The 126,696-nt window shown below is 42.9% G+C and overlaps 3 protein-coding genes and 1 pseudogene across 5 annotated transcripts; 2 read left to right on the forward strand and 2 right to left on the reverse strand.

Moving 5' to 3' along the window:
- Window positions 1-5,447: 5,447 nt before the first annotated feature.
- Window positions 5,448-10,954, reverse strand: GJC3 (gap junction protein gamma 3). Its single transcript, XM_033110001.1, has 3 exons — window positions 10,855-10,954; window positions 6,005-6,789; window positions 5,448-5,707 (listed from the first exon to the last, which is right to left on the reverse strand). The coding sequence occupies exons 2-3, from the start codon at window positions 6,786-6,788 to the stop codon at window positions 5,700-5,702; spliced, it is 792 nt and encodes a 263-aa protein (XP_032965892.1). The 5' UTR covers window position 6,789; window positions 10,855-10,954; the 3' UTR covers window positions 5,448-5,699.
- Window positions 10,955-24,330: 13,376 nt separating this feature from the next.
- AZGP1 (alpha-2-glycoprotein 1, zinc-binding) lies at window positions 24,331-30,327 on the forward strand. The gene is made up of 4 exons (XM_033110002.1): window positions 24,331-24,509; window positions 26,395-26,652; window positions 28,833-29,105; window positions 29,757-30,327. Exons 1-4 carry the CDS (start codon window positions 24,443-24,445, stop codon window positions 30,077-30,079), a joined length of 921 nt encoding a protein of 306 aa, XP_032965893.1. The 5' UTR covers window positions 24,331-24,442; the 3' UTR covers window positions 30,080-30,327.
- A 45,433-nt stretch (window positions 30,328-75,760) lies between these two features.
- Window positions 75,761-117,883, forward strand: ZSCAN21 (zinc finger and SCAN domain containing 21). 3 transcript variants are annotated; one of them, XM_033109982.1, is made up of 7 exons: window positions 75,761-75,929; window positions 83,711-84,226; window positions 84,643-84,796; window positions 86,793-86,881; window positions 87,157-87,283; window positions 89,453-90,271; window positions 116,860-117,883. In XM_033109982.1, exons 2-7 carry the CDS (start codon window positions 83,804-83,806, stop codon window positions 117,465-117,467), a joined length of 2,220 nt encoding a protein of 739 aa, XP_032965873.1. In that variant the 5' UTR covers window positions 75,761-75,929; window positions 83,711-83,803; the 3' UTR covers window positions 117,468-117,883. The 3 variants fall into 3 exon arrangements, with proteins under 3 accessions (XP_032965873.1, XP_032965872.1, XP_032965871.1); XM_033109981.1 differs by lacking the exons at window positions 75,761-75,929; window positions 83,711-84,226; window positions 84,643-84,796; ... (1 more) ...; window positions 87,157-87,283; window positions 89,453-90,271 and adding exons at window positions 105,596-105,659; window positions 114,216-114,685; window positions 114,974-115,166 and having other exon boundaries at window positions 116,629-117,883; XM_033109980.1 differs by lacking the exons at window positions 75,761-75,929; window positions 83,711-84,226; window positions 84,643-84,796; ... (1 more) ...; window positions 87,157-87,283; window positions 89,453-90,271 and adding exons at window positions 110,652-110,904; window positions 114,216-114,685; window positions 114,974-115,166 and having other exon boundaries at window positions 116,629-117,883.
- On the reverse strand, window positions 112,090-114,202 carry LOC117024580 (GTP-binding nuclear protein Ran-like; annotated as a pseudogene).
- Window positions 117,884-126,696: the final 8,813 nt, after the last annotated feature.

Genomic DNA, 126,696 nt, shown 5'->3' on the forward strand with positions numbered 1-126,696 from the left:
GGCCTTAATTTTGTTGAGATACAATCCTGCTATTCCCACCACTTTGCTGAGAGTTTTTATCATAAATGGATGCTGGATTTTTTCAAGCACTTTTTCTGCATCTATTGATATGATCATTTGATTTTTATTTTTTATTTTGTTTGTGTGGTGTATCACATTAATTTACAGATGTTGAACCAACTTGCATACCAGGAATGAATCCCACTTGACTGTGGTGTATAATCTTTTTAATGAATTGCTGAATTCAGTTTGCTAATATTTTGTTGAGGGCTTTTGCATCTATGTTCATTAGGGATATTGGCCTATAGTTTTCTCTTTTTCTTTTTCTTCTTTTTTTTCTTTTGCAATGTCATTGTCTGGTTTTGGAATCAGGGTAATGGTGGCCTCATAAAATGAGCTTGGAAACTTACCTCCCCCTGGATTTTTCGGACTAGTTAGAGGAGAATAGGCTTTAATTCTTTTTTGAATGTTTGGTAAATTTACCTGTGAAGCCATCTGGTCCAGGACTTTTATCTGTTGGGAGCTTGTTGATTACTGATTCATTTTCATTAATAGTAATTGGTCTATTCAGATTTTCTATTTCTTCTTGATTCGGCCTTGGAAGATTGTATGCTTCTAGGAATTTATCATTTCTTCCAGATTGTCTTCCAGTTGCTCATAGTCCTTTCTTAAAATTTTTTCTATTTCTGTGGTGTCAGTTGTCACTTCTCTTTCATTTCTGATTTTATTTATTTGGGTCCTCTCTCTTTTTTCCTTGATGAATCTGGTTAAAGGTTTGTGAATTTTGTTTATCTTTTCAAAAAACAAGCTCTTGGTTTCATTAATCTTTTGTATTGTGTTTTAAGTCTCTATTTCATTTATTTCCACTCCGATATTTGTAATTTCCTTCCTTGTACTCATTTTGGGCTTATTTTGCTGTTCTATTTCCAGTTTCCTTAGGTGTAAAGATAGAGTGTTGATTTGAGCGTTTTCTTGTTTCTTTAGGTAGGCCAGAGGTACTATGAATTTCCCTCTTAGGACTCCTTTCTTTGTGTCCCATAGGTTTGGGGTCATTTTGTTTTCACTTTCATTTGTCTCAAAGTACCTTTTCATTTCTTCCTTGATCTCATAGTTGACCCATTCATTATTTAATAGCATATTATTTCATCTCCATGTGGTTGTGCATTTTTCAGGGTTTTTTTAATTGTAATTCATTTCTTATTTCATACCACTGTGGTCAGAGAAGACGCTTGATATGATTTCAATCTTCTTAAACTTATTGAGACTTGTTTTGTGGTCTAACATGTAGTCTATCTTGGAAAATGTTCCATGTGCTCTTGAAAAGAATGTATATTCTGCTGCTTTAGAGTGAAATGCTCCAAAAATATCAATTAAATCCATCTGGCCTAGTGTATCATTTAAGGCTGCTTTTCTCTCTGGAGGATCTGTTGTTAAAATCCCCTGCTATGATTGTGTTACAGTTGATCTCTGCCTTTATGTCTATCGATATTTGTTTTATAGATTCAGGTCCTCCTATATTGGGTGCGTAGGTGTTTACTAGGGTTATGTCCTCCTGTTGGATTGATTCCTTTATTATTATGTAATGTCCTTTTTGTCTCTTGTTACAATCTTCATTTTAAAGTCTTTTTTGTCTGATGTAAGTATTGCTATCCCACCTTTTTTCTCGTTTCCATTTGTGTGAAATATTTTATCCCTTTACTTTCAGTCTATTTGTGTCTTTTGATCTGAGGTGGATCTCTTGTAGACAACAAATGCATGGGTCTTGTTTTCTTATCCATTCAGCTACCCTATGTCTTTTAATTGGAGGATTTAATCCATTTATATTTAAAGTGATTATTGCTAGGTACATTAGTTATTGCCATTTTATTATTCAGAATTTTTATCTTCATTAGTTTGTTTTCTCTTTTTTTCTGCTTAAAGAAGTCCTTTTAACATTTCTTGTAATACTGACTTGGTGGTAATGAATTCCTTTAGGTTTTTCTTATCTGGAAAGTTCTTTATCTCTCCTTCAATTTTAAGTGATAGCTTTGCTGTATAAAGTAGTCTTGGTTGTACACCTTTGTTTTTCATCACTTTGAATATTTCCTGCCACTCCCTTCTGGCCTGCAAAGTTTCTGATGAGAAGTCAGCTGATAGTCTTATGGGAGCTCCCTTGTGAGTAACTAGTTTTATTTCTCTTGCTGCTTTTAGGATTCTCTCTTTGTCTTTAACTTTTGCCGTTTTAACTATGATGTGTCTTGGTGTGGGCCTATTTGGGTTCATCTTGTTTGGAACTCTGTGTGCTTTCTGGGCTTATATGTCTATTTCCTTCACCAAGTTAGGGAAGTTTTTGGTCATTATTTCTTCAAATAGGTTCTCAATCATTTGCTCCCTCTCTTTTCCTCTGGGTACACCTATGATGCAAATGTTGTTACTCTTGATGTTGTCCCACAGGTCCCTTAAACTATCTTCATTGTTTTTTATTCTTTTTTCTTTTTGTTGTCCCAATTGGGTGTATTCTGCTACCTTGTCTTCTAAATTGCTGATTTGATCCTCTGCTTTCTCTAATCTGCTGTTGACTCCTTCTAGTGTATTCTTCATTTTTGTTATTGTATTCTTTATTTCTGACTGGTTCTTTTTTATGGTTTCTATGTCCTTTTTATACTTGCTATCTCTTTGTTGAAATTCTCACTAAGTTTCTTAAGCATTCTTATAATCCGTGTTTCAAACTCTGTCTCTAGTAGGTTGGTTGCCTCCATTTCATTTAGTTCCATTTCTGGAGTTTTCTCTTGTTCTTTTATTTGGGACATGTTTTTTTGTTTCCTCATTCTGGCTGCCACTCTGTGTTTGTTTCTCTGTATTAGCTAGATCTCCTATGTTTCTCAGTCTTTGCTCGGTGGCCTTATGTAGTATGTGTCCTGTGTAGTCCAATTGTGCAGTCTCCCTAATCTCCTGTGTGTGTGTTCCTGGAGTTTTCTTTGTGTGTTGTGTATGTTTTGCTGTTTTAATTGATCCTTGATTGTTTTCGGTGCATCAGTGGATGAGATTGACTCCCAGGCTGACTAATTGTGAGCATTGGCTACATTGACAGTATATGAGCTGCTGTGTGGGGACTGAATGCTCAGAGGAGGCTTCATCCCCACAGGTTTTTGTGCCTGTTGAGAGCCCCCTTTTGGTGTGCCGCTTGTGGGGCTAAACAGGTAGTGCTCTGTTGTGATCTGAAGCTGGCCTCTGGGTGTGTTGTTTCTGGAGTCTCCTGGGAGGGGCTCCCATGCAGGACAATTTCAGCCTTGCATGTTACCAGCCCTGTTACCTTGCCTGGTATGTGACTACCTAGTAAGAGTCACAAAACTATTAAATTATGTGGTTGGATGCTGTCTGTGCTGGACCGGGAGACATGTGAGGGTAGCCTGTCTGTGAACCAAGCCTGGCTTACACCAATATTGGGCCTGAGGTCGCTTAGCAAAATGGCTAGGCAGTGGTTTCTTAAATATAACACCAAAATCATAAGCTACAAAAGAAAAAAGTGATAAAATGGATTGTATCAAAATTAAAAACTTTTGGGTATCCAAGGATTTGGGGATCAATAGAATGAAAAACAACCCACTGAAAGGGAAAAAAATATTTGGAAATCATATATCTGATAAGATTCTAGTATTCAGAATATATAAAAAAAACTCAATAACAAAGATACAAATTACCCAATTTTTAAAATTGGCAAAGGATTTGAATAGACATTTCCCCAAAGAAGATATACAAGTGGCCAAAAAGCATGTGAAAAGATTTCCTCAATATAATTAGCCATTAGGGAAGTACAAATCAAAACCACAATGAGATACCATTTCACCTCAGTAGGATGGATAGACTTTAAAAAATCAAACACACAAACAAAACCCAGAAATCACTAAGTGCTGGTGAGGATATGGATAAATTGGAACCCATTTATACATTGCTGTTGGGAATGTAAAATACTACAGCTGCTGTGGAAAAGTCTGGCAGTTCCTCAAAAAGTTAAACAAAGAGTTACCATATACCCCAGCAATTTCACTCCTGGGTATTTACGAAAGAGAATTGAAAATATATGTTCACACAAAAACTAGTACATGAATGTTCATAGCACCATTATTCACAATAGTCAAAAAGTGGAAACAATCCAAATGTCCATCAACTGAAAAATGAATAAATAAAATGTGGAATGTTCATAACAAGAAATAATATTCGACCATGAAAAGGAGTAAAGTACTGATACAAGTATATGCTGCAACATGAATAAACCTTAAAAACATTATGCTAAGTGAAAGAAGTCAGTCACAAAAGATCACGTATTATGTGATTCCATTTATACGAAAAGCCCAAAACAGAAAACCTATAGAGACAGAAAGTACATTAATGGTTGCTTGTGTTTGGGGGATTTGGGGGTTTATGGGGTAATGGCTGAGGGTTGTAGGGTTTCTTCTTGAGTTAATGAAAATGTTCTAAAATTGTTTGTGTTAATGGACGTACAACTCTCTGACTATACTAAAAGCCATTGAATTGTATACTTTAAATAGATGAATTATATGGTATGTGAACTATATCTCAATAAAGCTGTTTAAAAAGGGATTCTATCAAAGAGAAATTCAAAACAATGGAATTTACTTTTTTCCTGTCCTTGGTCACTTGGCTGAACTCTGACTACAGCAGATAAGGGATTCTTTATGAAACACTGTGTAACAGAAAGAAAAATTATTATTTAACTCGTTGTTGCCAAAATGTCTCCTGGAGAACGAAATATATTTCCTTAGGGATGTACCTTCTTAATTTACTTGGGGATAATCTGGGATTCAGAAGGAGAAAACAAAGCTAGGTAATTGCTCTTTGATGAGAATTTGAGGGTAAAGAAAAATTCAGGAGAGAGGTGTTTCTTCAAAAAGGTGGGAGGCTAGAACACTCATGGACAGAAATGACTGACTCAAGAAAAGAGAAACCTGCTATTTAGCTTTAAATTCTCTACTGAATCACATTGTGGTGTAAACGTCCTTTACTGTTGCCCCTGAATCAGCAGTAGAACTCTACTTTCTTTTCTGTGTGGTATTGAGGTGTATGCATTTCAAAAGTAGGGACTTAGCCCCACGTATGAGGTGCTGCTCTCCTGGAGCCAATGGAGCACTTGCCGTGAACCAAACAGAGAATGAGAATTGAGCAGAAATCAGAGCCATCAGTGGTCCAGGGATCATAAGCCTCTGAATTCCCAGTATTCTTTCTAAAGGGTGTGGCTGGTGTTTGAATAAATCTAATCTCTGTATTAAAGGACACTGCGTTATATATGCTTTGAAGGCCAGTGTTTCTGGATATGACATATACTGCAATGACATATACTTCAAGGGTTACAGGACTTTGAAGTTGGGGGAGCAGTGAATGTAGAACAACATGAGAAAGATAAGTAAGGTCACTGACACGGGATGAAGGATTGTCTTTAGCAACAAGAATGCCACCAACAGTAATCAATATTTATTGCGCAGGACAAGGGTCAGGAAAACTGTGATACTGACACCAGAGAATTCTGATGAGGAAGCACAAACAGGAGTTCTTCAAGGAAATGCTTTAGACAGCATGACCCACCATAGCCTTTAGAGATGCTTCAACAGCCTCTAATTTGTCATGGAGGTAAATCCCCACTCACTGGATGTTGGAAAGAAGATCCAATCGTAGGATTTCCTTCAGAGTTGAGCCAAGTATCTTCATATCTCTGCAAAGTAGAGAATCAAGCAGAAGCTGAGACTTTTTCTAAGGGGGAAGAGACCTCAGTGGAAGGACAAGGAGATACAACTGACTGAGCACTCTGGTCCTGGTTCATTGGAAGGAATCGTCAAATTGACAGGGATGGAGGTTGGGTTAGGAACAGTGGTCAGAACGTCTGCCTAGAAGCTGGTTTTCTACTTTGTAACATGTGGGAATTGTACTTCCCAGAGGGTGAAGGACCTGCCGAGGAGGAATCATCTGGACAGAGATACCAGACAAAGAGAGACATCAGTGCCCTTCTCACCTGCTACTCGGAACTGCTCTTTTGATTCCACCACTGGGAAGTTATCAGCTGGGTCCTTGTGTCTTGTGGTGCTCTCTGAAGTTGGGAAGTAGTGAGAAGAGGAAGATTTTTGCTTCCAGGTCCGCCACCATCTCCCCAGGCCCAGGAGCACAAGCTCCAAAAGAGTAAACAAGAGACAGAGCCCACTGACTCCAAACATGGTCTTTAGGAAGATGGTCTTCTCAGAAGGGCGGGACAGATTACAGGTTATACTACCAAGGCAGGGCTCTCGACGACATGCAAAGGAACTCGGCATCTTGAACCCATACAGATGGTACTGCCCCCCCAAGGCTGCCCCCTCAAGGACCAGTCGTACCCCCAGCTGTGCCACATACGCCCAGAGCAACTTGGGGCTTCCAGCCCCTGAGGCATCCTTGCTACCCTCTCCTTGTTGGATCAGGGTCTCCTCTCCCCTCTTCACCTTTCCTGAGTCTTCCCAATGCCAGATGACATGATACATGGTGAAACCCATAAAGAGGGCACTGGGCACAGTCACCAAAATGACCTGGAAGGCCCAGAAGCGCAGTGGGGAGAGGGGGTGAAAGGCATCGTAGCAGGCAGCCTTGCAGCCTGTCTGCTGGGTGTGACACACGAATTCACTCTGCTCATCGCCATAGACGCCTGTCCCACTGGCAGCCAGCAGCACGAGGCGGAATCCCAGGAGCACAGGAAGCAGGAGGCGCCCCACAGGTGTGGAATGCCGGCTCTCCTCAGTCACCAGCCGCCTCAGGAACCGGCCACACATCCTGTTAAGGAGCAGTGGACAATGATGAGTGTAGGCGTGTTGCTCACTGTCCTTTAGGGGGAGCTCTAGGCCACCTCTTCACTCCTATTCCAAGGATGGCTAAGGCAAGCCTTCTTGTTTCTCTCCAGGAATCTGGTTGATGAAATATTAAGATTTTTTGCAACTATTTATATAGTTGATGGCATCTATGTAAAATAATAATAGTGCGTGTGGGTATGACTCTCTCTTCTGTCCCCCTCTGTACTGCTGGAGCAGAGAGGAACTCCCATTGCTGGGTAGAGACCAGGGTCTGTCTTTTTCTCTCTTTCCCTCGGTCCTTACCCTAAGTCAGCTAAATAGTAAGAAACCACTGTCCTCGGAAAACTGTTTCCACAGGTGATGGCTGCCAGAGCTGGTGCTACTGCCAGCATCATCTAAATGAAATCTGTGCTGACTCGGGGGAATGTGCATGCTCTTGCTGTCTGCTTTTCTCTGGCTCCATGCCCTTGGAGGCTCACAGATGTGTCAGGCTGGCCTCTGCTCCCAGCTCAGCTTAAAACTGAGATGCAGTTAGGTTAGGGGGCTTCATGGGGATCAAGAGAAGAGAGTGAGTGTCAAGCCTTGGGTTAGTCTAATGTTTTTTAGACCTAACCAGCTTAGGACAAGGAGAATATTTTGAAGAAAGCCCAGAAGCAACTACTAATTAAATGTACGGGATTTGGAGTCAAAGCCAGAACTAACTGGATAAAAATTTGAGATTTGACTCCTCTCCTTTGCTGTTGTTCCCTAGGCTCATATCTCCCTCACAGTGAGAGGTGACCGTGGTCAGGAACAGATTTCAGAAATTCCTCATTTCTCTGGACAAATACCATCATGCTACCAGCCCAGTTTGCCATTTTTATCTTTGTCCTAATCAGCAACCTTCCTCAATGCCCAGCCACTAGTTCTAACCATCCCCTTTCAGCCCAAACTCTTACACACCTATTTCCCCTCACTCTCAGAAGACCATGCAAACCTCTTACTCCACAGAGAGAATAGAGATTTTGATGTGAAACCCCACAGCTACTACTTATCTTCATAGTCACTTCCTTCTATAGCATCTTAGACAAAGAAGTGGCCCTACACTTGTCCAAGGCTACTCTCCCTTCCAAGTCTGTGTCCTTGGGTCTCTCTTTTCCGTCTTCTTCAAGGATTTGATCCCCAGATTACATTTCCTGTAATTCAGATCACCCTTATTTCCTCTTTGATTATGAACTTGCGTAGCTTCCTCCCTTTTAACTCTAATAACAATAACCTGAATTTCTAAGTTAATATGGCAGCAAATGAGACATGCCTAATTTGTCTTGTATCAACTTCCCAATTATAATATCCACAAAGTTGCACAAAACAATTTTAAACGGGCACTAGTATCATAAACTATAGATAAGAACAAGCTATATGCCAAAACTTAAACAGAAATGGTCACTTCTGTGCAATTGGAAGGGATGGATTGAGATGCTTCCAAGGGTTTCAGTTGACCAGGAAATATGTCCCCACCCACCAACTGTGAGAATCCGTATTGTGAACCACTAGGAATCAAGGGTTTGAACCTCTGCCTCTTCCTCAGTCCCTATCTTTCCACCTCCATCATAGATTACGAAGGCTCAGAAGTCTATCGGGCTGTTGAAAATTCTTTTCTATAAAATTGGGTTAAAATTTTTAGAATAAAACTATTTTCAGTCTCTAGCAAAATACAAAATTGTTCTCATGATTAAAGATGGCAGATTGAAGACAGAAACTTATCCCCTCACTCCCAAGACTCCTCAAAAATGAGAGTAAGTGGATCTTTAAATGTATAAACCCACGACAGAGTAGGAGAAAGATCCTCAGCAGCCCAACTAAAATCCACTTTGAAGGCAATAGGACAAATTCTGAGGAAAATCCAACTGGGGTGCTGAAAACACATTGGGTAATTCTTCCAGAATTCAGGAGGAACAGATGAATAATTGACAATAATAAAAGGTAAATAGATAAGGACACAACATCTGTTTCCTAATTTGAAAATCAAGGCAACAGTAAAACCAAATCCCTAGCTTACTTATTGGATGAAAAAGCATTTGAAGTACATGGCAAAAAAAAACAGAGCAGTTTCTCAATAAATGTTTAGCTAAATTTTGTTTGGTGTGATATTGAGCTCAATAGAGGACGGTCAACTTCCAGTGCTGGTCCTAGGCTTCTCGACCTTGGCGCTATTGACAGTTAGATCCTGATAATTTTTGTTTGGGGACAGGGAGGATGCTGTCCTGTGCATCGTAAGACGTGTAGCAGCATTCCTGGCCTAAATCCACTAGATGCCAGTGGCACCCTTCTCCCGCCCACAAAGGTCTCTAGACATTGCTAAATGTCCCCTGTGGTCAAATTCACCCTGGTGGAGAACCACTGCTTTAGGGTAGCACTGGTCCATCACCTCCAATCTTAGCTTCAGTTAATTACCAGCTCTTTAAAACAAGACATCTGTACCAGAGCATCTCAAAGGGCTTTTATTAGGTGGGCCATTATAATCTGCCCATTTCCGGGCTGATTGCGTATTATCTATCAACCAGTCCCATCTGTGAAGATGCCTGCAGCCCCTCCCTCCTTGCCGCATAAGTCTGGGGGTTCCCTGCGCTTAGGGGAGGCAGCCCCCAGGCTCTGAGGGTTTCTGCCCTGGTTCTGGAGAGTTACTAGACTAAAAGCTAATTTGGTGTAATAAATTCTAAAATCTTGCTCGCAGCCTCCTCATTTCAAAGTGCAGGACTAACACCCTCTAAAGACATTTTCGGCACATTCCCTGCAGAATGGAATTTAACACAGAGCAGGCCTGGCATATTCTAAGTGTTGGGAATTTGAGTAGTTTTCAGAGGCCCTGTCTCCGATTTTTCTCTCTGTCCTGTGTCCACTTCAAACCCATAGCCAGACAGCCAAATGTCCTCTACAAGGCCCTGGGAACCGAACTGGGGTCTCCAGAGCTCACCACAGAGCTTTGGTGGTTTGGAAGTGAGAGCAGGGAAAGCAGGAAAAGAGAACCCCTTGGTTTAGAGCCCCATACCTATTTCTGAGACCTCTTCCATTTCCTTTGCCCCACAGCTGTTATCACCAAAACAATGTTTATTCCACACACATCTGGGCTCTCCTGTTCAGACAAACTTGTGCTCTATCTCCCAAAGTCTGCAGACCAAAGGGAGTTTCCTATACCGCTGGAGCCTAAACACAGCCCACCCTGCTCCCTCACCCCCTGCCTTCCAGGGACCCTGTGACCCCCCCCATTCCCTCCTCCCCCCACCCGCCCGATCTCTTCCAGCCATCCCTGGCCCACCTATCTCATTCTCTGAGACCCTAATCCTCCTTCCACAAATGTGTGCAGCTTTGCCCACAGGGGCCAGAGCTCCCAGGCCGAACTTCAGGACCTAGGGAGCTGAAGGTTCAGCATCGCGGGCCAAGCTCGACTCAAGGAACACCACTCTTGTTTCCAGGACTGGAGAAATAGTTTTCAAATAAATCGATTTGGGAGGAAGTTGGTAGGATCTGAGCTCTGTCAAGATTTTAGTCAGTGGAGCAAACCTGTGAGCTCAAGAGTTGGGGGAGGGAGGAAAGCCCAGAGTTTGAAGGGATTTTCAAATATGTAAATAAAGTTTTTAAAATTCCATCATGATTTTAGTAAGAATTTTTCTAAGCATTTCTATTCTTTCGGAGAAAAATTTCAGGCTTCCATTGGTTGCAGACTCCATGTCAGACAGTTAAAGTGTGAGGGATGGATATCCACTGAGGACAGAGCTGGACCCACGTCACTGCTCCCGTCTCACCCACCTGGCCTGGAAAACGTTCTAGATTTTTACTCAAAGTGTGGCCCATGTGCAGCAGCACTGCCATCACCAGGTCTGCAGAGCAGATTCTTGGGCCACATTTCCAGCTTAGCGAATCAAATCCGAATTCTAATAGTATCCCAGGTCATTTGTGTGTGCATTCGAGTTGGAGAAGGCAGTCTAGAGCCCTGGGCAGCCCCCACCATCCATCCTGCCCCCTGGTCCTGTGCCAGCCCAGCTGCTTCTGCCCCAGCATGAGCACTCACCTGGCAGCTTTGAGCAGAAACACCAACAACAGGAGAAGAAGGCAGAGACAAGTGTCCTCCGACTGGAGCCCACAGGGTCCCAGCTGTCCCCCAGGCCCTGCCTCCTGCCACCGCCCACTTCTCCCCCTCCCCTTTTCATTCCTGGCAGCCTTCGTGAAGGATAAAAGAATTGCAGCTGGAGGAATAGGCAGGCCTGCTGTTAAAGAATGGACTGTGGAGAACAACACTGTTGTTGAGGGTAAGGGGACTGTCTCCAAAGTGGACTGAAACAGGGATTTTCGGATCATCTGAAAGGGGGCAATGGCTTCAGCTCATTTTCAACATGCGGGCTTCCTGGCAACCGCACATAGAGTTCAGTATTCTTTCTACAATGTTTATCTCAGGAAGTCCTCTCCTCTTGGCTGGGAGAAATAGCACAGGCTTCTCCCCACAGCACTTTGGGCATTTGTTCCTTGTCCCCTCATCAACTCAGGGAGCCCAGCCCCTCTCTACCACGCCCAGTAAGAACTGTGACACCTGACCCCGTGCTAGAGCCAGGATCCCCTCCAAAAGCATGGTGGAGGGTGGGGAGGGGCAAGGCTGGGCGAGCAGGTGGGTGGCTGGGTGGGTGGGAGTGTAACCCATGAGTGCGAGTCTTGAGTGAGGGATCTATTTACTCTGTTGCCTGCAATAGCTCTCAGAGCCAACATAGCACTCTTCAAGGAGGAAAGTCGGAGGAAACCTCAGTTCCAGATTCTGCTTCTGTGGGTATTTGGGTTATCATTCCACTATTTTCCAGCATTTAATATTGTTATGGAGAAGTATATGTCCAGCTGGATAGTCTTCACCTTCTAAGTGATTTGATCTTTTTGACAGTTTGCCAAATGGATTCTTTTTTTTTTTTTTTCCCCCACCTCTGGAGCCTGTTCACTCCGCCAGGGGATTCTGTTAAGAACAACATAAGATAACCTCCCACTGGCTCTGTCCTGGACATGTTCACATCTGGTCCATAAGAAGTAGTTACACATCCTTAAGGCCAACAAACTCTGGGCACGCAGGCCAATTCCAATGCAGCCAAATCTCCTTCCTTTCATCTGCTGGATAGCCTATCTCTTGCCTTCTTGATTTATCAGCCAGGAGTCAATAGACACTTTGGAGCCCCTTTCACGAGGCTTGAGATGCAGGAGGCAGTACCCTCATCCCCTTCTCTGAGGGAGAACTAGCAGCACATCTCTTTCCAAAGATATTTTCTCTCCCAAGTTAATCCTCTCCCCCTATAATTTCCAACAACTCTGCCATTTTATACAACTTTGATGTGGGTGTAGAGTTTAAGAGTGACATAACTATTGTTTGCTTGTTTGTTTGTCCTTTGAAATACTTCATCTCAGACTAAAATATATCTTTAGAATATCACTTGTGTTGTGTATTCTAAAACATGACACCTCAAAATCCCTGTCAAAATTTCCAATTTAGTATTTTTGTTACACAAACATTTATTCAGTGCTTAATAAATGATGGATATTCTAAGTGCTCTGTGACTATTAACTCACTTATCCCTTACACCCTTATTATGTAAGTACTATTATTATCCTCTTCTACAGAGGAGAGAGATGAAGAATAGAGAAATTAAGTAACTTATTCCAAATCAACCAGCTAGTGAGTAGAGAAGTTGGGATTTGAACAAGCAATCTGGCTGCACATGGCACACTCTGAACACTACTGTTAGCTTCCCCATTATCCAAATTACCAGTCTTTAAAGAGCTTTTTATTGTAAACCCATTGTAATTTCATACCCTCGAGAAAATAAAAATCCTATGCTTACATGTTCCACATCTTAATGACTAACTCCACTATCCATCCTGGATCCCAACCAAAAACACTGGTGTCATCACTGACACCTTCATTGAGCACATCTTGTCGATCTACCAGTTGTACAGATTCTGTGCTTTGAATTTACACATAGAAGGTGCCTTAGTTCAAGACTGAATTAATGAAACGTCATCCTACTGTCTCTGCTTCTAGGCTTGTCCACCTCTAACCCATTCTCTGCATTGCAGAAAGAATATTTAACTCAATTCTTATTTAGATTTACCAACGTGTTTACCAGTTTCTATGCTCAGTGCTGTTTCTTGATACCTTCTGGGTTAAATTTTCTTCTTTTTAATTTTTTTAACCATCAACCTTTTTTTTTTATGTGTTCAGTAGCGTTCACATCATTTTACAACAGATCTCCACAACTCTTTCATCTCGCAAAACTGAAACTTTGTACCCATTTCTCCCTCCCTTTAGCCCCTGCAAATCACAATTCTACTTTCTGTTTCTATGGATTTGACTACTTTAGATACCTCATATCAATGAAATCATACAGCATTTGTTATTTTGTGACTGGCTTATTTTACTTAGCATAATGTCATCAAGGTTAATCCATGTTGTAGCATCTATCAGAACTTTATTTCTTTTTAAAATCAAATAATATTCCATCGTATGTATATATGTATGTGTGTACCACATTTTGTTTATCCATTCATCCATTGATGTACATTTAGGTTGCTTTCATCTCTTGGCTATTGTGAAAAATGCTGCAAACATGGCTGTGCCAAATTTTCTTCTTCTTGGAGTACAACCTTCAGTAGTCCCTCTACTAGGGAAGTTGTTAGGAGTAAAAATCTCTTGATCCTCTTTGGTCTTAAAATGATTTCATTTTATCCTCAATCTTGAATTGTTATTTAGTTGGGCAAAAACTCTAGATTGACAGTTATTTTCCCTTATGACTTTAAAGATATTATTTAATTGACTTCTACCATCTCGTGGGTTTATAAGTCTGATTTATAATCCTTTATGCAATTGCCAGAAGGCTCTAAGAAAATTGTTATAAATACAGTTAATAAAATCATTGAGTATGTATTTGCAAATACTATAAGTCATCACCAGTTTGTTGAACTGCTGAAAACATAGAGGACAATTAATTTAATGATCTAATGTTCTTTACCAATGCTAGTTGGTTGAGTTCTGAAAGAGCTTTGCTAAGATTTACTGTATTGATAACTCCAATGCAAGATTTCTTGAAGCAAAGGAAATGTTTACCAAGTGTTTAATAATCAAAGACCCCCAAAAATGGCAATGTGATTTCCGATCCCTCACTGATATCATACTATAGATGAACAAACTAAATTTGAAGCTCCAAGAAAAAGGAAAACTTATTTGTGAACTAGCCAGACAAATATGAGAATTAACATTGAAATGTAAACTTTTTGAAATACAAATGAATAATAATGATTTTATACAATGTTCTAACATTAAATCAATATGCACATTAATCAGGTCATTAGCTTCTTACCGTATGACTAAATCTGTGTTATATTACTCTATTTTACATACTACATCTGGCCCAGAGGCTAAACTGTGGGGCTCCTACTTGGTTAATTCTTCAGTAGTCCCTCTGCCATGATCCATTCTGTTTTGCAGAGCCCAGACTGGTGAATTAAATGGGGATACGATGGAGACCACTGCCACGCATTCCTTAATTATTTGAAGATGCCATTGATTTCTGCCGTTCCTCCTGGGATGCCATATTGTTTTCTGTTTATTCTCTTGGCCTATTTGTGGGCAAGGGGAAGCTCACTTGCCCTTTGCTATATAATAACTTTACTCCAGTGGCCAAGGAATCTGCAGGATTCAACCATCTGCTAAGTTTATCCATTCTGACTACACATTTTCAAGTATGGGACATGAATACCAGATGAGTGTGTAGAGCCAGTGAATATAAGATATAACTGTGAGAGGGAGCTGGGACAGTGCTTCATTTATTACCAAACCTCCATATGCGCTATGAGGAACTTTGGATCCTCTGGGTTCTAAGTGCCAGCTCAAATCATGTATGCAACTGTCCTCAAAATCTCTCAATATTACCCTTCCCCATTGTGTGGTTATTTGAGTAAATGGCTGTAGGTTAATTTGGGGAAGGACTCCGGGAATCACTACTGCATGACCCTCACGTGGTGTTGCGAGCACTTCCACATGGAGACCCAACCCTTCAATCTATGGGTTCTCAGTCTAACTTACTTAAAACTAACCAAGAGTTGTCCTTGGAAACCGAGGGCTCTGACCCCACCATTCAGTGCTATGCAGATGGTCCAGCCAGAGTGACCAAAGTCCAAAGTGGGGGTGGAAAGTAGGGGGGTGCACAGGGCCCAGGGAATAGAGACACTTTTCAAAGTCGCATGAATTTCCCCTGATTCTTCAATGGCTCCATTTATAAATGTCCACAGTGACCGGGTCAGTGTGGGTATCAGGGGAGGAGGCTAAGGTTGGTGCTGGGATCTGGGGGTAGAGGGTTTCTCCCTAATTATTTCTAAACTTGTGACAAGACCCTAAAGCACCAAGACAAACTTCTCTTTCACAATAAGTTTCAGAGGATTGATGCCAGGAAAGAAGCCCCCAATAGCTAAAGAGAACTCTCATCCCACTTCTTTATTCCACCAGACAATGCCCTCTTTGTCCCTCCTCTTCACACCAGATGAGACCAGCTTCCTCCCACAGCTATATGTTGATGATATGTGCCAAGACCTGGAGCAGTAGGGCACCCAGGGTGCAGGGGGCACCCAAGGTTAGGGAGTGGAAAGAAGTGTGGAGGACTGGCATCTCTGTACCACACAATGATGGGAAGAGATCGCTTTCTTCTCTCCTTCTCTCCCTCTTTTCCACAGAGGATGTATCTATCTAGTTTTGGGGAGAGCAAGACACACTAGGAACAAGGGTTGAGGAGGGTGTCAGCAGAAGGAATGTGTCAGAACAAGAAGGAAAATATCTCCCCAGAAAACTGGATATAACAGCACTGGGCCTGGGATACTAGTATGTGACCTGGGGAGAAGGGTGCTAAACTAGTCCTGGGCCCATCATCACAGGAAAATCTGGAGGAAACAAAAAATATAAACTAATAATTTCTTAAGATTGTGTGAGTTTAAAATCTGTAACATTTACAAATAGTTAGCAAATGCATTTCTCACCAGTATGTCAAGGATACAACTTAGTAACAGTTTAACTCAAAGAACTGATGATACAGAGACAGCGTCCTGGTTTTATTCCATGCTGATCCCATCTGGTTCATTACCCGAATTTCCAGAAAATTCTCCTTCCTGCACTTTCTACCATATAAAGGCAAATCCTTAAGCCCAGGTGAGCATGCAAGGCTGTGAAGCAGCTATTGATCCCAATGACCAGATCTTCCTTCCTGACCCTCTGCTGCCCCACAGTGGGTCTCCAAGTTGACCCACTCCTCAAAGTCCTCTCCACTTTTGCAGGTCCTTGTGCTATGACTTTCTTTACACCTGATTTTCCAGGCCCAGTGAAGTCTTCTCCAGATTTTAGGCAACTTCCCACCTCAAAAAGCAAGCCTTCGTTCTTTATGATTGTGAAGACAGTTAAGCCCCTGGGAGCATACAGCCCCATCATGGGGATAGAGGATGGGGGAAAGCCAAGTTCAGGAGCCCAGGGAAGATATCTTCATGGTGACCTTGAAAGACGTCATGGACTATTCCAAGTACAGAGATAGCCAATGGACTAAATGGGGATGGAAGTACAGATGTGCTGTTTCCACAAGATCAAGCAGTCCCAAGTAGGAGTAAAAAGGGGAATTAGTGGGAAGGAAATATCAGAGCCCTAAAAGATCAACAAAAGACACAAGTAGAAATACACGGACATTTCTGTATCCCCTCACCCACAACAGCTGTTTTCCTCTTTCCCCATCACTTCCCCATCCTCACTCCCAGGCCTCAGTTCTGACAGGAAGTATTGTCAGAGTCAGCTCTTAACCAGGCACATCTGATCTCTCAGCTCCACAACCCCACCTGTCTGAGGCTGATCCTACTTAAGAAGATATCAGCCCCACCTGTACCCAGGGATGCTGGGTAGAGAGTGAGCCAACCTTGGAGTCAGTCAAACCTGTGTTCCTATGGTGGCTTCACCAGTCACCAGCTGTTTCACTTAATCAGGTGACTTAATCATCTGGGCTACAGTGCATCGGTGAGTCCTCTCACTGTTGTGAGAATTCAGTTTTTAAAAACTAGCCTATGCAAGCTTCATGAGGGCACAAGCAGTGTGTCTCTTGATTTGTGCTGTACCCCCTTTGCCAAAGACATTGTTCAGCATTTAGAACTTGCTCAGTAAATAGTTCTATAGTTCATAGTCCATGCTAGTTGCTCACTAAATGGTGGTTTCCTTTCCGTAGACTGTTACAGCTACATGGAACCCTAAGGATCCTCCAGGCCATTTTACAGACAAGAAAACAGACTCAGAATAAATAATTTACATGGGTCATACAGACTGCACGAGGCAGAACAAGAGGCAAGTTCCTCAAACCTGGTGAACTGTTGATACCAAGGCACAAAATAAGGGCTAAATAGTAGGATTAGACAACAAAATGCCCAAAAAGCTTCAGAGAATCTGGAATTCCAGGAGAGATCAGGGAAACAGCCTGGACTATGTCACCTAAGGAAGAATGATTAACGTACAGGGCACTGGGAAGGACATTGGCTGGACCAGAAAAGTTGTGGTCAGAAATCATGGTAACGGGTGACAGATAAAGACAAAAAGAGGAGGACACTAGATAATTATAGTAGATGGCATTTATTAAGCAAGTACTATGTAACAGGTACATGCTATCTTACTTAATTCTCTCTCACACACACACACACAAATGATAAAGTTCTTATTATAATATCCATTTTAAAAATGAGAACATTGAGGCACAGGGGAATTAATTTGCTCAAGTCCTGTAAAACCTGGATCATTAACCATAATGCTCACTATATTGGGTAAAATCCTAGCTAGGAGTTACTGTTTCGAATAATCAGAAGAAGGTCGAAGCCCGAAATAGGGATTATACTGATCCCAGAAAGCGGGCGTTCAGGGAGGGGAAAACAATGAGGAGTTATTGAAAATGGGTGAGGGAGATGGGGACATTAGGAACTTGGGATAGGGATAATAAAAGCAAGATAAAGGGGCAGATGTAATCACTCTACAATCACTTGACTAGGCAGTAGAACTCTTAAGTTGGATGGAAAGAAAAGTTTCAAATAATCTAAAGATTAAGAATAATTTTTATTTGGTTTTGGAATATCTATCAATGTTGTTGTGTCTATTTCCTCAGTATTCACAAGACATCCAAAGAAAAAAACTCTGTTCGACTCAGGAGCCACAGATCTGATTTTCCTCTCCCAGCCCACTGACAGGCTCCCTCTTATGGCAAAACGGGGTATTACCGCCAAAATTCAAGAAACACCAAACACGTGTTAAATGTCTGGCTTGGACCTTACGGAAGTGAGGACATTAGGTGTAAGGTGTCTGCCTCACAGTTCCAAGGCGCTGGCAGTGAGGGCTGAACCATCCTGTTTTCCCTGCAGTGGTGGGTGGGATTTCCCATAATTGCACCAGCATATTCTGTACAAGAAGGGCTTTTGTTGCTCAATCCTACCCTCCTCCCTCATGGCTTGTTGATCAGCTTGGCACATCAACTGGTGGCTTGATCAGCTCAGCACACAAAGTCCCCTTTGCCAGCTGGGATCCAAATGCAGACAGAAGAGAGGCATCAGACCATCTCCTGACGCAGGTGCTTGTCTGGAATTTAACCCTATTTACAAGCCAATAAATTAGTTTGTTACTGTTTTACGGATGCTGGCAGAAGACAGCAGATCTCTGGGATAGAGACAAAGGACTGGTGATTATGGCACAGCAAGCACCATGAGCATCGTGTTGTCCAGGGTTCTTCTGAGCCTCTAACTCCCAGACAGTTACTCTGAAGAACCCACGTGGATGCTATACAGGCAGTAGGTTTGCAGTGCAGTTAAGGAACACTGAGCTTGGGGAATGCATGCTTTTATAGTTAGCTGCCACAAGCCTGATCTTCTTCCAAAGGGGATCAGTACCTCATCCCTTGAGGTTGTTCACTGCAAACACTTCCCTGAGACATCATCTGAGTATAAAGATCAAACAGGGTTTTGCATTCTTAAAAAGCCCAGTAAAAATGTGCCAGAACCTCAAGGCCCATAGCAGATTGCCCCTCCCCAGCTCCTTCTACCACCCCCCTCCCTGCACTCAATCAACCAGTTGTTCCCTGACTCACAAGCTGATTGTTCCTACTGATAAGATAGGATTGTAGCAGAATGGTGTTAACATACTGATTATTGGTGACTCTCATGGATGTGGGACACAGGTAAGGTTCTGGGTTACAACAGCCCACTGTCCTACTCCTCTGTGTATTTGGAGGTGTGGAGAAAACCTGTACAGTGTCTCTCTCTGATCTACAGCAATCCAGGACAGCTGGTGTCCTTCACCTCAGATCCCCTCAATACCATCACCCAAGATGCCCCCCTCTGGTACTCAGGTCAATCAAAGAGAAAGAGGGAGAGCACCTATCTTCCTACCTGGGCTTTCCAAAAGAATCAGGCACAAGAAAATCCTCACTTGCAGTAATCAATGCCGTAACTTAGTGGTCTCCTGGCAGGGTATAAGCCGTGAGGGATTGACTGCCCTTTTTGTGGCTGCCCCCACCTTGGCCCTCTTCCTCCTCAGCCATGAGTATTTGGTGGGGGTGTGCTCACATCCCCTCCTTCCTCAGGGTCCCTCTGTCTCTTGTGGATAACCTTCTCTGCCAAGGGGAAGGAGGGTCTTCCTGCCATTGGGCATCCCTCTCCAGCCCCTCTCACTGGCCCTGGAAAGCTCCAGATTGTTCATCAAGCACAGGAGCAGAAGGATGGTTCATTCTGTTTGTGGAGGCCCTCAACCGACAGGGAGGTAGTTTCCTTAGTTGAGGAGTTCTCCCTGAAACTATAGAAAAAAGAAAAAGAAATAGGTAGTAGGAGAGAACAGATAAGAAAAGTAAAGGTGAGGAGGTTCAACAGCTATACAATAGGAGGTCCATAAAGAAAGAATCGAGAAGAAGGAATAGACTCATACCACGGCATATTGTTACAAAATTTCTAGTTAGGAAACTAGAGAAAAAAATAAAATTTTTACAAGCTTCCAGAGAAGACAAAAAATAGATCACACAATAAAGAATGAGAAATCAGAATGGTTCTAAACATTTCAAATGTACCAATGAAAGCTAGACGACAACAGAGCAGAGAGATGCCTTCAACCCCTGAATAAAATTATTTCTAACCTAAAATTCTATACCTAGCCAAACAGTCAATCGTGTGTGTATGATAAAGATATTTTCAGATAGGCAAGCACTCAAAATATTTACCTCCAGAAGCTTCTTGGTAATGTGCTCCATCAAAATGAAAAATAAGCTAAGAGAGGAAGATATATGTAGTGAATGGGATCTAGGAAATAGAAGATGCTCCACAGGTAAGAGACAGAATTCCCAGGATGATGATGAGAAAGGGAGATCCCAGATGTGGAGAGCAACCTGTCTAAACCTGAGATTTCTGAAGGTCTTGTTATGAGATGAATATGATTGGTGAGGAGTTTACAGTTGAATAAGAACATACAAACATAATTATTATTAGCTCCATTTAACAAAAAGTTATGTGAAAAAGTAAAATAATTATCATTTACTACATAGCAGAGCAGTAAAGGTATTACCTAGTCAAAATATGAAAACTAAATATAGGTCTAGCCTAAATTCTCATATGTAATGTTTATATTCAGAGGAGGGATCATGAGAAATGGATGTGTGTAGTGGAGATTAGGAAAGGAAAGAAGGTAAATCATTATTTTCCAAGATATTGACTTTATAGTGCCTAGCATTAAAATATCAACAAAGCATTTTATTTAGAGACATGGGATAAATAGCTCCAAAATAACCAACTACAATCTGTGTAAAAATAAAGAAAAAATATTTTGGGAACCATATTACTTTGCATAAACCAGACATTGAAAAAAATACTTACTGTCTCAAATAAAGAATTTTCACTGGGAAATGATTAACAGAAAAGGGAGGAATTACAAAATGATTGTGTATGTAATTTAAAACAAAAAAAAAAATTTTAACAAAACAAATTGACTCACCTCAACTGCTTTTATAGCTTTATAAGATAAAATAAATAATAAAAGTGAAACATTAAAATAAAATAAAAAAAACAGAGATGGAGACAATGCCAAGAACAAAGCAGAAAATGAAGCAGACCAAGTGACTGTATGGGATCTGGGAGAACATACCTTCACAGCCTCAGTCCCACACCTTCCAGAGAATGTTGGGTTGAGCTCTGGAGTGAAATACACACACACACACACACACACACACACACACACACACACACACACACAAGCAGAGTAGCGTTCTGGGGGTATGCCTACAATGGACAGAATCATCAAATTCAACAAAGAAATCCCAGCCAGCAATCCCCTTGGGCCCTGCAGCCCTGAACAACAATCAGAAGTGGGAAGCAGCTAGCATCTCAGTGAAGTGGCTGAGGCCCGTCTGGAGGAAGAGTGTTCACAGCTGCTTACGTTCTACTCACCAGCACTGAGCAAGAACAGGGTCAAGGGAGCTTGAGGAGAGGGGATATAAGAGGGTAAATGACCTAGTGGGGGAAAACAAGAGGAGGGTTTAAAAGTATGGAACAGTATTCCTCAGAATCCTACTTAACCCATTAAAAGTACTCTCAAAAGCTCCGGGTTCAGGACAAGAATGGGGACAGGGAGGGACATTGCCGGCCCACTCCTGAGACTCAAGAAAGTGGCCTAAGTTCAATTTCTATTCTTGTCCCAAGCTCCCCAGGGAGAAAGTGGCCTGATAAGGTACATAGTCCTTTAGTTCCATCTTACATTAGTATTTTTGATTATACTGTATTGGGTGAGAAGTATGTAGAAATGATATTTAGTAATGAAGGAAAAAAAACAAATTACTCAGAAGTAAATAAACCAGCCAGTGATATTTCAAATAAAAATTCTAAGCCTTTGAACAAACAAGAACAATATGTGACAGGACAAAATTTTCATAGCAACAAGGAAACCAGAAGTCCGCATGAACGTCACAGGCTTAAGGCAGATTGGCGTGTGACATGTCACACCACCTATGACAGGAGAGGCAGGACAGGATTGACAAGAGGGAGGAAACCTCAGAAGACCCAGGTATAGGGAAGGAGAGGGCACTCACACAGCAAGACAAACTTCGTGGAAGGATTCAGATTTCAGAGTCAGTGTGAAAGATTGAGGTAGCTTGCCAAGAAGAGGTAGAAAGATTGATGCTGACCAGGAGGGTGTGAGGCAGCTGAGAGGAAAGGATCACAAGGTCCTGACAAGGAAGTAACCTGAACTTACCATAAGCATTGACTCGTCACACCAGGGAGGATATAGGAGTCCAGAGAACCAAATGTGGGTCCTTCCAAGGTCACTTCCTGCCCACCCGACAACACCAACAGATTCCCCTGCAGACAGGACCAACTTCAAGTGCAACTTCAGGATGGTGGATCCCAGGAGGGCCTCATTGCCACAAATTATCTCGTTCTTAACAATTCCTCAGACACTTTAGAACATCATGTTGCTCTGTATCTAGGGGACCCTTCTGCAAAAAGCCCATCAGCCCCCAAGGGTGCATGGAAAGATCTGTGTTTCCATATAAGTGGGTTCCTCTGGAATCTACATGTTTTAATTTATGCATTGAAAATTATCTTGAGGGCAGCGGAATGGCTCAGTTGGTTAAAGCCTGAGCTCTCAACAACAAGGTTGCCGGTTCAATTCCCACCATGGGATGGTGGGCTGTGCCCCCTGCAACTAAAGATTGAAAACAGAGACTAGACTTGGAGCTGAGCTGTGCCCTCCACAACTAGATTGAAGGACAGCTGCTTGGAGCTGATGGGCCCTGGAGAAACACACTGTCCCCCAATATTCCCCAATAAATTTTTAAAAAAAAAACTATCTTGAAAGGAAAAAGTAAATAAATAATTTCTAAAAATTAAGAAAAATAAAATTTATCTTCAGAATAACTTCCAAAGGAGCCAAAAGAGTAGATGGCACCAAAGGCTCAGAACTGCTGAACTAGAGGGATGGGGTATGCAGAGAACACAGGCTGTAAAGGAAAAGACCAGCAATGGAATGTGCCTCAGTCATTGGAAGACATTGGAAGCTCATTGGATGGAATAATCTGCCTCCAATCTCCCTGTTGAATTTATCACCCCACCTGCCCTACCCTCAATCTTTCTCATGAACTCCGTTTCTAACAAATTTGCCTCAGTGACCCTCAGATAGGTCTGGTGCCATCTACTTTTGGTCTTTGCTCATTTATCCATTGATTTACTTTTGAAAGTGTTTATTGATTGTCTTCTTTCTGCCAAGCACTGGGCTAAGCCTTACTGACAGAGAAATGAACACGACACACACCATCCCTGTCCTTATGAAATTGACCGCATAGCTGCCAACAGAAATTCTACCCCTGTCCAATATCCTGCTCAACCACGACATCTTTCGTGAAGCCTTTCCTGACGCCATTCCACAACTGACTTCCTTCTCTGGTGAAGCTCTTGTTAACACCAACCATCAATACCAATCATACAAGAGTTGTATGAATGCCTTGATCACACTTGGCTATTAGACTTTTTAGGTCTTTTTTTTAGACTTTCAGACTTTTTTATTAGACTTTTTTTTAGGTCTTTAGGTAAGTTCTGAAATCTCATTTTTTCTTCTTAGGTTTTAGTCACTAGGCATTATTAGGTTTTGGATCATTTAGGTTTTTGATCATTTTCATCACTGCAACTAGAAAAGACAAAAGATTCTTTCTGCACTGTTGTAGAAATTACCTGATTTTCAGACTGTGTTTTGAGTCAGTAAGTTCTGCTGTGGAGTTTATTCTCTTTTTCTTTAATCTTACCAGCACTTATGGACTCAAACAGCACAGACTTTGTCCTTAAATTTCTCAAGTCCTTCACACTATGCCATGGCAGCAGCTGGTTAGTGCCTAATTTTTGCCTTCACTGAGCATTTATTCTAGTCGATCACAATAGATGACTTAATGAGCAGTTTGACCCTCCCTGCTTTTACCACCTGCAAGAACGTTCCCAAGACATCAGTTTTTTAACTTCCTTTAGCCCCAATCTGGCCCCATAACCAAGACTGTTCCCCTCCATTTCCCTGAGTGACTATTGCCTGAAAACAATCATGTCCCATGCTCGGTAGTAGTCAGAATCATTAGTGGCTGAAATAGATTCCTATTCTGACTTTAAGCAGAAGACAAATATACTTTCCAGTTAGCTCTCAGAATCAATGGAGAGACTGAAAAATTGACACTCAGAAATAGGCACGAGAAGCACAAGCGTAATCACACTATGGAACTAGTACTCTAAACACATGTTGCTGCCAACAGGGGCAACAAATGCCACAGCGTGGACCCGTGACAAAGTCCCAACCCCAGATCCGCTGTCTCGGTTCTAAATTGGCAGACCGTCTGTAGACACACTGGTCACCACATCTGCCAAGCCTGGGCTGTGTATCCTGTTTTCCCAGAGTCAGGAGAGGAGCCCGTCCTGGCACTCTCATTGGCCTGTGCATTTACCTCACCGGGGCAGGGCTCAAATGCCAGCCATTACTTAGACTGCATCTGGCTCTCTCTCCACATAGTCAGCTCCAGGACCTGGGGAAGTCCAGTAGCTTCCAACCAGGTGCACTGAACACAATGGTGCCTGTTCTGTTGTCCCTGCTGCTCTTTCTGTGTCCTGCAGTTGCCCAGGAGACCCAAGAAGGTAAGTGTGGAAGCAAGGTCCAGGTATGGAGAACGGAGGGGAAGTAATGAGTTGTATAGACGGGCTTGGAGAAGGGCCTCTGGTGCAGCTGGGCAACACAAGTGTACTCTAGGAATGGGTGTCTGAGGCTGTCAACGAACTCAACTCACACACGCCTGAAAGTGTTCAGGGAACCTCTGGAATCGTGGTAAATAAGACCTCAAAGAATCAGAATCTAAAACTCTTAGTTTACAAATGAATAAAACTAAGACCCAGAGAAGTGAAGTAACCTGCCCAGGATCATACAGCCAGGATAGAGCAGGAGTTACACAGGTGGAGCTTCTTGTTCCTTCCTCCTTCCAATGGCTGGATGTACCTGTATGACTCTCAGAGAGACAGCGACCACAAAGGGCCCATGTGAAGGCATGATAACTGGAAGGGTGCTTCTGAAAAGAACCTGTTCCCTCACTCCATAGTCAGACATTACGACAGGGCTTAGAACGCTAGTGACTGGGAAAGGAGCCAGCTGGAGCTTGGGAAGAACCAGAGTCAGTTCTAGGACAGAGTAATGAGGCTTTCTTGGCATACAAAATTTCAGAATGAAGAAATGTAAGCTAAACTGTGCAAGTTTAGAATGCATTACATTTCCAAACTAACAATTGATCATATTTAGAATGTTAATCACATCCTACACCAAAATCTAGTTAGTCAGGTTCTCCAGAGAAACAGAATTAATACACAGCATGTACATACAGAGAAAAAGAGACATTTATTTTAAGGATATGGCTCACACAATTGTGGGGGCTGACAAGTCTGAAATCTGCAGGGTAGGTCAGCAGACTGGAGACCCAGAGAAGAGTTGATGTTGCAGTCTTCGGTCCAAAGGCAGTCTTGAGGCAGTTTTTTCTTCTTTTGGGGACCTCAGTCTTTTCTCTTGAGGCCTTCCACTGATTAGATGACGCCAACCTACATTGTGGAGGGTAATTTGATTTATTCACTGTCTTTTGAGCAAAATGGTAAAATACATTTAGAAACTAATTAGCAAGAATAACTGTAGTACCGGGACTAGGTATCTGCCATATGGCCCCCAACATTAGTAACACCCATGGGAGTTATATCATGAATTCATTATGGAATTAATTAGGAAAATGTCCCTTCCTCTCCCAATCCCTGCCTCATACCAAAATGTAGGGACAGCCCTGGGAATTCTGGGAGCCCTCCTGTTCTTATCTTATGCTGAGCCATTCTGGGTCATTTCCTGAGATTTCTAGTCGATTCTCCTTCCTACACTTTCTAACTAGATGTATTTTTCAGGCTCAATTAGGCTATTCTGTAGTAACTAAGACCATTTTTAGTGTCTTAACCCAACAAATGTTTATTTCTTGCTCATGTAAAGTTGAATATGCGAGTAGATCAGGCAACTTTTCTGTCCTCCATAGGGTGACTCAAGGACGCAGGCTGTTTGTATCTGGAAACTCTCCTGTTTCATCCTATTGCCGCCACAGTCATTGTCTAAATAGAAAAGAGACAGAGGTGTCAAACCAGTCCACAGGGCCTCCAACCAGAAGAAATACATTACTTCCACTCACATCCCACTTTGACAGAACATAGTCCATAGTTCCAATGTACCTACAAGAAGGCTGAGAAATATCATCTTCTGATGTGCCATGAGAGAAAACAATGTAGCAAAGACACAAAATGATCTCTGAAATATCAGCCCCAGAATAGAAGTAGAACCTATTTTCTTGAGTGAGTTTCCAATAGTAAGAGACTGCCTGACAGTGGCGTGGATTGAGCTGGGGAGGAAGAGGCCCAGTGACCAGATTTCCCTTCCTGGTCCTCTGCTGCCCCACGTTGGGATCCCTTGCATGGAGCTCATGTCTCAAAATTTTCTCCTCTTCTGCAGGGCCTTACTCTCTGACCTTCCACTCCATTGCGGTGTCCAGGCCCACAGAGGCCTCCCCCAGCTTTCAGGCCACTGGCTACCTCAATGACCAGGCCTTCTTCCACTATGATAGTGAAAGCGGGAAGGCTGAACCCCTGGGCCCGTGGAGACAGGTGGAAGGGATGGAGGACTGGGAGAAGGAGAGTAAATATCAGAAGGCCAGGGGGGACTTCATCCTGAAGAACGTGGAAGACATCATGAGCTACTACAAGGACAAAGGTCAGTGGATTACAGACTGCAGGGTTCAAGGGTCTTAGCTCAAGAGGCAACACTGCAATTGTGAGTGGAAAGGGGTCTGTAGGATAGAAATACTCCCCAGGCCAAAGGACGAGCCAGAAGCACAGTTAGAAATTCACAGACATTTCTGCATCACTCCTCCCCTGCTACACAGATGCTTTTCCTCTTTCCCCATTGCTTTCCCCATCCTCACTCCCAGGTCTCAACTCTCACAGGAAGTGATGTCAGAGTTAGCCCTTATCCAGCACATCCGACTTCTCAGCCCCACATCCCACCTGTCTGAGGCGGATACCACTTTAGGTGTCAGACTCACACCCACCCAGGATGTTGGGTGGGAAGTGAGCTAACCTTAGGGTTATTCTGACCAGGGTTCACGTGGTGGCCCCTCCAATCACTAGCTGTTTGACAGTCAACGTGCTCTTTTTTATTTTTTTAAAGAGGGTGCAGCTCACATTGCCCATGCAGGGATTGAACCAGCAACCTTGGTGCTACCAGAACCGTGCTCTAACCAACTGAGCTAACGGGCCACCCCCGGTGAACATGTTCTTAATTATCTGGTCTGAATCTGCAAAAATTAGAGCATTGAGTCCTGCCTCCAAGAGATTTCTTAAAACTTATCTAGGTAAATTCCATGAAGGCTAGAACATAGCCTGCCTTGATCTCCCCTGGAGCCCCACCATCTAGGAGAACAAATAATAGTTGCTCAAATGAAATATGTTGAATGATTGAGAGATAGTACCTAGCACAAATCATGGCTCATACTAGGCTCTCAGTAAGGATTGAATTCAAAACCACAAACTGTCTGAGTTCCCTAAAATCATAAAGATCTTCCTGTCCATAAGGAGCGGAGCAAGGAGGGAGGGGTCCCTGGATTTGTGGTGTGAAGAGCTGGTGCAGAGTGGAGTACAGAGACTAGTTTTCGTGTCTCCCAGCCCAGCACTCTTTCTCCTAAACCACACTGCCTAACACCCCAAGTAAGCCGGTCAACCAGTAATTTAAAATTATTGTATGGTGTGTGTCAAAAAAGGTGGGTTTCTGAGTACCCAAGATGCTACATGAAACCTGGAAGTTTCCAAAAGGAGGCAAGAGCTGCATAGAAATCTGAAGGATGTGGAATGGGAGCCCTGGTGAGAAAACAACCTAGGCTGTGCTCAGAAAGAGTAGAGGGTAAGGCACAGATGCCCAGGAAGGACACTGGAACAAAGTTTGATTGACTGGAATAGAAATGTTGACATGAGTTGTCATGAGTAAAGAGGACAAAGAGATGAACACAGTGTATTAGAACTAGCAGTGTAATAAGAGCTAACATTTATTAAGCACCACGTGCTAGGCATAGGTATTGACACATGTAATGATCACAATAACGCTCTAACGTAAGTACTATTGCCAGTGCCATTTTAGAGGTAAGAAAATTGAAGCACAGCAAATTATTGGCTCAAGTTCATGCAATAAGCCAGATGGGAGTGGAAACAGATCTGGGATTTGAGCCCAGAGAGCTTAAGATCAGAGCCTGTGCCAATAGCATTAATAGGTATCAGGTGAACACCTACCTTTATAGTCAAAATAAAGTGGCTCTGTCCCCCTTTCCTAAGGAAGCCAGTTTCCAAGAGTTCTTGCCAGCTGAGAAGGGAGGTGAGCATTAGAGATTTGTTTGAGGATATCAATCACCAGAAAAGAAGGAAGAACTGATCAAATTATGTTGATTCAACTGGAGACATCAACTCCATGTAGAACTGGGAAAAAAGGAGAGATTGCACAATCTATTTTAAACTACAGATAAATTCCATTTAACTACGCAATGCACTTCCATGTGCTTCTGTCCAGTTTCTAAGAACTCACAGTATGTTCAAACAAAATTCATTAAAAGAGATGCTGCATGGGGCTAGATCTGTCCACAGTCTGTAGCTCTCTGAAATTCCCTGGCTGGGAAGAATGTATCTCATCTCAGACTGGCCTAAAACACCAAACCAAACCAAGTTTCTCTCTCTCTGTCTGCTCTATGTCTGGTTAATAACCCATTTGCCAAGATAAAGGGGTTGCATGCTTAGATTTCAAAACACTTCCTTCCTAGTGGGTTGCACACTGTGTAAGAGTAAGAGTTATTAAGATGGAGTAGATGCCAGACTGACTGTTTTCCGGGGGGGGGGGTTGGGTTGATGCAGGGAATCACACCATACGGGAAAAGTTTGGTTGTGTGCTCCGGAATAACAACTACTGTGGGTCATTCTGGACGATTGCCTACGATGGACAGGACTACATCAAGTTCAACACAGAAATCCCAGCCTGGATTCCACTGCAACCTGAAGCTCTGAATACCAAGGTGAAATGGGAGACAGAAGGTTCTGTGCAGCGGTCCAAGGCCTACCTGGAAGATGAGTGCCCACAGATGTTACGGAGGTACCTGCAATACAGCAAGATTCACCTGGACCGACAAGGTACCCAAAGCCCCGCATGTCCTGTTTCCCCACAGTGAGCTGAGAAAGACCAAGGTGATCCCAGCTGGGAGCTCAGCGGAACATCTCAGGCAAATCCTGTAGTCATTTCTTTCCAGTCTCCTGGTTTGGCTATGGGGAGAAGGCAGGCAGGTAAAATGTTTACCCAGGAAGGATGAGGACGAGTAAGTGTGAGCAGGATTAAGTGTCAGAAGCTGAGATTTTGGCTTAAGAAGTAATGAGAAAGAGGTTCTACGGGAGGGAGCAGAGAAGGGTCTGAATGACAGAGCTGCAGGCAGAGCTAAGGGATAGGGCTGAGACTGGGGAAGGCAGGAGCCACAAAGCCCACTGGAACATTTGGGAAAAAATAGAAAAATGTATGGGGACGTTCATAATTTCTTACCAGCAGTAACCAATACACGGTGGAAGGGGGTGGGGGAAATACTGGGTGGCAAAAGAGCAGGCACAGACATTCCAGGATCCAACAGGGAAGGCTCAGGAAAGCCTCGGCTTCCCTGATCTTTGTCAAGTTTCCCTGGGGAGGCATGTAGAGAGCTGAGAGCTCTGCTCATCCCTAACTCCGGGGAGGCAGAGACATGAGCAGGGGAGATGTTTCCTTCGGACCTTCAACCTCCACACTCTATCCCTCCACAGATCCTCCCTCTGTGTCAATCACCAGCCAGGTGGCGCCAGGAGACACCAGGACCCTCAAGTGCTTGGCCTACAACTTCTACCCACAACCAATCAGTCTGTACTGGACTCGGGCCGGCAGTGTGGTGGAGGCTGAGTCATGGGGAGATGATTTCAGTGAAAGTGACTCTTACCAGTCCTGGGTGGTGGTGAAGATCCCCTCTGAAGACAGAGGCCCCTACACCTGCCATGTTCAGCACAGCAGCCTGGCCCAGCCCCTCACTGTCCCGTGGAAAGAGAAGCAGGAAGCAAGGGGTGAAGGCTCCTCAGGGTCTCAAGACCAATAGCCACCCTTTCTTTGAGACACGAGAGAGATGAGCTCTAAAACCGCTGCCAATGCCCTCAGCGAGGCCCAGGGTAGCAGTGAAGGGTACGGCTGGTGGATTTGGAGACACAAGATTTGAATACTGGGCACTGAGCTGACTCACTGCCACAGCCCTTCAGAACCCGTTATCTAATCTATAAAATGTAATCACTAGTCAACTAGCCTCCATACAAAATAAATCAGATTATTAAACTGCTAATGATGTACAAATGTCGGTAGATGTTATCATTTGTCCTTCCCCCAAGCATTTGATTGGTCTGATTTTCTGGGTATAATCCACTGGAAGCAACGTTTGCTGCCGTCTTGACCCTGTAGTGTGGCATGACCATCTGGTCCCTTAAGCACTGTTCAGGTGCCCACTGCTGATGTCCCCTAATACAATCCAAAGCCTCTTCTGTACCTAACTTTCCCCATCACTCCTTTGCGCCCTATGAGATCCACTCCAGCTACTCCACCTTGCCCACACCACATTGGCCTTGAGGCCACACATAACCTTTGCTTATTTGAGAGGCTTCATCCCTCCAGGAAGCATTCCCAAGGAAGCAAGGATCAACCTGATGTTCTTGGACTTCCTCCAAATTCCTTTGATTGTGTTTTTGTGTAAAAACTGAGTCACACCACCATGCACAGGTTTAAGCCAAAAAAGAAAAAAAACAGAGCAGAACTCCTACATTTGACCTTTTTATTAAGCCTCACTGCCACAAATTATCTTCTTAACAATTTCTCAGTCCCTTAGTACTACCTGGTCTGTGGCGTGCCAGCCGCCACAAATCGAACAGTACCTGAATGGGGGAGTGGGAATGAAAAAAGACACTCACACAAATGATGATGCGGCCGGTCTTCAGTGATCCTGAAGCACCGAGTTTACTTTCCTTTACCAATTTATACCACCTGTGTACGTGCAGCTTAACAATCACGAATGTGCATTGCCTCATTGAGAGTAAAATTTTCAACTTTTACATATAAACTACAGACTCACTGAAACTTCCCCAAAGTCATTATATCAATGACAAAGCCCACCAATTACCCTCATAATCATCAGTGATCTGTGTCCGGGAACTGGCCGTTCCCACCTCATTCCTCAGCAGCTTGCAAGCACCCTTCAGGTGCAGGCAGAGACAATGCCTCAGGAGCTAAAACTGAGCCAGTCTGCAAGGCTTCAGAATAACAAGAAATCATGGCTCCCCACACTGGTCTCTCTCTGGAGGATTATTCTGGGGATAGTTTTCAGCTAGACTGGAGTGAAGGAGTACTCTAAATTAGGCAGGAGATGCCAATTAGATATAGGACTTAAAAACATTTTTTGCTAATGCCCTCTTCAATTTGGCTAAACACTGCTTTTTCAACCTTGTTCCTGCTAGAATTTGCTGTTTCAGCTAAATAGACCTTATTGTTCATCAAATATATTTAATGTTTTCTCTCTATTTCTTTGTTCATTTATTGGTGAACTATTAAAGAATCAGATATTGAGTATCTGTTTTATGCTTGGTACTCATAAACTCTGGAGACCCAGGAGAACAAGGTAGGTACAATCTCTTCCTACATGGAGTTTACCTCAATTTTGTTTATTGAAATAATATCCACTGTCAAGGTCCAGCTCAAATCTTAACCTCTTCCCATGACCACTGCCATAATCACCAATTTCAACATATACTCTTTGCATGCTGATACTTCTTTCAGATAAAAGTATCAGGGACGATTTCAAGAAAGACATTCGAGTGAAGCCAATCTCCACACCATCTAAAGATATCACAAGCAATCCCAGACCACCCACCACCAATCCACTTTTTTGTTCCTTCCCAAATGAAAAGAAAGGGAAATAAAATTTAAGAAATCAAAGACAGGTAGAGGTGGGGGGAAGAAGGAGAGTGAAGACACAGAAAACAAATTTGCCAATTTCTGAATTTCAATTCAGACTTTTTTTCATTGCTCACTTTCAAAGTTTTGGTGACTCCATCTATCCACTTACTCGTTCAACAAATGTTTAATGAATGTCTCAGTTAGAAGACACTGGACAGATGTTTATATGATAAAGAAATGAACCAGAAGTATACTATTCCACATAGTAATAAGCAAGGTCACAAAAGTGGTTTGGGATCAAACAGGGGAGAGCTTTGAATCATACGCTAAGGTTCTGACCTTTATTCTGAGTGTAACAGTTAAAGTCTTTTTGACAGGGTGAACATGATTACAATTATGATTCAGGAATATTAACCAGATATTAATGAGTACAGTGGACTGGAGAATGAGGAGAGAAACCAGCTGTAGAAAGGGTCCTCTTGTGATCCAAAAGCAAAGGTGCAGGCTGGCTGGGCTCATCTGGCTGGGGTCATCTCCTACTTGAGTGTCAGGAAATCCATTGGCTCCCATGGAGTCTGATGAAGCCAAAATGGCTGCATTAATATCCCTGACAGCAGGAGAGCTCCAGGAATTGGAAATGCTTTCTACTTGTGAGGTTAGTAACTACCATCTATCATTCTTCAATTAAAAGCTTGCAGAGATTAGAAGGAACCCCATGGACCCCAAACTGAAGAAACTCAACTGAACTTTTCCCTAAAGCCCCATTGGCAGACAGCTCCTCCTGCCCCTGGTTGCCCCAGAATGAATAAGGGGCAAGACCCCCCCAGACAACCTCACCAGACACCTCCACCATGCATGCTTGTCCCTTCCTCTTATCATTTTGCTCTACTGTGTTATATTTCATTTTATTTTATTTCCTGTATCCAGGTATGGATATTAAGTTTATCTTAACTCAGAAGTACACAGCACATGATCAGTCTCAGGCAACTCAAGACCCTTCTAGCTTTACTTAATGCAGTTATTTTCCCAATTCATTCACATCCTCACGTTGCAGCCCCTTGGCTGTTTATAGGAGATAAGCCTCTTCCCCATACACTACCTTCGCTGCCTGCTCAGATTCAAGGGCTTGCTTTCGGTTTTGAATGTAAACTCCCAGTGGCTACTTTAGGCAAAACCTCACAGTAAACTAGTGCTTCCTTAACAAATGTGTCATTTAGGAATGTTTCTTGGCTACAAGGAGTATCGTACTTGACTAAAGATAGTTGAAATAATAAGAGGTACTTTTCTCACGCTCTAGCTGACCAGCTCTGAGCCAACTTCTCTATAAGATTTTGGTCACCCCTACTGGTCACAAAGATTGTTGCTCCAAGTGTTAGGATCATGTCCTCACAGATTCGGCTCACAGCCTGGATGCATGGGACATGAGATAATGGCCAAATTGTCTTCCAGCCACAATTCCTGCCTTTTATCTATTCTTTCTATCTCATTAGCAAAAGCCAGTTTTCACATCCATACCACAGGCAGGGGCCCTCCTGCTTGAGATTAACAATTTTCTGTCAATGCCTATCAAAATCAGAAGGGCTTTTCTCCCACACAAACAGAGGAAGGAGGGAAATTATTTTGGGATAAGCAGCTAACAGTGTCTGTTACACTTGAAAAAGTAAAAATATAACATAAAAAACCCATACTTAACATTAGCACATTCCCACTAATTTCAGGAATATGAAGGTTAGACAATTAAGTTTGTGAACTCATCCTAGAACAAGTACTACATACCTCTTTGCTGAATATCACTACGGTCACCTTCGAAGGACTCCCCTTGGGAAGCTATACCGACGCCAATGCCTAGTCCACCCTTCAAAGCAATTTTGGAACTTTTTTCTGGAATGGCCATCAGAGCTGTCGTTATATTACCCTTGATGTCCTGAATGTCATTAAAATGTCTTCTTTCAATATTTCCTTTATCTTCGGGTAAAGAAAGAAGTCATTGGGGGCCAGTTCAGGTGAGTAGGGAGGGTATTCCAATACAGTGATTTGTTTATTGGCTAAAAACTCCCTCATAAACAGTGCCATGTAAGCTGGTGCATTGTCATGATGCAAGAGCCGTGAATTTTTGGTGAAAAGTTCAGGTCGTCTAACTTTTTCACGCAGTCTTTTCAGGACTTCCCAATAGTAAACTTGGTTAACTGTTCGTCCAGTTGGTACAAATTCATAATGAATAATCCCTCTGGTAGCAAAAAAGGTTAGCAACATCATTGCAGCAAGTTCACGAACTTAATTGTCAGAACTTCATAAAACGAGGATGCTTATTTCTACAACTATTCAATATTTTTCTGGAAGTTCTAGTTAATTCCGTAAGACAAGAGAAAATGAGAAATTCAAATATTAACTATCATGAAATGAATGACACTTATTAGCAGATGCTATGTTTTCCTACTTAGAAAACAGGAAAATCCATGGCCAATTCACTAAAATAAACAAGAGAGTTCAGAAATGTGCAAATATATAAGATCAATGGGTTTCCTGTATACCAACAACAAACAGTTGGGAAATATTAAAGAAAAAGAAAACTCAACCATAATAGCTCTAAAAGGAATAAAATGCCTAAGAATGAATGGACGTTTTCCTTGAGGTTGATCAGGCTTTATTGTCCCAGTTTAGATAGGTTATTGTTTGCGACCAAGTTACCCACCTTTTTCTTTGAATCTGGTATTTGCCACTTCTCTTTAGGAACCTGAGTTAGAGGCTCTCCCAACCCTCCTGACTCCAGCTCTCACGCATCTCCCACCTCCCGTTCAGTGGTCAGCAGAACAGAGGAAGCACAGCACTCTGTGGAGGGACCACCCAATTTGCCACCAAGAACGATGGAAAAGCTATTGAGCTGGTGACAGCAGACTCTACAGGACACAACATTAGGGACTGAAAACAGGAGAGGGAGCTGCTGTTTGACAGTCTGTATAAGGAGAAGTCAGACTTTTCATCCCCCAAGAGTAAGGAGGTATATTTTCTGAGGAGATCTATACAAGGTTCCTGATCCAAATTCAGGGACAAGAGACATGGATTGGATGCCACCTGGAGATAAGTTACCAGGTGGAAAACAGGGAGCAAATGAAAGTCTACCTACTGAAGTTGAGACATCCTAGTCCCTTCTTTTGACCTTCTTCATTTTACTCTTCACTTTTAGATTGTACTCAGGGTCACAAGTCTCTTCAAGTTTAATTTTTTAAATGGAATTTGTGTTTCTTTTTCTTTATACTCATTGTTGTTTAAGGAGTGTTTTTTCAAGAGAACAGAAATGAAAACATCCTTATCTCACCATCTTATAGCCAGAGAGTCCAGGGGGTAGGGAATATACAAGTATAGAGGGACCAGTGTTGGAAGGGGACTGCGGTGAGGGTGCTGTCTGGGCTGCTAATGGCTTTCCAATTTCTGTTCCCATTTTCCCTAACACTGTCCTTCCTTTCCTGGGTAGTGTAGACCCCATGGGTCCATTAAATAAACTTCCCTGTTTGCTTTCACTACCTCAACTGGGCTGTTTCTTGTTCCCAATTAATCTCTGGCTATGAACATCACTGGTATCAAGACATGGGGTTTCAAGAAAAAAGAAAATGTGGAACCAGTTATGAAAACTCACATACACTGGCACAAGAACATGGCCAACCCTCAGCTGGGGAAGCAATAACTCTTATGGAACAGACAATGCGCCATGAGATCAAAGATTTTGGTCTTCTAAATGGGAAGATACTGTAGGGTTCCGGTTACCCTCTGGAGATTTAACTAAATCTCAGTAAGGAATAGATACATTCTCATCGATAGCTGCTTCATTTTGCTTAAATACAAGCCTTGGAAAACAATAGTGTGATGGGGATAAAGAAGCCGTAGAAGACTTGGGGAAAGCTAAGTCCCCCATTGCTCCTCCTGAGCACCTTCCTTTCTGACCCTCCTAGAAAAAGGTATTGAACACCCCTGTATGAAGTGAGTTCTTTGAACAGTGTTGAAACTGAGCCTGGGGAGCCAGACTGACAATCTCCCTGCCCCAATCCATTGTTTCCCAATCCAGACCCTGTGGGTTATTTGGGTTAGAACAATGGGATCGACAGAACCCCCATTAGTGTGTTCTAAACACCAGCCTCATTGGAAGGGAGAATCTGGCTTATGACCAGAGGGTTGCTGCACAGGAAATCCAGCAGATTCGAAGGTTTTGTGGAAGCTTCAGCGGCAGAAAAACCTCTGCCCCAGGAGCAGGGACTTAATGCATGAATCATGCCAGTAAGTCAGAAATTGCAGAATGTGCAGATGTCACAGACTGGGGAACAAATGATGCTCTGGGTACACTTCTCCATATTATTTACACATTGAGTGATACCACTTTACCTTACCACAAGTTGTGGTAAGTGTCAAAGTCTTGAGAAGCAATCCTCTAAAGCAAACACAGAAAGGGGGAAGTATGAGGTAAAGGCCAAGTTGCCCTGGATTAAACTCTTAATGTGAAAAGCAAGCTCTTAAATTTATTACTGGAAAATATTTTTATAATCTTGGGGTCAGGAAGGCTTTCCTAAGCAAGACTCAAAAAGTATAAACCAAAAAGGAGAAAGATTGATTAAAGCCTATGGCATTAAAACTTAAAACATGTGTACAAAAAAACATAAACAAAGTGAAAAGTAAATCCAGATAGTGAGCAGATATATTTTGCACTGCATAAAATCAGCGAAAGATTTAATATCCAAATGTATTGTTAAACTCCTACAAATCAATGAGAAAAGGCAAGTAGGAATGGGCAAATATTATCAACAGGAAGTTCACAGAAGAGGAAATAGGAATGGACAATAAATAGACACTAAACTTCACTAGTAAATGGAAAAATGCAAATTAAAACAGAGATATAGCAAAACCACAACAAGAAACCAGTCCACACCCACTAGGATGGTTACAGTCAAAAAGACAGATGACCAGTGCTGGTGAGAATGTGAAAAATTGGAGCTCTCATGCATTGCTAGCGGGAAGGTAAAATGGTGCAGCCACTGTGGAAACCAGTTTGTCAGTTCCTCAAAAGATTAGACAGCACTAACACATGACACAGCAATTCTACTCCCAGCTACATACCCAAAAGAAATAAAAACATATGTCTTCATAAAAACTTGTACAGAAATGTTTACAACAGCATTGTTCATAATAGCCAAAAGGTAGAAAAAAACACATGTCCATAATTAGATAAATAAAAGGGGTATAGCCATACAATAGAATTTATTCATTGATAAAAAGGAATGAAGTACTGGGACCGGCCTGGTGGCTCAGGCTGTTAGAGCTCCATGCTCCTGACTCTGAAGGCTGCTGGTTCGATTCCCACATGGGCCAGTGGGCTCTCAACCACAAGGTTGCCAGTTCAATTCCTCAAGTCCCTCAAGGGATGGTGGGCAGCGCCCCCTGCAACTAAGATTGAATATGGTACCTTGAGCTGAAATGCCTCCCAGATGGCTCGGTTGGTTGGAACGCGTCCTCTCAACCACAAAGTTGCCAGTTCAATTCCTTGAGTCCCGCAAGGGATGGTAGGCTGCGCCCCCTGCAATTAGCAACGGCAACTGGACCTGAAGCTGAGCTGCACCCTCCACAACAACTTGACATGGAAAAAAAGTCCTGGAAGTACACACTGTTCCCCCAATAAAGTCCTATTCCCCTTCCCCAATAAAATCTTAAAAAAAAAAAAAAAGGAATGCAGTACTAATACATGCTGGAACATGGATGAACCTTGAAAACATTATGGTAAGTGAAAGAAGTCAATCACAAAGGTTCACATATTGTATGATCACATTTATAGGAAATGTCCAGAATAGGCAAATCTATAGAGACAGGCAGTAAATTAGTGGTTTACTATAGCTGGAGGTAGGGGAATTAGGGAATGATAGCTAACTTTTATTTTATTTTATTGGGGAACAGTGTGTTTCTCCAGGGCCCATCAGCTCCAAGTCATTGTCCTTTAATCTAGTTGTAGAGGGTGCAGCTCAGCTCCAAGTCCAGTCCCCGTTTTCAATCTTAGTTGCAGCGGGAACAGCTCACTATCCCATGTGGGAATTGAACCGGCAACCTTGTTGTTGAGTTTGTGTTCTAATCTACTGAGCCATCTGGCCGCCTCTCCAGAAGCTCAGTGGCAGCTGGTTGTCTTCAATCTAGTCGTGGAGGGCGCAGCTCACTGGCCCATGTGGGAATCCAACCAGTCACCCTGTTGTTCAGAACTCACGCTCTATTCAACTGAGCCATCTGGCAACCTGATAGTTAACCTTTGTTTGAGATTTCTTTTGGGAGTAATAAAATGTTCTGACATTAATAGTGGTAATGATTGCATGACACTGTAAATACACTAAAATCCATTGAAGTATACATACACTTTATTTTATTTTAAGATTTTATTGGGGAAGGGGAACAGGACTTTATTGGGGAACAGTGTGTACTTCCAGGACTTTTCCAAGTCAAGTTGTCCTTTCAGTCTTACTTGTGGAGGGCGCAGCTCAGCTCCAGGTCCAGTTGGCGTTGTTAGTTGCAGGGAGCACAGCCCACCATCCCTTGCAGGAGTGAATCCCGCAACCTTGTGGTTGAGAGGATGCGCTCCAACCAACTGAGCCATCCAGGAGCTCAGCGGCAGCTCAGCTCAAGGTGCCGTGTTCAATCTTAGTTGCAGGGGGCACAGTCCAGCATCCCTTGCGGGAGTCGAACCGGTAACCTTGTGGTTGAGAGCACTTACTCTAACCAACCAAGTCATCCATCTACCCTATGTACACTTTAAATGAGTGGATCATATGGTATGTGAATTACATATCAGTAAATCTGGGGTTTGTTTTCTGTTTTTGTTTTTTGTATCCCCTTTTTACTTATATTTTTATTAAATTTATTGGGGTGACATTTGTTAATACAATTATATAAGTTTCAAGTGTACAATTCTATAATACATCATCTGTATATTGCACTGTGTGTTTACCACCTGAAGTCAAATCTCCTTCCATCACCATATATTTGACACTCTTTACCTTCTTGTACCTTCCCCCACCCTTTTTCCCCTCTGGTAACCACCGTTCTGTTGTCCATGAAATACTATTGTTTGCGACAACATGGATGGAACTTAAGAACGTGATGCTAAGCAAAGTAAGTCAGGCAGAAACAGTCAAGAACCATATTATGTCACTCAGATGTGGGATATAAAACAGAAAGCAACAAACAAACAAACAAGACAAACTGTCGAGTCCAGCACAAGAGCTGTGGGATTCAAGAAGGGCAGCGCAGAGTTAAGAAAGACAGTAGCCAAGAATAGATTGTAAGTGGGGCCAAGGGACTTAAGTCTCAAGGACTGAGCCCCGAATCGGGCCAACGCATAGCTTTTATTAGTAATCATACAAGGAAGTGAAACTTGTTTTTTCCATAGTCCGCAAGTTATGTGTCTAACTGCTGTCTTCCCCTAAAGTCCCCATTGTGCTCCAACACGTACTGTACCTTCACACACACACACAGCCCCAGGGGATGGAATCATTGTTCTGAAACCATCAGATAAGGGAGGATGACCGATACTGTTCCATTGGTTCCCAGCTTTCCAGGACAGTCCCTCAAGGAAGCTTTACCGATATTGTTCCAACAGGTCTCAGTTTTCTGAGACACTTCCTTGTGTTGTTTTGGGGTCAGCGTGGGGGAACAGAAAGTTCGGCAGCTGTAAGGCAACCTCTCCCCCTTTTTGTTTTTGTAGCAGGAGAAACACAGACCTAGAAGTTTCTTCATTTATGGCCCGTCGGAGGGTTTGTTGTCCACATCTGAAGATTAAACAAAACAAAACAAAGACAATTAATAGAAGTGCTATTGTACTTGCAAATCCTCCACCTAGGGTCTTAAGTGAGGGGATTCAAAGTAGAAACTCCTTCTGCAGCTGCGGAGAGTGTCTTCTCTCCTGGGAGGAGTGGGAGCGTGGCATGAGACATCTGATCCACTTCTTGTTGTAACTGTAGGGTATCTACAGTGAGATTGGGAGCATCCCATGAGGTGAGCTCGTAACTCCGACCATGGAGTTCTGCTTTGACTGTAAGAAAAAGGAGTTACACAGTAATTAGAAATTTCTAATCACATTTTAGAGTAATCATGGTTCGGAGATTTTCTAATTGGTCTCTGAGAAAAACAACAGTGGTCTCTAAATCAGCTAATCTAACACTGATTCCTTGATCAATTTTAATTTGTTGATTCCAAGTCATACTTGCATTTTCATGCCATTGCTGTACAAATTGGGTAGTCTGCACAGCTTGATGTAATGCTACCCCGGAAACAACAGTAACAGTAGTTATTGCTATAATCCCCATAATGGCTGCAATTAGGAGGCCAATAAATCTCTTAGTCTTATGTAAAATCTTATGGAGGAGTTGTAAAACAATATGAACAGTTGGCGAGCCTTCCCACACCCTAGGGGGTTGGACGGGTAACCATGTGTGTCTTCTCTTCTGTGGGCTGTTGTTTATGGCACGGTTTGATACACCAGCCAGGTACCCACAAAGGTTGTTTTTCTGGACCTGGAGAAATACAAGCAAAGCCTCGTCTCCAGGTCAATAAAGTTCCTAGATGCCATTGATTGGTTTGAACGTCTTTCCACCAGACAGGCACATTTTCCAGAGGTTTCGGGCTATAGAGACGATTAAAATGTCTTTCAGCTGCAGTGTATTCAAGATGAGTCTTGGTATCTGAGCCAGATGAATTTTAAACATTTAAAGTAAACATGGTTCTTGCTAATTGTATCTGTGGGGCATCCCTTAATTCTCCCCCCTTTTTGTTTTTGTAATTGTTTCTTTAGGGCAGCATTAGCACATTCAACAATGGCTTGACCCTGTGGGTTATAAGAAATGCCTGTGGTATGCGTAATACACCAGGTGGCGCAGAAGCGTGCAAATTTGGAGTATATGCAGGGCCATTGTCTGTCTTAAAGTTACTAGGGAGACCCATCATCTAAAAGCAAACAAGTAAATGGCGACAGGAATGTGCTGCAGTTTCACCGGTTTGAGCAGTGGCTGTTAAGAAAGCCAGAGGCAGTATCAATAGTTACATGTACAAAGGACAAACACCCCAAAGAGGGGACATGAGTCACATCCATCTGCCAACGGGCGTTGGGTACAAGACCCCGAGGATTTACTCCTTCAGGGCATTCTTGTGGAGCATTAAGAATCTGACAAGTCGGACAGGTTTAAACAATCTGTCGAGCCTGTTTGTTAGTTATAGGAAATCGAGAGCAAAGGCCACCAGCATTTGTATGAGTTAAAGAATGAAAATGTGTTACCTCGGTAACATGGGCACTCCCTACCAATGAATCCACAAGGGCATTACCGTTGAGTCATAGGACCAGGTAAAGTAGTATGAGCATGGATGTGGGTGATAAAGAAGGGATGTTGACGGTTTCTTACAATCTGTTGAAGTTGGGTAAACAAAAGTTGGAGAGATTGATTGTGATTATGGGAAAGAGAAACCATTTTAATAATTTGTGCTGTATGAACAACATAAGCAGAATCAGAAACGATATTCAAAGGGTCAGAAAAAATTTGTAAGGCAGTTAAAACTGCTACCAATTCAGCCTTTTGTGCTGAAGTACAATTGGTATGAACAAGTTGATGACCCTTTTCACTAACAATTACTGTTTTATCATTGTTAGATCCATCTGTGAAACTGTAAAGCCCTGGGGAATAGGAGCCTATCTGAGTTTTTTAGGTAAAATCCAATTAGTTTTTAGAAGAAACTGGAATAACTTATTTTTGGGTAATGATTGTCAATTATTCCCCAAAAAATCACTAATAGCAATCTGCCAAGATTTAGAATAAATATCTAAATGTGTTATTTGTTGTTTCTTAAAGGGAACCACAATTTTATTGGGCTCTTGTCCATTTAGGTGAAGCACCGTGGTGCAAGCTCGTGATATGAGTTCTGAGATTAATTCTACATAGCTCAGGAGTGACTTAACAAAGTTGTTAGGAGGGAAAAGCCACTCCACTAGGTCATTTTGTTGGATAATTACCGCCGTGGGCGAATGTGGAGTAGGAAAAATTAAGATCTGTAAAGGTAGGGAAGGATCCACGTGCTGAATTTGAGCCTCTTGTATTTTACTTTCGACCAATTCTAACTCTTTGTTGGTGTGAGGAGTCAGGGTGCGGGGGCTATCCAATTGAGGAGGGCCCCCGCAAAAGACCAAATAAATTACTGAGAGCGTAAGTGGGAATGCCTAAGGTAGGACGTAACCAATTAATAGCTCCTGGCAATTTCTGTAAGTCATTTAAAGTATTAACTTGATCGCTCCTTATCTGAACCTTTTGAAGTCGAATAAACTGGCGGTCCACGATTGTTCCTAAATATTGGACTGGCGTTGTGGTTTGAATTTTATTAGGAGTAATACAAAGTCCAGCCAAATTAAGTTGTACTTGAAGTAATTCAAAACATGATTGTAAATATCCCATAGAGGAGGCAGCGCAAATATCATCCATATAATGAATGATATAACAATCTGGGAAATTAATTCTTACAGGTTGTAGAGCTCTGGCTACAAAGAGCTGACAGATTGTAGGACTATTAAGCATCCCCTGGGGGAGAACTTTCCATTGATATCTTTTTATAGGTTCTTTGTTATTAATTGAGGGAATGGAAAATGCAAATTGCGGACAATCTTGGAGGTGTAAAGGGATTGTATAGAAACAATCCTGTAAATCAATAACTATTAAAGGCCAATTGTTCGGAATCATGGAAGGTTGTGGAAGTCCATGGGCTCAATTATAGCATTGACAGCTCACAGATCAGTGAGCATTCACCATTTTCCTGATTTTTTTCTTAACAACAAATAGAGGACAATTCCAGGGGCTAATAGAAGGTTCTATACGATCTTGTTTTAATTGAGTTTGTACTAATTCTGTTAAAGCCTCCAATTTTTCCTTAGAGAGGGGCCACTGTTCTATCCATAGAGGTTTATCATTTGTCCATTTAAGGGCTATAGGGGTCTGTAGCTGTTCAACAGTGGCCACTACAAAAAAGGTTCTTGTATTTCTGTCTAATATCCCAATCCCTTTCATCCCTGTTGGGACAGGGACTGAACAGGCTGAGTAATTCCTTGATTAAATTTTTCTAGGCCTTTTCTTGGTTTAACTCATAATTTGTTGACTTTGAGGACTATATTGTCCAGGTGGTATCCAAATTTCTGCTTCCCATTGTGTAAGCAGATCTCGACCCCACAAATTAACTGGAATGTCAGCAATATAGGGTTGTAAAAATCCTTTCTGGCCCTCAGGTCCAAGGCAGGGAAGAATGCAAACACTCTGGCACAAGCCTGAAGCTCGGCCGACCCCGAAAATGTTGATATTTGGCTCTTGTACTTTCCAATTTTTGGCCATTCTTGAGAGCTAATTATGGAAACATCAGCTCTTGTGTCTAATAGACCTTCAAATTTTTTACCTTGTTTTTCAATTTGACAAGTGGGGCGAATTCCTGATATCTTTTCTGCTAGAAAGATGTCTGCCTGTCTGATATTTCCAAATCTTTCGGTTTCCTTTTCTTGGGTTCCTTTTTTTCCTGGGGGAGTATATAGGAGTAGGAGTAACCATGCAACCCATTCTCCTTTTTTTCGCTTACCAGGGAACTGATGAGGACATTATAATTTGAATTTCTCCTTTATAATCAGAGTCAATGACACCAGTGTGAACAGTGACTCCCTTGGACGTCAGACTAGAGTGACCAAGGAGAAGTCCAACAGTATCTGGGGGAATCAGTCCAAAAATTCTGGTGGGCACGTATAAAGGGGACTCTCCAGGAAGTAATAAAATACCTTGTGTTGAGCAAATATCTATTATAGCATTCCCCTCCATAGTAGGACTTAAATGCTGGACTGAAAGTCTGGGGGAGGCACTGCCTGATAATTCTGAGAATCAGCCAGTGTCATATACGCCCCAGTTATTGTCGGGGGCCTCGGGCTGGCCCCTCCTCCTGTTTCCCTGAAGAGGAGTTCCATTTTTGTGAAAATCTGATCTGCAATCAGATGCCCAACGATTTCCTTTATGACATTTGGGGCACAATCCAGGTTGTTTAGGTCCCGAAGAAGAGGTTGCGTTAAAAGGTCGGGACCTGTTTTTATTTTTCTTTTGGCATTCTTTTTGGGTATGGCCTGGTTTGCCACAATTATAGCAAGTGCCAGGAAATTTGTTTGATCCTATTTTTAATCCTGTCATAGCTTGAGCTAGCATAGCAGCTTTAAATTGTTCTGCTCCTACTCCTTGACACAAGCGAATATACCCCATTGTATCTGTCTTTCCTTTCATAGTTCCTATAGCCTTTTCACAACCTTCATTAGCATTGTCATATGCCACAATTTGTAAAATTATATTGGCCGCTTATAAATTGGTTGTTTATTGTATCCTGTAAACAGGCAACAAATTCAGAATAGGGCTCTTGAGGACCTTGTAAGATTTTTTGAAATGACATCGGGGCTTTACCCTCCGTTTCTACTTTTTCCCATGCCATTAAGCAAATCCTCCGTAATTGGTCAACAGCCAGTTCATTCATCCCCAATTGATCCTGGGTACATTCCCAATGGCCACTTCCTAGCAATTGATCTTTGGTAATAGCTATACTGTGAGCCTGATTATGTCTGCCTTGGGTTTCAGCACCATCAATCCACCATGTTTTAAATTGAGAAGAAGAGAGGCAAGTCCTGGCCATGCTGTTCCAATCTGTGGGAATTAATCCATTGCCATCGGCCACAGCCCGTATAAGGCCCATTGTGTAGGGAGAAGTAGGGCCATATTGAGGCTGTTTGAACTCCTTTCGTAGTTTAAAAGAGAAGGGCTCATGCACAAATTCATGAACTCCTTCCAGGTGGTTTGGATCCATGCCAGGTGCAATGCGCTCATGAATGACCACAGGAAAAGCTAATGCATCTAAGTCTCCCTCCAATCAAGCCTGTCGTATGCCCTTTCCAACTACAGAGAGAGGTATGTGAGAGCCTCCTGAAGGAGGGGGAGATGCTGGCCCGGCGGAAAGAAAAGGATTTTTTTTTTCCTGCTGTGCTGGTGGATCCCATTCAGACGCTGTAAAAGCAGGCTGTAGTGGCAAATCAAGTAAAAGACCTGAGGATGGATGACAGTCCTCCAAAGATGGATATAATGACTTGGAGATTGTGGTGGGGGCTTCTAAAGACCCTTCCTCCTGTTCCCCAGTTTCTTGTTTTTCTTCTTCCCCTTCATCTTCCTCATCAGTTTGTAAAGGTTCTAGAACTGACCGAATTAATTGCCATGTGGTCCAGATGGTTACTGGGAAAGAAATTCCTTTATGATATAATCCAACTTTTCCCCATGTTTTCAAATCTAATGTCCCTAAATTTGGGAACCAAAAACAATGAGTTTCAATTGCTTTTAAAAGCTCCTCCAATCTTTGGTCTGACACTCGGGCTCCTCCAGCCTTGAGGAGCTGTTTAAGTAAACAAATATAAGGTCTATATTGGCTATTAACATTCCCCATTACCTTGGTTGAATTCCCAGAGTCTACCCTACCTTCAGTAGTTGTCCGGACGCTCCCCTGGGCCCCGTGCCTTGAAGCCTCTTTGAGTTTCGACTCAGAGTCGACCTTCCTTCTGGAGCCTCATGTTGGTGCCAGATGTCACGTCCAGCATGACAAGAGCTGTGAGATTCAAGAAGGGCAGCGCAGAGTTAAGACAGTAGCCAAGAATAGATTATAAGTGGGGCCAAGGGACTTAAGTCTCAAGGACTGAGCCCCGAATCGGGCCAACGCATAGCTTTTATTAGTAATCATACAAGGAAGTAAAACTTGTTTTTTCCATGGTCCATAAGTTATGTGCCTGACTGCTGTTTTTCCTGAAAGCCCCCATTGTGCTCTAAGACGTATTGTGCCTCCACACACACGCACAACCCCAGGGGATGGAGTCGCTGTACGGAAACCATCAGATAAGAGAGGATGACTGATATCGTTCCATCAGTTCCCAGCTTTCCCGGACACTCCCTCAAGGAAGTTTTACCGATATTGTTCCATCAGGTCTCAGTTTTCTGAGACACTTCCTTGTGTTATTTTGGGGTCAGTGTGGGGGAACAGAGAGTTTGGCTGCTGTAAGGCAACAACAAACAATCAAAATAAAGCTGTTGTGTTTTTTTTTAATGAGATACGTACCTTCCCCTCACCTACCCAAGGATGATGAGCAGTGGGAGTGCATTGCCGGTGGGAAGGGAGTGGGGGCAACCACTTCAGAGAGTACCTATAAAAGCTGAAGATTCACATACCCTAAAACCAAACAGCTCCACTCTTAGGCATGTACTCTGCCGAAATCCATGCAGATGTACAGGAAGGAAAAAGTGCAATAGTATCCACTGCAACGCTATTTATGATAGTAAAATTTGTCTGCATAAATATTGCTGTGATATCTTCATGCCTTCCTTTTTTAAAGCTTCTTGATACATACTACTAAGTTGCCTTCTGAAATAATTGTTCCATCCTTCTTGAGGGCAGTTTGTCTTTAGATATGGGAATAAGTTCTTAATATAATACTAACCTCCCTTCCCCAAAAAGGATACAAATCAGTGTGTATGTGAGTTAGTTTGGGTTAGTGGTTAAGAAAATAGACTCTGAAATAAGATTTAATGGCTTTAACTGGAAGCTCTGCCGTTTATAAATGTGTGATCTCTCTATCTCAGTTTCCTCGTCTGTGAAAGAGAAATAATGTAGTACTTACTCCAGAGTGCAATGAGGATTAAGTGAGGTAACGCAAGTAACACTCTTTAGTGGCAGGAACATAGTAAACATTAGAAAATCATTAGCTAGACTATTATCTTTGTTATTGTTATTGAGATAAAGGCCAGGTATCGTTCAAAGCTCTATATGTATTAATTAATTTATTCCTTAAGACAACAGAAGTGTTGGGTGCAACTCCCAGGTCAGGCCATTGCAAGGAAGGGGTGAGCCCTCCTTCCCCCTTCGGTTTTCCCTATCCTGCTTCTTGGAAGTGAATCTGGTGCCTGGAGCTCCATCTTGAACTGTGACAGTGACAACCACACCCTGGGGATAGTGGAGCAGAAAGCTGGAAGCAACCTGGGTCCCAGGTGACAGTGGAGCCACCAATCCAGCACTGAACTGCCTAAATCCAGACTTTTGAAATGTGAGAGAAATAATCCCCTCTCTTGCTTAAACCACTCTTACCTGGAGTCTCATTCACAACAGTCAAGCCTATATCCTAACTCATACAGCCTGTACCAGACAGGTTCTGCCACTTGAGTCATTCATGGGTTTTGTATTGAAATAAATGCTCAGACTTCTGAAATGATCTTTCCTTAAACTGAGACAGGGCCAATTAAAAGGAGATAAGAAGCCCAAAACCAAATGTTTTCCACTTGTTTATGTTGTTGCTTAGGGACCACCCAGCAGAGTAGTTAAACTAGAGCTGTCTGTCTGGAAAAGAGTTTGTACTTTAATAGTTAGGAAATGGGAAGTGTAGTCGGTGCTCACAGCTATATCGCATTAACCTTGCCTCTCACATCCATCTGTCTACGACCCATTTCTACTGGATTCAAAGCACCTACTAAGGCAGCAGTCGGCTTCTCTGGACCCCTGGGCACCCGATCCTTACGTGCAGGATCTTAAAACACATTGTGCGCATCTCTGTCCTATTTCCTTCTTAGGTGGGAGAAAACTGCGGCTTTCAGGAAAGACATTTCTGCCTTAGGTTGTAGGCTCAGTTGCAGTTGCAAGTTACTGCCACGAGAGGGCACTAGTATCCTGCCAAAGGATTCGGAGTGGTTCTTCCATCAGCTTTAAGAGTCAGCAAGGTTGACAGAGGGCAGAGGAGGACGTTTTTCTTCAAGTATATTTGTTGGTCCCTTTTATAACTATGGGGTCATCTCACTCCGTTTTCACACCTGTCCCCCAGCATTTCAACCTGAATGTCCTGAAGACACTTCAATATCACAAGCCCAAATTCCAGCGTGATTTTCCCCACTCCACCCCATCCCCAAAGAAAACAACCTCCTCCACCTCCCCCATTCTCCTCCCCTCCCCATCCTCTATGTCCCCCTCCTCCAGGTTTCTCTCTCACACTTAAAGGCATCTTTATCTTCCAGCCACTCAAACTAAGACCATTGGTTCCTGTCCCCTCCCTTTCATCCCAAACAACCAAGATGTCACCAAACACAAATTATGCTCTAACTCGGGCAATTTTCTGCACCCAGAATGCACTTCTCTCACTGTGCCTCAAACAGATATTTTGGAGTCCTCCCAAAACTCCCTCCTTTCCAATCATCCTCAATATTCTGATAACACAGATAAGATCACCTCATTTCCCTCTTTAAAGATTAAGATGAGCTGGAAATGACCCAAGTGTCCCTCGAAGTGTAAATGGACAAACAAAATGTGATCTATCCATACAATGGAATATTAATCAGCCTTAAAAAGGAAGGAACTCTTGACACATGCTCCAACATAGATGAACCTTGAGGACATGATTCTAAGAGACAGCAGAGCTTGGTTTAATCCAGAACTGACTGTTTTCCCAGATACTTTTATCAATAGACATAGCTTTTGAGTCAAAAGTCCCAACACATGGGAAATGGTGAGACAGAGAGATCAACTTCTAACATACTCTGATTTACGGTAAACCTCTAAATCAGCTATTTCCTAAGTCTCTAATTTCCATTTTTAACTAAGCAAAATTTCTGGGTTGAATTTCGTTTTCCGAGTAGACTTTCCTACTGAAGAAAGGAAAGTTCTCAGTCTCCATTCTCTAGCCGGAAATAGCTTCACCTAAGAAGTAATAAAGTTGGCATTCTAGTTTCCAAACAAGGGTTTGTGGCTTTGGTTACTGAAAATCTGTCTGAGGCAGCTTAATGTAGTGGCTAAGAGGATAACTAGTCTAGAATTAGTCAACCCCAGGGGTGCTCCTGGCTCTTCAGTTCCAATATGGCTACTCTGGACAACGATGATGATCATATGATTTTTATTTTTCATTCTATTTTACGGTCTTTCACATTTATTTAGATTTGTGTATATTGAACAATCCTTCCATCCACAGTGTAAATCCCGCTTAATTGTGTTGTATGATCCTTTTAATGTGTTTTTGAATTCTGTTTGCTAATATTTTCTTGAGAAGTTTTGCATCTATATTCATTACGGATATTGGTCCTGTAGTGTTCTTTTATTGTATTGTCCTTATCTGGGTAATGCTAGCCTCATAAAATGAGTTTGAGAGTGTTCCCATCTCTTCAAGTTTTTGGAAGAGTTTGAGAAGGATTGGCATTAATTTTTCTTTAAATGTTTGGTAGAATTCACCAGGGAAACCATCTAGTCCTTGGCTTTTCTTTGTTGGGAACTTTTTGGATTACTGGTTCAATCTCCTTAGTTATTATTCTTGATTTTCAGACTTAGTAGGTTGAACTTTACATTTTGCTTTTGTGTTTTCCAACTATGGGCAATTTTACTGGGAGATGGGAGGTAATTAATTTTGGGAAACAAAGCACTTTATAGGACCTTCAATTAGTCCTGCTTTGTTTTCCAAAATACAGAGCTTAAGGCTTCTGAGGAAACTGCTGCAGAAGGGGGCCAGTGAGCAGAAACTCTGTACCCATTGGACAATAACTCCCCACTTTCCTCTCCCTCCGCCCCAGGCAACTACCATTATACTTTCTGTCTCTGTGAATTTGACTACTCTAGGTAACTCATATGAGTGGAATCATACAGTATTTGTCCTCTAGTGACTGGCTCATTTCACTTAGCATAGTGTCCTCAAAGTTCACACATTTTGTAGCAAGTATTAGAATTTTCCTTTTTAAGGCTGAATAGTATTTCATTGTACGGACATGCCACATTTCATTTATCCATTCATCTGTCTATGAACACTTAGGTTGTTTTCAATTTTGGGTTATTGTAAATAATGCTGCTATGAACACAGATGTACACAATGTCTCTTCAAGTCCCTGCTTTTAATTCTTTGGAGAATATTCCCAGAAATGGAATTACTGATTACATGGCAATTTTGTTTTAAATTTTTCTGAAGAGCCATTATGCTGTTTTCCACAGTGGTTGCACCATTTTACATTCCCACCAGCAATGCACCAGTGTTCCAATTTCTCCTTGCAAACACTTGTTAAATTTCATGGTTTTTTTTTTTTTTTTTTATGGTAGCCATTTTAATGGGTATGTGCTGGTCTTCTCTGAATGCTTGCACACTTCTGTTACATGTTTCCTGCCACTTTGAAAGCATAAGCTTTCATTTTAATAGTGTTCATTTCTGATGAGAGGCAGGGCAGTGGAAAGGCCATGGTTCTGAGTTCTGACTCAGCTGTGTCACTGGAAGACCCTCAACAGGGAAGTACTTTCTCCAGGCCTCAAATTCTTCATCCTCTGGTGGGGAGCCAGCACGATAATCGGCCATGCTTCAACCCCTTAGCTGAAACAGGACTGGATATATTTTAAATGGAGTATCTCTTGCACATATGATTTGCTGGATATGATTTCTAATTTTTTTTCTTTTATTCATTTTGCTGCCCCTGTCGTGGAACATGTCCTGTGAGTCCGAGGTCTTGCGGTTTGGTCGGATGTCCTTCGAGCCTGGGGAACCACCGAGATGTGGAGCCGCCGGAATCCTAGAGAGGGCGCCTTGCCAGGTAGTCGCGGGCGCACTTCCGGCCTTTGTGTGTTGGCGGTGACGGCAAACGGGAGGATTCAGTGCTCTGCTCTCCGGCCACTGCGGGGCGCGCGGTGAGGCTGGCTCCACCCCGCCACACACCCCCTCCCCCAGAACAAAGGCGTCCCCAGACCGCAGTGCCAGTCTCGCCTGGCGGACCGGGAGAAGGTCCGGTGCCGATTGCAGGCGTTGTGTCTCTCTCCCCGCATTTTTGGTCCCGCCTTCCATTCGTACCCCACGCCGGCAGGGAGTGGGAACTTCCAAAGCCTCCTGGGAGGGTGGGAGGGAGCGTCCACTGCCCCCTCGTTCAGGTTTCCTTGGAGCTGCCTGCTGCCAACCGACTCCCTCCCAAGTCTGTGCTGCTGTCCATGGAACCTCCTTTTGAAACGACCTTGTGGAAGGTCCAAGTTGTTGAAGTGAAAAACGCGCTCCGGAACCCTCGGCTTTACGTTTTCACTATTCAGCATGCACTTAATAACCTGAGCGTTGGCCTAGGTATAGGAGAAACGAAAATTCAGCCTAGATTGTTGCCTTTCACAGACATGGCAAGGGAAGTGACGTCTGTTCTTGCTATAATATGAAATACCCTAAATGAGAAACGATGGAGTGATACAGAATAAGAGCTGCAGCAGCAGGAATGAAGACGACTTTGCGAAGTGGGTGGTATTAGAAGGAGGGGTAGGAATTGGATATGTGGAAATACCCTTCCAGCCAAGAACATTCCAGATAGAGATGAAAAAGTGGGGAGAACTGCAGGGAGAGGTAAATATTTCAACACCATTCTGATAAATATTTATTCTGTGCTCTGTAGTGGAGATTAAAGAATATATGACCACAAATCCCTGCTGTAGAGATTGTTAAATCCCATCTGCTAAAAATAGCCAAGCCCCCATTTGAAAAAAAAAATGGGTTTGTTTTTTAGAGATAGTGTAGCAAAATTAGATCTGCATGCCACTTACAGGCTGTGTGACCGTGGGCGATTTTCATAACCTTTCTGACCCTTAGATTCCTTGTTTCTAAAGGAGGGATAATAGTAACCCCCACCCCCCATCACCAATCCTCCACCCCTGAAGGCTCTGACCAGCAACCAAGGATTAAGGTTCAAGGACACATCTGATCTGGCATCTTTTCCTCACCTCAGGAAAACTATGTACACATTGCCACCTTTTCCTGCCCAGCGCTGCTTACTATTCAGTTATGCCATCTCAGGCCCACATGCACACGGGTACACAGCTCCCTGGTTATGTCCAGGCAATAGGCCCCTATCTTTCATCACTTGCCTTTTACTTTAGAAAACATACAGTTCTTCTCTCACCATTTGTTATTTTTCATTCCATTTGTGAACTTCAAAACAACGATAATATTGGCTGATTTAATCAACAATAAGCCAGAGATTATGTGTATCAAGAAAAGGGAAGAGCAGGGGTGGCCAGTTAGCTCAGCTGGTTAGACTGCCGTGCCCTTGACAGCAAGGTTGCAGGTTCGATCCCCACATGGGCCACAATGGGCTGCGCTCTCCACAATTAGATTGAAACAACACTTGACTTGGAGCTGATGGGTCCTGGAAGAACACACGCAAAAAATAAATAAATGAAAGTTAAAAAAAAAATTTTTAATAGAAAAGCGAAGACCATTACTATTGAAGTGAAATTACATGGGTGTTACCAGTATCTCAATTATTTGAAAGCCCAGATAACTCACTCAGAACCTCCACAGATGCAATCTTTTTCTTCGCTAGTCTTCTAATCCTCAAATACTAGCATCCAAAATGAATAAAATAGTGTTGCTAACCCAATTTTATTGTTTTTCTTTTGTATTTACATGTTAGAATTGCAATAATGTTTTTTACTACTTTCTACTGTGTTTTATCTACATTATGCTTTAGCTAAGCTTTTGTGAGAGCATAAGTGATGTTTACAGGACTGTTTAATTGGGAAAATGAGCTCCAAATTCCCAAGAGCCAATCTAGAAATGGACTATTGGAATATATTACTGTTAAATTAGAGATTACCATTTATATATTAGTATTTTAGTCTTCTAATATTTACTCTTGTTCATTTTTCTTCAGTTAACCTACATTTATTGGCTTCTTGTTAACGTTTTGGGAAAGAACACTTTTAATCATTCTGCATGGAAATTTTTCTAAAATTTATGACAACGTCCTGTGTGTATTTGATTTAACTCACTTTTTTCTGACTCCATCAACATTACGAACATCCTTTACATAATGGTGTCCTCGGGTTCTTTGCTCTACATGAAATGATTCTACCTACATAATTTTCTTAGTTTCACTGTACATTTCTTTTCAAAGTTAATAGAATCTTCACATATGCAGATAATTTGCTCAGACAATTAAGCATGAATCCTACTTTCATGTCAGTTATTATAATAGTCTCTGAAGTTTTTAAAGTTATTTCTAAGTGACTTGAGAAGTCTGAATTTGTTTAACATGCCATCTTTGGCACAGCCCTTTCCAGATGCCATTTTAAAAACATGGTTTGACACAAATGTTTACTTTGTGATGTTCAAAGAGGAACTCTAAGCCTGTTTAAAAATAAAAACAAACTCTATCCTTTGCTTCGGCCTTAGTCCTCATTTCTCAAAACTTATTGCAGACTGTCCTGATATTTATTACCCATTTATGTAGTAAACGTATTTACAAGAGTGAAGTGATTCATACATACTTGTTTGCCAATTTCCTTTTGGGCAATGGTTATAAAACATCATTTCATGGATCCACTCTGTCACCTGTCATCACTTATCCCTCCTGGTCCTACTAGGAACATTTAAAACACCCTCTTTCTGAAAGGAGGTCTGTAATCACAGTCTGTTAACCAGATGGTTCTGCTGGAGACGTGGGACTATAAGTAAAACTACATCAACGAAGTTCACCTCCAAGGGCTCTATCTGTTAGAGCATTGCACAGTAATCAGAAATGCATCCATTCCACAATACACATCTGTCGCTGAGCCTTGGTTTTGTCTGATTTTAAATGGGGACATAAAACTTGTCCTCCCAACTCAATGAAGGTTCAATGAGAAAGGATAAATGAAAACATGGTGGAAACTATGAAACATTAATAACAGCCATGAAGGATAAGGAATCTCCAAGGAAACAGGAATAGTACTAGATGCTTTGTATCTGTGATGAGATCACTTTTAAAACTCAACACCCTTGCAGGCTTGGAATTACTATGCCTGGTACCTTAACGAGAAAATCAAGGTGCAGACAGTTACCATTAAAAAGTCCAGTAGCGGAGTCAAGCCAGTTCAGGTTCAAGGCTCAGGCTCTTTTCACTAAAATCCTTCTCCAAATATAAACTCTTGTTTTCCTCTCTGCTCAGAATGAAGACAAGAGCTGTGTTTAAAGTTCTTAACCAACAGTGGATGGGATGACGGTGACTAATCGCAGCTTCAGCGCAGCTGGCTGAGAATACACCCACTCTCCACGACTTGTGCGTACATTTTAGAACAGTCCCCAGGCCATCTGGAAAACCCATGGGCTCTATGCATTTGGGGGAATTTTGCTACATAATGTAACAGAAGAAAACTAAAGTGTTGAAGACAAGAGAGTAGTATGATCTTGCATTTCGGAGATAGCCAGAGATGACAGAATATTCTTTACTGGAAGTTCTATCTTCCTCATATTATCAAGTAGATGCATAAATGACAAATGGAAAAACATAAGGACTTGATGGCTTTTTGAAAACTGCTAACGAACAACAACAACACAACCCCAAAAATATTTTTTTAAGAAATACAAAAAAATCATTTTCCTTAGGGGCTCAAATGTCCTAAGTTTTGAGAACCGTTTGATTTATAACCTGAATACAGCCTTATATTTTACTCTTTAGAAAAATCCTGGAGCTCTTTCTTCCTGCTCCAAAATGGCCAGGCTGCTCTCTCAGTTCCCACACAGCTGTCATCTCAGGTTCCCCCTTCAGCAGCACCCTGGGGAGCCTTTGTGCCACCCCGGTGTTGGATCTCCTGCTTCTGGATCCGATTTCTCTCGAGTACTCCTCCTTTTAGTGAAGCACAGCCTTCCATAAGCTTCCTGGGATAGAGTGCCTGTGGAGAAAATATTTTGAGAACTTACATATCTGAAAATGTGTTTTTTTTCCCTCCTCTCATAACTCTTTTTTTAGTTTGGGTATAAAATTCTAGTTTGGAAATTATTTACCCTTGGAATTTTGTCTTCTGACTTCTGATGTTCCTGTCAAGAAATCCAGGAGAATTCTGGGTTTTAGTCGTTTATGTAAGAAATCTTTTTTATTTCTGGAAATCTTGGGTTCCAAAATTTCACATGGACGAGTCTGTTTTGTTAATTCATTCCCATTCATTTTGCTGAGCATCCAGTGGGCTGCACACAGTGTTCTTTATTTCCGAGACATTTTCTTAAAATTCTTTTGTTGGTAATTTCCCCTACTTTGTTTTCCTTGTTCTCTCTTTCCAAAATTTCAAAAATTCGGATGTGGAATATCCTGGGTTGATTCTCCAGTTTCCATACATTTTACACTCATGTTTTTAATCTTTTCTATTTGCTGGTATATTTCCTTAACTTTCTCTTCTGTTGAATCTTTCATTTTTGTGCTAATATTTTCTATTTCCAAGATTTTTCTTTTGTTTTCTGAATGTTCCTTTTATAGCGCATCTTACGATTCTCATATCTCTGAGGACATTAACAGTTTTTGTTCAATGTTTTCTTCTGCTCCCTGCATCGCATTATGGTTTCTTGGTCTTTCTCTCGTTGTGGCCTGCTGTACATAAATGGGCTAAAGACAGCGCCTGTGTTGTTTATTTCTGCACAGCAGCCTCAAAGCCCACCAGCAGTAAATGCAAATTCTTACACATACAATTGCTTTAAAAGTAACCCAAAGAAACATATTTTTAGCCATTTAGAGCCACCTGCTTTGCAAAACTGCACCTATCAGCTAGCCTTAGGTAAGACAAACCCTGGGGCTATCAAAGACCCCTAAACTGCTGCCGCCCTTCAGGGTTCTCTGAACCAGAAACTCCCCAGTGTGCAGCTGAGAAAGGTCACCTAGACATGCAAGTGCCCTCTCCAATTCCCTCTCTTCTGGGAGCTCTCTTGCTATTACCTTTCTGGGCGCTGTAGCTATCGCTATAAGGTCTCCTGCAGTCCTGTAAGGTACCTTTCCTGCAGTCCTGTCCCAGCTCCACCCAGCAAAGCTTGGCCACACTGCCACATTGTGCTCCTGTCTCTTCCTGGATCAGCCCCCAAATCCTCCACCTCACCACACCTCCGCATCAGATAAGGGCTTCCCTCAGCCATCTTGGCTGTCCATTTACAGGGACAGAGTCAATGTGAGCCTCACACAGAGTCAGCAGGGGACTCTGGGAAGCACCCTGGAAGGCTCGGGTGTGGGCAGACCTTGTCCACTATGAGCTTCCCACAGATGATCCGCGGAGAACTGGACCCCAGCTGTGTCTAGATCTTGTCTCTTGGTCAGTTTTCTCCAGGGGAAAACCCGCTGGTCTCCCTCCGGAGGAGCCCAAGCCTGGCTGCCAGCCTTCTGGGTGCCGGGGGAGGAAAGGACTTGACCGTTGGAGGGTTTGGGGTAAGGGCAGGGCTTCTCATGCACGATGGGTCTGAGAGCCCACACCCTAAGTTTATCAACCAATCCCAGCTGGATTCTGACACTAGGCATAGCTGAGGTGTGGGTGCTTGACTGAAAATGAGGGATTAAATAAATATCTACCTCTGGAATGAGGAGACCCTCCCCCAGGTCCTGCCCAGGCACATGCTTTTTCCTACAACAGGAGATGATGGCAAACTCTTCCTGTAAAGGGACAAATGGTAAATATTTGGGGCTTTGCTGGCCACATGGTAGATGTCACAACTGCTCAACTCTGCCATTGCAGCGCAAAAGCAACCACAGACCATGTCAACGAAGGAGCGTGGCTGCACTCCAAAGTCACGTTATTTATGGATGCCAAAAATTGAATTGAATTTTCTCGTGTCATGAGCAATTATTATTTTTTATTTTTCCAGCTATTTAAAAACATAAAACTCTTAGATCACTGGCTGTACAAAACCAGAAGTAAGCTGCATTTGGCCCAGTAGCAGATCTGGGCCCTAGCATATCATTGTCGAGAGTTTATTATCAAAGGCCTCTGAACCTTTCTTGCTCTTCCCCTTAGCAATGCCTCTCAGCACTAATTTTGGTCCGTAGGTATAAGGGTTACTGGTTCTCTCTCTCTCATGCAGCCTCCAGGACATGCCATGGAAATTCAGACATTTATGAATTGCCTTGGAATGGAAAAGGTGGTAACAGCGATTCCGAGGGCGATTCCGAGAGCTCCTGCCAAGTTCTACCCCAGGGTGGAACAAGTTGTTGATTGTTCCCTTTCCCTGGATTTCACCCAAGGTGATAAATGAGTGCAGTGGGAGGAGATCTCTGAGAAAGGTGGGAGCCCACACTCCCAGGCCTTGAGCTTATCTGAGTCAGAACCTCTGTCTCCAGCAATAAAGACTGTTTTAAGTAGGCCAGTAGCTGTCTAGTCTCAGCTTTCAAATCATCAAAGAAAGAAATCCCACCTCTCTTAGCTGCAAGGGCAAAATGGGAGTTTGGCAGAAAAAAAGATCTGCTTCTGCCGTTTAATAATGTAAATTTTGGGAACAAGTCAGTTCTTGCCAAGCCTTGAATTTTTAATCTCTAAAATGGTGATCCCTGCCTCATTGGGTAGCTGTGTGGATTAATAAAATAACATATCTAAAGTTCCTGTCGCAGTAAGGGGGCTCAACAAATGGCAGATAGTATAATTCTAATTTATCTAAACAAGGAAGCTCAGAGAGGTTAAAACACCATCCAAAGAGCACACAGGTCATTACAGGTGGAAGCAGGAATACAATTTGCTTTCTCAACTCTTTAGCTGATATTCCTTCTTCCATCCTGCACTACTAGAAGAGGAGGCCTTAGTTTTTTTTGGTTTTGGGGGGGTTTTTTTTCACCACACCTGATAGGCTATGGTAGGAAAGGTGTTGGGGACTGAAAGATAATCAAGTTTGTACCACTTTTCCTCACAAACCCCTTGGTTTCTGCTGCAGGTGACAGACCCTCTCCTCTCATGGTCCGACACGGGGCAAAGCTGACCTCTACACATCATATGGTACAGAGGGTATTGGGGTGCACCCCACCTTTGCCACCTCCCTTTGCCTCTCCCAGCACCCTCATGTCCACCTTCATCCCCTTCCTGATGCAGGCTCCCATCGTCTGGGCTGGGCTGCTCCGCCTGGACAGTCACAAAGATTCTTTGTAATGTGTTTACAAGGAGAGGAGTGAGAGCAGGGGCCTGGCTGTACTCCACCCACATGGGCCCCCAGCCCTGTTTACACAAAGAGAGAAGGAGCCAAGACAGATGACCCTGTCGCCTGCAGGCCCGGATTAAAAACATAACCCAAGTCCAGAGCCCATGGCTTGTTTCTAGGCTACACCTTACAGAAGCAGCACCGAGGCTCTTCTTTACCCAGGGAGGCCTGTTTGCTTGGCTGCTGAGAGATGTTTGCACAGGGAGGGAGGTGGCAGCAGCCATCTGGCTGTTCTCTGGCTGAGCAGAGGCCCGTTTGCAGGTCGGGCACCATCTGTGTTCCAGGGCCTCTGGGGAGGCAGCCCCCTGACAAGTCTTCCTGAGACACTCGTCTCTTCTGTGAGAGTAAATATGGATGATTGGTGGAAAATTTTTTTTTCCCTTTTCTTCATATCCACATCAAGTAAATCATCTAGGATCTTTCCCCCAGTTTTATTTTATGAGGTGGAGAGAAATGCAGTTTTTGGCATTTGAAGAATGGTGATGTTTAGCAGCTATAAGTTACTTTACAGTTTACAAGGCGTTGTCGTACCCATCATTTTATATGATCCTCAAGACAGTGGGGGGGATGGCTGTGGCCAAAATCATCCCTATTTTACAGATGAGGAACTGATACTTAAAGAGGTCAAGTTGCTTGCATGAAACCACGCACGTAACAAGAGGCAGAGGCCAGTGATTGCAGATTACATGTCCTTTCCACTCTGTCCCCTGCCTCCCCATTTGGCTGAAAAGCAAGGTGTGCAGAAAGCTGGTTCCCACATGTAACTGCCTTGCAGGTGGCTTTTGGGAGACAGCCTTGCATTTCAGGGACATGGTAGAACTCAAGGTGGTGAGCCACAGGGCACTATGCAGGAACCGTGGGTCTGTCTCTAGTTACCACCCATGGGGCATTCGCTGGGCACCAGACAAAGCAATATGTGGACCAACCATGTGAAACCTCATGTAACATACACACAGTTCTACCACTAGCGAAATCATGGAGGCAAGAGAGCGTCTTACAAAATCACTGAACGTTTCCTCCAAGTTCCTTTGCCTGTTTCCTTTTGGGCTTTTTCTCTCTGCATTAAAAATTGTGCATGTCTACCTGACACCATTACCTGAGTTCCAAATCCTGTCCTAGCTAGTTCTTTTCAGTTCTTTATCCTCCCTTTTGTAACCCAAAACACCAAATCCACCCAAGAGGCGTCATTCCCAGCTTCCTCCCCTTTCTCTCTCCATCTGTGTCCCTTCAGTCCAGCTCCACTCTTCAGTCCAAATTGGTTTGACCTGTATGATCAGTTAGAACTTCTCAGCTCTGCTCAGACCACCCTTAGCCCAGCTCCAACATCTGACTCAGCCACCAGCTTCACTTCCTGGTCTTTTCATTCCCATTGCTGTCAAATCCTGCTTCTCCTCAATTCTTGCCAATCTGTCCTTCAGTGACCACCTTTCTATAACAAGTGTTACAATGTTTTGCTTGCCAAGTACTTTTGCATGTGTGCACATAGGCGTATATTCACCTAGAGTCTCATTTAGAAGTTAGGTCCTCCTCTCCACTGGCTCTCCATTCATCTCCTGCCTAAACTACTAACAGTTTTTTTGCTTATTGTCTTCATCTGCAATGCCCCTGAATTCGGCCTGCCGTCATTCTTTTAACTAACCTACGTTCTGATCTTTCAATACCTTCCTCATGAAATGCTATTATAAGCCTTCAAATATTCTTCCTAATTCAAAGGCCTCACTTCCCTTCCTCCAAAAATTCTAATTAGCTCTCTCCTGTATCCTTCTATATTCTTTCTTGACATTCAGTGCCTGTCGTCTGTTATTAAAATCAGTCTGTGACTTCTGAAACCAGAAGCTCTAAGGATCATGTGGCTGATGACTGACAGTTCACCCTGCAGCTGGCCACCCCTGGCTGCTTGGATGTATTTGTACATCCACAGTGTGCTTGCTCCCACTGTAAGCTCCCTGGAGCAATGACAATCCTCTTATAACTGCTCAGATGTTTAAAGGAAGCTCTGGGGTTAGTTCAGCTGCTCTCTAGTTTCTAGCCTAACTCTAAGGTGTGTCCTGTGCCATATGTTCTCTCTCCTCTACCGTTTGGCCTGTTCCAGAGGCAAAATTGGGGAGGCACTGCTATACATGACCCTCAGATTACCTGTGATTGAAACTCTGATGATCAGAGAAGGCTTGGTATTGTGTCCTAAGGGTGAATCCCAGAATTTCAATGAGGGTCATGCAAAATTTGTACAAAGTTTGACAAATGAAGTCGAGACCTGGGAACACAGCCCAATGTTATCATTGTCTTCTTTACTTTGGTTCTTCAAGGATGAGGAAAGGCCACTCTGTCCCAGTTGGGTACCTGTCAGAGCCACTGGAGTTGTACTGCGCTCTCCTGTATCCCTGCCATCTTTGTGTGCTATAGACAGAGGCTGCCAGCTAGGAAAGAGCTGCTGGATGGGCCACACATGCAGCCGAAGCCCAAGGGCCAATCAACAGCCCAGAGCCCTGAACTCATCTTGTATCTAATGTGAGTGAGTCAAAAAATATAATGATGATAACAATAGCATTACTAGCTAACCACAATATTTCACAGTGTGCTAGGTACTATGCCAGAGCGTTTTCTTGGGTCAGCTCAATTAGAGCCTCATGACAACCCAATGAGGTTATAACCCCAGTTTTACAGATAGACCCTGAGGCTCCAAAAGGATATGTAACTAGACCTAGAGTAAGTGATACAGACGAGATTAGAACCAAGGCCGTCCAAATTCATTGCCTATATGTGACACACCATAGCTAGGAAGGATGCAGCGTGAGGTTACTTGGGAACGAGGCCACAAGGCTTGCTTTTCTGTTTGGTTTTGATGAAGTACCTATATCCTCATTCAGACCCAGATGCTTTTGCCCTTGTGTGACTGGACGTGGACTGGAATACTATTGTTAATGAGTGGAGTCCAAAGAAAGGACAGGGCGCCGGTTGGCTCAGTTGTTTAGAGTGCAGTGCTCATAACACCAAGGTCTCCAGTTTGATTCCCACATGGGCCAGTGAGCTGCGCCCTCCACAACTAGATTGAAAACAATGACTTGACTTGGAGCTGATGGGTCCTGGAAAAACACACTGTTCCCCAATATTCCCCAGTAAAAAAATTTTTTTAAACAAACAAGCAAAGTAAGGACAGAGAGGCCGGAACTTGTGGAGGACAATCTGAGCCCACAGCACAGTACACCAAAGATCCCAGATGCCCCCTATGACAGGTGGAAAAGATCAGATGCTTTGCTAGCTAGGCCAGTTTCTCTGCTCCCCAAGTTTAAAGGAAACTGGCAAGAAAGAGATAAGGGTTTTGTAGAAGTTGAATGCCTTTTGCCTCTTGGAGATGCTTCCCTGTCATCCATGGTGATCCTCACTCCCACTCACCATGAAGCCAAATAAGGATGTCTCCAAAAACTAGGGATAGGGTGGGGAGGAGTGCCAGTAACAGCAGGAAACTGGCATCTCATTCTCTGCTTGGGCATACGCATATGTTAGACAGGAGACTTCCTCCCACCCAGGAGAGTGGAGGGTGATTCAATAAGCCCACTATCTAAGATGGGAGAGTGGCCAGAAGAGGGCTGTGTGACAGTCCATGTTTATGCCATTTGAGTGGCCAAAGATACCTCAATTTCCCATGGATCAAGTGGACCCAGAAGAGGGTAGCTAGGCTTGAACTGTCCTACTGTGCCCCACCCAAGCAGCCCCAGCAAAAAAAGAGGTTGTATGATGCCTTGCTGGGGCAGGTCTACTAGAACAGGGGCTGGGTAGTGAACAGCCCCTAAGGGCTCCCTGAAGATTTCATCCCTTTACTCCATGAGCCAACATTTGGATGTCTGACTGTGGGGACAGAGCCCCAAAAAGCAGGTTCCAGGCTCTCGGCCTCACATAGAAAGGTGCTGGCTCAGGTAGTAAATGGCCATCGACTGTGATCAAATGGCCATCAGCTGTGGCTAGTTGGCCGTCAGCTGTAACCAGTGAGCCATTGGCCACTAATATAAATGCTATGGCTAGGCTAGCAGGAAAAGTGGGGGGCTAGCAAGAAGATGGTGTCTGAGTCTGCAAGCGGCGCAGTGAGGGTTGAGAATTGTGTGGCTCCTGGTTCCTGTGTCTCCAACCCAGTCACCAGCGAGAGTATAGTGGTGTGACTCCCCTACTTATGGCTCCGTGGGTGTTCCTGTTTGGCCTCACCATGTCCTGCGTTCTTATGTGGGGAGCGGGAGCACAGACCCTGCACTACACTGACACACAGACCATCGGTAGTGGTAGATGGTATTTTCCAAAAGTGGCCACAGTAATATTTCTGGTCTCATATGCACTTCCAGAACCTTGCCACTCACATCAAGAGGTGGCATCTATTTCCCCTCCCCTTAAGACTTTATACCCCCTTAAGGAATTGAATGCAGTGAAAGTGAGGCTGTGGGACTTCTGAGGCTAGGTGATAAAAGACAACATGGCCTCTGCCTTTGTCTCTCTCTCTCTCTCTCTCTCTCTCTCTCTCTCTCTCTCTCTCTCTCTGTGTGTGTGTGTGTGTGTGTGTGTGTCCCTGGATGTTTGTCCTTGGATCAAAGCCACTACCCTATGAGGAGGCTCCCAGGGAGAGGCCACATACACGTGCTCTGACCAACAGCCCCAGCTAAGATCTCAGTTGACTGCCAGCGTCACATACTAGACTTAGGAGTGAGTGAGTGAGCGAGCTTCCGGATAGTCCAACCCACAGCCTGTTAGCCTCCCCAGCTGATCCAAGTGGAGCAGAGATGAGCCAACCATGCTGATCCATGCCAAAAATTGAGGATTGAGGAGCAAATAAATGTTCTCATTGTTTTAACCCACTACATTTTGGGGTGATTTGTTTTGCAGCCTAAGTAACTGGAATGCATTTACCTAGGGAGCAGTAACAGTCAACAGTTAAGTAAGAGAAGTTTGACCCTTTTCCCCACTCTTCTCTCCATCCAACACACCCAGGAATCCATAGCTTAGACTAGGAAAGAGAGAAGGGAGTTAGTCTCCTAGAAGCAGACCACTAGCTTCCTCCACTCTGGGGAGAGGGAGGGAAAAGAGTAAAGTGCAGACCACCCTCCCCTTCCCACTGCGGTTCCCCAGCCACAACCTGGCCAATATAAAGGAGGGAATTTTTGAATCAGAGATGAAACTAGGGTTTTAAACTGGGTAGAAACTTAAGTGAAAGTGATTAGGAAGTATGCAATCTCCTTCAGGTGCCATTTAAAAATCTGTCACCCAAGGAGAGGGGAGATTTGACAATACAGACGGGCATAATGGGTGAAAAATAGAACTATTTCATGCGTGTGCCTCTCTGAATTGAGATTGCTTAGTAAAGTGGTTATTTTTATCAAGTAACCAAATTTATTCCTATCAAAGGACCAAGTATGGGCACCATCCTTGTGGCAGTGAAAATGTTTATTTTAGAAGTTAGATGATATAAGAAGATGTGGCTGGAAGCATGGAGACCCTGAGCCCGGATCAGAGTAACTCCTACCAAGAAATGACAGTAGAGTGTTTTGAGAAGGGGGTGTCACTGGATAAGGATGTGCCATGCAACCTGATATCTTAGCCACAGGTATGATGTGGCTAATTTTTGCCAGATTATTCTGTGGCAGACATCACCCTAGGAGATTTTTATTTACACTTCACAACCAATGGAGATGGGTTCTTTTGATAGCCCCATTTCACAGACAGAGAAGCTGAGGTTCAGGGAGATTAAGTAACTTTCCCAGGTTCACTTTCTCAAGGCCGGTCTCTCTCTCATATACACAAAGATTAAGTAACTTTCCCAGGGTGGCAGAGCAAGAATATGAAGCCAAGTCTGACTCCAGAAAATTCCAGAAAACTGGCTGCTTTGCCTCTCCTCTTGAGGGAGGGCAGGATTGAGGGCTGTTCTGTTAAGACAGGAAGTTTTCTTCTCAGTTCACCTGGAACTCCAAGCAAAACATATTTAGAGATTGTCAATTTCCCTTCCACCCTGAATCTTGTCTATTTCTGACCTTTTATAGTGGCTAGTAGGTGACTCTGCTTCCTGCCCCACAGACCAACTCTTGCCCCACAATGTCCGTGAAGATGGTTCACCTATAGGACAGCTGGGTCCCCTTACATCTTTCCCTGATATGAATAGGCCTACAAACAAGGGATCAGCTGACTATGGGAGGACTCCCAGTGGTCCCAGCTGGGCAGAACCAAGCAGTACTTGACTCCCCCTTCCTCTGAGTCACCTCGTTGCAGTCCAGCCACCATTCCTTCTCTTCCCTGTGCTTCAAAGCTAAGGACAGAAGACATGGCTCCCTGGTCTGAAACCACGTTTCCCCGGGTCCAATTATTCTGTCATTAAAGCGGACACAATAGATATTTTTGTAACTGTGCACATATATTCTCAAAAGACTAAAAAGTATCCTCAAAACTCTACTCTTGTTGTATAATCCGTTAGACATCTATGAGCCACACTTACGTCATCCTGCCCAGCGCCGCTCAGCATCAAAGAACCTCAGGCTGTTAGATGCATCCTAAGGGAGCATTTAGTCTGCCTTTGTTCCATACAACGTTCCCAGCAAGAGACTACCCACCCTCTCTCTGACCGTCCCTTTCTAAGGCAAAGCCTTTCCTTATGTTGAGCCAGAATTGGCATTCCTAGTGACTCCCACAGAGTGGTCTCTGCTTTGTCTGCTGGAATCTGAGGAGAATCTATTTCCTTTTCCATGTGTGGAGACAAGATTCAGGCACTCTTATAGGCTGAACTGTGTCCCCCTCTAAAATGCATATGCTGAAATCCTAACCACAATGTGACTGTATTTGGAGATAGGGTCTATAAAGAGGCAATTAAGTTAAAATGAGGTCATTTAGCTGGACCCTAATCCAACATTACTGGTGTCCTTAAAAGAAGATCAGGGCAAAGACACACACAGAGGGAAAGCCATGTGAAAAAACAGGGAGAAGAGAGCCATCTACAAGCCAAGGAGAGAAGCCTCAGAAGAAGCCAACCCTGCCAACCCTCAATTTTGGACTTCCAGCATCCAGACCATAAGACAATAAATGTCTGTTTTTTGAGCTGCCCAGTCCATGGTACTTCATTATGGCGGCCCCAGCAGACTAACACAGGCCCCACACCAAGCCCTCTGTTCAGCCTAAGCAGACCCTGCTCTTCTTGCTGAAACCCAAAGAAGCTTCATTGCACCTTCCCCGTGTTGCTAACTCCCCACTCCCTGCACTCTGGTGGCTCTGATGACCAGAAGGCGAAGTCCTACACCCTGGTGGCCTGAGCGTTGCAGACGAAGGCATGCCTGTGACTTCCTGTTTGGACTCTGTACTGCTGTCCATGGAGTGTAATATTTGTTTAACTTTTATTGAATTGCGCTCTTAGCTCACTTTGAACTTATAGTACACGAAGAGCCCCAGACTTTGTTCACTACTATTGCTGTCAAAAAGCCACATCTTCCACTTCCAGTCCTTTCATACTTAGTTTTTCCAGACTGATGTTCCATATTGGATGGTGGCCACAGGGATATTTTGTAGACTTTTCCACCTACATGCAGAACATCTGGCCCTATTGCATTTTAACTCATCCATTTCCTATTTGTGGGTTTTTTGGGGAAGTGGAGGTGCAGAGGAGGGACAAGGATTGTTTTTCTACCTTTAACATATTAGTTACCACCATTAGCTTAGGGTCATGCATAAATCTAATTTTATGTCACCAAAATTCTCATATATAACATTGATAAAACAGGAAATAGGTCATACAAAACAGGTCATATAAAAGGATCCTGTTGAATAGGAAACAAGACAGAACCCAGTAGTAGCTGACTCTGGAGAATGCATTCAAAGTTGATGTGAATTTGTTAATATAACTTGGGTTGGAAAATTCAACCAACTGAAAAGTCCATCCAACTCTGGCCTTACCTGCCTTCCATTCATTTAGCAAGCGCTCGCTGAGGGCCACACTTCTTCAGCTTGTCCCACTGGAGTAAGATCCATAAATTCACTATCTTCTCTATAAAGCAGTATGTCCAGGTCTTCGTCCTTTGTACTCTGCTAGAGCTTCTTCATCCTAGTGTTCCAAGATTTAATGATTAAGGCTGTCCTACTCCAGACATGCCATCTATAATTTTTCGGACTTATGAGTCTTAAATAAATGTCTTCCTGGACTTCTACGTCTGGCCATATGGCAGAGGAGATGATCAGAAAAACCTCCCTATGTAGCACACTGAAAAATGGTGGGTTCCATGCAAAAGGCATCTTTTTTAATGCATAAATGAGCTGGTGGGAAAGTAAGTGAATTCCTTGGAAGCTAGAAATGACAAAAAAGCACCAATCCAAGAGGGATAAGCACACCCTAGAGAGCCTTTTCTCTGAAGTATCTGCTCTTTAACAGACCACACATGCGGGGGACAGAGACAATGTTGGGGACCTGAGACCTCTGCCTAAAGCTTGGAATCTCAAAGGACAACACTCTGAAGGGTGAATAAGAATAAAATCCACACCAGAGAAGAAGACGGTGGGGATATGTAACTACTAGGGCCTTGGAAATTCCTAACCACAAGATCACTTTCACAAAGGTTTGGGGCCTGAAATCACACTAGTGACCCAAAATATCTCCAGCTAAATTTAGTTTATAGTGACCCTGACTTATTAATGTTCCTGGGTACAAGACTGAATCAAATACAGACTCTAATTATAAACCCAGGGCTCAACTGGCTGCCACAGAGAGAACTCTGAGGACCACACAATGAAAAAATGTCCCTTGTGCCTGGTGTCGGTGACACATTTGGGGCTGCATCTCTTCAATATTACCTCCACCAGCTTTTACAACACTACAGTCAAATTGGGAGCCCAGTTTCCAGAGTGCCCTTGAGAAACTTGTATTTTGCTCAGGGCAGCCGGCAGGTCCTTACGTGCAGCATCTCTGTCATAGTAAATTATTTCAACACTTTTACCTTTGAGTTCTTTTAAAACTCTTGGGTGGATGCCACCAGATCTCATTAGCTGAACTTGTTTGCCAACAGATCTAGAACCTTGGGGTGACCAGCACTCTTTCATATACACCCTCTGACTATTTGTCACACCAGCAATCTCATTTTTTGGATTCTATCTTGAGGAAATAACCAGAGATGTCCTTCACGATTATGCACAAAGGGGTTTTGCTTTTCTCATAGAACCTATGAAATGGTCTTACTTAATTATTTACTTGTCTCTTTTCTCCAGTGTGGATCCAAGCTCCATTAGTCCCTCTTCTAATTAAGATTATGATAATAATAATAATAATAATGGTAGGTAACATGATTGCTTACTGTATGCCAAGTGCTCTGCTCTGCACTTTATATACGTTGTCATTTAACTCTCACAAAGACTTTATGAGGTTAGTATAATTATCGACATTATCGATTATTAATATCATCATTTTACAAATGAAGAAACTGAAGGCTTAGTGAGGTTATTAAAAAGCCCCCAAACACAGAACTAGTTAGTGGTGGAGTTGAGACTTGAACTTTGTCATTAATTAAAAAATTAACAACACACGTGACAGTTGTTGTTCTTTTGCCATTTGACATTAATTTCCATGCTTTGAATAAGCACAGTATGCCTGGTATACAGCGAAGCTTCGGAGGAGTTCCCCAGTCTCTTAAGTCATTCCATGGAATAGGCAGTATCTCAGACAAGAGTGTCCTAGATATTTAAGTTTCTTGTCTAGTGTGGCAGAACCTGTTGGTAAGTCTACTCACATGTCTGCCCCTACTGTCCCTAGGATCTCAGCTGTCCTGATTTGTCCCTTCTGGCAGAGTCCTGATTTTGTTTAGGTTCTCACTGCCCACATAGCTCTCAGGTACCACATCCCAAGTAGCGAATCTTCACATTAGGCAATCGTGGTAATTCCATCCTCTATGCACTGATGGTTCTTGGCAAGGGTATGTGATGCTCTTCTAGCTGAAGAGATGTGAACGTCTATGGGAATGGGGGCAGGAGCAAAGAGTTATGAGATTTTCCTTGCTCTTAAAAGGAGACACAAGACAGAAGACAGCTCAGTCCTTTTTCCATCCCCTGGATATGGTATGAGGAATAGATGACTGGAGCTGTGGCAGTCATATTGGTACCATGAGGGAAAAGAGCCAAAAACAACTGTCAGGTGTGTTGTTAATTTTTTTCACTCGTCTTTTAATTATTTTTTTATTTTTAAAAAACTGGTTTTAACAGGATTTTAATTTTTAAAAATTTTTTTTATGGTTCTTCTTTTTGATATTGTTTGAATTGGAACTTTGGGTTGTGATAGAAATTGAGCTAAAATAAGCTTAGGCAAAAATGAGAATTTATTCATTCACATAACCAGAAAGAACAGCGGTATAACCTAGCATTACAGGGAGCAGGGACTAGGCACCAACTCTTTGCTTATCAACTTGCTTTTCTCTCCTTGTCAGCTTTATTTTCTCACAATGTCTATATCCAAAAGGTAAGATTCATCTCCAAAGGCAGTGCCAGCACACACCTCTCTTCAGTTTCATGAACAAAGAGGGGGTTCAGAGAATCACAAAGTGGCTCAGATTAGAGGCCAGGGAAGTGATTAGCCAAGCTTGGATAAGGAGGTCACCTCTAGCCCAGCCACCATGGCAAGATGGATTCACATATGAAAATACCTCCTGTTCAAACCACATGTCCATGGTGGGGGAGAAAAAAAGGGGGTAAGTTCCTCAGAAGAGGGGATTCGTGGACAGACAAGCCAATCTCAGGCGCCATGCCTAACAATCCCCTCATTCCCCAAAGTGTGCAAATAGTCTCACCTCTTTTCCTCTATTACTCATGGTTATATATTTTACATTAAAAATTTTAATATATCTGGAATTTATTTTGATGTAAGTATAAAGTATACATCTAATGTTTTATGTTTTCCAAATTGGTAGGCAATTGCCCCAACACACAACCATGTGATGAGTTACGAAATAAGACCCATAACAACTGTGCCTATTTTCTTCTTTATTTGTATTCTATTTTGTTTTTATATATGTATTTATATATTTATACATATTCACTGATTGTTCCTATTTCCTCTCTGTTTCTACTATTATTTTTTATGTAAAGATTGTTCGTAGTTTTACATCAGAAGTGGTTAACTTACAATTTAGCTTATAGGTTACGGACTATACAGGTGAGAGATTGGAACTGAATGAGAAGAGGAATTAACACCACCCATTGTCAGCTAATGACTGATGGGACTTTGTGAAAAGGGCAAAAGCACTTCATTTGTATGAGGGCTAATTGCATCATCTTAAGTGAAAGCATAATGTGTTTTGTTATTACTATTGTGTGGAAGTTAAATCTGGATGAAATGCTGAGAATGCATGCAATGAATGAATTTTGCCTGTCTGCTCGTAGCTCAATTCCCTCTGTCTGTGCTCCATTCTGTTTTGAAGAAGTTTGAGACCATGCAAATCACACTTTTTGGACTCCTTTGCCAACAGGTGATTCTGGGGTCATTTCCTGTGGGGTTAGTGGCAGCAGCAACAGCTCTGGTGGTGGTGATGGCAAGCTAGCACGGTGACAGCTGGTGGTGAAGCAGTGGCCAGGTGCAGGTGTATAGATGCCCAGGATCTGGGAGCTGGACATGCAATCCACAGGGAGGGTTTGAAGGACTCTTCCCTCAGAAACTGTGGTAGGCAGAACGACCCCCCTACCCCAAAAATCTGTGTCCTAAACCTGTGAATATGTTGCCTTTCATAGTAAAAAGGACTTTGTAGATGTGATTAAATGAAAAATCTCAAGATGGGATGTTATCCTGGTTTATCCGGGTGGTCTCAGGGTCATCATAAGGGTCCTTATTAGAGCGAGGCAGAAGGCTCAGAGTCAGAGAGTGAAGATGTGAGGATGGAAGTAGAGGTCAGACAGAGGGAGGGAGATTTGAACATTTGAAGATGCTACACTAGTGCATTTAAAGATGGAGGCAGGGGCCACGAGCCAAGGACTGCAGGTGGCCTAGAGAAGATGGAAAAGACAGGAAATGGATTCTCCCTAGGCCTCCAGAAGGAATGCAGTCCTTATGACACCTTGATTTTAGCCCTGAAAGACACAATTTCAGACTTCTGATATCCAGAATGGTAAGAAAATAAATGTGTATTATTTAAATCATTAAATCTGCAGTTATTTGTTACCGTAGTAATAGGACACTAATACAGAAACTAATACTAACAACTAATACAGAAGTTAATTAGCCCCAGATAAAAAAGGCTTCCAGAAGTAACCTTTGGGAATCTGCCAGCAGGAAAGGTTGGCTGGCACACCAATCACACTGCAGCGATGGCCAACAGCATGCAGTGAAACTGCTTTATCTAGTTTTACTTATTTGTATGTGCCCTAAGGGGAGGAACAGAGGCCACAGCTCAAGGAGTAAATCTGAGAGGCTCTGTCACAAGACTCATCTGCCAGTCTCTCCCATGGGGTGGCCAGTGTCTCAGGAGGCTTCTCAGACCTTTGTGCAAATAAACCTGAGGAAGGCACATTCCTCCAGTTCAAAAGGTCCAGACACACCTGAACCCCCAAAGTGGATTCAGGTCAGAACAAAGGTGGCACCTCCTCACCATCTATATGCATGTTATCTTCACAATCACCTTTGAGGTAGGTACAACTGTCCCGTTTTGAACCGAAGAACTGTATTTGCTAGGGTTGCCGTAACAAAGTACCACACACTGTAAGGCTTAAACATCGGAAATTTACCATCTCATAGTTTTGGAGGCTGGAAGTCTTAGACCAAGGTGCTGGTAGGGTTGGTTCTTTCTGTGGGCTCTCCTTGGCTTGTTCATGGCCAACTGCTCCATGTATCTCCACATCATCTTCCCTCTATGCATGTGTGTGCCCAAATTTCCTCTTCTTCTAAGAACACCAGTCATATCGGATTTAGGTCCACTCCTAATTTAACTTGATTACCTCTGTAAAGACCCTACCTCCAAGTAAGATCACATTCTGAGGTACTAGAATTTAGGACAACATACCTTTTTTGGAGGACACAAGTCAACCCATAACAGGAACGAGGGCTCAGCAAAGATTTAAACCCCAGTGTGTATCGCCTTCCAAGTGCAGCCACCAGACACAGCAAGGGGAAAAAAATGTGGCTTGTGTATTTTTGCCTTCTAAGGTAGGTTTAATTCCTATGGTTTCTAGGAAACGGTTTCCACATCTTTAGGGGGGAAAAAAGGTTTTTCTATTATCTACCAACCTGTCTCTACCCCTCCCCTCATCACACACATCAAACAGGTGCTTCTCAAAGCATTTTCTCAGTGAAAGCTACGTTCCCACAGTACAAATTGATATTTGAGTAGCACTTATTAGAAGCTTTTCCAGGTGTTGCTCATCCTGTCCTGGATGGTAAAAAGATGATTGCAGTATTGTTCTGCCTATTTTTTTAGTGACAACTGGGAGACAAAAAGTGATTGGGGACGGTTACACAATTCAGAAAGTGCTCAACTGGAACCTGGCAGAGGTCCCCTCACCCAGACTCCAGGAGAGCCTTCTGTGGCCTCCTCCCGCCTCAGCCATCCACCTTGCCTGGGGAACACCAGCCTTCCCACAGCAAGACCAATGGGCAGTGAGAGTTTGTTCACGGTCATGAACCACACCATGGCGTTGAGGCCCACAAAGAGCTGGGAAGGTTGGTTCTGGTCCATTGCAGTGGTGCCAATAATTAAAAACCAGCCACATCCATCAATGTCCTACACTGAAGGCCCACCTCCAGGAGGCACAATTTCCTCACGCAACATGAAGAAAAAGAGTCTTTTTTTTTTTTTTTTAGATTTTATTGGGGAAGGGGAACAGGACTTTATTGGGGAACAGTGTGTACTTCCAGGACTTTTTTCCAAGTCAAGTTGTTGTCCTTTCATTCTTAGTTGTGGAGGATGCCGTTCAGCTTCAAGTTGTTGTCCTTTCCGTCTTAGTTGTGGAGGGCGCAGCTCAGCTCCAGGTCCAGTTGCCGTTGCTAGTTGCAGGGGGCACAGCCCACCATCCCTTGCGGGACTCGAGGAGTTGAACCAGCAACCTTGTGATTGAGAGCCCACTGGCCCATGTGGGAATCGAACCGGCAGCCTTCAGAGTTAGGAGCACGGAGCTCCAACAGCCTGAGCCACCGGTCCGGCCCCGGCCAGCCCCGAGTCTATTCTTTTTAAGGGAAGAAATTGTAACTGTGCTTCCATATTGTTGAACAGGAACAGCATTTACTTAACAGGCAGATGGCTCTTTGTTTAGGGAAACCTCTTGAGGGAACTTGTTTAAGAAAGGGAGGCCCCTTGGCCATGGGGCTCTTAGACAAGAGGCACACACCACATACCTGCAAACCTGTCTGCCCCCAACTCAGAGGGGGTGTATGTGTGCACCTGCCCTGTGCGAGAGTGCAGTACCCTGTGCAAGTGGGCCCGTTTGTATGCTGAGTACCATTTAAAAATGGAGAAATTTCATTTAAAAATCTCATTTCTCTTTTCTCCTTGGAAAAATGAGCCTATCTGGTAATTCTGAGTCCATACCCCACTTGGCAACAATAGTCTGAAGAGTGACTTCCTCCGGGATATGTGCTCCACAGATGGGCAGCTACCCACCATCTCACTTCACAGGTAACAATTAAATTTATCCCAGCTATTGGCTGCCTGGCCTCTGTAGACCTTTGGGGGAGGGAGAGAGACGTGTACTGAGGTACACAAAAAGAAATCAACACTCAATCGAATAAAAAGTTCCAAGAGATTGTTAGGTAGGCTTCTACAAGAAAGGAAGGATCTGGACGAAGCAGAGGGCTTGCAGGGTGGGGGGCGGGGAGGACGACCAGGGGGGTTAAGCATTAGCGAGCTGGCCAGGGATAAATTCTGGATGGCTGAGGTAGCTGAAAATGTTGAATATTCACTTTGAGGCTAATTCCAGTCTTCGCTGTTATAATCTTCCTCATTGGTTCAGAAACCAAGGATTAAAGCTGTGCACAACAGTCTTGTGTTAATGGACTGTTCAAAGGTCCAAAAAGTGAAGAAAAGGCTGTTCCAAGCCAGGGGACCCAAAGAAGACAGCAGTGGGCAGTGGCATTTAGGAGCAGCAGGAGGAGAAGCTGCAACACAGTTGACCTTGGAGCTGGCTTGAGACAACCCCTTTTCTACTAGAGGAGAGTAACCTTCAGAAAACGAACCCCACAGAACCTTTAATTCTGTCCTGGGAAACCAGGCCAGAGAAGTATGTTTATGTGGCTAGGGATACAGGCATCATTTATTTCACTGTGTATTTGGTGACCCATGCATTTGTCTAATGTTCCCTATAAGGCTGTAAACTTCTTGTAGACCGGGGCAATGTCACTTTTCTAGCCTCCAAAATCAAGCATAATCCCTAATACATAATAGGTCATAAATGGCTATAAATAAATACATTCTGCCATAACTCTGATGTGATCCAATAAACTGAGCAAGGCCAATGGAAGGACATTTGCCACCCTTCTTGTACAAGCAAATTGGCTGCAGGATGAAGATAAGAACTAAATCTCTTTGGGGAAGAAATATGGCAATATGTATTTTTAGAAGTTCATACCCATGGAGCATTTTCTCAATCTGTTGAGATTTTGCTTCCCAGCAATTGTCATCAGTTTGGCTCAAACAAACTCTTAATAAGTTTAAAAAAAAAAAAAGTTCATACCTATTCACTCAGTAAACCCACTTCTCAGAATCTGTCCTAATTAAACAAACCAAAAGACATTTGCACAAAAATCTTAATTTAAATATGTCTTAAACTAGCCAAACTTTGGAAATATTCTACATGTGTAGAAATAGAAAAAATATTAAATAATTAATGGTACAGCTGCTTGATCGAATACTATATAGCTATTAAAATAATTATCCATCCTGTGTAGCAAAATTTAAGATGTTAATGAGGCAATGTTAAGGATTTTTAAGTAGTACACACGATTTTTCATATCAATCACACTGGGCTTTTCCAGGTGGCAAGGAACAAAGTCGACTGTTTTGTTGGCCAGGAATTTAGTCTAAGGACACGTGGGGAAGTAGGGAGACAGGACACAATGGACCTGCTGTAAAGTCAAGCAATGCAAAGAATAAACATCGTTTGGGGCCTAAAGGTTATTCAGGTTGTCACCTCACTACGCTACGGGCCCTCAGTACTGGGTGGCTGGGCTCCCTTCTGTGAGCTCTTCCATGCGGTGCACCTGTCTGTTTCTATAGCTCAGTTTTTCCCTCTACTCAAGCCTCTGTTTACTCTGACTTCCACAGCTTTGTGGCTTCTATCACCTAATGGTTTCTGCTTACTGATTTCTACTTGTCCCCAGTTTTCTGTGCGTCTCACATTTAAACTCCCCAAGAAAGGGCATCTAATCGCTTTAGTTTCCTATTGTTTCATTAGTCAGAGCTCTCAGGCCAGCCCACTTCTGTAGTTCCACTGATGAGCATATATATATATATACACACACACACACATATGCATATTATGCTTCCATCAGGTGCCAAACCTGATCCAATGAGGTCCAGTTCAAAAACAAAATGGTCATACAGCATGAATGTGGCAGGTACTTCAACCGTATCAGCCATCTATCCAATACAATCATAGTTTTGAAGTATGTTTAAAGTAGTAAGTAAAAAGTATAAAACATACATATGCAAACAGATGGGAAAGGGATAAATTAAAGCCCTCATAGTGATGTTAAGGTGAAGGGATTACAGGCAATTATTTTTCTCCATTTTGCAGTGGGTTTTTGTTTGTTTGTTTGTTTGTTTTTAAAGATTTTATTGGGGAAAGGGAACAGGACTTTATTGGGGAACAGTGTGTACTTCCAGGACTTTTTCCCAAGTCAAGTTGTTGTCCTTTCAGTCTTAGTTGTGGAGGGTGCAGCTCAGCTCCAGGGCCAGTTGCCATTGCTAGTTGCAGGGGGCACAGCCCACCATCCCTTGCGGGACTCGAGGAGTTGAACCAGCAACCTTGTGATTGAGAGCCCACTGGCCCATGTGGGAATCGAACCGGCAGCCTTCAGAGTTAGGAGCACAGAGCTCCAACCGCCTGAGCCACCGGGCTGGCCCCATTTTGCAGTTTTCACTTAATGATACTATAATTGTTTTTTAGTTTTCAAGTATTTTTTAGAAAATAATCTCCCCCAAGCAATTGTACTCATGCAACCAAACTACTGCGTTCAGTCTCTCCATGAACTTATCTTGAAACAGAGAGCAAAGTCACAACCATTAAAGCTCATGGTCACCTTTGCACAGGTAGAGCAACTTAACCTTGCCAGGTAAAGGTGAAGGCCATAATTGTAGATTGTGAAAGCACCTTGAAGGCAAAAGTGTCTGTTATTACTATGAAAACTCCTTTTAAACTGCTATAATAGCATATGCCACATAAGCAAAACAACCTACTAACTTGGTTGTGGAAAGACGTACTTTGTCTACCCGCCAAGTATTTGAAAATACCACCCACTCAATTGGCAGACTCCAGGACCTAAGAGAAGCTACCACAGCAGTTTTGTGAAACCAGCCACCCCTGGCTTCACTTTGATCTTTCTCTGTCTACACCCTTGTTTCAGTTCCTCTGCCACAGACATACAATTACTAAATATTATTATTGCTTGATAATAACTATAATTACAAGGACGACCTGAGATGGAAAAGACAGGAGAAACCGAATTTCCATGTGGATTGATACAGTCTGTTTGTATCTCGTAAAGCCTGAACCCCCTTCTAGTCGGTCCCCAGCATTAACTCGGGACACACAGGTGAGAGCCGGAACCTCAAAGCTAGAGGCTTTACTACCGCCCCCGGGGCAGACACCCGCTCTTGCGATTCGGGAAACGAGATGTGAAATCCTCCCGCGCTCCTAGAGGCGACCCGGAAGCGCAGCGCAGTCCCGGAAGACGGGGTGCTGACACACTTCCGGCCTTTGTGACTCATTGTGTCTGTGTCGAGGCGTCGGGAGGGCCTAGGTCCTTGTGCAGCGCCCTTCGGCCGGCCTGAGCCCCAGAGTCAGCTCCCCTTTCTCGCCCAGCGCCCCAAGGCGGCTCCCGGGGCTCACGGTGAGACTTGGGCCGGCCTCTGGGGAGGGCGGGCGGGGCCGCAGAGCGGTGTGCGTGAGGGTGGGCTCTGCAGCTGCGGCCCCGGGGTCCCCTCCAGGCGGCCCGGGCGGAGTGTGAAGACAGTCCCTGTCCCTGTCCCCTTCCTAGGCCCAGCCATGGGAAGCGCCGTCCCCGGGGAGACGTCTCCGCCCCACCCCCGGGTCCAGGCGGGAAGGGGGCGAGGGTTTAGTGGCCGGGGGTGCCCTCAGACTGCAGAGAAGCCAGCTGCGGGCCCCTCCGGGCCCCTTGCCCGCAGTGTCGTCATCGTCGTTTGACGTTTCTGAGAAGGGGGTCGCAAGCGAAGCGACGACCCCTGTCAGGTTTTTCTGCTCTCCTTTCGTCGCCATTTGCTTTGAGTCCAGTGAGAGATTTTCTTCGGGGTCCTTCAGGACCTCCAGGTGAAAAATACGGAAGGCCGAGAAATGGACACGTTTTGAAGTGCCGCATATGTGTTTCCAGATCACCTGCTTCTCTTCACTCCACCCCCACGCCTACTCCCTGACCGGTGATTAAAGAGTAGTTGGAGCCTAGTCAGAATGGGTAAAAAAGTGATCCGGATCTAGTAGAGATTATATACAACCCACTCTATTTGAGCTGTATGGAGTGTTTTGAAGGCTTTTAGAAATGAGCTGTCAAGAAGATTAGGTGGATTTTTCGGTTCTGATTGGCTACTCTGCTGGACTTGGGGTGGAGGGTGAAGGGAATTTGTGGAAATTGCACTTGGCCGTTAGGAAACATAAACTGAGTGACCTTGGATAAGACAAGACACTTCGCCAGCTCTCAATTTTGTCATCAGTAAAATTAACTAGGTTTTCTCAAGAGGTCCTTTCGACTTTGAAATTATTTGATTTAGTGTAATTGAAAAATTCAGCTGTAGTTTACCCTGACACTGCCCCCCCCCCCCCCCCGCAGTGCTTCCAGTACACAATACGACACTTTCATTATAGAGAGTGGCTGTTACATGGCCTGGGACCAAAGAAAGCATTTATTGTACAGGCCAGTGCTAGGCGGATTGGAGGTGGTCAATAAATACTTGTTGAATTGAATTGTGGAGAATTCATTGTAATCAATCAACAAAGTACTGTAACTATATATGCTGGCCAAATGAAATCACTTTATTACATAATGATAATTTGTTTCTCCAAGTTTATATTAACTGAGTAACTCTGCAAGATTCTTGTTCATTATTTCAGGCATCGTATTCATCTTAAAAACGGGGAAGCTAGCTACTTAATACCATAGTCTTTTGCTTATTCTCTACTTGGTCTAAGCATTTAATTTTTTTCTAATTTTATGTTGCATCTAAATTCACATTAGTGTTAGTTAAATCTTAACTTTTCATTCTGAGGTAGTATCAGTATTTGTGTAGCTAGCTGTATTTTAAACATAGCTTTAATATTTTAAATCAGTTTATGGTAGCTCTGTTCAAAAATGGGGGAGGGTCACAGTTTGTTTAAACTTTGAAGACTACACCCTGGAAAAGATAAATGGCCTATTTAGAAAATAGCCTTTGGAATACACTGAGCTTGTAACTTCAAACCTTTTTTAAGAAAATCGTTCATATTTATCTTTGGGGAAAACCAGTTGCTGGGGGTAATCTTATCTAAATCGGATAGTATGTCAGAATGTTTTTCAGCTCAGAGAGACCCCAGAGGTAGTGTTCTAGTCTTCCACAGTCCCTCCTCCCCTCCCCCGCAACACCCCAGTTTGACAGATAAAGATACTGCGTGCCAGAGAGGTTAAATAACTCTCTCAGGGATTTGTAACTTATTTGTGAGTGAGTTACACTCACTGCTTTCAATATTACAGGATTTGAAATTCAGGTGTTCCAACCTGTGCTGCTTTCAATATTGCAGGATTTCTCCCATTGCTTAATCTTTTAAGCAGGCAGAAAATTGGAAAGTACAGTTACATCTCTTAAGTTCATTGAAAAAAAGTTAAAATATTTCCTTAGTGCCTACTTAAGTGCCAGACGCTCTTTTAAATGCTTTATATATGTTAACTCATTTAATCCTCACAACAAGTCTGTGCGGCAAATATTGTTTTTTATGCCCATCGTACAGATGAGGAAACATGCATATAGAGAATATTTGCCTGAAATCGGCTGGTAAGTATGTGGTGGAGCAGCTTAATGAAACTCTTCCAAGTAGCAAATTTGAGGGCAACATTGAATGATGTATGAATGGGAAAAAAATACTAACGTAAATTCAGTGAAGTATTTTTTAAAAACTAATGCCTGCAAGGAATCATTCTGAGAGGTCTAAGAGGCACAGAGATGCGTACCTTTAACAATAGTCCAGTTGAGGAGGGAAGTCATGAAAAATTAAATTACAGAAAAAGAAACAGCATAAGAACTTCCATAGCAAATGCTTGGTAGAGACCATTAGTGCCAGAAGTTTAGAGAGAGGAGAAAAGCTGTGTGCTCACTTTTTCTGGGAAAGTTAAACCAAAATCCAGCCCTTCCACTGCTGTTGTGACTTTTGTCCAGAGTAGAAGCAGGAAGTATTGGGGGATGGAGAGGACCTATTGAAATTGGGGAACGAGGAAATGTGCCCATGCCCTCATCTCTGTCCCTTGAGGTCTCACTTCTTCCTCAGTATCTCTTCCTATTAAGTTGCACTAACCCAAGGAGTATTCTACTCTATAAAACAACTCTGGCGTAGGTGTGAGTAAAATCAAGATTCCTTTATTCTTTATACAGCTGGAGCATGATAGAATTTTCATAAAAATAGAGACTTCTGATGTTACGCTAGTTACTAGTTCTCCTTATCCTGTTTGAAGGTCCCACCTGATGGATTGTAAATAATTCCACTTGCTTTTATGGAAAAGATGCATCTCCTGCTGTGTCTCCTTAGTCACACAGCTCTCTAGTGAAAACAGTGGATGACAGATAAGGCCTGTTCCTGAGTGGTCATTCTTTATAGGCACCTTCATAGGCCTTCCTCTTACAAAGAATCTATGTGTACAGAAGCCCTTCCTTACCTCACATGTTGAGACGCAGTGAGTTTGATAAGATGGTTAGACCTTGAACTGAGGAGTCCCACAGACCTAATTTCAAATCCTGGCTCTACCATTTAATTGCTGTGTGAACTTGGGTATGTTGTTTAATATCAGTAAATCTTACTTTTGTCATTATAAAGTGTGATGATAATTGTAGCTACCTTCTAAGATTTTTATGTGAAATGTTTAATATAATACCTGGTGCATAGAAAGCACTCAGTAAACATTGGCTCCTATTATGGCTGCTAGAGGCTTCTTGGACAGCTATGAAGAGCAAGTGGCATTTTAGCTTAGCTCTGAAGGATAAGTAGACATTGAGTATGATGTGAGGAAAGGATGGCAATCAAAATACAAGGCATATACTGAGCAGACTGATTTTGCTGGATGGAAAGATTCATGCAGGGAAGGGAGAGAAATTGATGGGAAATGAAGCTTGGGGGAAACTGGGACCACCAGGTACAGGAGAGTGCTGACTACAAAGCTATAAAGTTTTAGGAAGAATAATCTGAGAGTAAGATGGGAGATTAAGGGGGCTGGGTGTTGGGAGAAAAGGAAGGCAGGGAACCAAAGAGAGGAAGCTGGACTTAATGGAACTAGATGGAAAAATAAATATGAACAAAGAATAACTTCTCCCTGGTGCTAAGAGACAGTGCACATGAGAAGAGAGGAGTCAAAGAAGGTAAGATTCTGAACCTGAGTGATTGAGGTAGTAGTAGAAAATCTGACCACTAATTTGCCACTAAAGGTAATAAGAAGATGGCAGGCGGAGCTGTAATAGTTTGAGTAGTTCTTGTTTCTTCTATTCAGCTTAACAGAATTAAACTGCCAGGTTCTCTAGGAGATAGGTGCAAAGATGACAAGAGTCCATGTCCTTGAGGGGCTTAAAATTTTGGGAGATGAGATAGGAGCTGTAACCCAAATAATGATAAATACAAGGGGAATATAAGAGCCTTAAGATAGAAACAAAAAAGTACAAAGAGTGTTTAAATGAGGAAGATACCTTATTTAATATGGAATGTCAGGAGACATTATACATCTTGAAAGGTGAGTAAAAATTTGACCAATAGAGTTGATTTGGTGGCAGATAGTTCACAGCAAAGAGGTGATGGAAAACCTTATGGTTGGGGAACTTTCATGGGCCCCATATGCTAGAATATAGGGGATCACTACTAAGAAAAGTAGTGGGAGGTAAAAATAGTAGAGTGGGGTGTATTCTTTGAATACTAAATTGGTAGATATAAAGGACTCCTTGACAGTAATTGAGGGAAAGGAGGGAGTGACCAGAAGCATACTTGGACAATATTGCGTTTATCTTGGTCTGTTGCTTGTATTGAAACAGGGACAAAGTAAAGCTAGAGAAACTGTATGGGACTGTGGCACTAAACTGGGCAGGAGATACGGAGCTTGAATTAGGGTGGTGGAAAATAATTGTGGGACACACAGCAGGAAGAGAGAGTTTTTCTTTTGACTTTTCAGAATTGAAAGAAAGAAACTAAGGCTTATAGGAATTATTTAGCCTCCAGTTGGATTAAGCTAGCCAAAGGGGATATCTCTTGGACTACCTACTTGCTGTCTTTTCCTGTAAAGGTTCTGGCTGTTCAGATGCCCCAGCTCCGGGCGGGGGGCCTCTTCCTACAAGCTGCCTTGTTAACTCATGGCTCCTCTAGCACTCCTGTTGAAACTTCCTTAGAACTGTTGGCAATTCAGCTTTGTACTATAATTATTTGTACAAAAAGAGGAATCAGGCTTCTCATCTTTTTATTCCCCTCGGTCTAGCAGGACACCTTGCGTGTTGTAGATACGCAGAAATGTTTAGCAAATTGAAGGAGGATGGGGTGCCAAACAGGTCTGATGCAATCAATGGGAAGGGCTAGAAGATGATTTGCAATAGGACTTTTACCAGCTTAAAAGGATTGGCGAAATAACTTAATTCCTGCATTCCCTTTATATTTATGTAGAAAGCCTTTTTGAATGTAATGTTCTTTATTATTATGGACTCCTAGTTTAATAAGGATTTCTGTTTTTCATTAATGATTAAAAAAAGATAGAAAAACTAATCCTGTGATAATCTCAGATTAAAATCATATTCTTTGTGATTAAAACAGTTATCTCCAAACTTTTATGGTCACACACCCCTGTCAGTAAAAACTATGTATAAAAGTTATATAAAAGTATTATACCAGTATTTCGCATAATAAAACAAAAAGTACATTAAATTGCTATTTAAAAATAACTTTTATACTTTAAATGTACATGATCTCTTTGCCACCAAAATTACTAATTTTTTAGTGAGAGCCATCGAATTAAAAATGTTTTGCTAATTGGCCTAATTCATTGCGATACAGCAGTTGGATGCTGTCTCTAAAACTTGAATTTGATGCTTAATTTTGATGGTTGTAGAGGTGAAAAAATACTTCACAAAGATTTGTCACTTCAGATGGAAGAAACACACTGTTAACTCTATTTAGCAACTCACGATTGGTTCTACCCCCAACCAAATTTTTGTTGTTGAAATTCAGCTAGTACTTTTCCATTTTCCATGATCTTAAATCACCTGTTCTTACAAACTAATCAAATGGGGTTTGTTTGTTTTTTTATATTTTTAACAAACAGGCTGAAGACCCACTAAAAATGTTCATTTGGGAGATTTTTAAACAGATTAGAAAATATTCCAAGTTTTTAAAATGTGTAGATAATAAGGATACTTAGTCATTTGGGGCAGTTAAAATTACATAACAGTGGAAATGTTTCCCAGCATTCATCTGTTCTCATAATACTTTCCTCACATACTTTTTTTTAAAGCAGCCACTTTCTCACTAATTGGTTGACTTCTTGTTTGGTTCAGATCGTCATTGGTTTTTACCTCCTAATCTGGCTAAGTAAAATCTTCTAGATAGAAGCGTCAGCTGTGCCAATTTCTTACTCGTGTGTGTTTGTGTCATTAGTATTTCCTGTAACTATAGTTTCTCTGCAAAAATCTTTAAAGCTGCTTGTCTTTCTTTTTTTTTTTTGTTTTGAGCTATAATTGACATATAACATATTAGTTTCAGGTGTACCACATAATGATTCAATATTTGTATATATTGCAAAATAATCACGATAAGTCTAGTTAACATCTGTTACCATATTTAAACAAAAGTGTTTTCTTGTGATGTGATTTTTTAAGATCTGTTCTCAGCAACTTTTCAAATATGCAATACACTATTATTAACTATAGCCACCATGCTGTACATTACATCCCGGACTGATAACCAGAACTTTATATCATTTGACACCCTTCACCCATTTCACCCACCGCCCCGTGTCCCCATGCTTGTCTCTTATGAAGGTGAGATTGTTTAAAGCTGGATAAAATAATCCATTATTCCACATAACTGTCTCAGATAAACCGTGAAACATCACAGTACTTAAAAGTGAACAAGTAAATGAAGTACCTTGGGAGCCCTCTGTGTGGGCTTTAGACTGACCAAGGCTAGACTGACCCATAAAAATAATAGAAATAGCTAGATAGTAGATTAGCAAGTCCAGGGCTTCAAATATGGCTTGAATGTTGACTGTACTACCGTGTTTACCCGAAAGTAAGGCCTAGCCAGACAATCAGCTCTACTGCGTCTTTTGGAGCAAAAATTACTATAAGACCCGGTCTTATTTTACTTATTTTACTATAAGACCGGGTCTTATATAGTATAATATAATGTAATGTAATATAAAATACCGGGTCGTATAGTAAAGTAAGACCGGGTCTTATAGTAATTTTTGCTCCAAAAGGTGCATTAGAGCTGATTATCCAGCTAGGTCTTATTTTCGGGGAAACACTGTGGACAGGTAGCCACATGCTGCTGAGCAAATTACTTAAGTTATCTAAGCCTTAATCATGTCATCTGTAAAATGGTACTAGCAGTTGTGCCTCCCTGCTGTTGTTATGGGAGGAAATAAGACTGCATGTACTGCTAGAAGCCTGTTGCCTGCACCCTGCCAACATTCAGCCCTCACTGTGTTAAGCACTATAAACTCATCGTACATAACCTGCCTTCCTGGAAGTAAGGTGCTTGGACTCAGACAAACACCCTGAGGGTGGAATACCCCCATTGGAGGTTTCTGTTTGCAAACCTTAGTGTATAAAGTGACAGTGGTGAGAACTGCGGCTCTGGAGGCTTTTTTCCCCCCACTACTCAGAGGCATTCTTCATGCCTTGATGTGCAGCCTTTTGTGAAGTGGTAACAGCACAGTTCACTTTTTGTTGCCTTACAGCTGCCGAACCCCTGTGCCTTTCCCATGACATCACAAGAAAGTGTCTCGGCAAACTGAGACCCGATGGAGTGATATCAGTAAAGCTTCCTTGAGGGGGTGTCTCGGCAAACAGACCCTATGGACCAATATCTGTCATTCCCCCTTAATGGATGGTTTCAGAACAATGACTCCATCCCCGGGGGCTGTGCGTGTGTGTGTGTGTGAAGGCACAGTACGTGCTGGAGCACAATGGGGACTTTCAGGAAAACAGCCAGCAGGCACGAAACTCACACACCTTGGGAAAAACAAGCCTTACTTCCTCATATGATTACTAATAAAAGCTATGCGTTGGCCCAATTCGGGGCTCAGTCCTTGAGGCTTTAGTCCCTTGGCCCCACTTGCAATCTATTCTTGGCTGCTGTCTTTCTTAACCCTTCTTGAATCCCATAGTTCTTGTCGTGCTGGATGTGAAACTTTTCATAAAGGTACTAATAACTTTTTTACTACTTCAGGAATAGTACAGAAACGTATCAGAAAACATCTCGTAGGACAGAAAGGCGAGCACAGACTCTATTTGGATCAAGTCAGTTCCCTGAGCCTGAACGATGACTGCTGAATCAAGGGAAGCCACGGGTCTGTCCCCACAGGCTGCCCAGGAGAAGGATGGTATCGTAATAGTGAAGGTAGAAGAGGAAGATGAGGAAGACCACATGTGGGGGCAGGATTCCAGCCTTCAGGACACTCCTCCTCCCGACCCAGAGATCTTCCGCCAACGTTTCAGGCACTTCTGCTACCAAAACACTTTTGGGCCTCGAGAGGCGCTGAGTCGACTGAAGGAACTTTGTCATCAGTGGCTGCGACCAGAGGTGAACAGCAAGGAGCAGATCCTGGAGCTGCTGGTGCTGGAGCAGTTCCTTTCCATCCTGCCCAAGGAGCTCCAAGTCTGGCTGCAGGAGTACCGGCCCGATAGTGGGGAGGAGGCCGTGACCCTCCTGGAAGACCTGGAGCTTGATTTATCGGGACAGCAGGTAAGAAGAGGTGAAACCTATTATGTGTGAGCAGCACGCAGACTGAGACTGGAGCAAAGAGGAAGTGACTGAAGCAAAGAGGAAGTGACTGATTTAAAGCTCGTATTAGTAGTCTTAGTAGTTTAGTAGTAGTAGTATTAGTATTAATATATAAGCTACTACTTACATAATATATGTAATAGCTGTATTATATGTGTATGTATAATGTTACATGTAAAATAAACTAATATGTAAGTTACTACTAATATAAGCTTGTATTAGTAGTCTGGTGGTTATTGTCCCTGCTCTGCTTGGATATTAAAAAGTATTATGGCCTTACCCCACCTGCACCCCCTGGCATACTTACAGTGTTTTTGTTCATTTAAAGTGCTGTTTAAAAAGTGATTTACCCACAAGCCCAACCTGTTTGTCCTCAGGTCCCAGGTCAAGTTCATGGACCTGAGATGCTCGCAAGGGGGATGGTGCCTCTGGATCCAATACAGGAGTCCTCAAGCTTTGACCTTCATCATGAGGCCACCCAGTCCCATTTCAAGCATTCATCTCGGAAACCACGCCTCTTACAGTCACGGGGTAAGAAGCAAGGTTTCTTGTGGAGAAAAGAAGCAAACTATTCAGGATGTTGTATGCCCTCTCTGTGTTGCTAAGTGCCTATAATAAAGAAGGGTGCTTCCTTTTATCATCCATTATTGTCATTATTATTAAATGTTAGGGGATATATAACTTACAGACTCGAGTTAAATAACGTTACTAAGGAAGTAAATGAAATGTGCATAATAATGGTGGACTTTACATTGTTTATTGAGTTGTTAGCATTCTGGATGTCTAACATTTCTTTTTTACAGGAAAGTGCTGGGAAGACATGATATATTTTCAGTCTCGGTTTTGAAACACTAGTGTGTCATAAATTACCTTATAAAGGATCATTTTTAAAATTCATTTTATTTAAAATGTGTAAAAAATATTGTATAACATCACACTTTTTCTAGGTTACTTTCAGAATTTTCAAACAACGGGAAAGGATGGAAAAATTTTGTTTTGGTTGAACATGAGGGAAAAAAATCATTTCAGGATTATATAAATAATCAGTTTAATTATTTTTCCTTTTGGGGAAATATTAACTATCTTTATCCGATTTTAAAATCAAAGTAGTACATAGAATATCAGCAAAAACAGTAACATACTAAAAGTACAGTTGTTCAGGAAGAATTGATGGAGGCACGTTCCTTGACCAATGTGTTTCTTTGTGATGACATTTACGGTAGGAATATTAGTGCTGAAGGAAGCTTCCTCTTCTCTGCATTCTGGAGGATAGCCAGAATTCGTATGCTGGAGAAATCTGTGGAAAACTATGCACTGTGATGTTTAATCCACCACTGTCCACCTGTCCCATTTATGAACTAGGGCTTGTAAGGTGTCCATACTCCACAAGAGGTGAAATCAGGAAATCAAAGAAGATAATCATGGTTTTAAAGTGCCGGATTAGAGCTTCAAGTTGCCAGAGTAACAGTTTTAGAGACCCTGGTAACAATATAGTTGTTACTTAGCAAATAGTTCTTCAACTAATTGAAGCATATGCATTTATTCTCAGTTTCCTCTTTGTGCTTTTCATCTTTCCAGAGCGTTTCCTAACTCTCGGAAGGTTCATATGCTAGGTACTTTTTCATACATTTTTGCTTTAGCTTATCTTATTATTGTACTGTCTGAAATAGTTACAAGTTTAGTAATTCAGTTTCAAATTCATTCCTCTACTATCTTTGCAGCTCAGTAATATCATCTATTTACCACTAACATTTCCAAATCTAATGTCACTTGGCAAGGGAGGGTTTTAATTTCACGGTTTAAAATTTTTTTAATTGTTCTTATCCATTGCAGTTAGTGTGATTATATGATATAGATGTCCTTAATTAGATGAGTGTCAGCTTATACCTTTATACACTTATAAATGTCTCATTAACATTTGAACCATGTATACATTTTATTAAAAAATTGGATAAGTGAGGGAGAAAAGTAGAGGGATAAAATGGCAAAACTTACCAGAATTAAGAACACCCTCTTACTACCTGTCTTTCAAGATATTACTACTAAAGATTTTTAAAGCTGTTCTTGTGTTTTTCACAACTAAATGGGATTCTGATGTCCTGGTACTGGTTCCTTGGACTGGAGAAAATTAAATTTTGAGCCAAGCATGAATCAAGGGCTGAATGTTACCCACTTCTGTAGCCGAGAGTAGGAATCTGGGTTCTAAATCTGGCTCTGCCATTCTTAACTGTGACATTAGACAAGTCATTTACCCTCTCAGGGCCTCAGTTTCCCCTTAGAAACAAAGGTGTTGGACTCGGTGGTTTTAAGGACCCTTTCGTGATTCCTTATGACTCCTGTTTAAGAACAGAAGTCTTAGAAAAACATAGGTCATGCTTTTCCTTGTTTACAGTCTCTCTAGTTATCTATTCTGTAGTTAAACATTGAACATGCTGGTGCAGGAAAAACAGTGCCTCTGGGCCCTTCTTTGAGGGGAGGCCCAGAGCAGAGCTGCTTTTTAACTCAGAGCTCCTTTCTCCTCCCCCAGCTCTGCCTGCCACCCATGTTCCTGCCTCTCATCACGAGGGTCCCAGAGACCAGGCAATGGCGTCTGCACTACTCACGGCAGATTCCCAGGTAGGCGGTGGCCCTTCTGCCTTCCCAAGCCCCTCCCTCTATCTGCTTCTTCCTGGAGCTCTTAGCAGTCTCCACCCAGGACTCACTCTCCATGTCCCTGCCCACAGAGTAGCCCCACCCACGCACCCTCTCATCCAGCAGAGCCTGTCATGGTCACCATTTCTTTCCCAGCATCCTCTAGGTTTGTATCAGCTCTGTCCCTAACTCCAGATTTGGGCAGTGGGTATTTCCCTGAGCTTTGGGGGAACTGAGTGTGGGGTCTCATACTATTTCAGGCAATGGTGAAGATCGAGGACATGGCCGTGTCCCTCATCCTGGAGGAATGGGGATGTCAGAACCTGGCTCGGAGGAATCTCAGTAGGGACAGCAGACCGGAGAATTATGGGAACGTGTTTTCCCAGGGTAAGACTGATGCAGGATTACTGTCCGATAAGATTGTTTTGCCTCTTTTTTTGTTAATTGTGGGATCTCTGATGTATTCAGTTCAGTATTGACAAGGATTTAGAGACTACTGAGCCCCTTTCTTCAGACCAGACAGAGAATGAGAACATTTGTATCCATTTAACCCCAGAAGCCTGGTACTGGAACTTCCTGATTCCAGGTGGATTTTTTACCTCTAGGTAGTTTTTGCTCTTTGAAATCAGAAATACTCTTGTATTCTGAATCCTCACCTCTTCCACCACTGTTACCTGGGAGGCTTCTGCTCCACTCTGTAGGTTACAGTTTAGATGCCTCTGTTGGCATCTCTGTTTCCTAGTGTAGAAGACCAGGTAAGAATTGATCATTATTCTAATCCAACCTGGGGCCATGTTCCTGAACCTACCAAGCAGGCATCGTTCCATGGGCTTTCTGTCCTTTTCTGTCCTATAGGCGCTGCTCTGTGACAGCTTTCCATAATTCCATGAACTTGAACCTGCACTTTCCTTATGATCAGGATTCCCAGTTTCCAAACCAAATAGTTGTCTATGAAGAGCCCTAGTTCCTGGGTGTGTAATAAGAACAAATTCTAAGAGGAGGCATCAGCCAGATAAGATAAAGTGACACACAGTTGACAAACATTCCCATTTGTCTCTGCTAGATCTCAACCCCGGGAGACATTACTGGAAAAAAGGTCTCAAATAAGTCTTGTCATAGGGAAGTCCACAGTGAGGCTTCTGCCTGGGAACGGCAGAGGGAGGGCGAATGAAGGGAAACTTCATGAAGAAAAGATGTTACTAAAGAAACCTCAAGTTTTGTTTTGAACTATAAGGATAACTGGAGTTTGATTTCTTGGTACTTGCGCTTTGGACTAGATGAAAATTAAGCCAAAGAACTGATCTGTGTTTATGAGCTGGGTATTATCTACTCCACGATAACTTACGGGGAAAAAAAAAAAGAATTGGACAGTCTGGGAACTATCCAGATAGTTAAGGACCATGACTTGGAATTCAAAAAAAGTGGACCAGTGTCCTCTTCCTTAAGATTGGTTTGGTATTTATGGCAATTTCGTCACTAAAGTCGAGGGTTAGATATTATTCAGCTCCCTTGGAAATTGCATTCAGGGACCTGTTTGTCATAGTGCAGGCCCCCTTGAACAGGTTTCTTAAGGCCAAATAAAAAATAGACAAGACATTTTTGGAGTCTTCTAGGCAAATGTAAACATATAAAATAGTATATGTTTATTGAACAATTTTTAATCTTAAAAACAGTGAATGTAACAGTCTACAATAAAAATATATTCTGATGTTTTAATATGCTAAATGCTAAAATAAGAGAATCAGCTCTGCATTTGTAAAATTTTGTTTTCTTCTAGTATCTCCTCCATGGGCTGTCTCTGGAAATGTTTTCAGTTTCTTTTCTGTTCTCAGTTATTCTCAGTTGTCTTTCCATGAAGGTTTTAATTGTGTTTACTAATGCCCTTACCAACTTCTTCATCCTCATCTCTGTTACTTGAGCACTGTCGGCTCTATGCTGCTCTCCCTGGTGGAGAGAAACTATTTCCTGTGTCTGAATATCCACGCAACCTGCCAAGTTCAGAGCTCCTTGTTTTGCCCATTAACCATCTCCTTGTTGATAAAAATCTCAGAGAATGGAGGAGTTTTCACTTTTCCTTTAACTATTTTCTCTTATTTCTGCTAATACCCTTACCATATTATAGGAAAGACCTGACTGTTCTTTTTTTAAGCTCATAAATACTTATATTAGAGACAGAAATGATTTTTTACATGTATATTTGTTCCTTCGAACTAATTATTGGGTGACCAAAAAATAGAAGTATGAATTGTAACCTCTTAGGTTCCTTCCTTCCTTAGCTGGTTCTGTTCCCTCTGCTTGTCGCCTGTGTGTGTCTGTCCATTCCTGTCCTCTCCGCACACTCCCTCTGTTGTCCTTTCCACTCTGCGCTCTTATTTCTCAACTCTATTCCTTGTTTCCTTTATTTTTTTCCCAATTTTTCTTCTATTTTATCTTCTATTAATATTGTGAGGGCATTTTGCAGGCATGTAGGAGCTTCCTGGAAAAACAATGTCACTTGATTAACCTATAGATTCAAAAGAAAAAGGTGCTATTTGTATTTTCTATTTATTGTGTCAGGTTGTGAAAGCAGGAATGAGAATGAGGAGTCAACCTCTAAAGCAGAAATCGCAGAAGACACAGCATCACATGGGGAGACAAGAGGAAGAGTCCAGAAAGATTTTGGAGAAAAACGTGAACAGCAGGGCAGAACAGCAGAAAGGCAGCAGAGGAACCCTGAGGAGAAAACAGGAAGAGAAAAGAGAGATTCGGGGCCAGCTACAGTCAAGGAAAAAAAACCCACCACAGGAGAGAGAGGTCCCAGGGAGAAGGGTAAGGGATTGGGAAGAAGCTTCAGTCTGAGTTCAAACTTTAACACCCCTGAAGAAGTTCCAACAGGAACGAAGTCTCATAGATGTGATGAATGTGGTAAATGCTTCACAAGGAGTTCAAGCCTTATTCGCCATAAAATCATCCACACTGGAGAAAAGCCCTATGAATGTAGTGAATGTGGGAAAGCCTTCAGTCTGAACTCAAACCTTGTCCTGCATCAGAGAATCCACACAGGAGAAAAACCTCACGAATGTAATGAGTGCGGCAAAGCCTTCAGTCACAGTTCAAATCTCATTCTGCATCAGCGAATCCACTCTGGAGAGAAACCTTATGAATGTAATGAGTGCGGGAAAGCCTTCAGCCAGAGCTCAGACCTTACGAAACATCAGAGAATCCACACGGGGGAGAAACCCTATGAATGTAGTGAGTGTGGAAAAGCTTTCAACCGAAACTCATATCTTATTTTGCATAGGCGAATTCACACCCGAGAAAAGCCCTATAAGTGCACTAAGTGCGGCAAGGCCTTTACCCGGAGCTCGACCCTCACTCTGCATCACAGAATCCACACCAGAGAGCGAGCCTCTGAGTACAGTCCAGCCTCCCTTGATGCGTTTGGAGCATTCCTGAAAAGCTGTGTGTAAACCAAGAATTTGTTGACAAGCCATTTCCCCCTTTTGTTTCTAAAATTATTTCAGAGGTGTGTGCCCATGGAGGGGAAAAAAACATCCTCAATTGATTTTTTTAAATCACACTTAAGGATCCTTATAGTTAGATCAGCAGTGTTCTGCCTTTGCGTAGTCTGTGGGCATGTAATTCTTCCACACAGCCCCTGCAGGAAAAACCTAGTCATATGGATAAGCCACATGCTATTTCCACACAAGATGAAAACACATACACAGTAAAGGTCAAGCTTGTCAGTAATGAGGATACCTTTAAAGGCGCTGCTGGACTCTCAGCAACTGCAACATAGAATTGAAAGATTCAGATTGGCTCTGTGAAAATGGTACTGAGGTTAAAGCTGCTTGCTGCAAACAAGCCCTGCTTGGCCAACATTTTGCTGTACCTTGTTTCTCAAAAAAGAGGGACAGTAAAAACAAAAACTACATTGGGACATGCTGCTCAAACTAGTTATATATACGATAAGTTAATATATCTGATCACTGGTAGCCTACCAAAGCTATAGAAATCTAGGACTGTGCTGATCAGTATCAAACCAAAGATTTCTATCTTTTCCTGAAAGAGGGTATGTGCACCAGTCTACAGTTCCAAAGGACTGCCACAAACGTAGATGGTTTTATCCTCATCACTGAGAGAAATTCTACTGAAATGGCAACAGTGATTCAAAACACTTCTCTCCCTTCTAGAAGAAATCCCTAAAGCACTATCGCACTCCTAAATGCATTTCTCCATAAGTTAGCACTTGATTATATATACGTCTACACTGTCCTTTAGTCCTTCATTGTTTCGTGTATGAAAGTTTTCATCACCCCCTAAAAGAGATGCTTTGATCGTCAAGGGATGTATTTATATCCCACACAGCACTGGACTCAGTGCTGAACACAGAAGAGGCAGTCATTATGCCTGACTTCTAACGGGACTTTTACATTTATGATAAAGCCCTGTGAATCACGAGTACCGAAATACGTTAGCCTGGCCCGACTTTTGAAGAGGACCTTCAGAGCCTGAAGCATGCTAAAGCTATAGATTCTGATGCTATTTTTGTCCTAAATATTAAAAAAAAAGGCGATAGTTAGCTGCCTGTGTACACTTTCTAAACACAGATCAGTGAGTAAATGCCATCGTCATCTTACAAATACAAAAACTAAGACCATTTTTTGACATCTTCCTATGGCAAAGATCTTAGCCAGAATTCTCTTCAGTCAGCTGCTGAACAACGTGATGATTTGGGCACTTTCTGAATCATTTGTAACGTTAAATAATATAGTTCAGAAGATGTCATTTTTATTGCTTTTCAGAAAAAGGAACGTTGTAGGAAGCATTTTTCTCCCCACACTTTCCAGAAACTTCACAAAAGCATTTGACATCGTTAGCTGGCAATTACTAACTAAATGTGTTGTTGTTTGGAAAAGTTCACTAACGTGCTAAGATGTGGTTGGTTGTATCATAGTCATACTGCATGGTGTCTTTTCTCTCTCATCACTGAAGACTGAGGTGAGGTTATGAAACTTTGATCTTTTCCATCTTCTATGCAGGAGGATGCAGTTAGCTGCCTGGAAGCTAATGACAGAGACTGTTTTCAGATACACAGTACACCCAGGTATTGTGGGCTACAAGATAGTCATCAGGGACTCAGGTATAGGTGACTATGCTCATGAGAGCTTGCAAATGATTGTGGACAGCCCTGTAGGAACTTAGACACATAGACTAAACAAACCTAAAGACTATCCCTATAACGGGAGAACCTTACATAGAGTTTTGAGATTTTCCATCAAGAAACAGAACTAAAACTATCATTCATCATTTTGTTCCCTAACCAACGACTCAAGCCGATGAGACAGCATGGCTTTATGGGGAGCCAGTGAGGTGGGCACAGCTGTGGCCTCAGCTCCAGACCAAACGAAAATTCTGCACAGCAGTAATGCTTTGGCCTCTCCATAACTTGGACCAACCACAGCTTCCCTGTGTCTCTAAGTGGTTTCATCAGTGTTGCCTGGGGAAACTTCAAGGGAGTCACCTGGTGACCAGAATGTCTCTATCCATCCAATTTAAGAGAAACAGAAGAGGTCCTCCAGAAGAGTATATCTAAGTAACATTTTATAGTAAAGGTGGAAGAAATGCTTTTAGGATTTTCTTTAAAGAGTGAGCCACAGTGATGGTTGCACGGAAAACTGCTGGTGCTTTTGAGCAAAGACTTTTGCTGCTACTATCGTAGGAAGCAACTGAAAGCAGTAAGGTGCTTAACTCCAGGCACTGATCAAAGCACTGACTTTTCTTAAGAGGGGAAGAACTTTGGTCAGTTCCACTTTGGCTTTTTTGTTTAGCCACAACTACGTGCTGACGTAATTCAGCCATCATTTTTGTTTTTTTAAAATGAAAGTTAAATATAACCTGTGCCCCCACATTTAATTCCCATTTTCTGGGACATCGTACTGACTGTGGGATAGCCACTGAGGTTGCTTCACATCTTCAGCAGATGCACGGCTTGAAGCAGCTACTTGAAGATGTGTTTTTGATGAAAACAAGGCTACAGGTGTTGATTAAAACCATTTGCATTGCATTCATTTATCAGCTGCTCAATGCAAAGCGTAATTAGGTCATGGTCAAAAAGGCTCACAACATCTAATTAGTGCTCAGGCTAGTCATTCAAACTTTCTTGACTGGCTGAAATCTGTTAACAGTTGAAATACTGTAGTTAACCAGTAGGCATGCTAGTTGACCTAATGGAAGTTTTTGAAGGGCTTTTGAAAACAATAACCTTGCCAGGAAGAAAAGGAAATTTCTTCAAGTTGTAGGGTATTTGTTTCTACTCCAGCTCAGCAAGCAAGGCGAAAGCCTGAGATAGAGATGTATAAGGCATCTTGATATGTAAGGCACTTAGTATTTTATTAAAGGCATAAAAGTGAAACTGCTAAATATGTACAAAGGTCAGTATGTTTGATGGGTGAGGCAATTCACATCTTACGTACATCAGAATTCGTTTTCAGGAGGGAACCTCTTAAATGTGATAGTATGGCAAAGCCTTTAATCACATCTCAGCCCTTAGCCTCAGAAAGCTTATACTGTAAATAAACTTTATTATTAATATTATATGTGAGGAAAACGTTCGTGTATAGCACTCATTGCTTTAGACAGAAAATGAATTCCAGCAGTATGTTCCAGTCATGCAATGAATTTCAGAAACACTGCAGAAGACGCTCAATCTTAACTCCAGAGGATCCACAGAAGAAAAAAATGTGGGGAAATGCTAAAGAAATAGCAAAATGTGCAACTTCTTACAAAATTGTCAATGTTGGGTACTTCTATATATTTTGTATGACCATGTCGTCAGTGTGTGTGTTTTGTACCTCCAGCCCCTGTTCTGTATATTCCCTGTAAACAGATAATGTATTTTAATCTATTTGACAGAACACATCACTCCAAAAGAGCAAAGTTTTGGGGATGAGTAGTGAAGTTGATGTCATTATAGACAAAAAATCAGTTCACAGAACTGAGGAGGGGGAATATGAGAAAAAAAAAACACCTTAGTTTGGTGCTTATCAGAGCAAGAGAGGTTAGTAGATTCATTAGGAGAAAAAAGGTTAATAGGGCACTAAAATGGAACAATTCCTGTCAACAACTGCAGCTTCCTGAGAGTTTTCAAAGCCAGGAAGTTGACCTCTTAGCGGCCAGATCACTATTTCAAGCAAAGAAAATGGGTTCTCTGAGCTTGTCAGGGGGAGTAAGAGGGTCTTCTCCATGAATTGAGACTAGAGAGTGTCCTGGAAAGGTCAGTGGGACCACTGAACTTGACCAGATTCTGTAAACCATAGTTCTGCTTCCCCTACTAACTCTTAAGTCTGTGCTTAGAAAATTCGGGATAGGAAAACCCCAACACGGGCACTTTCCTGGAAAATAGGCACAGATACATCCAGTTCCGGTGTTGCAGGGAGTTTTTCTGATGAGCATTTTGCAGTATTCCTTTTGGCTGTACCTTCCCTATTCCCACTTACTTCCCCTGGTTTATGATTGTTCGGAGAGAGGGCTTGTGAAGATTCATAGCTGTGAAAGACATTTTCTGATTTTTGGAAAAAAAATTAGAGGTGGGGTTTCCCACCTTTTATTCCAGAGTCTGGTCATACTGATGTACTCATCTGAAGCTGGCTAACCAGGGTCACCCAGGTCATCCTCATGGAAGAGTCATTGTGTGAATTGGAGTAACAGTGTTAAAACGTAGTCAGTGACAGCAATACTTGCCAGAGGAGCCATATTTTTGTGTGTCCCACTCTACGCAACTTCTCAAAATAGTTATGAGGGGGCTGGGGTTCCCCATCTGGGAAATCAAATGAAGGTCTTGCAGATTGCAAAGTGAAATGTAGAATCAGAGAAAAGGGGATTAAGTGGTATATAAATAGATCTTTTTGCAGGAGTTAGATTTTTATTTCAGCTACTACTGGAGAATTTAATAAGCATTATTTGAAAAGTTTTCTTAACAATAGATTTAGGTTTCATTTTTAGAATGGACACACTACTGTACATTTAAATGCAGTTACTTATTTTGCTATTCAAATTAATTTTTTATTATATCTAAAAATGAAATTATCTGTTTTACTTTTCAAAGCTTTGTAAAACAAACTTGAAGTTATAGGGAGGTAAGCCATCTCCAAGTCTGCAGGTCAAACAAAAGTTTGGGAAGTGCTTGGACATCTCATAATGTGAGATGTCTTAACGTGAGAACTTAGTTTCATATTGTCTGGTTATATTTAATAGTGGATACCACAAACCTCATGTTTTTCTCTTACCCTAAAACAGTGGAAGGTAAAGAGTGGACATTAAATTCTAAACAGTGATCTGTTGTTATTTTCACAGATTTTTTTTTAAATCTTTTGAGATTCTCACCTCCATTTACTAAAGAATCATGACTCACTTCAAAGTACACAGTAATCAGCAAAGTTAATTGGTCTTAAAATTATATTTTCTCCCTTCAGCAAGCATCCATTAAGCAGTGAGGCTGAGTGTTTTAAGATATAAAGAGATCTGTGAGTGATTGAAAAGCGGTATTAAAATTTGGATTTCATTCCAGTTTCAGATTTGTATTTTAAGTTCTTTGGTCCAGTGAAAGGACTAGGCAGCTGCAGTCGCCCTACATCACTATCATTGAGTCTTCCGACAAGGCCAGGTGTGTGAGAAGAGTGGGGAGAAGGCTTGTCACAGCCCCAAACTCCCAGCTGAGGCCTGGTGGAGGGAGAGAAGAGAAACATGGGGATGCATTGAGGCCAGTGCCCGCTTGCCTTCCCCTCACCTCAACTACTTAACAGTTTAAGGTTTTGGTCTGCCCGGCAAGGGCAAAGCATGTTAGATGTAGAGATGCTTTTGAGAGTAGCGGGTTCTTACAGGAAAACAAATGTATGTATGGGGGCGGGGGGGTGGGAGGAAGCAGATTATAAGTATGCAGGAAAATCTTGTTCTAAAAATACGAGTTTAAGGGTAAAGTGTGGGATATGCAAGTAAAATCAATTATTTTAAAATGAACATGTATTTTTATTAACTTTTAGTTACATAGAGATTATTACAACCAGCTCAACATAAGCCTAAATCTATAGAGCTAACTCAGGCATTGTCTTGTTTATCTGTAGACTGGATAAAACAACCCTTTCCTGTTTTGTCAGTTCCTGGTTTCTTAGTTTAGAATAAATTAGACCAAAAGAAGAAACTTACTTGTCTTTGTATACCTGCAGAATTAAGTTATTGCTGTTAAAACTTGGCCTTTTCATTTCACTAGTCTTCGAAGAGTCCAGATGCTTGGTAGATGTTCAGTAAATGATTTTTAAATTGAATTTGTTCATTTAAAATCCTAGTTAACATTTCTGGAAAAGCTTCTTTCTCAGTAAATAATGGAATCTTAGAGGAGAAGTGGTTTGGTTTTTTAAGCTAGGGAACTCCATTGAAAATATTAATAATTTGAAAACTTCATTGAAGACTGAAGTTTCAATCATGAGAAATGGTAGCAAAATAAAATTTACACACATTTATAGTCAATGGTCCATTTTAGGAGGCCGGTGATACCTGACGAGTAGTGAGGTTGGGGAAGGAAATTGTGGGGATTTGTAATAAATACTCTCTTTATGTTGTTTCTCTTCTTGGGTCATGGTAAAACAATAAATTATCTCTAGGTGACAATATTTGTGGTGTTTGGTTTTTGTCATCCTTGGTTGCATAAATGCACGTTTGGGGTAAAGAAAATAAATTTCGAAGTTAAAAACTAACTCACAGACCTCGCACAAATGAACAGGTTCTAAGTAATTTCACCAGAGCTCCCTGTGAAACACCACCTTAGGGCAACAAGATGAAAAGCCATAAAGTAGCTTTTTAATGACTCCCCAAAGCATAATTTTCTCAGAAGATGGCACCACTGAAATAACCTTTGACTAGTTTGACTTAGAAAACTGAACATCCTAATGGTAGGTTTGCCGTGTAATCCGATGTTTTATACCTTTAAAGTGTGACCTCTAACCTAATAACCTTGTTTTGTTACTGCATAATATATTGCAAGAAACTCAGTGATTTTTTTTAAAAAGTAAATGGAAAGTAAGTGGCACATGTGGAAAAACAATGTATTTTTACATACATATCTTCACAACCAAATCCTGGTTCAGGGGAACTCCACCCTATCCCGTCTGCCTTAGCCTGCGGCCCCCAAAGAGCAGAACCTGAGGCAAGGGCTTGTGTGCAGGTGATGTGCTTTAGGAAACGACTCCAGAGAACAAGTGAGGGGCAGGGTGGACAGAAACGGGAAGAACTCCAGGTTACTGAACCGGGTCACTGCTGTGACACGGGACCCTGTGAGAGATTCTGGTCTCAATAAAGGCTTGGGTGTGGAGAGGACCAGAGCCGCACAGTGTCCCCAGTGCAGACAAGAGCCCCACCACTAAGAAGGGTCAGGGATTTCCTACCAAGGGCTTCTCTCAACCTTTCACTCCGTCCAGTCCTGTTCAAACCCTCGTGACTCCCACTCCTGTGTGTGTGGGAGGACCGACACAGCCACCTTCGTTCTTCCCCTGCCCCTGCTAGACAATCCTATTCGCTGCTGTCTTCTTGGCTTCACAGATGGTTTCTCCTGCTCCCCGAACTCCCGTGCCTACCACAGCCTCGCCTCACCCTTTCTCAGCTGATACTCCTCAAGATCCCTTCCCAAGGGCCTCGGGTCACCCAGGTGTGCTACATGTTGGAGTCCTTCCTGCTCCCTAGAACCCCTCGCCTAACTGCCTGCCACACCAGGTAACTCACTCTGGTGCCTCCAGTCTCCTCACCTCTCCACACTTGTTTTACATTTAAATGAGCACAAACCTGTAGCTTTAAGGAGCAAAAGCAGATTTTAAAAATCTTTGTTTGACCTCTCTTTTAGCTACCAAATTCCTCTGCTGAGGAGACCATAACACCGTGTGCATCTCTTCACTACAGATATCCACCCTCTTCAAGCCCCTGTACCTGAGCTCTTAGCCACTTACATGGCTCAGTCAAAGGTCACCGGTGTTCTTGACAGCGTTTTCTCCCATCTTAATTCTTCCTTATTTTCTATAACATTTAACCATTTCCTTGAAACCCTGTCACTTCTCATTACACTGTCCTCAATTCCTCTCTTCTCCTTCACTCATGAATAACAATAAGTTTTCTCTAATCCATATATCAACTTTGCAAAGACAGTTGCCCCATTTTACAGATGTTGAAACTGACGGCTAAAAAGTGGCTTACCCATTAAGAGGCATAGCTAGATTTTAAAACCAGGTGTGTGCAACCAGGTTTTTTCCACTACTTCATTGTCCCTTGTCCTCTTATGAACTCAATTATTCTCCCACCTTCATACATCATTTAAGTGATTCCACAACTATGTTATTTATGAAGCAGCCTGGCGTAAGGGTTGCACACATGGCACTGGAGCCAGTTTACCTAGGATCAAATCCTTTATCTACCACTTACTTGCTGTGTCTTAGTTTCTCGATCTGCAAAATGTGCATAGAGTTATAAGCATTAAATAAGCTATCACATGCAAAACACCTACAACAATGCCTGACATAAGTGTTCTAAAAATATTAGCTATTATTATTTCCTCCATGGGCCTCTAGCTCTTCTTCTTGAATATTCATTTACTCCTCACTAAAGTTTTCCTTTTTAAAGTGAAACGTGCTGCAGTGTCCTTCATCCCATGAGACCCTAAAACATGTATCATTGAAATCAAGTCTTTGTGAAAATTGAAGACCCAGATTCTGGGCCCATTTTAGTCCCAGATGTTATGGGCAGAATTCCATATGGCCTCTGTGATTCTCTCAAATCGCCCCAATCCTTGCTCAGTTCTTTCCTCTGCCCCAATCCTTCTTCAGCTGATGCAATTTCTTTTGCAATCCCAAATCCTCTGAGGAATCAAATTTCCCCTGGAATAATGGAAATTGCTACACAGGTTTAGGAGGACTTTCTTGTCCCAAACTACCCATGTCCCTTTGCCAGTAAGTTGCCACCACTGCCTCCAAGTCTCAGACGTCATCCACTCCACGTTCTTGAACAAAGGAGGTGCTAGTCTGACTCTATCCTACCTGGGTTATCTGTCACCGTGTGACCTGCATTTGGTTCTAGATTGCACATTTTAGAAGACAGACTAACTGCAGAATGGTAAAAGCAAAACCACCTCATGTGCAATCAAGAGTTTTGCTTGGTGAGGAGAAAACTCACTGAGAGCTTGGTCTCTGTCCTCGAACATACTCATAGAAAGGCCTGTCGTCTTAGAAGAGGATTTCAGTTTGTACTGCTTGACTCCAAGAAATAAAACTAAGTCGCTTTCAACAAACATTACTGTCAGGCCATGTGCTGGGTGTTAGGAATTAAAACAGGAAAGAGATACAGCAAAGAGTAAGGTAGATAAGCAAAGCCATCTCTGCCTAGCTGCTATTAGGACTTTGGGCAAATTAGAAAAACGTGCCCCTTCCTCAGGAAACCTGACTGCCTTCTCTTGGCAAGTTGTGATAACTACACAACTCCCTGATAAGATGAATGATGGCCCCTGGGGTTGTGCAGGGCATAAGTTGCACAACCAAGAGTGGCCCTAGTGGAAGCCACTGTGAGAAGAACCTTGCAGAGCCAGCCAGAGCAGGTGGCTGCATCAGCTCAGGCATTCAGGGATGTCTGGCGGACATTCAGGGGTCCTGGGCAGGAAAGCGTCTTCCATGGCGGAGCACTGGGCCAGATAGACTTTGTGATCTGCTTTTACTCTGAGATTATGCAACTTTTTCTGGGTTCTTCTACAAACAAGGTGGTACAAGCCAGCGACATGCTCATGTGAGTCTTGGCAGGAAACTTTACCCTCTCTTATTAAGGAGAAGGCAGGTGGCTCTCTCCAGAGCAGTTAGAATGGAGAAAAGGATCTGTAATTGGTGGAGTCACATCTATGGGGGGGTGGAGGGGAGCTGACATTTAAAACAAAGAGGAGATCAGAAATAATACTGGAGCAAGTTTGAAGATTAAAAATCCCTTACTACTGGTATGGCTAGTCATAAAGCTAGTTCATCTCACATGATCCAAATGCTTTTAAGTCGTCAGAGCTGGTGTTATTACACCCATTTTCCAGATAATCAGGTTGCATATCCAAATCTCCCAAGGTTCATTAGCAACAGAACACCAGCTCTAAGCCGGGGTTGTCTAACTACACCACTCTACTCCTATTCTCTTTTCCTTTCCTTTTCTTTAGAAAATGTCTTTGCAGTTTCCCAACATGGTGTATATGTAGACTCCTTCCAGGAATGAAAAAGAGAAGTTTTCAGAGCTCTAACGGACAAGAAGCTTGCCAGCATTGTTTAAGAGAAATTAAGGTTTTGATCACCCTCTACTGGCCAAGCACAGTGATGGCAGAAAAAAATAGGTGATGGCAAGGAGCGAGGAAGATTCAGAAAGCAACCATTTTAGAGAACCATGACTACCCTGCTGGAAAAGGAGGGAGGAAGCTGGGGCCTACAGTACCACTGGTAGCTTTTCCCCTTCCAATTTCTGCTACAAAAGGGAGAGGAATCCTTTTTCTTTTTCAATCCAAATAATATTTCAAGATGACAGAAAATATAGAGAAAGTAAAGCAGGAGAGTATGGAGGTCATTTAAATAAGGAACTGTGGACCCTCAGAGTCCCCCAGGTCACTTCAGACATTATACATTCCAGGATTCAGAAGCAACTTTCAGATATGATCATGGAACTGCTGTAGGTGATCTTTGGGACAATCATATCTAACAGTTTCAAATAATTTAAAGGGAAGACAAGAGGAACAACTATATGCATTTTATGAGACAAAAGGATCAATCAAGACTAGGGTCAGTGAGTTGAAATTATAGGAAAGCAGATTTTTGCTTTAAAGAACTTTTACCAACTAGAATTCTCTAAAAGGAGGAAACTGTCCTCTAAAGTAGTAAGCTCCCTGCCATGGAAATGGTTAGAAGAAGAGGGCTTATCATAGAAAGGGTGTTTGTGCTACTAGAGGTTAGACTATAAATTCCCAAGATGACATATCATGTTTCCCCAAAAATAAGACCTAGGCGGACAATCAGCTCTAATGCGTCTTTTGGAGCATAAATTAATATAAGACCCGGTCGGGTATAATATAATATAATATAATAAATATAATACAATACCAGGTCTTATATTAATTTTTGCTCCAAAAGATGCATTAGAGCTGAAAGCATAAAACTCCTAGAAGAAAAGATTGGAAGAAACTTTACAGACATTACCTGGAGTAAGATTTTTACTGATACATCCCCTCAAGCAAGGGAAGTAAGAGGAAAAATAAACATGTGGGATTACATCAAACTAAAAAGTTTTTTCACAGCAAAGGAAACCATCAATAAAACAAAAAGGGATCCTACTGAATGGAAGAAGATATTTACCAATGATATATCCGATAAGGGGTTAATATCCAAAATTTATAAAAAACTCACTCAACTCCAAAAAAACAAATAACGCAATTGAAAAATGGGCAGAGGACATGAAGAGACATTTTTCTAAAGAGGACATACAAATGGCAAACAGACATATGAAAAAATGCTCAACCTCACTAATCATTAGAGAAATGCAAATAAAAACCACAATGAGATATCACCTCACCCCAGTCAAAATGGCTATCATCAATAAATCAACAAACAAGTGCTGGCAAGGATGTGGAGAAAAGAGAACGCTTGTGCACTGTTGGTGGGATTGCAGATTGGTCCAGCCACTATGGAAAACAGTATGGAGGTATCTCAAAAATCTGAAAATGGAACTGTTACCTTATGATCCAGCAATTCCACTCCTAGGTATCTATCCGGAGAAATCCAAATCTCTAATTAAAAAAAATGTATGCACCCCTATGTTTATTGCAGCACTATATGCAATAGTCAAGACACGGAAACAACTGAAATGCCCATCGGTAGATGACTGGATTAAGAAACTGTGGTACATTTATACAATAGAGTATTATGAAGCCATAAAGAAGAAAGAAATCTTACCATTTGCAACAACATGGATGGACCTAGAGAACATTATGTTAAGTGAAATAAGTCAGACAGAGAAAGACAAATACCATATGATCTCACTTATTTGTGGAATCTAAAGAAAAGAGTAAGTGAATGAACTAATCAGAAACAGTCTCAGAGACATAGAGGAAAAACTGAGGGTTGCTGGATGGGATGTGGGGGTGGGGCAAGGGGGAAGGTGAGGAGATTAGAAAGCACAGTGGGTAACCACAAGATGGCCACGGGGAGACGAAAGTCATTTTGGGGAATGTAATCAATAACGTTGTAAAGATTTTGTAGGGATCCGATGGACACTTGTCTTATTAGGGAGACCACCCTCAGGGAAGACGTAGATGCCTGATCACTGCACTGTACAGCTGAAGCTGAAGCTGAACAATAATGAATGTCAACTACAATTTTATATATATATACATATATACAAGAAGTGGAGTACAGCATTAGGAGTAGAGACAGTGGAAATGTAATGGCTGTGTGCGATGTCAGATGGGTAGTAGATGGAGGGAGGGGGGTTATCACTGTGTGAGGGACATAAATGATAAATGTTTAACTATTACATTGTTTTGTACACCTGAAATTAATAAAAAAAATTGCAAAAAATAAAAAAGACACATTAGAATTGCTTGTCCGGCTAGGTCTTATTTTCGGGGAAATGGTATTCAGTCACCACCTATTGGTCTCATCTCTATTATTGACCATATTTGTAAATATGTGTTTACATGTTGTCTGTAAAAGAAACATCCACACCTGTAGAGAATTTTTTATAAGAGTTTATGTGAGCCAAAACTGATGACAATTGCAGGGAAGCAAGATCTCAAATGCTACAGAGAATGATAGTTTGCAGTTTCTTTTATGTATTTGGAATTGAGGAAATTTAAGGACGGTTACATGACGGTGGGAATAAGCAAGGCAGGGATTGGATTACAGGACAGTTAAGATTATGTGCGCTCTTGAGGGTGGTTACACACCTTTGAAGGATATTAATTCTGGCATTTCAAAGGTGTATTAACCTAGATGCACAAGAACAATGGACAGGGCTGGCTTAAAAACTTTTTCACTGAAGAAGTTGTATGCCTGGGACGTGACTACTCATCATGACCTTCCCAGTTAGAAATTTATGATCAGACCATCCTGTGTGGTTAGCTTCTATAGAATCCCTTTTCTGTCCACGACATCTGCCAAGAACTGCATATATTTTTCATTTCTTCCTTGTGTCTTAACACAATGCCTAACACTTGTAGGTTCTTGGTGTTTGTTGAATGAATTCATTGGAAGAGTATGAGATTCTTGGAAATCAAAATCGTTTTGAAGAGGGCTGGTCCGGTGGCTCAGGCGGTTAGAGCTCCATGCTCCTGACTCCGAAGGCTGCCGGTTCGATTCCCACATGGGCCAGTGGGCTCTCAACCACAAGGTTGCCAATTCAATTCCTTGAGTCCTGCAAGGGATGGTGGGCTGTGCCCCCTGCAACTAGCAACGGCAACTGGCCCTGGAGCTGAGCTGCGCCCTCCACAACTAAGACTGAAAGGACAACAACTTGAAGCTGAACGGCACCCTCCACAACTAAGATTGAAGGATAACAAATTTGGAAAAAAGTTCTGAAAGTACACACTGTCCCCCAATAAAGTCCTGTTCCCCTTCCCCATAAAAAAAAAATCTTAAAAAAAAAATCCTTCTGAAGAGGAAATGCAGGTGACACATCACGTGAGCAATCAGTACATTGGCCAACTTTTCCTTTGTTCTCTTGTGGTTTTGTCATATGGTCATGGTTATGTTACTGGAAGAAAATAATGGATCATCCTAAATTAACTTGTCTTAATACAATATGATTTGGATGGACAGCACTTGATCTTTCTAATGATATCTTTAAAAACCTGTTCAGGTATAGTAAGGACACAGGATTGAATTAGATAATCTAGATTCTACTCTCAGCTCTGCTACTAATTAGCCTACTAATGTGCCTTAGATCTGACTTCTTCAAGCATTGGTTTCTTCAGCTGAAAACAAGAGCTTAACCAGATTGTCCTTAAGGTTTCTTTTGGTGATATTTTGCAACTCATGGCCTCTTTGCTTTAGAAAGAATAATGAGTTCGAAATGGGAAAAGTTCCTTCAAGCCCAGCGTCACAATTCACTGGTTGCATCACTAGGCAGAGATCCTTTGACTTCAGAGGCTAGATAGAGCGCTACCAAAGCATCAACACATGTATGGTTAGTGGAACGGATGCAGGTTTCTTGGTTTTCCCCTCAGCCCAATGATTCTGTTCCGTCTAACCATTTCTTCTTTCTCCAGTCTAACACAGAGGAAGTATAGTGCTGAAAAGCATAGGCTTTGGAGAAAGAGAGCCAAGCGTGAGTCTTGACTTTCCCACATATCAGTTGTACGACACTGGAAAAGTCATTTACCTTTCTGAGTCCAAGTTTCCTGCTCTATAAAACAGAGTTTACTATTTCACAGGGGTTCTCAGGGTTATATTTCACAGGATTGATATAATGATGATAAATGTGTGCACTAGATTGTTTCTAAATATAGTCACATCATCTCCCATCCCTCATACTCCCTTCCAATGTGACCAAGAGATAAAGTCTATTTTTCTTCCCCTTGAATCTGGCCTGGTGACCTGTTTTAACAACAGAATGTGGTGGGAATGATGCTATATAACTTCCAAGGCTGGCCCTTAATCATCTACAATGATTCTACCTTGACCTCTTAAGATGCTCCTCTTGGGGAACCCTCTCATGCCTGAGAAAGCCCAAGCAGCCATGTGGACAGACTCACATGGAGGAGCACACGGAGGCCCCAGGCCAACATCCCAGCTGAGCTTCCCGTCTGTGGGCCCGCACTAACTGCCAACCATCCCAGCTCCTCAGTTGATACCACAGGAAACAGAACTAACCCCGCCAGTTCAGATTTGTGAGAAATGATACTAGTTGTGTTAAGGCACTAAGTTCGGGAGTACTTTTTTATGCAGCAACAAATAACGGAAACCAAGTATTTAACACAGTACCCAGCCCATAGTTAAGTACTCAAAAGAGGTGTGTGTGGGAGTGGTAATGAAGGAGTGATGTAAAAAGGTTTCCTCCTGTTAAGGGGAAACTAACAGGAGTCTGGGGCAAGCTGTAGGGAGATGTCAAAGGGCTCTAACACAAAAAATTCATTCTGCAAAAATACTGCCCTCCTCATCCCCAGGGCTCTCCCACTTCTTCAAAACACCACAAGACGATGCAGGAAGCGGACACTTTTAAGCAACTCTTTCTTGAAAAAAGTCCTTCCTTGCTTTGTACTTTTTTATCAGTTCCATTCATTGGTTTTCTGGGGTCCCATAAGGCAAATTTCTTTTTCAAATGACAATACTTCACATATTTGAAACCTAAGATTGTTTTGTCCCTCATTCTCCCCCCCACCCCCTTGTCTTTTCCTACCTAAGGTAAGCAAAAATTCTCCATATTCTCTTAGGTCGGATGGCCTGGTGTTCAGACCTCACACCTCGCGATTTGCTCATTTCTCGGACCTTTTTTAGTAAAATACAAAAGGGGGGGGATAAAATCCTCGCTCGTTCGCGTTGGGGGCGATTCCGCTCGCACAGGAGGTGCCTCAAATCTCCCGCGTACCCGAGACACCGAGATGCCAAGACCTCCCGAATTCCTAGAGGGCCCGCTGCGGCCGCGCACAACGGTCGGCGGGCGGGGCTATGACGCACCTCCGGCTGCGCCGGCCACGGTGCGCATCGCGGTGTCCCAGCGCCCCGAGCGGCTCTGACTCATGGTGAGCCTCCTGGTCCCCGGTTAGCTTGGCGGGCGGAAGAGGAAGCCTTGGGCGAAAGGGTTCGGGGAGGAACGAGTGGGTGTACCACCTGTGGCTTCCGAGGACCCCCCCGAGACCGGTCCTGGAAGGGCTGTGGGGAGGAGCCCCGTATTTCTGCTCTGCCCCGGATGGTGGAGGCGCGTGTTCCCTGGAAAGCTTTTTCCTCCCCCCACGGCTTTAACAGATGAAACTTTGTTTCGCGCAGAGTATTTGTGCGTGTGTGAGTGTGTGCGCGCGCGTGTATGTGTATGTGTGTGTATGTGTGTGTGCGCTCTCCCTTAGCCGAGCCGTCAGCCTGACCGGGGCTGCCATCTCTTTTCCCCCCTGGCTCTCAACGGGAGGTTAGAAATCAGGGCTAATTGATGGAACACGCCCGAGGGGGTGGGGACCTCCTGTGAGAAACCGAACCTCTTTAGAAGTCCTGGGTAGCGTCTGGTCCAAGGGAGGGAATAGTCCCACTGGGCTTTGTTCAGGTCAGAAAGCATGCAAATAACAGAGATCTGCTCAAGTTTGGAAACAGTATTAAAAGGAGCATTTGTTAATAGAGTTTGTCAAGAGAAAGGTGATCTGGTGGGTGAGGTACTTGGAAACCTCGTTTATGTAAGGAACAGTTGGAAAAACGGTGGAAAAGAAAAGAGTTAAGATGCAAGATGATTGTTTTCAGGAACTGGAGGATATTACGGACGAAGTACGTATTGGTCTAGGACTAAATTAGGATCCGTGAAGATAGTAGATTAAATAGTTAGGCACAATTTGGTTCCATATAAAGAAAACCTTATTAAGGTTAGAACTGTCTAACAATTCTGTGCCTCAAGAATTATAAAATTTGCCTGCCTAAGAGTTTTCAGGTACAGACTGAGTCTGATAAAGGGCATTCTAGGATTACATAGTTGGTAAGTCCCATTAAATTGTTAGAATCTATGATAATGTGATATATTTATGCCTCATCTTCTTCCAGAATGTGTTTGGGGCACTATTTGTGAGGTCATACAAGCTTTGAGAAATTGGCATAAATGAGGGGGGAAAAACTTGGAACAGAACAGAAGCCTTCTGCTTATTAGACCATGAACTTTTGTTTGATGGAGCTGTTTAGCTTAACATTCTAGATAGCCTAAAAGAGTAGTTCACTGTGGTTGAAGACAGTGTGAGTTAGTAAAAAAACCTCTGTTTCTGTCCACATGCTTTTTGATTTTATGAGCACTTTATTAACAAAAATTCAGAAGCCAAGTCCTGGAGGGCATCCCTAAATGAACCTTTAGACAAACTCAACATGACCAAATGTGAAATTACTGGCTTTACTTGGGGGAAAAAAATCAAGGCAGAGCATTATTTGATTCATTTTTTAATCTTCACCAGTCTGAGAGGTGGAAGCATTTCCTTTATTATAACTAAGGTTAAGCATCTTTTCGTGGATTAATTACTGAGCTGAGACTTGAAAGGTAAATAGAAGCCTGCCATGAGAATTGGGCCTTGCTTGAGCATCGGGAAGGAGGAGTGATGACTGAATGGGGAGACAGAGACCAGACGGGGATTCATTTGCTATGCAAAGAAATTAAATGATTTTAAACAACTGAGTGATAGGAGCAGATTTGTGTTTTAAACCTCTGTAAGTAGCCTTTGAGCCTGTGGAGATAGAATTGCCAAACTGGAAAATGGTCTATGTGATTTCAAAGGAGGAAGGGATATTGTGATGTTGCCAACTAGTTCAAAGCTAAAAGTATTTGGTAAAAATAGGCTTTGTGTTATGTTTGAAATAGATCTACTAGACACTATTTCATTAGGCCAGTATTCTGCCAATTCTTGGAAGAGAGTCAGAAATTAACTATTGTTGCTCCTAAGACGTGTGCCTTTGAAAAAAAATCATAAAAGAAAAAGGCTTCACAACTTTTTTAAATGTCAACTATGAGAATGGTCTGCTTCAGCACGGTTAGTGTTCAAGAAAACAGCTGTATTTCTCTTTACCACTCCTCCATAATAGAACACCATTTACCAAAGTTGCTTGTTTGCCCCAACGCCACTTATTTTTTTATTTAAATAAACATTTTGAATAGTTTCAGATTTATAGAAAAGCTCAAAAGATAATACAGTGAGCCCCTGTCTGCCTCTCACCCATTTTCCCTTATTGTTAACGTCTTACATCACTGTGTACATTTGTCACAACTAAGGAACCAACATTGGTACATTACGATTAATTTAACCAAGCTCCACAGTTTATTTGAATTTTACTAGTTTTTCCCTAATGTCCTTTTCCTGTTCCAGGATCCCATCAATGATACTACATTACATTAGTTTTCATGTCTACTTACTGTCCTCTGGTCAGTAAGTTTCTCAGTCTGTCCTTGTTTTTGATGACCTTGACAGTTTTGGAGCACTCACAGTCAGTTATTTTGTAGAATGTCCCTCAATCTGGGTTTGTCTAATGGTTTTCTCATGCTTAGACTGGGGATATGGGTTTTGAGGAGGAAGAGCACAGAAGTGAAGTGCTCTTCTCATCATATATTAGGCACGTGACTTATCACTGATGATGTTCATCTTTTTAAAAAAAAATTTTTATTGAGGTAGCATTGGTTAATAACATATAAATTTCAGGTATACAATATAATTCAGTATCTGTACACTACTGCATGCTCCCCACCAAAAGCCTAGTTTTCATCCATTACCATATATTTGACCCCATTTATCTATTTTTCCCTTCCGCCTCTGGTAACTACCATTCTGATGTCTCTATCTCTGAGTTTTTTGTTTATTTGTTACATTTTTGTTTTATGTTCCACGTGAGTGAAATCGTAGGGTTCCTGTCCTTTTCCGTTTAATTCACTTAGCATAATACCCTCAAGATCCCTCCATGTTGTTGCAGATGGCAATATTTCGTCTTTTTCATGACCAAGTAATATTCCTCTGTGTGTGTGTGTGTGTGTGTGTGTGTGTGTGTGTGTGTGTACCATGACGATGTTAATCTTGATCAGCTGGCTGAGGTAGTGTTTGTCGGGGTTCTTTCCCCCAGTCCCTTTCTATAATCTCTTTGGAAGCAAGTCATCAAGTGCAGCCTACACTCAGAGTGGGGAGTTAAGCTCCACCCTTAGTATCTACATAAATTATTTGGAATAATTTTGTGTGGGAGATTTGTCTTTTCTCCCCTATTTATTCAGTCACCTTTTTTTGCATCAGTATGGGCTTATGGATATTTATTTTACACTTAGGGTTATAATCCAGTACTACATTATTTATTTCATTACTCAAATTGTTTCAGCTGTGGCCGTTGGGAGCTTTTTGTATTTTGTCTTCTATGTCCATTTGACTTGCCTCTCTGTTTTTGCTTTTTTCGGGGGAGGGAGCATTGGTTTTATTTTATTTGACTTTCTGGCATTATAAGATGCTCCAGCCTCATCTTGTATATTCCCCAACCTAGAATCAGCGATTTCTCCATTTCTAGTTCCTGTTCTTAGAGAATGATGTTTAGAAACCAAGATCTGTGCACTGGGTATGCTGATTGCTACCAGGATGTCATTGCTTCTAGACCTTCTCAGCAGACAGACCTAGGAAATATCTGTATATTTACCCCTGTACACACACTTACCTAATTCTATGTCAGCCTCTCATTATTTTATGCTAAACTCTAGTTCATACTGCCATATTTTTAACTTAAATTTGTATTGACAATATTTTTTAAAACCCAATTTTACAATTTTTTACTCCTTAAGGGTAGCCCCAAAGATCCATGTATCACATTCATTCTTTACATGAATATTTGAGCACCTGAAAAGTTCTAGGTGTATTCTACGTGTTCAGAATATAGCAGTGAACAAGACACAAGTCCCTGCCCTCAAGAGTTGATAGTCCAAGGCAGGAGACAGTTTTTAAAATGGTAAAATACAGTAAATGATGTGGAAGAAAAGAGTAGGAGCATAAGGAGTTCTGGGGTGAGGGAGGGTAGAGTGCAGCTTAAAGCACGGTGGTCAGGGGTGCCTCGGCCAAAGGTGATACCCGAGTGCAGACCTGGAGGAGGTGAGGGAGCCAGCCAGGTGTAGTCTGCAGGAAGGTTAGGCAGAGGGAGCAGCACGGACAGAGGCTCTGAGGTGGGTGTGTGCCTCACAAGTCCAGGGAACAGTGTGGCTGGGGTAGAATGAACGAGAGAAGAACAAGATGAGATCAGAGGCAGCGGGCTGAGGTCTTGTGGGGCCTTGTTGGCCATTGGGTGACTGGCTTTTACTTTGTGTGACGCACAAAGCCTCGAGAGGTGTGAGCAGAGAAATGATGTGATCTGACTGGTTTTAACAGGATCACTCTGGTTGCTGTGTTGAAGGTGGACTGAGAGGGCAAAGGTGGAACCAATTTGGAGGCTATTGCTGTACCCCAGGCAAGCGGTGATCGAGTGGGATGGCAGTGTGAAGGGAGTGAGAAGTGGTGAACTCTGGGTCTCGGATGTAGAGCTAACAGGATTTGCTTATGAATTGTGTGTAGAATGTGAAAGAGAAAGGAGTCAGGGATGACCAGGGTTTTTGGTCCAAGAAAACAGAACAGTGGAGTTGCGGGTAACTGAGATGAGCAACTTTGAGGGGAAAGATGGGAAGTGCAGTTTTGGACATGTTAAGCTTGAGATGCCGTTGGACAGGCTAGTGCCAATGTCAAGTGGGTAGTTGGTCGTATGAGTCTAGGGTTCAAAGGAGCGGTCCATGCCGGAGATACATTGGCAATTAGGAGTATATATTAATAGATGATAATTAAAGCCACATGCCTTGATGAAATCTCCATGGAGACTAAGTGCAGCAAGGAGGAAGGGGTCCAAGTGCCTAGCCCATCACTTGGTGGTGAATTTGAATTGTAGGCACTACAGAACTGGTGCACTAGAAGATTCTAAGTCACTTTGCTAGTGAGCTAGCTCACCCGGGGCACCATAGCAACATCTAGGGAAATTTTTTCTTCTTTAGTTGCAACTATGTACATATTTTGCAGAGGCAATCGTGATGCAGTGGCATGTGTGAGAGTGGACTCCCCAAGCTCTGGGAACAGATCCACATGAACAAGACACTCCTTACTTAATGCCACCTGTGCTGTATAACTCCAAGCATGCTGTTGAGTTTCCCAGGCTGGATCCCCGAAGCTGAGCAACCCAGACGGTTCCGATGTCTACTGTTCTTGGTGTGCCGTCCGCTGGCTGGAGTCAGAAATTTTGTAACCAGCTTCGGGAAGTTATTCCAACACCCAGGTCTACTTTTAAGCATTTCTAAGGAATGCTCTCAGCACTGCTACAGATCTGTTAGTTTTAGTTATTTTAGCCTTTGGTGCCAGTGCCTTCTTTTAGGAGACAAGGTGGCAGCACTTCTCCACTGGGTCAGTTTTTAAGTATCCTGAGCTTGGGAGCTCCAGGAGCGGAGTGTGTGTGTAGGAGGGAGTGGCCGGTGCTGATTCTGGTTCACTCTGTCAGGCAGCTGTTGGCATCTCATAAGAGGCTTCGGAATTGGTACAGCGGGGGGGAGTCCAAGTGCCGACATACCTAGGGTTCTGGTAATTATTGAATTGTTCATAAAAGCCAGGTTACGTATTGAGGTTCTGTTACTAGAATCCTACTTTATATTTTTAAAAATTACCAAAATTGGTCACAAAAATAAGTGAAGGGGGAAAATAACATAAAGTACATGCTTTTAATATATATTCACTAAATGTGTGACTCGAAACACCTAATATAAAAGCTGTACCACAAATGTACATTTGTTGAGGGAGGGTTCTGCCTAGACTGGAATTGCTGTTTTGTTTTCCTGGGCTGTGGTGTTTTATTGTTTGGGGGGTTTTTGGTTTTGTTTTGTTTTTTGAAGGCGATGAAATTTGGACATTAGTAGTAAAACTTTTGTCAAAAGACTGCTTATGATCCCTTTAAAGACTTTCTGATATAAAAGTAATAATGCCCATTATAGAATATTTGAAAAATCAAAGAGAATTTTTAAAAATTGAAATAACCCATAACTCTATAACCCAGAAGCATCACTGTTTTGTCCATTCTCCTTCATTGTGATTATGTGTATATTATGGGTGAGTGTGTAACCTGGTATTTCAAGTGCTGTCAAGCCAGATCCATGGAGATTGACGTGCTTGTTAGGAATTAGCATACTCAAGTTTTTAAATGCCGTAGATTATCTGCAACGCCTAGTCCCTCACTTTCAGCTTATATAAACCATTTGTGCATTCTTTCTGTGGTGTCTATCTTTGCCATCAATATAATTTCATATAACAAACATCCATGTAGGTTTTTATCTGTTTGGCTCTTTATTGAGACTGCTGGAATTTTCCTGCTCTAGATTATCCAAATTCAGGCAAGACTCACCCATGTGACATGAAAGATGCTGCTTAAAGTTTGAAAACATGCTCAGGAAGGCCCGTCACAGCATGTAAGATTCACTAATTTATGTAGTTTTCTTTCAAAATATATTTAATGAGTGCCAATTATGATGGACTGATTCTCTGCTTACGCGTTTGTTTTCCATCTCCCTCACTGACTGGGAAGCTCTGTGAGGATAACAGTTACCTGTCTTGTTCATCACTGCAGCCCTAGTTCCAAATCCATAGCCCGTATTCAGTAAATGTTGAATGAGAGGACTTCACTTTCTTGGCAAATGTAAAAAATAGAAGTAATTATATTAATATTTACTACAGATGTGTTTGGTATTCTAATGTATTAACCGAACAAAATATTTAGAATATTTAAAATTTAAAAGGGGAAAATACTTCTGAACATTATTTGTTTGTATCATCTGTTATGATTTCATTTTTTCCCTTAATTTCTCGCCATACATAGGTCATCAAAATAAATACTTCTCTAAAAATATAGGTTACTTTTGGTCTAATCTCTCTGTCATTCCACTTGCCTTTCTATGAAAGCTAAAGGTAGAGGGCATTGAAAATCTTGAGTACACACTCCTTAAAATGGGTCAAGTGAAGCTCACAATTACATCATTAATTATACTCAATCATTTTCAAATTTACTGGTTAATTCCAACCTTATAACTTGATTCCTGGTCACGCAGCCTAATCCAGTCATTTGACTAGTAAATTTTGATGCTGAAAGTCTTTGGTTTAAACAGACTGCATTTGGCCAGCACGTAGCCTATTGAAATCTCAGAGGAGATTCTGAAACAGTTTATGGAGCAAAGGTAATTTAAATTTATTATTTTTTTATATTTGAAACACAAATTTATTTTGATTCTAAACGAAAAGGAACTGGAATGATAGTAACAAACAAGATTTCCCCACTGGATATTGTGATATGACTGTAGCAGTCTTACATTTGAAACTCGATAAGGAACCCACTGCGTTTGAAACAGCTAAATATGCAGGTCCAAAAAAGGAAGTTATTTTTAACTGCCACACTCACTCCGAAGCCCATCCATCTCCTTCAACATCCCAAAGATTGAGCACATGTTCTGCTTAGCTCTGTAATACAGTGGCAAACACGCTGCACCGCTGCCATCACAGGACAGTTGTCTATAAAACTAGACTTATGATGCCGGGCCCCAGTTTCACTTTCACAGGTCGTCATCCTCCTCCAGGAGGGCAGTTGTCTGAGCAACCTCTAGGTCCCGCTCCTGCTGTGCTGCCAAGGCGGGATCCATGACAACCTCTGGTGGGGCAAGGGCAGGCATGGCAGCGAACTTCAAGTTAGGGTCTCCGATGAGTTTTCGAGCAAGCCAGAGAAAGGGCTTTTCAAAGTTGTACTTTTGGCAGATCTGTCGTAGTGCTGAAGATTCTTCTTTCGGTGGAAGACAGTTGATTTTGCCTTCACTTTCCTGTCCTTAATATCCACTTTGTTGCCACACAGCACAATGGAGATGTTTTCACATACTCGTACCAGATCTCTATGCCAGTTAGGCACATTCTTGTAAGTTACTCTGGAAGTTACATCAAACATTATAATGGCACACTGGGCTTGGATGTAATAGCCATCTCTCAGTCCACCGAATTTCTCCTGACCAGCGGTATCCCACACATGGAACTTAATAGGTCCTTTGTTGGTGTGGAACACGAGGGGATGGACCTCAACACCCAGGGTAGCTTCTAAATTCGCCAGTCAGGTGACCTTTCACAAATGTAGTTTTTCCAGTCCCACCATCACCAACCAATACAAGTTTGAACTGAACTTGTTCAGTTCTCCTTGGGCAGCCGTCGTGATGTTACTTCCAGAAGCGTCTCTGGGCGCGTCTGAGAGCTAGAAAGACTTGAGGAAGCGCAATTCAAATACCGGGGAGACGCAACGGGCACGGGGCGCGAGCGTGTGCCGAGCGAGGGCGGGGCAACGGCTAAGTTTCATGTTTAAACCGTGCCGCAGTGTGCCTTTTAGGAGCGTGGAGACAAAGGAGGATGTCCTCACCTAACTCCAGGGAGATTTTGAACAGTAATTTTTATGATAGCTTTATGATGGCCATAATTTCTTGTGCTAAAGGTATAATTGTACAGACCCAAAAAAAACCTGTAATTTTTCTTTCGGTGATTTTATGGTAACCATATTTTCTTATGTTTAACCGGTAGCCCTAAAGAACCAGAAACCCCAAAGAGCCAACATCCCTGATTCACAGAGCCCCGTCTTTAGTGAGGCTGTTTCTGGAGTCCATATGATGACCAAGGTACTGGGCATGGCTGCAGGTCCAGGCTCTAGACCCCCACAGGAGCAGGTGATTATGAAAGTCGAGGAGGAAGAGAAAGAGAAGTGCTTTCCTAGCCTGGAGATGTTTCGCCAGCGCTTCAGGCAGTTCGGGTACCATGACACACCTGGACCCCGGGAGGCACTCAGCCAGCTCCGGGTGCTCTGCTGTGAGTGGCTGAGGCCAGAGATCCACACCAAGGAGCAGATCCTGGAGCTGCTGGTGCTGGAGCAGTTCCTCACCATCCTGCCCCGGGAGCTGCAGGCCTGGGTGCAGGAGCACTGTCCCGAGAGCGCGGAGGAGGCTGTCACTCTCCTGGAAGACCTGGAGCGAGAACTGGATGAACCAGGACAGGAGGTAGGCTGGGGGCACCTTTTCTTATCCTGTAAGAGGGGGAGCCGAGCATTCCAGGCAGGAATGGCTTTGTCCGTACAATAATAGCTGAGTGGGAGTTTCCACTGAATTAGACCAGATTTCCTCCTATTTTTTCCTACTATCCTATACTAGTTTTAGCCTTGAGAATTGAATGGGAGAGTGTTTCTTTTCTCTTTCCTAGAGATTCTGTATGGCTCTCCTGAGATTTTCTTCCATTCTAGTTCTTAGAGTGAGCTGTGCATAAACCCAGCCATTGCTAATTGTCTCTAGGTTTCACCTCCTCCAAATGAACAGAAACAGATGTGGGAGAAGATGTCCTCTTCAGGAACAGCAGAGGAAGCCCTGAGCAGCACACAGCCACAGTCTGTGGAGACCAGTCCCAAATATGAATCTTGGGGTCCCCTATACATCCAAGAGACTGGTGAAGAGCAGGATTTCACTCCAGAGCTGAGACAGAGTCAAGGTAGGAACCATCTGTCAGGCCCCCACTCAGTGCCCCAGGCCTTGTGATTGAAGAAACAGCCTAATTGTAATGACTAGTTGTGAGGCGATCCCGTGGATTGACTTGACTGGTTTGGTGCGTCTCGGTCAGGGTCCTGGTATGGGAACAGATGACACACTAATAAAGTCAGTTGAAGTGAGTTGAATAAAGGGACTGTTTATGGAGGTGTGGACAGGTTGCATGGACCAGTTCTTACTGTGCTTGTTCCTTCGTTAATGATTTTGTGAACCTGTTATAATCAGTGTTGGATTATGTAGAAATGGTCCCTGGTGGTAAATTCTTTTGCAACCTCTGCCTCATTAGGCGTTTAAAGTTTTTCACTCTTATTAAGTTACTTATTTCCCACACATAGTTCATGGCAACTTGAAGGGAAGGCTGTGTGAGTAACCGAGGGATTGCTCATCGTGGAGAGTGAAAGGGATTTTAGCTCCTGTTACAGTCACCAGCAGACAGTGAATAGCCTGGAAGCAGCTGAATGCTGATTGCAGGCAGAGGAAGGAATAGATGGTAGGTGGGGAGAGAGGGAGACAAGGAAAAGGGGGTTGGAGGAAAGTGCTTTGTCGATTGGGGCTTCTGTACTTGGTGGGAGGTGACCATGCTCAGGGGGAGCCTGAGAGAATTTCTCTTACTCTCCTTTTCCATGTATGTGGACAGTTAGATGGACTCTTAGAAGTATGACTGCCTAGTGAAATGCTCTAAAAAGATATATTGCTTCAATCTGATTTCAAGTGTTACTTTATAACTAAAAGAATTACAAGTCATAGCCAATGAAGGTTAAATGCTATGAATTGAACCCTGGTGGGAGTTATTTTCATTCAAATTAATAAGGATCTAGGACTAGAATGATTATAAATGGACTGAATGTTCTCTTTTATTGATTCTATATTCAGCTTTTGTAAGTGTATGGATTTTTGAGAGTTTGCCACTGGCCTCTTATCCCATAATTATCCTTTTTATTTTCCTTAATCAAATTTGACCCTTCAGCAATCTTTCTTTTTTCCTTCTGCCTGAGCGTCACCCATCTCCTTTGCTGCTATCCCAATATGCTTGGTTTTGTCTTACTGCCCTCTATGTGTGAATTTCTTCTCCTGGCAGAAAAAGCCATGTATTAGGTTGGTGCAAAAGTAATTGCTGTTTAAAAGGTTAAAAACAATTGCAAAAACTGCAGTTACTTTTGCACCAACCTAATACTTACCATGCTGTAATAGTTTCTGGTAGGGGGCTTGTGTGAAAGTCTGCTACTGGAAACTAGATTTGATGATGGCTTATTTGTATCATTGTGATATTGTGACCTCTCATAGAGCAATATTTGGTCACCCTTTAAAAACCCATCAGCGTCACCTGATGATTCTGTTTGTCCTTTAACAGTTTCTTCTCAGAACAGGAAACAACTGATATGTCCTTATTCTACTTACTGTTTCAGATTGTAAATCGAACACCCAGAATGAGGAATCAACAGATACGCAGAAAAGTTCTGAAGAGTCTCATGCAGAAGAATTCAAAAAGAATATTATTCCCATGGTTATTGCCAACAAATGTGAGGCCAGGTTAGACAGGCAGTGGGTAAACCTTGAAAAGGAAAGAGGAAGAAAAACCCCTCTCTTAGATAAAGGTTCCAAGAAAGGTAGAGAATTAATGTCTACTAAACCTGCCCCAGGAGAGAGACGTTACATATGTGCTGAGTGTGGGAAAGCCTTTAGTAATAGCTCAAATCTTACTAAACACCGGAGAACACACACTGGGGAGAAACCGTATGTATGCACCAAGTGTGGGAAGGCTTTCAGCCACAGCTCAAACCTTACCCTTCATTACAGAACACACTTGGTGGATCGGCCCTATGACTGTAAGTGTGGAAAAGCCTTTGGGCAGAGCTCAGACCTCCTTAAACACCAGCGAATGCACACTGAGGAGGCCCCATATCAGTGTAAAGATTGTGGGAAAGCTTTCAGTGGTAAAGGCAGCCTCATTCGACACTATCGAATACACACTGGGGAGAAACCTTACCAGTGTAATGAATGTGGGAAGAGCTTCAGTCAGCACGCAGGTCTTAGTTCTCATCAGAGACTCCACACTGGAGAGAAGCCGTATAAATGTAAGGAGTGTGGGAAAGCCTTTAACCACAGCTCCAATTTTAATAAACACCATAGAATTCATACCGGGGAAAAGCCCTACTGGTGTAATCATTGTGGGAAAACCTTCTGTAGTAAGTCAAATCTTTCCAAACATCAGAGAGTCCACACTGGAGAGGGAGAAGTGCTTTAACTGTCAAGTATGCTCTCTTGGTGGTGGTGGTTTTTGTTGTTTTGTTTTGTTTTGTTTTTAGAAATGAATGCTAGGGAGAATTCCAGTAATAGCAATATAAACTCTGGTGGTAGATTTTGTTTTACTCAACACCAAGGTATGCCTGAGTGAGAGCTCAAGCAGTGGCACGGTAGGAAGGCAGGCCCTGGAGGGTGTCAGTGGATTCCTCACTTGCCAACTTAACTGGGGCAGGGTCCCCTCCACACTTCAGGTCCCATAAACCATGCCGGCATTGCCTTTTGTATAGTTAAATTGATGTGTATCCAGTATAATTATGCAAGAAACATTACAACTGTTTAACAAGAACTATGATTTGTAAAAACTTGCGCCATGTTGAACATGATCTGATTCAGAATAAACTTACAACATCTTGTAATGCTTCAGGACTGTTATTATAATAAATGGTATGTTTGTTGAACACTGTTCTAGAGAGAAAACTATTCCAACTGGTTTAGCTTTGGGGAAATTTGGATTTGGGGTAAATAGAATGTTTAATACTTGTGAATATGTGTATTAGGAAATTGCAGTAGAGTGTTGAGTGTCTTGATCTACATTGTGCTTTTTTTCCTATATACTAAACACATTTTTTTAATCATTGGGAACATTTTGTCAGCCTCGTGTACATTTTGGTTGTGTCTATTCTGTCTCCGCCAAATTCTGAAAATCTGACTCTCCCTGAGAAGCTGCCTCCTTCTAAACTTCAGGAGTCAATAATGTACAACCAATTACCTTAAATTCATCTGATCTTTTCTCTCTGGCTGCAATCTCTTTGATTTCTTAAGATACTTCTCTCTCAAAGTCTTGGCCAGTTGGTCCTCCTGTTACCTGGAACCCCCACTGCTTCACTCACTGCTATCACTTGCTTATCTTCATATTATGAGTTTTTTCCACCTCCGATTAGTAGTCACTAAAATACCTGTTTGTCTCCGACTATAGCCCTAGTGACCACGCAAACCTGAAATGCCAGGAGTAGGGCCTGCAAGATCAGAGCTGGTTCTGATCTCTAGAAACTGCCTGTGTGCCATCCTGGAAACAGATTAAACTACATGTAATAAGTCTTTATGCACCAGCCAGATTTGTTAGGGAGGGGGTCATTATTGAAAAAAGAAAACAATTGTGCTTGAAATTTGAAATGTTACTGTTCCAGTAGCTTGCTGACGATCTTCTGGACGTCCTGCCAGCACCGTCACTCAGTACCTTTCCTGTGAGCTCTCCTGTGTACGTGAAACATGATGGAGGCCCACAGAGAATTTGGTGATTAGGTAGCCGCTGATTATCTGTAGGGCTCCTGCTGGAGCTGCTCCAGGTAAGGAGAATGAAGAGCCCTTCCTAAGCCTGAGGGCCTGCGGCTCATCCTACTTTGGTGAGGTGAATGGGTCCCACATCTGTACTGCCCGTTATTTTCCTGATACCTTCTGTGCAGTGGGTACTTCCTGAGGGACATTGATGGAGGACACAAAGATCTACACACTTCGTTTCAGTGCCCATATGTCCATCTGTAAGCTGATGTCTTCCTCAGATATTGTCTCCAGACTTTACCCTTACTCTTTGCAAGCCCCTTGTCTAGAAAAGTTGTTTGCCACAGCCCAGGAGGCCATGACTTTCCCTCAAGCCATTTCTCCCCCCCGTACAAAGTTGGTGCCCAGACTGCCTGCAGCTCTCCCACTCTCTGGATTTCTCACAGTGGACTTCAGGGCCACTCCTCAGGAAGGCCATAGTAAATCAGTGTTTTTTGGGTTCACACTAACATACTGAGCTGACCCCTCTGTCAAACAGACCCACGTGTTGCTTCCACCAAGTCAGAGAGCCTGCCATGAGTCCACAGGTGTGAGCAGAGGGAGAAGCATCAGATGAGCAAAGGCAGGTGACACGGGTCTGAGTCTCCAGCTTACAACCCCTGTGACTTCCGGACCTGCTCATGCCTGATCCCAAATGTGACATTTCCTCCATATTATGGATCGTTGCTGTGTCCACCTGATCCAGGTCGAATGACTTGTGAGTCAGAGCATACTCAGCTGCGATTAACAGCTCCAGTTACATGGTCACTGTCCCGTGGTCAGTAGCATCCCAGGAGCTGCTTTTCAAACTGAACAGTTCTCTGCTGCAGAAGGTATGGCCTTGCTCTAGAATTCTATTGGTAAGCTCCCACTGGGGCTTAGCAGACCTCTACACCACATTTGTACCTACCACAGATACCTCTAACACCATCTGAATCTGCCGGGTCATATAGTACTTGGGCTATATGACTGGGTCACACTTGAAAGTGTATGTGTTGCCTCCAAAATCCAAGGAAGCCCACCAAACACTGCCTCTTAGTAGTGAAGGCAAGATGCAATAATTTGTCCATTACATTAGAATTTTCCCGTATGCCTAAGACATTTGGACCCTTGAAAACTTCACTGATATAAAAGGCCCTTGAATCTTTGTAGGATTTATCTCTCATCCTCTGGTATGTATGTGTTTTACTGAGGAATCCAAGTACACTTGCTATTTTCTGTTCACCAGGTTTGATTATTATTATTATGTCATCATTAGAATGATGTTCCACAGAATGTCCAGAAAACCAAAGTCCCTGTGTGAAGTAGCAGGAGGGTTGACAAGACTGGGTCAAGAAATTGAGGGTGGGGGCCGGCCCGGTGGCTCGGGTGGTTGGAGCTCCGTGCTCCTAACGCCAAGGTCACTGGTTCTATTCCCACATGGGCCAGTGAGCTGCGCCCTGTACATCTAAGACTGAACAACAGCTCTCCCTGGAGCCGGGCTGTCACGAGCAGCCAGAGGTTGGCATGAGCTGCCGTGAGCTGCTGTGAGCAGCCAACTGACGACTGGTGACTGGCAACTGACTGCCTTAGCCGGGGGGAACGCAAGGCTCACAATACCAGCATGGGCCAGGGAGCTGTGTCCTACACAACTAGCCTGAGAAATAAGGGCTTGAACTGGAGTGGGGGGGAGGGGAAGCATAAGGGAGGGGGGAATAAATAAATAAATGAAATTGAGTGTGTTCTGCTGTCCTGGTTAATTGTGAACTGTCTTTGATCCTCTTATTGACGGAGATGGGCAGAACACATTCACCAGATTACGAGCTGGCATACCAAGAGCCAGAGGCCCTGTTGATCTGTTCCAGTAAAGATGGGTACAGCAGTTGTGATTAAGCTTATGGCAGACAACATCATCCGCCATGATTCATCAGTTTTTTACAGGAGCAATACAGAAGAATTGCGTCTTAAATCCTTGAGGGCGGGAGTAATCAATTCCACACAGGATGTAGTATTCTGATTTACCATCTTGGCTAGGTAAAAGGAGGGGGATTTCATGGGTTCCACTTGGCCCTTTCTGCCATAATGACTTAGGCTATAGGTTAGGGAACCAAAGTGCTAAATGTCCATCCCCCTGCTGAATATATTCATCCCAATTATCATCTCAAGAACAGAATCACAGTGTGTGTGTCTCCGGACCCACTGAGATGGATTTGGGTGAGGACTCCATTCATTCGCTGACCTCTATCTGGATACCAATGATGGGAATTTTAGACCCTCTAGGTCTGTGTCACCTCAGACCCTGTATCCATTAGCGCCAAAGGTCTGGGCATTCCTTTCCCCCTACTATACTCCGCAAAACCCTTTGGAGAAATATTTATTCCATATAGTTGTGATGGGATTGTAAGGTTCTTCCCCAAAGAAACCCAGATCCTCCCCTTCAATTGATTATTCTGGATTGGCGAACTGGTTCAGATCTGGAAAGTTGGTGAAGGACTGCAATTTCCCATTGCAACGCTGATACCAGCCTTCTCACCAGCTCGTGAATTTTTTCTGTTTGTTTATACAGTGGTACCTCGGTTTTCGAACGTAATCTGTTCCAGAAGACCATTCGAGTTCTGAAACATTCGAAAACAGCCGACAGCTAGGTCTCAGGATCTTGCACTCAGCGGGAGCTGTGTGACATGTTCGACTTCCGAAGTGTGTTTGAAAACCGAAGCATTTACTTCCAGGTTTACGGCGTTCATAAACCGAAATGTTCGTCAACGAAGACGTTCGAAAACCGAGGTACTACTGTACAAGTCAAGCATTACCCTGCTGGCTTTCGGTCCTTCCTAGGAACACCAAGAGTTAGCCATCGCCACAGATTCCTGTGGGTTGCCATTCCAGCCTTGTTGCTCATCGTGGTAGCTATTCTAGAAATCAGTCATCCCCATTGACACTAAAGACTCAGTTCCATGGCAGCATCTCCTATTAATTCTAGCCCACAGAGAGAACCACCACTGAGCTTCTCTGTAATACCTGGGCTCCCCTCATTCATGCTCCGTAGTGGCTTAGTAAATGGAGAATTCTTTGGGCCCTCTGAGTAACATAGTTGTTGGGTTCTCCAGTCTCACGTGATAAACTCACTTTTTCATGAGCCTGCTTGACCCCTTTCTCAATACTCTGCTAATTAGGTCCAGCATTTCTACATCATTTACTGTAGGCCATCATTCATGTCCAAGTTTTAATGAGCCATCCTAGAAATGTATTAGGATTGTATTAGTTTACTATTGTTGCTGTTACAAATTGCCACAAACTTGGTGGCTTAAAACAACATACCTTTATTACCTGTAGCTTAGAGTTCCAACATGGGTGTCACTGAGCTACAACCAAGCTGGTAGGAAGGCTGTATCCCTTTGTGGAGCTTCTGGGGAGAATCTGTTTTCTTGTCTTTTCCAGCCTCTAGAGGCTGCCCGCATTCCTTGACTCATAGCCCCCCTTTCTCCATCTTCAAAGCCACCAACATTGCATCTCTCTAGCCATTCGTATAGTCACATTTCCCTCTGACTCTTCTGCCTGTCTCTTATACTTCTACGGACACTTTGGATTACACTGGGGCCATCTGGAAATCAAGGATAATCTCTCGAGTAGTAGCTAAGCCATAAAGATCTAATGCACAGATTAATGAATATAATCACTAATGGTGTACTGTCATGATGTAATGTGATAAATATTGCTTCAACGGAACCCATATTACAATATATAAACGTATCAGAGTAACATGCTGTACACCTTAAATTTACAAATTGTTACATGCTAAATTTATCAAAAACTAGGATAATCTCCCCATCTTGAGCTCAGCTGAATAGCAACCTTAATTCCATCTGCAACCTTAGTCACAGGTTCCAGGGCTTAGGATGTAGACTTCTTTGGGGGCCCTTATTCTACCTACCACAGACTGTCCTTGGGTGTCTTTGCCAGAACATTGAAACCAGAGGTGTTTCAATGTCAAAATCCCATGTCAATATCCACTCCCTTACCAGCTTTATGTTCAGCCTGCCACCACTCCAAGTCCGCTCCCACATGTGCTCTCTGGTCCCTGCGAGTAATTTTATCCAGGTTCTGCAACACTCCCAGAAAGCAATTTTCTCTTGCAGCAATGACTGTGGTTTTCCACTTGGTTATGCAGTAGCTATTGGTCTGTAGGTACTGGGGAGATAGGGAGAGATTTTGAGAAGCACAAGCATCTCAAGAGGCACCTACCTGCCTCCGGTGAGATCTTTGCATGGTCTCCAAGCAAAAAGAGGCTGCTCTCCTATAGCAAGATGCTTCTCTTAGGCCAGAGAGTTCAGAAGAATTTAGGGTTTGGGGTACTCAAGCACATACCCAAGCGTCATATATCAGGATCCCAATCTTTCCCAATGAGGCCCCAGAATTTTGGCATAAATGACTTGGTGAGGCTTTGCACTTAGGGACCTTTGCGGTTCTGCCACCCTTACTTTACAATTCAGTCCCGGGCCTGGTTTTCAGGCCAGTCTGCTCTCAGCACAAGATGAGGATCTCTTTAACTGCTGCCATGGAGGACTTCTGGCTTCCCCAACATGTCCGGAACTGGTATTTGGCTGACCTGAGCCTATCATTTCGTTTCTTCAGAGCTAGAGAGAGAGACTGAGAGAAACTCTGCAGTCCTTATAACTGCCACTCCCCCGATAGTGTTCAAGTTACAGAACTATTGCATAAGCTAATGCTTCCCTTCTACCTGTGCCTCATGTCTTGCCATAACTAGTGAGAGTCTTAGTAATTGCCATGCTATACCATGCCAGCGGCTATCACCACTGCATTTATTACCAGGCTCCTTTTTGACCATCTGACCAGTGAATGACCTGTTCCAGAATCCCATCCTGAGGGCTGGATTTCTACGGCCACTACCTGTACCAACTGTCATAGTTTGAATTTTCCATAACATAGAGTCTGGGACAAGGATTTGGGAGCAGATAGTTTATTTAGGGAGGTGACTCACGGACGCAGGAGTGAAGGAGCAGGGAGAGAGATAGGAGGAGGAAAAGGCGATAACGGGTGCATTGTTGAACAGGTGCTTCTTAGGCAACTACGTGCTCAGTTGTGCTGGGACCTTCAGAGAAATCATGTAACAAAGGGGGAAATTGGTATACCTGAGCCCTGCTCCAATCCTAGTGCCCACCTTCCATGGTTAGGAGGCCGGTGCCTGCTTGGCTCTGGTAGAGTGAGGACCCCTGGTAGGCTGGGAAGGACACTGTCCCTGGGGCTTTGGGGCTGGCTTGGCCTAAAGAGGCTTGTGAACATCCCCCATATCACACACAGACACACGTATTCACACAAACATGTACTAGGCTAGGGTGGCGAAATTTAGCAAATAAAAGCACAAGACTTACATATGGATTCCAGATAAACAATACTTGGAACATACGTCTTATACGAAAAAATTATTCAGTGTTTTATCTGAAATTCAAATTTAACTGGGCATCCTGTATCTTATCTGGCAATCCTACCCACAGCATGAGCGGGTGGCAATGCCTCCACCCCTTTGTCTACCCACACGTGGTGATCTAATGAATTGAGGAAACTCAGTTACACCAGTAAAATGTATATTTGTTGATGAGGTGGCAGCTTTGTGCATCCCAGGAAATATGTTGTGACTTTATAAGTTCTTCTAGAATAACCTCGAAGTGCTAGCCTGGAAATATGAGGAGTAAAGAAGGCAGCAGCTCTTTCCTTGCAGCCCACGTCCAGAATTATCTTTGGTGGGATTGTCAGCTACTGGGAGGCATAAGGGTGGGATGTATCTTGAGATGATAGAAAAGAATGCAAACAGCTGTCTCTACAAGTCTATATAATGGCTCAATTTCACCCCATCTCATCTGTCCACAATGACTTAAAAGATAGTTCACATATATGAATCATAAACATGATTCTAGATGAATAAACCAATTTTGGCTCTTATTGTTACATTGCTAGTGATAGCAAAACAAATATATTTTACATTTTAATTATTTTTTTTTCAATTTTTAAACTGTAAAATACACATAACATAAAATTTACCATATCCCTATTTTTTTTATATCCCTATTTTACACATGCAGAAACAGACTTAGGGCGTCCAAGCAATTAAGTTGGTTGTAGTGCAGGGGATCCTGCCGACTTAGCCATGTGTCATGCGGGGCGGCCCGCAGGGTCTCTGGTCCCACTCCCCACACAAGAACGCAGGATATGGTGAGGCCAAAAAGGAACACCCACGGAGCCATAGGTAGGGGAGTCATACCACTATATTCTCGCTGACGGCACTATACTCTCACTGGAGGCTGGATCCACACTGTCCGCAATCCACCATCCTAACTGCAATCCGCGCTTGCCAGCTCAGCCACCATACTCTCGCTAGCTCCCCTTTTTCTGCTAGCCTAGCCACAGCAGTTATATTAGTGCCCAATGGTTCAATGGTTACAGCTGACGGCCAACTAGCCACAGCTGATGGCCATTTGATCACAGTCGATGGCCATTTACTACCTGAGCCAGCACCTTTCTATGAGAGGATGAGAGCCTGGAAACTGCTTTTGGGGCTCTGTCCCCACACTCCACCCCTACAGGGTCTCGCCTCACAATCTACGCAACAAGCGTCTTCCGCGAGGGGCCCTGTGCGAGGAGCCTGGAGGTGAATGCTATTTCCTGGACACAGCCAAGCTCTCTGGTCACAGCCAGGGTTTCTCAGGGCACCACCAGTCCTTCTGGGCACAGCCAGACTTCCTGGACTTCTTAGGGTACCACAAGTCTCCCCGGACACAGCCAGGGTTTCTCAGGGCACCACCAGTACTTCTGGGCACAGCCAGACTTCCTGGACTTCTTAGGGTACCACTAGTCTCCCCGGACACAGCCAGGGTTTCTCAGGGCACCACCAGTACTTCTGGGCACAGCCAGACTTCCTGGACTTCTTAGGGTACCACTAGTCTCCCCGGGCACACGAGGGCCTCTCAGGGCACTGCCACTCTCTCTGGGCTCAGCCAGACTTCCTGGACACAGCCAGGGCTCTCAGGGCACTGCCATTCTCTCTGGACATAGGCAGACTTCCTGGACACAGCCAGGGCTCTCAGGGCACTGCCACTCTCTCTGGGCACAGCCAGACTTCCTGGACTTCTTAGGGTACCACTAGTCTCCCCGGGCACACGAGGGCCTCTCAGGGCACTGCCACTCTCTCTGGGCTCAGCCAGACTTCCTGGACACAGCCAGGGCTCTCAGGGCACTGCCACTCTCTCTGGACATAGGCAGACTTCCTGGACACAGCCAGGGTTCTCAGGGCACTGCCCCTCTCTCTGGACCTCTCAGGGTACCGTGCTGGAACAACAGCGGCTCACAGTCAAGGTGCTTACATATTCTCAATGGTGGTCGGTCAAGACACAAAAGCAAACATCCCCCAGTTCCACTACATGGTGGTATGTTCCCCAACAGTCAAGCTGTCCATTAAATTAGGGATGGAAGGCAATTCCCCATAGTCCATAGTCATTCGCCCGGGCTGTCCTGGGGGTGAGGGATGACCTTGACCTCACCGCCATCTCCCACAGAGGACTCAGCAAGCCTTTCCTCCTGGGACAAGTCCCGCATCCGGGCTGCCTCAGCAAGCACTTCCCAGCTCACAGGGCTGCAAGGACCTTCGCTTTCTCCGGCCTCTGCTGGTTGGGGAACCGTCCACATCTTCCCACCCCTCCACGGGGCTCCAGCTCTCAGGCAGCTGCTCCTTCTGGTCTTCCTGCAACTAAGTGTTCATATGCACAAACTGCTCCACCGCCCTTCGGAGAGCTTTGGCCGACACCGTACCCTGCTCGCTGCGCCATGTGTAGTGCAGGGGATCCTGCCGACTTCGCCATGTGTCATGTAGGGCGGCCTGCAGCGTCTCTGGTCTCACTCCCCACACAAGAACGCAGGCCATG

Source organism: Rhinolophus ferrumequinum, chromosome 7 (genome assembly GCF_004115265.2).
Source record: "Rhinolophus ferrumequinum isolate MPI-CBG mRhiFer1 chromosome 7, mRhiFer1_v1.p, whole genome shotgun sequence".
Lineage (NCBI taxonomy): Eukaryota > Metazoa > Chordata > Mammalia > Chiroptera > Rhinolophidae > Rhinolophus > Rhinolophus ferrumequinum.

Coding starts and splice junctions, on each gene's coding strand:
- AZGP1 (XM_033110002.1), top strand. CDS start 24,443: ATGGTGCCTGTTCTGTTGTCCCTGCTGCTCTTTCTGTGTCCTGCAGTT. Junction 24,510..26,394: donor TGCCCAGGAGACCCAAGAAG/GTAAGTGTGGAA, acceptor CCTCTTCTGCAG/GGCCTTACTCTCTGACCTTC. Junction 29,106..29,756: donor GATTCACCTGGACCGACAAG/GTACCCAAAGCC, acceptor ATCCCTCCACAG/ATCCTCCCTCTGTGTCAATC.
- ZSCAN21 (XM_033109982.1), top strand. CDS start 83,804: ATGACTGCTGAATCAAGGGAAGCCACGGGTCTGTCCCCACAGGCTGCC. Junction 87,284..89,452: donor TGGGAACGTGTTTTCCCAGG/GTAAGACTGATG, acceptor TTATTGTGTCAG/GTTGTGAAAGCAGGAATGAG. Junction 90,272..116,859: donor TCTGCATCACAGAATCCACA/CCAGAGAGCGAG, acceptor CTAAACCTGCCC/CAGGAGAGAGACGTTACATA.
- GJC3 (XM_033110001.1), bottom strand. CDS start 6,788: ATGTGTGGCCGGTTCCTGAGGCGGCTGGTGACTGAGGAGAGCCGGCAT.